The sequence below is a fragment of the Nymphaea colorata genome, chromosome 13 (assembly GCF_008831285.2).
Source record: "Nymphaea colorata isolate Beijing-Zhang1983 chromosome 13, ASM883128v2, whole genome shotgun sequence".
Classification (NCBI taxonomy): Eukaryota; Viridiplantae; Streptophyta; class Magnoliopsida; order Nymphaeales; family Nymphaeaceae; genus Nymphaea; species Nymphaea colorata.
In genome coordinates this window covers 7,777,819-7,920,680 of record NC_045150.1, presented here as the reverse complement: position 1 = coordinate 7,920,680, position 142,862 = coordinate 7,777,819, and the positions used below count along the sequence as shown (strand labels likewise).

Genomic DNA, 142,862 nt, shown 5'->3' with positions numbered 1-142,862 from the left:
TGAATATCAATATATTTTTCCAATAATAGTGGTTTCTTCTTTTTCTCAAAAATATCTGATATTTTCAAGACATAATCGTCATATTTATGACAATTGTATGTGTGTATATGCGTGTCTAAATTATGTGAAAGAAGTTTCCTGGGTTATCCTAACAATCAATTGCTAGGATCTAAGATCTTGGCAACAAATTAATGGGACAACCTTAATTTCCAGGTACATCTCTCCTATTGAGCATTCAATGAGGTGATAAACCTCGAAGTCATGTTAGAATTCTTAAAATTTAGGATTTAGTTTCCATATAGGTCCTGACAAGTGAGAGATTTGCTTTTACAAGTTTGACCAGGCCATGAACAAATGATCTTGAGTTCCATTGGTTTCATGTGAAGTTGGGCAGAGGAAAATGGGAAAGACAAACAAGGATGGTAGCTCCTCCCATTTCTTAAAACATATATCAATCTACATGAGAGTTATGGAAAACAATACAGAATTAATACTAAGGCAGATATGGGAAAGCTAAAATTAACATCTGCAATGTATATCACTGTGTGTACATCAAAATTTAATTTGACAATCAAATCAACAGTCCATGCAGCTTAGACTGGATGCATTTGAGGTGTTGGAGATCCAGAAGACTTCTTGAACCGTCTGATCCATAGGATGACCTCAAGAAAAATAACTGCTAGAAACAAAAAAGCGAGATTGAATCCATAGCCAATTTTCCAACTCTTTCCTGGTTTTCCAACATGAATTCCGATGAAGATATTGGCAGCAGCAAGCAAAAGTGCAGTTCGTCCAACCCAATGGTGATACCAGTTCCAGTACTTCCGGATCTTGGCATCTTTGTGTGGTCGTAGGAAGATGGCTGTTACCTGAAGATGCAGTTAAATCTGTAATCTTTCAAGTAAATTAATTTGGCTTCTTGCACACGGAACTACTGAAATTTGGAAACAGGCTATGACATGCCTATGGGGGAAAGGTGCATATGTATGACACTAAAAGGAATATGAAAAGCATCGTTTGAAGGCTGAACAGGGACAGTTTGCTTCTGCTGTCCCATCCTTTCTAGCTAGTACCATACAAAACATAAATAAAATTCCCAACCTAAGATATTGATATTTGAACTTTAATCTGCTCCATCGACAACTTTGTGCCGACAGATCACGTAAATAATGTAAAGTTCTATTCATAGCCATTGTCCCATTGTCCACCATGAAAACACACTAATGTGTACACAGGAATTTGTGATAAAATATTGCAAGCAAATGAAAACAGAAGCTATAGCATGCATGCAAACTAGTAGAAAAAAACAAACACAGATTTCTTGCTCTTGCCATTCACTGTCTTCTAAGTTCTAAGTTTACAACTGAGCCCTGTTGCTTCCACCAAGAGATAGTACCGCAGGAGTCTCAACATGATTTATTCATGAAAATACTTGTCCTATTTAAGGAGTCATCATCTTGAGGTCCTTGTTCAGGTATCAAACAGGACACACTTTAGCTGGCACTATTATAAGACTTCATTAGTATTTTGATGAATCAGTGGCCCTCACAACATTATTTTCCTAAAATATGTCACCTAGTTAGACAAGTGTACTCAAAGAGAGTTCTTCAGTATTTTCCCTCCTATAAAAACACAGTGCATTGGGTGAGCTCCACAGTTCTTGGTGAGTCCCACATGCACATTCCTGTGATGCTATTGGAGGGGAAGGTGTACTCAAAACAGCTTAAATGGAGTAGTTTAACTTCTTCCAATACAGGGGCCACATGACAGAATTTTTAGAATTTCAAGTACGGATGTAATCAAGTAAGAAATTCAGATTGAGGTATGTTTCACCATTTACCAGGTTCGACTTATTTGGATCTTCTGCAATTGGATTTGGATTCAGACTTGAATTTCTGAAATTGAATCCAGACCAACCAGAGGCAAGATAGGAACATTGCATTAATTGGGTTGGATCCTTATAGACCTTGTATTCATGTTCGGAATTGGTCAACCTAGACTTTATAGTTTATACCAAGCCTAAGTCCAGTGGAATTTGGACCCATTTTACCCTACTGGATCTGGCTAACTAAATCTGGTCTTGGCAATAGGCGATCAGCCTGAACAGGGCTCTATCAGCCATAAGAAATTAATTAAAAAGTAAAAGGTACTCCTTAAATATTAATCAATTGATACACTGGCCTATAAAGGCTGCATTAGACAATGTAGGCCAATTTGGCTGAATAGGAGCCCCAAAGTGGCTGATATCTGGAAAGGGCCATTGTGAACCCTTTCTCACACCAGTTTGCTGTGTTGTGGCTGATATGTGCAGATATTGATAAAGCAGCAGTCCAGAGCTCGCAAAAGCAAGTGGAATGGTACAAAAGTCTTTACACAGCAAAGTCATGAACCTGCTCTTTTCTTTCAGTGCTTTGTATGCCAAGTGCAATGCGGATAAGTACTAGAAGGGAAAGAGCTAATTCCCATGAGTTTCGATTTTTTTTCCAATTTGACATGTGGACTAACACTATATGTACCACACTGAACTTACAGTGGCTAGAATCCCAAAAAAAGATCACACACTAGGATCTCATTTGGTACTACCTCCAAATGCGTCTAATTTCCATGATTTTATCTAAATTAGCTGATTACTATCTGAAATTTCTCTATCCAACACAAGAAGACTATTTCCAAGAAAATCTTTTCAACTCATAGGAATTCTACATAAAGTTATGGTAATGATGTCGTATTCGATGGATAAACATGACAAATCAGTAATACATGACAACAAAAATTCTGACATGAAATAAGAATAGCCAAGTATCATCCGAGCACAAATATCAAATCAAGAAACTAGAAACTTCACAAGAAATGACAAATGCATGTTAAACAAGATTAAAGGAATGATGAACTGGAAAACTGGCAAAAGAACTTGTATCCCAAAAGCCAGAATGTCAAGCTCTCATCAGAGACCAAGGGTGAAATAAGCAAGTCGGCACATTCTAAAACAGAAGAAACATTTGAGGGAGACCGAACCACCAAAGGAAATACACCAAATTCAGATTTTTTCAAATGAATGAAACATGCCAAATGAGGTCCAAGAGAAAGAGAACATTACAAACCTGAAGAACAGAAAGCACAAAGACAAATATCCCTATGCCTCTGTGTGTGGGAATATTGACCTTCAACTTTTGATACAGCACACCACCCGCTATCACAGTTGCCAGCCCAATAGTAAATCCTAGACATTGAATTGCAGCATGAAGGTAATACCAGAGAGGGTCCCACTTTTTACAGTATCTTGCAATTATAACTCCTATAGGGAGAAGCACCCCCCACCCGAGTATAGCCAAAATTCCGTGGCTCCTCTTCAGTTGGCTGGGATAAGACGAGGCAGATAAGGTACCTGTAGGACAATAATTTAATGAATAATGCGTCTAGAATATGGCTTCATCTGGGAGCAGGAGAAGAGATAGGGATGGAATATAGTTGAAGCAGATACGTAAGATGGAGATGAGTGTGGATTTGTTAACATCCTCTTTAAGAAGCAGTGCAAAATGACCTATCTCCACTCCTATCTTCACACTTGTCAATATCTATGCCTCACAAATCCATGCTTTAAAATGGCTGGAAGAATAAAAATGGTTGGGCACAACATCAGATACTTATTAAAACCCCTTTTCTCATTTACGAGTCAAAAGATAGATAAATGGGGCTAAATACATATACACGATTGGTGTTTAATTATCAAGCTACATGTTAACTAATTCCTATGTACCACAGAGGACATGTGACATATATAATGAACCTTTTGCATGCATGTGATGAGTTGCAGGCCATGCTGATCTAACTTGATCTGCAAATAGTTGTTAATGATCCAACAAGTACCTTATAGTCGCTTTATATTGTTTAACCTTTAAAAACCATTTGAGACATAATTTAAAGAAAAATCCTATGTACCACAGAGGACATGTGACATATATAATGAAGCTTTTGCATGCATGTGATGAGTTGCAGGCCATGCTGATCTAACTTGATCTGCAAATAGTTGTTAATGATCCAACAAGTACCGTATAGTCGCTTTATATGGTTTAACCTTTAAAAACCATTTGAAAGATAATTTAATTAAGAAAAAATAGCAAGAAGAGAACATGATCAATCTAGTTGAGAAATGGTCATAAAGAATATTTTAAAATCACACCAATTGGTTATTTTTTATTAGCTTGTTGGTCATTAAATGCCAGTCCAAGAGTAATTTGGTGAAGAAAAATGAAAACCAGTTGGGATTAAGGCTAAGCAATGGAAACTGGAAAGTAATAACCGACCTTGTTGTGACATCTCTCTCTCGCTCTCTCGCTCCCTCGCTCTATGCTCACAATCGGCCCTTCCCGACGAGTTTCAAAATGGATTTGTTCAAATCACATTTCCAAAGACTGTAACTCATTTTCTCTTTGTCTTAACCCAATAAGCTGTTGTTGTGATCTGTTGTAGTCTTGGAGACATGTTTTTGTTGAAAACATTATAGTGAAAAAAGACAAAATTGCAGTGAGAAGGTCCTGTCTGATACAGGTTATCAACTTAAAATTGATGGCAGAGGAAAACTCTAACCTAACACATATTTTCTATTAAACAAATTACAAGAGTGATAGTGGTGTTCTTGATGTATAGAAAATATACAGACAAGTCAAAAAACAAGGATTAGTGGGGAATGTTCATTCACATACACAGGTGTGTCAATCTCCTCATATCCACATAACTTGTTCAATAACACTTCCTTGAACTCCATAAACATAAAAAAAGGTAAAATTAACTTACCATGTAGATAAAGTTCCCATTGGTTGAACAAAAACCTTTGCCAAGAGATCCTTGGATAGGCTAAAAGATATGCATATCCTCTCTAAAGATAGGTAATTGTAGTCTTTTATACATACTCATTATTTTGAATCCTTTACTGTTGTCACATAAAATGCGTATTATTAAAAAAAAATGCATATAATACCCGAGAAATAAGTCAGTCGTATAAAACTGCAATTAGACGCGTCTTTTTTAAAAACACCAGAAAATAAAAAAAATGTGAAAAAAACGTATTATAAACGTTTTTTTTTGTATTTTTTATTAATTTTTATTTTTTATAATTTTCAAGATTTATCAAATGTTTTAAATTTTTTTAAAAATTGCCGAGATTTTCTCGAGATATACAACTTTGCCGTATTATACCCGAGAAATTTCTCGTTGTATAATACCCACGCACAATATATGTGACAATAATTTTGATGAGGAAAACTGGTTCTTTTAATGATATAACACCACGGAATTGATGACACTGAATCATTTTATGGATGCATCTTTTTAGTTTTTAAGGAAATATAAGTTATGAGATTTAAGTGTATTTCTCTATGGCATATGAATGCTTCATTAACTTTTGGAACAATTATGACACAATATGTGAAGTCGAAGGACATCTAGGCATATGAGTCACTAAAAACTCAAGCCATCTTCGCTTATAGAGTTTTTGTGCTGTTGCATGATATAAAGCAGTTACAAACGTTGTGTACTCCATAGGCAGGGACAACAATAACCAGAGTTACCAACAGTGGAAGTGGGAGCAAGAAGCAATTTGAAAATTGGAAGCTGGAAGTGAATCAAAAGTAGGAATAGGGACAAACAAGAAGCAAACCAGCAATAAAACCATAAGAGGATCATGAAGTGGACTGGAAGCAAATTAGAAAAGAAGGAAGCAAATTAAGAAGTGACTATGAAGCAAGTAGGAAGGGAAAAATATAATTTTCCTTTCTACTAAAGAAAAAACACTCAAGTTTTCAACTCTAAACTTTTTGTAAGACATCCTTCCACTTAAAAGGGAAGCCCATTCCCTTTCAAAGAAAGCACGTCCTTTCAATGGGAAACATGCTTCTGTTGCAATGGAAGCTCAACTCCTTTTTCCAAAATAGTGCATCTCATAACTCCTAAGAAGGGCCTTGCTTTCCAAGCCTCATGGTGCGTGTGGTACCTGCGATCATCACTAGACCAGACTTAACTCTCATCTACGTGTATTCCAGATAGTATTTTAAGCACATAATCTTCTTTATATTTCAACTCATTGTTCACAAATTCATAGTTCCTATCTTTCTCCATTATCATTAGAAAGATCTTTGAATAGTGTGTAAAAGGTCTCTTTCTCATCTTGAATACCCTCATTTTCTGAAGTCAATAATTTTGGTTTGCATACATTGTAGGACAGGAAAAGCAATTTGAAGTACATAAATAAGCAAAATGTTTAAAATAAATAATATTGACAAAACACATATGCGCACCTGATCAGCACAAAAAAAGCTTGAATTTAAAGAATGAAGTGAACCTTTTCAAAGAATGTCTGACAAAGCATTGCAAGAAATCATATATCAAGGGATATGCAAAATAAGAGGACGAAGATTGGTTCTTGGAAATTTACATCACATGGACACACCTGGAAGGACACGTCACTCTTGTTCACATGGCTGGACATGGGTGCAGGTGCGTGATACAACAAAATTATATTTTATGTTTTTTGGTCTATTTTGGTACTTCCTGTTTAGTAATTTATATTTTATGAATATAAATAACCAATATAGGTGTTCGTCTCATTGAAATCTTATTATTGTTATACATATATCATATCATGTGTGTGTGTGTATATATATATATATATATATATATATATATATATATATGTGTGTGTGTGTGTGTGTGTGTGTGTATGTATGTATACACATGTGTGTGTGTGTGCGTGTGTGTATATATATGTATACAGCTATGTTTCACTGCACAGGTACCCACGTCTAACCTGTACCCATGTGACATAGTTGGAAATCCATTCGCCAAGTTCCATACATAACGTTGTCAATTTTAACATGCAGACATATTATAGTAAACAATTGAGAAAAGGAAAAAGAAAACCAAACCTGCAGAGAAGTCCAACGAGATCGAGATCTTATCAGAATGTTGAGTCAATGTGTTCTGAATAGGAGTATCACTCCCAACAGCAAATAAAAGGTTCTTTCTTGTGACAGGAGCAGAAAAATTCAATTGAAATATGAGGTATATATTGGTCCCTTGAGGAACAACTGATGGTGTGAAGTCAGTGAATTGCAGGTTACCCTGATCAGCAACAACTTGTGTACTGCTTTGTGCACCAAGGTAAAACTGCTTGATGTTTGCTTTATTTTGTGAATCTATCCATCCAACCATTGCGCTAGAGCCAACCATCATTCCATCTTTAGAGAATCCCATGCCGACCCACCCACTCGTATACTGAGCTGACAGTATAATGCTCAAAATGTTGCCTTGAACAAGAGTATACTACATCCACAAAAAAAGTTGGATGAGGTTTAAAAACTAAAGTCACAGTAGCAAAGATTTTCAGGGATAACATCGCAAGTATTTAAATCTTGTATTCCAAAAATGTAAGAGATGTACAAAAAAGTATATGAACTATTGATTAACCTAGAAAATAAAATGATTATCAAGGATTCAGACAAACACTTCATAAGTTAGACTGGACCAACTGCTACATGCAAAGAGAAAAAAGTGAACAGGCCTAGTTGTTGAAATAGGAACAATGCAATGAAGTGTTAAAGAGGTACCTATGTATTTTAATGGACAACAAGTAACTGAAAGGTTCTATATGGTGACTCAGAAAAATTCAATTGACAAAACATCATTGTTTTATAATTCCAATTGCACAACAATCATAGTATATTTACCATACCAGAAAAGATTCAGGTATTTGGGAAAGAGACCCCAAAGGCTTGGTTCTCCTAAACCATCATCACCCAAAATCCTACGCCATTAAGCTCATAAAGACTCCACATAATTGATTAAGTAAACTGCTTAAAGCCTCCAAGCTGAAGGAGGCTAGAGTTCTAAAACAGGCGGTGTGTACTCTACCACATAGCAGTAGTCGGAGGACTATTAGGTGAGTAAAGGAGTAAGTGGGGACTGGGGATTTTACATTGAGGAACAATAAGGATAATACATGGTAAAAGTGCATTTCAGGATTGTTTGACATGTCCAGGGGACTGGTTCCTCTCATAAATAGAAACAAATAATAAGGCAAACAATGCAAACCTATTTAAAAGTGTGAATTATTTGAAATCAATAATGTCAATCTTAAGAGACAAGATTTAATCTAGCAGGCCAAGAACTGGGTGTCTTCATCAATTTCACATGCGAATTTTTGTAGAGCAAGGGGCTGCGACAGTTGATATAAGACTTTTGATTATGGAGCATGCCAATGATCCTCATGATTATTTTGCTGACTTGAAAATGTATATGCATAGCCTGTAGGGTATGTTTTGTCCTCATTTTTTGGTGAAGGGTTGGGTCAATCCTTTGTGCTTATTGTTGAGGTCTGTTTTGGCCTTCCCTTGCCATTTTGTTGGAATAAAGGTAGGGGGCCTAACCCCCAAGCAAGCTCTTTACTTCAATCTAGCAGGCCAAGAGATGTAGGAATCAAGCATTTGAGACAACATGAAAAAGTCGTGCTGTTTCATTAACATGAACAATATATCATATAATGTAATAATAATGCCTCAGGGAAAGTCCAAAGCATTAGGAAAGCTGAATCTTAACTTTGACTTCGTGCATTTTTAGGCTTCGCACCAATATTTAGTTTGGATTATTCACTTCAAAGAGGAACATGAGAGAAGGCAATGTAAGACTACTTCATCGCCGAAAAAGGTTCTAATGGTTTATTCTGAATGTATGGCTATACAACTCCACAAGTGAAGGAAGTGAATCCGGTGGCTTATGCTCGACTGCCTTTCACCAAGTTGATTCATCCTCATAGCAACAACACACAAATATTCAGGTTTCTGCGCACAAAATCCACAATTCCTCTGTTAAAGATGACAAAAGATCAATTAAATCCTTACTATCTCTGCTATGTGAGCTCCGACCTTCCATCGCTGCAATAATGTCAGCAACAACATGAGGACTACAGGCATTCCTATTTCTCAAAAACTAAGCTAGTGTCTCTACGGCAGTTCAATAGTTATTACTTCGTTGCCCATCAGGAATCCATCCCCCTGACGAAGCCTCAAAGTTGGCTTAAAACCTTCAAGTTAAATGAGCACTAGAGTTCAATATCTTTATGCGTTTGTGCGCCAAAATAGCTCTTTCCATCTAACGAAGTGGTCGGATTTTAAGGCCTTCAAGTTGAAGAATGTCATGGGCCCAATACCCAACGTGCATCTCTGCTGACATAGCTACCTGATAGGTGTCTGCCTAAGCCCAGCTCGCCTTTCAAAGAGAAAACTGATGGGTACCTTTTGCACCAAAACAGAATAAAAGGGAAGACTTTTCCGGTTGGTAAAGGTGGAGTTTACACTGCATATTTCAATCGGCAAATATATATATATATATATATGGAACAGATTGTTACAAAGAGTGTCAAACTCATAAAAAAAGTAGCAACTGTCTAACTTTTCTGAAAGACTGCTTCACACGTTAATCTACGAACCATATAAACCATGTCGATGAAATGCAAGTGCTCATGATTTGTCGATTTCTTCATGTGGGTTTGCATGAAGAAATCCTATGACCTCTTACAGTACAATGTCTGATGTCAAGTTGATAAGAGGATTTCAGCTCCTTTTTTTCATCTTTTATATATATAATGTTGTCATGTGTCATAAAGTTGTCATATGGTTAAAAGTTGAAAATTTATAGTTAAAATCATCGTAAACCGTGGCTGATGCTAATTTAATGACTTCTTTTAGCAACAAATCATAAATCTTTGCTAATGCTTCTATTGCATGGTGTTTTTGGCAGCACTTTTTAAATATTGTCATTCAGCAACATTTGGCAGCTAGCTGATTTCAAATAAATAAATAAATAAATAAATATATATATATATATATATATATATAAAATCTCAGCTGGCTACGTTTATGACCAGTTGGTTTTTTTTTTTTGCACTAAAACCATTTCAAAAGGTGTATTCTATCGCATAAAGCCATGGCCAAGCAATTGGTTGTCTCCAATACACTTTTTTGCAACAGTTTTTAGCAAGCCAAAAACAAAAAAACCATCCAGCCCACCGAGACAGCTAATTAGCTTCAATTCCTCTCTCTCTCTCTCTCTCTCTCTCTATATATATATATATATATATATATATATATATATATATATATATACCAAGAATCCTGAAATGCAGGCATTGTTCCTGTCACTACACAATTCGACTTTGTTATGCGGATTCAGTACATAAATGAAGCAACACCATAAATGAAGCAACACTTACTCCAAGATTGAAGGAATTCCAAACTGATCTGCAAGTCCACCCAGAGGAATTTAACGAAGGAGCGATGGTGTTGATATCCCAAGCGCAATTACCAGTCTGTGCTTCGACCATAATCGCGGAACACAGAAGAAAGCCAATCAGGCCAGCATAATGAGAAAAAGAAGCGGCTCCGCATCTCCCCATCTCCCTCCCGTCGGAACGAACCGGAACCCGAGTACTCTGCCAACCAAGAGGGACTCCAACTGTCTACCTCCTCTGGAAAACCACCAGTTGGACTGCTGAAAGCCCAGAAAAAATCCGGGAAAATCCAACAGAACTAGGCACCACAAACCGCAGGATTTTCCACAAATGGTAGTAATATCTGCCGCTTGGGAGGAGAAAAAGATAAAGGAGGGAAGATGGTCGACTTGGGGTTTCCAGAAAAGTAGGGCCTGCCCCTTGTCTCCGGTTGGTAGCGGCTCCTCCCCCTTATCTTTATCTTCATATGAAGCATCGGAGCAACGAAGAGACGACGACCATGATGATTGAAATCGTCAACTACCAGCACCGCTATCATCATCCCCGTCATCATTTAGCATCCTCACTACCAACCACCAATCTCTCTCATGGAGTCCCCAAAAATAAAGAAAACGGCGAGTCGACATCTCTGAATCTTTTTTTTTTTCTTTCATATTCTTCAGATTTGGTGGGGAAACAAGCGCTCTCTCTCTCTCTCTCCCGTATTATTTTGAATTTTCGTCCGTTAGTTGAGGATGTCAAGGCGTGCAGCCTTCGCGGGGAGGGAGCGGTTAGACGTGGATATGGACCCGGATCGGATCCTGATCCGGTCTTTACCAGGAAGGCCCAACACCAGGATAGGGAAGGTTTGGCCTGGTTCAGGTCAAGGGGCTCGAGGCCGGGCCGCACCCAGAAGAAGGTTGATTTGAAATGTGCAGATTCTCTCTAGGCTTTAAGTATGGTCGGGTCAAGTCAGATTACTACTTGAGCCTACCTAACTGGGTTAGGTTAGTGGGCAATCAGCTCAATTATGGATGTGAATGGATCAAATATAGCTATTAACCCAGCCTACGCATTGCTTAATTTAACATGATGTCCCACTCCAATTTGAATGTATAACAAAACAATACAAATTAAATTACATTTTAATATACTTTACATAATTGCATGTATTCATGATGTCAAAGTTAGCCATCATTTACGTGAGCAGAAAGAAATCTTACCATTTGAGTAAAAAGCTAAAAACTTCTCCTATTCTTCATGATCCAAGGCTGCTTTTGGTGCTTCGGGTGATACCTCCACTATGCTTCAACTTGCATATCAATTCTCTTCTTTCATAACTAGCAGTTGACACTATGAGAATTCAAAATGAAGATGGCCGTCGGTTGTGCCAACTCCCTCGAAAATAGATATCTTTCATATTTGGTAAGAGAAATCTTATACCAAAAGGAAACTTAGTTAATAACTGGACATGGATTTCCCTGGCAGATTGATTAATTACTTGTATTCCAATCAAATCGAACATCTGGTTTATGTTCATATCCTTAACATCAGCTATAACGTGTGAAGGGCTCGGACCGGGAGCTTTAATATGTATTTGATCGATCTTTATGGTCCGATAATGTAGAATAGGCTTGTTGGTAATTAATTTGACCTTGAAGGCATAAAAAAAAGGCTTTGAAACTCATCATTTTCAAACTGTTGAGCGTTGAACAATATAAAAACTTCTTCACATTCAAATGAATCAAACCAAAAGCCACTGTCAATTTTTTTTAAATCAAAGAATCACAACTTTGTGACTTAACTTTATTAAAAGAACTTTGAAAGATTGATTCTAGAGCGTAGTTCTAAAAAGGGTTACATTGCAGGTAATATTAAAAGACTACGAATGTAAGTTGAGGTCCACAGCTTTTAGGGGGGTTAGTTGGGATGTCATTCACTATTTTAATATTGGCATTGGAAGCTTCTTGAAACCTCCAAATACCTACTGAAAAGCATAAAACTTCATGTTTGTTTTACACTTGCAATAGAAACAAATGTTCATTTTCTAATACCAAATCCCCGCCCTTTCAAGGTATATGAGAAAAAGGCTTATTTCTTTTTAGAAGATCATTAGTACAAGATTATCCCAACTTTACACTATTAAACAAACGGTTAGGTAAATAATGGTGCCCCACTCATTTTGGTCGTATCCCCAGGGTCGAAGAAAAATAAAGATTTCACTTGGTACACATAATGAAGAAACAATATTTTAATATAGTTTTGTTGTTCCAAACTATATTTGATGCCATAGTTTTGGAAATAATATCATAACTTTTGAAATAAAACTAAATCTTCACTCATTACATTTTGATGCGCTGTGAGCCGTTGAGTTTTGTGCTTTTCATCTTTCTTTAATAATGGTGTAAAATTGTAAATGATTATAGGACAAGAAAAAAATGAAGACATAAAAGCTTGTTTTCCCTGTATGTACCTTTCTCTGTCACTGCTTACTTTGTTCAAGTTTCACCTACAACAGGAGTATTTCTTTTTTTTGAGCACTTGTTGCTTACTTCAAAGCTTCATTTATATATCAGTCATATTTGGATCAGCTTTTTATTTTGTCAGCTATGATTTGCACCCAAAACGATTTCTTTGCCACTTGTTTAAATAGAATAAGCATTTACGGGTGGGCGGAGGCTTGACAACCCACCACCCGAAAAAAAAAGGCGAAAAAAAAAGGCCTGAAGGCATCTCCTCCTCCTCCCTCCCCCTCCAATTCTTCCTGCCTCTAAGCGTCGGGGCCTTGGTAGGGATGTTAACAGATCAGATTCAGATCAGATATATCCTTAATCATATATGCTTTTTTTCGGATATTTACATATTCGGATTTGAATTCAGATTTGAATTTAAACAAATAAAAGTCACATCCGAATCCAAAATCCGAATTTACAATCCGAATCTGATCCAGATTTTGCCAATTTTCAAAATTTAATAGCATTAGATACAGAATATTTGTCTAACAATGAATCCTATTCGAATTCGTATCTGAATCCGATCAGCTATTTTTGTATATCCAAATCCGAATCTAAATCCGGTCGGATGTCATTTATTAAATCCAAATCCAATCCGATTTCTTAATTGGATATTAAACTTTTTTTCATATCTGATTTTTTTGAATCGAATACGTCGGATATCGAATTCAAATCAGATATATTGACATGCCGAGGCCTAGGTGGATAGCAGGTCACCTTCGACTTGATAGAGGACTCCCATCTTTTGCAGCTTCAAGAAGTAGCGCCTATGGCAATTGAAGAGAGAAGGTGTCATTTACACGTCCTCTACCCCAACCAGCTATGCTACTTCCCTTGATAACCACTTCAGAACAACATGTTATGAAATGGTGATTAATAATAGATAATTTGGACCAGACAACGATTCATGCCCAATTGGATTAAATGCTGCATCAGGAGTTTTGTCAATGCATATCTCACAGCAAGCATTTGATCTTATCCGGGTGGCAGTATCTTCAAGCTTGCAGCCGGACATCTGTATTTTTAATCACATGAAATTACCAGTTTGTCAAGGAAGTTAATGGAATATCGTAAAGCAAATTCAGAACTTCATAAAAGCTACATCCTATCCTGAAATTGAGGATGACTACATGCAAAGCATATAAGTTAATAAAGTAAGACGATCATGCTAAGAAAGATGATATGGGAAAAAGGAAAATGATGATCTTGGTTAAGACAATTAACAAAACTAATAATTGTTTCCTGAGATTTCTTGTTTCTCTCTTTTTTTTCAAAAAAAAAGATATTAATGAGAAGAAACTTGCTAGCCTTTAATCCAAATGAATTTAGTGTGTGCCATTTTTTTGAAGTTTTAGGTCGTCAAAGTTCCTGCAAACCAACTCAGACCTTTACACGTTTAGATTAAAAAGGGAAGCAAAATTATGCATCAACAAACAACCATTTAATCTAGATTATGTTAGAACATGGCGCTAAGTGCATGATGGGGTCAAAGGTGGTTGATATAGGCAAAGAAAGCTGATGGAAATGAAGCATAAAGTTGGGTAGATGGCCTGTCAATTGTGGAACTTGTTTCTTTCTTCTGTTCATGGTGCCATTGACAGTTGAATATAATGTACAAAGGGGTTTAGGTATACCAGATACCTGATCACCACTATTAATTAATGATATTGGCTCCAATTTGGTAAAATTCTGGGCCCAGCTAATACTTTCTTTTTACCACTCCTGCAAATTAACACATCAGATCTTGTCTAGGTGAATTGACAGAAAACCTGATTCTGTAAAGCCATTTACAAAAATAAGGAAAACAACAAAACGATTTGTGCTGTCTTCTTCTTTCTTGCTACACAACTCTTCCTTACAGTGACTGAGCCATATGTGGGGTGGTGTGGGCAACTGCCCACACCAACGTAACCCTTGAATGATTTTTTGGTCCGTTGGGTGACGGACCATGAATCTCACAGCCAAATATTTTTTGGTCCATGTAAAACATGAGGATTTCCTTTCCCTCGTTGTGTGCCTTTCTTTCCTCATCTTCTAGGAAAAGCAATCTTCCGATGCTTTCATGCAAAAAGGGGGGCATTTGGTTAGCTCAGATTTAGTTGGATCTTAGATCTTCTGGATTTGACATCTATAGATTTAAGGTCACCTCTCCAATACTTACATCATTTGTCAGTGGAAAGGATTAAAATAAGGGTTTCATCTATTGTTCTTAATTAGGTCCGACTTGATATCCTTAGTTTGATGAACCATGGATTTTGGTTTCCATCTTTTACATCAACAAACGCGCACTCAATCATACCTATGAATCTAAAGTCAGAGGTAATCAGCGGATCTTCTAGCATGAGCACCTTGAGACATTATTATCTTCCTATGTTGAGACGCTACATAACAGATTTTTTAGAGTATCAAAAGTTTTTCTCTCTCAAGTTGGGAAAGCTGTCTCATGCCAAATGAATCAAGAAAAATCATTAGAAGGAAGTTGATGCATTACGCATCTTCCCTTAAGGGGTGTTTGATTGCCCAGATTTGAGATCCAAGCGCAGGTAGGGTGTGAGGCCCACCTCAGATTCACAGATCTACCAAAGTGCAAATTTTATATCATGGGTCAAGGATTTTTTGTAATTCACGTGTCTTTCAAACAAGGCATTTAAGATCCTTATTCAGATCTTCAGTCTGAAAGTCTTAAGATTTTAGATCTCATAATCTCATGTCACATTCAGTCCAAGGTCCATGCAAATACAGCCTTGATGTAATGTATGAAAGCATATGCAATAAGAAAAACTTGATTTCCCATGCAGGTTATGGACATCCAGCAATTGGTAGTGAAGGTGTGAGGTGAATGTGATTTTGTGTGAACATCCAGTAATTGGAAAAGCATACACTGAGACAAAGCAAGAACACACAGAGATTAACGGGGAGAAATTTCTTTTACCCACCGAGGGAATCCTTGGACTTTGAAGTCGATAGTGCTAGGACCTTGACATTTTAAAGATACTTTAAAAAGAATAGCTCCTTCTTTTAAAGAGCAGCTTCAAGAGATTAATTAGTTACAAGCATTAACGGTAATTCTTCTTTGATATCTTAACACTTTATTTAGATATATCATACATGATCTTTTGGGTGAGAGGGGTTAGCCACTGCCCAATTGCCTCCTGGTTCTTGGGTTGTGTCGGGGTTTGGGTAGGCATGGGGCGCGTTCAACTCGATTAAGCATACCACACCTTTTAATGTTTGAGGAGATTGTAGCATCCATATGAATCAAAACAAGGATGTGCTAGCTCTATGCTCCTGCTCGACCAGCTATGCTACATCCTTGAAAGAATGATGATTTTCATTGTCATTCTTGCCTTGCATCACAATTTTCAATCTTGCGAGCATCATCATCAATGCCCTAATTCACCATCAATGCCTTTATTAAAGCAGATATATTTTGACCAGTGACTTCTCAAATTTTGAAGAGCGGTGCTTCATCCGGAAATCTTACTTCACAGGAATGGCGGGCATTTGCAAGTAACAATTTGTTTCAGTCATAATTGGTGCTTAGCTCACCTCATGGAAGCATCTTAATATAAATATGAAAAAAATGTGGTGTTTATATATATATATATATATATATATTTATATATTGAAAGGAATATGCTGCCTCAACAAGAGATGCTGAATCGGCTGCCACAATTATGGTTATAAACCAAGAGGAGAAAAGGAGACTAGGAAGAGTTTCATATATGACCATTCTTATATGAAAGAGTAGGCAGTGGGTTGGTTGTCCAGAAGACGCGGGCTGCCTTCTCCCCTACTAAATGATGTCATCATATTCTAACGACCTCCTTTCCAACTTGCATTATTAATACTTTTTCCCACTTTAATATAATTTTTTTTAGCATCCATAGAAAGATTATTTTCGTGCGTTGATTTTATTTTAAGTCATGCACAACAGCCTTTACATTTAATTAAGGACCCCGCGTTGGCTTACTGAAAGGGCGGCCTCCCTTGCTTTTTTTTTTTTGTGTAGTTGAATGAAGGCTCTGCCGCGTCATGCCCATATATATATATATATATATATATATATATATAGCCTATGTGGCGTCAACGGTTTCCACAAGCGTTCGGCTAGTCTTTGCTCAATCTTAATGTAGCGAAAGCATTCATCAATCTTTTGGAACCATAGATTAGACGAGAAGTGTCAGATACTCGGCAAACCATAACACATGATTATCCGATAATAGACTATTTGCAAGCCTTGGCCATGCAGCCCTGTCGGAACCCTGTTATTCTTCAAGTGTCTATTTACTTCTATACAAAATCTGGGTGGGAAATAATTTTCTTTTGAAGGAAGTCCCCAACTGAAGTCAGTTGCCGACTATATGTCATTAAGCAAAGTGGCCGACCATTGTCCTCCTTGACAATGAGCTTTTACTCGCTCGCCCCCCATGTGACTCTACGTGATTGTGGACGCAGATATGCGTCCATCGAAAGAATTATCCCTAACCCACACGCATCCCTGTACACAACAATGTTAAGCATGAGAAGCTTACCGACGGACTTGCACCTTTCAAAGGGACTGACGACCATAATGCACTTATACGCTTCATCTTTGCACCACCACGATGCACATTCAAAGTGCATTGCTTTTTGCTTGACTCAACGTCCGATTAGATGTTACTTGCTTTCCGAGTAATGCCCAAACTGACCAAGCATTATCCCATATTGCTGGCTTGGCCGGGCCAGACACAGTCGGTCGGTAACAATGTATGCATAATGAAAAATTGTTAATTTGACGACAAAAAAATCTGAATAGGCTAGGTCGGGTAGTTATATAGGAGATTTTAATGTAATGAAGAGGGTTAAAGATGAATATGCTAGAAGGCCTAATTGATTATCGTGCGGAAATTTCAATGACTTTTTGAGGGCATTGTAATCTAAACATAGTGGGAAACTGGAACTATAAATTTACATCGTCGAACAACAGAGAAGATGAAACTGTCTTACACCACATTAATTGTGGCCGTGGTTAATTAGACATGCGATTAGGGAAGACTATATTGATTTGGTCTAAAAGGAATGTTGAGAAGGGCGTGTGATGACAATTGTAGAGAGATGGGGAAAGGCGATTTAGATTCTTATTCAAGTATTGGACTTTGAGAAGTGAATGCCAAGGGATTAGTTTATCTGAAAAAATGGCAGATGGAAGTGAGAGGGTGTCCCGAGAAAACCTGAGACCAAGTAAGGAAACGCTAAACAAAAGCAATTCTTTCTTGATGTGTTGTAAGCAAACGCTAGTAATGGCTCAGCTTGAAGATCTTCATATGGTGGAAAGCGTCATCTCCATCCATGACGTGGATGCACGTAGTGTCACTGATGGTTCATCTCTAGTGATGCTGCTCATAGTTGTTCTCTAATGGCCAAATTTAGCTACGTCATTAGCGACGGGAAACACATCTGCTTTCAGTAGTGTGATAAGACGGTACGTCCAGTTAAGACAATTTCTTGCATGAGCCGGCGTATGTTTCTTGGCAACTAGTAAAATAACATGATTCCATGTCATGTGAAATAAATGTTATTTCTACATCCATGTCTGGCAGATGTTCCTAACGCGGTATCAGTTTCGTGCATGGAAGTTCTATATGAAACGCGGCACCCAAACTTGATTAAAATGCTCGTTCATTTAATAGATCTCAGACGATATTGAAGCAATTGGTTATTGGTCCAAAGACCCAAGAACAGAAACAAACAAAATAAGCTAAAAAGAAATTAAACATTTTAAAAGACTTAAATCCGACCCATCTAATTAAGTTCTTGTGGTGAGACCTTTGTCTTTTTTTTTTTTTTGCTCCTTTGGAACTTAGGTAATCTTGCAACTTTACTCTTTAAGTAGGGTTTTTAGTGCACCTCGAGTACTCTTCAAGTAGGTTTTTTAGCTATGAGCTGCACACTCGAGTTGAAGAGTACTCGAGTTGCAAGATATGCTGCCACCTCTCCGCCCCCCCATTTGCATTGCATTCGTTGGGGCTGATGAACCCTTATTATTTGCATCTGGTGAAAAGAATATATATATATATATATATATATATATATATATATATATATATAGTACAAAAAAATTAAATATTTCATAGCTTCGTTGTCCCAACTGCGAGCTAGATAGGCTTGATTTATAATATTTAAAAATTATAAACAAATTTTACGCATAAATTCGGCTAAAAAAAAAAAGCACCAGGAAGCCTATGGTGGTGTGGGTAGGGCTGCACAACGAGTCGAACCAACTCGAGCTCGACTCAAACTCACTCGAAAAATCTCGGCTCGAGCTCGACTCATTTATAAACCAGTCGAGTTCGAGTTTATAGTTAAACTTGAAATCATAAACGAGTTGAGTTCAAGTTTCAAGAACTTGACTCGTTTAAACTTGACTCGACTTGTTATATAACAACTTGAATTCTATAAACCGGTTAAAAGAGTTGGACGGGCTAAACGAGCTAACGTACGAGCTAACACTAAATGAGTAAACGTTAAACAAGTTAATGAGTTAAATGAGCCCAGTTCGAGCTCGACTTTCTGTACTCGAATCGAGCTCGAGCTTGTCATAAGAAGCTTCAAGCCGAGCTCGAGTATTTTTAGTGGAGTCGAGCTCGAGCTGGCTAAGCTCGGGCTCGTCTCGGCACGTGTGCTGCCCTAGGTGTGGGCTCCACACGCTTCCTGCTGGCGGGCGGAAGACCGGGGCGGGTAGAAGAGGACTTCGTCCGCTACGCAGTTGCAGACAACTAGCGGGTCCCCAGCTACCGCTAGAAACCAAACGCGGCGGATGGAATACCGACGCTTCGTCCAACTCGTCCAGCGGAACGTTCTCCCAACATACCTTTCTTATTACAGGAACATGCCTACGATTTTTTATAATTACAGAAAGGATGACGTACCAGTTTTTTTCCTTTTTTTGGCGTTTTCAGGTGCACGTTAGGACGGGCTTGACCCATTCCGTGGACCGGCGGTGCTTGACCTACACGTCGGCTGCGAACGAGGGAAGGCAGCCCAGTGGACGGCCGCCCTCCGCCGCAGCTAGAGATGGGCCTAACCGGCAGGTCCAATGGATGTTTAATATATGAAAAGCACGGAAAACATGCGTTCTATCAATTTTACGACCAAAAATTTGGGAGATTTTCTTTGGACTATACATCAAAATACATAAAGTCAAACATATATAAAAATTATTTTAAACCAATATCGGATCCAATCAATAAACTTATATTAAATACGAGTTGGTGTTTATAAAGTTGTAATCTAAACAGTTGTCCCGCAACTAACAAAGCTAAAACTACTCCCCTAGCAGCTTGGACCATAAAAGGTTATTTAACTTGAGATTGCTTCATGAGATAAGAGTTGGACATAATCCAAAGCACCAAAAGTTTTGGATCTAGATCAGTATATGACATTTTTGACACAAAAAAATGTTGACCAAAACAAAAGGGCAACATTGTCAATTGTAATTTAAAAAATAAATATAAATAAATAGAGTTTATTGTTTAATTTTAATATCTGCCCACAAGTTAATGGGGACAAGGTTGGAGATAACTACGACCACAACATGTGGGCCAGCTGTCTGTTGGGTAGTCGGTTGTCTAGCTTGTAATGAGCTGACCCTAGCCAAAATTTACCTTTTAGATCCACTAAAACCCGAGCCTGGCCCGGCCCGGCCTGTCTACTTAAAGGGTCTAGGCAGTTAATGGACTGGGTCAATGGCCCCTGATGAGGACCCAGAATATGAGTTACTTAACTGGAAATTGTTAAGATTGTCAGATACAGTGTGGTTTGGAATTTATATTGAATGTTTTCCGTTTCACCAACATTGTTATATTTAAATGAACATTTATTGAATGAAATATGATAGCAGTTTTTTTTTTTTTTTAAGAAAATAGTGTGACAAAGTTTTTTGTCCAGTGGATCATATCCCAAGCAATTCTAATTGAATTGGGTGAATATAGATACATTTACCAACCTCTTCTATGCTTAATCCCACCTACAACTAGGCTTGGAGGCAGGCCAGAAATTTTTTCTGGTGAGGGATATCATTCAATACCTTTAATTTCTTTCAAGCATTTATATTGTATAACAGTCAAATATATCAAAACATTAACATATATATTAAACTAATTTTGTGAGGCTAGTGTAGGCAGCTGCCCACACCAGCCACCATGTGGCTCCGCTACTGCTATAAAAGGAATATTTGGCAACTGTAATAAATTGTTATTGAAATGGGGGCATATTATTGAAACAAACTGAAACAGTGTTCCATGAAGCTGCCCCTTTTATAGAGCGTCAACTTGTTACCGTTGTCAAACATATCCGAAAGGCCAGGTGGATTAACAAATTGGTGCAGCCTAGCCCACTGCCCAACCCTAGGGTTAAGCAAGTTCACAAGAAATTGGGCCAAGAAAATTACATTTTGTTGGAAACTCTAGGGAAAGGGAGCAGTGGCAAACAATTTCAGCAAAGAGCATATGCGCAGGAAGAAATTGCTATTATTGCAGCATCTCCAATAGGGAATCTCAGCTTTATCCTCTTTTTCAAGGTTCCATTTTATGCTTATGAAGTATCTCAAATGCTTAGAAATTTTGGATTTTTCCTCAAAGGCAATGAGCATTTTTTGTCCTAATTAAGTCATTTTGGCTTAAATCCAAACATTAGTGATGTTCCAAAATCCCGTGCAGCCAACTTTGGAGAAGCACAAGCTAGTGTTTCTCCGTACTCGAGCTAAGGATTCTAAATCCCCATCAAACACACTTTATGCTTCCAAAGAAATTCAATCTCTTTGTCCTAATCAAGCCATTTTGGCTTAAATCCAACCATTAGTGATGTTCCAAAATCCCGTGCAGCCAACTTTGGAGAAGCACAAGCTAGTGTTTCTCCGTACTCGAGCTAAGGATTCTAAATCCCCATCAAACACACTTTATGCTTCCAAAGAAATTCAATTTCTTTGTCCTAATTAAGCCATTTTGGCTTAAATCCAACCATTAGTGATCCAAAATCTCGTGCAGCCAACTTTGGAGAAGCACAAGCTAGCGTTTCTCCGTACTCGAGCTAAGGATTCTAAATCCCCATCAAACACACTTTATGCTTCCAAAGAAATTCAATTTCTTTGTCCTAATTAAGCCATTTTGGCTTAAATCCAACCATTAGTGATCCAAAATCTCGTGCAGCCAACTTTGGAGAAGCACAAGCTAGCGTTTCTCCGTACTCGAGCTAAGGATTCTAAATCCCCATCAAACACACTTTATGCTTCCAAAGAAATTCAATCTCTTTGTCCTAATTAAGCCATTTTGGCTTAAATCCAACCATTAGTGATCCAAAATCTCGTGCAGCCAACTTTGGAGAAGCACAGGCTAGTGTTTCTCCGTACTCGAGCCAAGGGTTCTAAATCCCCATCAAACACATTTAATGCTTCCAAAGCAATTCAATGCCTTGTCCTAATTAAGCCATTTTGGCTTGGATCCAAAGAATATTAGCCATGTTCCAAAATCACACCCAAATTTGGAGAAGCAAACGCTAGTGTTCCTCCACATCCGAATGAAGCCTCTTCATCCCGTAGTACGTTTTATTCGTATAAAGAAATCCAGATTCTACTTGTTTCCTCACTTAGGGCATTTTTTTTGACAAAAAATCCAATTTATCATAATTGGAATGATGTAATAGCCAACCGTTAATTGATTGTTAACTTTTAGGCGCCACATGACTAAGGCCCTGTGTGGATTGCAAGGGCCAAAAAATTGGTTTTCAAAAACCTTGTTTTGATGTGTTTGGATGCAATAGAGTTTTAATATGAAAATAAAACATAACAAAATTTTCTCTCCTAGCAATTTTCTCATCATTTAGGAGGCATTTGTCTACTTAGGACATGAGATCCGAGCTGATTTGAGATAACTGTGGATTTCAGGTCCGAGGATTTGCAGTCAGACGCCCTCTCATCGACCTCAAATCTGAGGCTTTTACTATATCATGAGGATCTCAAATCTTTTTTTAACAGTAAAAATAGTTGTGAAACCAGGTGTTTGTTTGAACTTTGGGTCTTATGTAAATAAGATTTCAAATCATCCTTTGATTTGAGATTCAAGTCTATCAAATACGCCTCTAAGAGGCATTTAATTGCCCCTGATCTAAAATCCTCAAGATCAGACCCTCCCCTTTCAATTTTAAATCATGCAAAAACGTAAAAATAGAGATTTTAAGTGTGGATCTTAGGTCTAGTCTAAGATCCAAAGTAATTTTGATGAACTACGGGTTTTACCGTATATCTTTTGTCACATCACAAAAACATGCCATGCCAACTAAGATTTACATCAAATCCATGGATTTCAAATCTCAAATAATTAGAAGCTTCCTCAATGACAAGAACATGGGCCATCTAGAATTGCCTAGCATGGATGACTATGATCAGGTTCTGCAGCTAGTGGCTGGGAGTTGGTTTCAGTAACATCAAGAGAGAGAGAGAGAGAGAGTTTTTGGAGCCTAAGTGAATTTGTAATGAGATCTAGCAGTGGATAGAGCAAAAATTTCTTAAAAAACAACCAAGATCTGGTCTTAATCTTGGTTTTGGTGTCAATGAATGTGAGAATAAAAGTCATAGTTGGTAAACCCATTACTCGGACTCGGATTGACGGATAACTGGGTCAGCGAGTTTACTCGTTGATTCGGTTGAGTATTTAAATAACCATAATGCATTTTTACTGCAGTTGAATCAGGCAATTTTGGGTAAATCAGGACGAGTCAGGGGTAAGTCAGGCCGAGTTGGGGGTGAGTCAGACCAAACCTTCAATCATGGCTGGATTTGTTGGCGATTCAAGCATGTACGCATTACTTAAGTTGTATTTTGCAATAATCAGCAAGACACTTTGCTCTTTGATATTGTTAAACGCACACATGTACCTATTAGGGTTTACCAAAATGATGGATAAGATTTTACTTCATTTTGTGAATGAAGTTGGGTTTTTTTTCTTTCACAACTTTCCACTGTTACTAAAGAAACAAGTCATCATCTCACTAATTAATTTTGATGCCTATAAAGGAAAAGCTCTTTAATTTGACTATGGTTAATCACCTACTAGCATTTTTTGGCTGTGGTTAAAGTGCTCAGTTAAACTTATAAGCACTAAATGTGTGAATTTGTTGATAATATATTTTAGTTGCTTAATTGCATAACTAAAACTTAAATTAACGATAACCTCTAATTTTGGTAGGCTCATTGCTCGGCTGAAAGAGTCCCTATCCGATTTTCATAAAGTACAGGATCTGCTTTCGATAATAATAACCTGTGATGAACAGGTAGAATGTTATTTTTTATAACAGTTTGGTTTACCAATCAAATGACAAATGGACTCTTTTACAAAATTTCTCCTCTTCAATTACTATAGATGACATGGGCATACGTCATTTTTGAGTTAGGCAAAACCTCATCATAGAACGTATAATAAACAAACAGGTTTCCCATAAGAAGGTTCGCCTGTCAAGTCACATCTTGGAAAATGGAAAGAATCTTACATCCTCATCTCTTGTTGCTTTCGTCCATTAGTGCTCCTAATTGGAGACGGTCTATCACCAAAGTGGAGGGCACGATGTCATTATATATCTCATTCACAAATTGACTTGCCAATGATCTGTTGTCATGATTTGCCACTATAACGAATGCCATCAGTACCAAGTGTCATCGACACTATGAGGTTGTTGGAAAACAGTAACATTATATTACTGTAACTTTGATTAAATTTATTGAACACTTTAAAAAGTGTTTCATGAATCTACCCCACTTTCTAAAGTAGATGCATGAAACAGTAACAGTGTTCTTAAACATACCCCAAGTTTTATTTCTATTATGACCAAATTACTAATGAATTTGAATCTAGATGCGAAGCATGAGATCAACGTCTATACAACAAATAAAATAATTTGTAACTGTTTCGTACATCTACCCCAAAAGGTTGAGGCAGATTTGTAAAACACTTTTTAAGGTGTTGTATGAATTGCTTCAATCTTTATCTTCAGGTCATATTTACAAAATTTTACATACTACGAGAGTTGCACATTTTACTATGCTGCTGAATCCAACGTCTGCTAGATATCATATTGTTGCATGGGTTTGGGTGCAGCCTCTCACCACAAGGCCTTGGAAAAAAGTGAATCTTGTTCAGGAAAACTAGGGACATGGGCCCCTTGGAAGTAAGAGTGACCACTGCTTTTGCTGTCATGGTTTTCCTTGCTGGGTGCTAGCTGTTGACGCTCAATTGGTTTTTTACCAACTTCTAATAAATCTGTATAAATTAGTTTAATCAATTGTTTGTTTAGGCATGTGGAATAATACAATAAGTATTTATTTATGCTCGTTAGCCACAATCCAGTTATTTTCATAAATCCCTCCATATAATAGCTTAAATTGCAGATAGATATGGCTTTCTTAGTTCCTTTTGGTTTCGCTATAAAGTACGGCAAGTCTCTTTTCACTTTTGGCCGAAGGTGACATTTTCCCAAATGCATCATAACAAAGAGCATATATTAGGAATCTGGTTGTAACTTTTTAAAGAATATCTAGTCACAATCTGCTAGTAACTTTTTTTCCCACTGATACAACAATTCATGAAATTATATAAAATTAACGCATTTGAGAACTAATGTTGTTGGGTTTCTTTTTTCCAAAATTTGTCGCCTAAATTGTTTTCAAAATTTGCTAGATCTTTATTATTATTATTTTTTTTTCTGAATAGAAGCTGCCCTCACCTTTTTCCAATATGTAACAAAAGAATGGGGAAGGATAATACACCTTCATGAAAGATCAACCCAAAACCAACAACTTGTCACAACAGTTTACATTTGATTCGTTTTATCTTAGAAAAGGTGTTATGAATCTGTCAAATTGGAACAAATTCATGAAACACTGCGTTATTGCTAAGCAACACTTAAATGACCCTTTTTTTTTACTTCATTGGATCTTTTTGAAAAAAGAAAGAGAAATCAACAATACTATCAATAGCAGGATGCATATGCATATTGCAAATTACACTTTGTAAAGGCTACCCAATTAAACTACTTATGCTCCTCACTAACAAAGTCAGAAATTTTGACTGGTGTGGGCACTAATTCAACAAGCTTTATGCTTTTAAGGGCACCTATATATATGTATATAAACACTAAAATATATCAAATTGTTAATATAAAAAGAACTAAACTTCGCAAAGCTGGTGCGGGCAATTGCCCACACCACTCACCGTATGGCTTCCCGGCTGCTTATGGTTGTCATGCTGATCATCTTGCTGCCTTTAATAACTTATTTCATCCAGTAGTTTATACTCTCAACTTTTTGAAGACGAAAAATCACAGCAGCATGAATTAGCTAGCTAGCGGGTTCATAGATTTTCAATTCAATACGTTGATTGTTTGCTAGCCCATCAAAGTTTAAGCACCAATCTTTTTTTAATACACGGGTAATTGAACAATCTGCTTAACTGCACAAGTAAAGTTGAGCGAGTATGAACAAAATTTTGAATCAAAGAAATGGATTCCAAACTTGTTACTTTAATTTCTTGTGGTGGGCGGTCCAGGAGTTGCGTCGCAGCTGGCTTGGCTGCCTTTCTCTTGTCGTCATCGTAGCTAGCTCAGGGCAGCTAGCTCTTATTTTTCTTTCCTTTGTTTTTTCTTTTACCACTAATTGGATATGTCATATTCAGGGTGTGCAGCCGTCTGTTCCATCTGTTGGCCATGGAGTCGTCAGATTTGTCCGTCCCCCTTGCTTCCATTCTGGTTTGTGAAGATCTATTAAAGTTTAAGCCATCTATTTTTAAGAAGCATCAATATATAAATGAGAGAAATTTCTCTAAAATGTCAATACAAAAATAAATATTTTTTCTGGTTCTGTTCTGGCTGTTACCACTCCTTACTGTAAGATTGAATGCAATATGAACAAAACTATGCCTCTTGGAAAAAGTTAGGATTGGTACTGCTTTTATCCTTTTAAGCCCATGTAATCTAACTTAAAGTATGAGTTGATGAACTTTTTTTTTAGGCTCACAAATTATCAAACAATTATGTTCATAGTTACCGTGTGTTTCGGGCTATGGCTGATAGAGGCAGGTAGCCATGACTGGTGCCAATTAGCGGGCGAGGAAAAGACAGGCCGTGCTTGGAGCCACATGGAGCGTACGATGCAGTAAACGTCGATGTGTTCCCCATGTGCTTTGTCAAATCTCATGTCATCTCACATGAAGAATGTTTTCCATATATATTGTGCTGAAAGCAAGACATTTGAGTTTCCATATATATTGTGCTGAAAGCAAGACATTTGAGTTAGGATAAAAGTAGACGTTTTAAGTTTTGGTGACAAAATTATTTTATATTTTTAATAACATATAAACATCTTAATATATGTATAAAAACTATTTTATTTAAAACCTTTTTTACGAAAACTGTTGATTTTTTGTTATTAAAATGTTGATGCTACGAAAGCCATTCATTTTTGTTTATTATATAAACACTATTAAAAACTAAAAAAATGATCAATTTAATACATACTTTGCATCTTAAGGTTGTTAAGATTAGATTTAACAAAAAATACTTTAAATATCATATTTAAAAGGTGTGGTTTTTGTTTCTGTATTGTGGGACCCACACGGAGGAAGCGAGTTTGGACTTGGCGTCCCTGTCCGCCATGGCTTATACGTCCTTCCCTTGTATCTATCGTAATTAAGGCTTTGCTTTTTCTCCTGAACTTTCAGCAATAAAATCCCCTTTTCTCGTTAGACGCACGTACCCGCTGAAAAAAATATTAAAATTACTTTTCTTATGGAAAAAGGTGAAAAAGATGACACCTTTTTGAAAGAAACGAAAGATCCCTAAACTAAATTGGGCATATACCTGTCAGATACTTAATTTTTGTTAATGATAATCATATTGTTTAGCAGTCACTTGTACATCTGCTTATGTGTTAATCAAAAGAATCATATGAGGTGAAGTGGGCAGTGAGTCACAAAAAGAGAGATAACGTGGAGAAAGTAGTTGAGATGATCCAATTTTTGTATACGAAGAACCTTCTTTTTTATTATAATGGCAATCGTAACATGCCTATTTTTCAAGCTGATGCGTGGAAGATTCCATGAATAACATACTAAAGCTCCAACTACTACTACTACTTGTAGAAAGAACCGTCTGGTAAGTAGTACAGGCCCATAGTATATATATAATGGATTCATCGGCATGACGGCACCACTACAAAAGAATGGGTATTTATTGACGCATGAAAAAACAAGTGTCAGTAAAAAATTACATCTTTATTGACGCTTCTGTCTCAGTGTCAGTAAAATGAGAAGCATTGTGTAGATGATGATGGGTAGTGCATGCATGCTGAGATCCCTCGCATCCGTAAGAGCTAAGTAAGCCGCTGCAATCTTTTTCACATATATGTCGACAAATAGGTTTAATAATAGCAAAAGACCTGAGTACAAGAGTTTTACGTGTATGGAGTTACATAATTGAACCTTCTAAAAAGCTGTAACCTATAGTTTCTCCTCTCTGTACACTTTTATTCACCACCCACAAACCCACCAATGATTTCACCCCGTTATTTTAGATCTTTCACAAAAAATGAGAGAGCTATGAGGGCAAGCAAGTGCTTCAAGAGGATTTCTAAGCCTAGTAAAGACCTCAAGTTCGCTTTCTCATTGAGTCAGACCAGCCAAAAAAGCAACTCCGGTAGATGGAAGCCAAGAGGATCCATAGATGAACTGAGCTACAGTGAACTTGCTGGCTTCTTCTGGACTCGTGATGACCCTGTACCCCGGCCACTGCACCCTCTTCCCCACGGCAGCTCCAGGGCCGTAGTTCATGTACTCCCCATAATACAGCGTATCCAATGCAAAGGTGCCGCTCCATGGCAGCCAGCCCTCGGGGTTTATATGATCATCCATGTAACTCAACATGTAAACCACACGAGAATATAACTTCCATGGCCGGCCGAGATAGGTCGGCACTTTGCCTTTGAATGGAACCAGGTCCTCTGCTGGTCGAATCTGAGACATGTGTATAGAGATTCCTGTGTTTTGATTTGGGTCTTTGCGATTTTGAGCGGTGATCGTGTTCTTCTGGTTTTCCATGGGCTTTCTGGCGTAGATGCTGCAGTTCTGTATCACCACGGCGGCGTTGCCGAAGATGAAGTCGACGCTGCCGTAGATGTCGCATTCCCGGTAGAACTGCCGCTGCGAGTGGACGTACAGCGTGTCTTGGTAGCCGATAATGGCGCAACGATACACGACGGCGTGATCGGCGCCGATGCGGAGAGCGACGGCTTGGTGGTTTTGGGGGCCGGCGGTGTTCTCGAACGTGATGTCCCGGGCAATGAATCCGGTGCCGGTTGCGGCTGCAGAGACAAAATTGAGCTTGTAAGTAACGGCGGAGCCAAAACAAAAAACACCACCAAGCCAAGAGATATCAACCAAGATCATAAGATCATGATGAAATCCAACTTCTTGATCATTATTTTTCTTGGATTTTAGTTGATTTGACTCCACGGCTGCTTTAAAATCATCGAGTTGGCCTTTATAAGAGTTTGATATTGGCTTGACGTCGAGATCTCAATTGGTTTATATGACGGCAAACTAATCAATGGTATGCGATAAACATGCTTAGCGACCCCATTGACCAATTAATGACAATAGAGAAGTTATTAAAATAAGATCGTAAAAGAAACAATACAACAATGAATCAATTATTGCGTGCGATACTGATTATACATTCATAACCTATAATAAGTTCTTAATTTAACAGTTTAAAGTGAAAGATTCGATACGCATCAATAACTACGATCAGTAATAAATCAGTATATGTTTTATCACCTTCATCATCATTGTTATTAATATTGATGTTATCAATAACAGTTATAATAACAATAATGTCATTATTATTATCATTAGTTTAGATTATTATCATGCAATTTTAGGTAACGATAATAAAGGCAAGAGAAAAAAAATCGACTGACAAACTTAATATAAGGCCAGAGGCTCATAGCTGTCTATTAGATGTAAAGAACTGACTTGCTCTCTTGACTTTTCACTTAATTCAGGACCCCTACGTGTTGGTTCTATCAATTAATCAGATAATATATATATATAGACGAATTTTTTCTTGATCAATTTAGTAAAAATTGGTGTCTATAACATTAATTAGACCCGATGTGTATGTATAATTTCCCTCTAAATACAGATAATAGATGTAATTGTATTTTTCGATTATAAGAAAGTCGATTAATAGAAACCGAGCATCATAAATCTAGTGGTACATTTTTATTTACATGAATTGATGTAAAAAGAAAATGAAGCCCATTAATTTTCAAACAACAAGAGTTCCGAATTCTTTCCGAAAAGAAAACATCAAATATTTAGTAAAACAAATGCAAATTTTGAATTTTGATTCGTAACCTTTTAGCACTTACTTTTTCCAAGATTTTATCAATAAAATAAGAACAAGTTTTCAAAGTTCTCAGGGAGAAGCGACGGAGAGAATGACAGCTAAGCTTCTGCCCGCTGTGGGTTTTCACCGGAAAAGGGGACAGCTTACGCGGTAGGAAACAATCAAATCCCTGCTCGACTTGTCGGTGCGGCCCAGAAAAATCATGTGAAAAAATGAGAGCATGCTCAGACTCCTATATCATACAGCCAATGAAATAAAACTACAAACTGGCATTTTCTTGCACTAGAATCAAGATAGAACCACATTGTTCTTTAAAACATATGGAGAACATTATTCTTTAGTATACTGTTTCCCTTACTATATTATATAACAAACTAAGTAAATGGACAAAAAAAAATCGAAAATGTCAGTCAAATTCAAGACATACTTGCATGTAGCCGTGTAAGAGAGTAAGGGATGGAGGAAAAAAATAAAAATAAAAACTCGGCTATAGACAACCTTCAATACCATCAGGATAGCACCTTTCGAAGATGAGGTTAATACGCACCACACGGTGCAACCAATTGCGCTACCCAGAAGAGATTCTCTAGTTTTGTTTCTTTGACAAGTGGGGTTGCATGAAGGACGTCCACCAAATTTTAGGATCTTGTGGCAGAAAATGGTTCTTTTGACTCAAACTCACCAAGTTCTTCTCAAATGCTTGGAGGCCAAGAGGTGAAGTTATAGAAGAAGATCGAGAAGCTGCTTAATCCCTGGACTCAAGCTATTCAACTTCTCTCAAAGGCGCCAGAGGCCGAGTTTTTAATATTTTGGAGAAACAAAAACTCACGCCAACCCTAAAAATGTGGGCTTATACTAACCACTCATTTCTGCCCCTCTAGAGGCAGCCGGTGCTTATCATCACATACTGGGATAATGATACCGGATAAGATCCAATTCGCTAGGTATCTTTTGGTCCTGTATCAAACTTAAGTAAATTATTGGATCCTTCCACTATTCTTTTGAGAAATGGGGATACAGGACCACCTCAGCTGTGTAAGTTGCTTTGACGTAGATCTCAAGAGGTTGGGTTGGGCTGTCCGGACCAGACGTAATTCAGGTCTGGACCCGACGTCCGGCCCCATAGTTCACAAGAGCTACAGATCCGATGGGCCCAGGTATAGAAACAGTCGCGATCGAATCCGGTAGTGGGCAGAAGGTGGGTATGGCCGGACTTAGACGTGTTCGGGTCCACATATATAGCTCAGGCCCCTTGTGCCTTAGTGGGGCGTCGGCAAAAGAAAGAAAAAGTGATACCATAGACTCTTAATGGAGAAGAAATGGCTAAAATTGTTCTCCCCCAACCCCTCCACGTCTTGGATTCATAGACACTCAGTTCATCCACATGATATCGGAGTAACACACATTGTGTAGCTGGTCGAGCTGCCAAACTCTGTGAAAGTTCAGTTGTCAGTTTGATTCTTATAGGTACTATGCTCGATTGAGAGCCGAGAACACACAAAATCATTAAGTTGATGACTCTCCTACCCTAAAGTTTTAGGGCCACCCATGTAGTTCGAATAGAATAGAAGGCCACACATGAGGCATATGGGGGTTCCTTTCTTTACTCGATAATGCCAGGGTCGAGCATATTGGATGGTCCGCTTCAGACAAACGACTAATTTGTCATGCTCCTTGGGAATTCAAGTCCCACCAAACATGACAAACGGGTTTTTTTGTCTAAACCCTCCGGAAAATCCGTCCATGGAGCCCTAGAGTTAAAAGAGGGGCTAGGATCTGGAGGGACATACCGAACGTAGCTGAGTGGAACGTGGTGTATCCACCAAGAACGCTTCTTGATCCCGTGATTACCGTTTTGCCCTTGCCGTCACCGATGATCATCACGTTCCACTTCTTTCTTGCCACCTTCAAGTTTTCTTGGTATCTGGCCCAGAAATCAATTGTTAGTATATATAGAAATCAATTGTTAGAATATATATATATATATATATTATGAAAGGCCGAAGGATTTATCGAACTAAGAAATCCACACATCTACTACCAAAATCTTGTGCCTTAGATTTTACCAAGGTTGCAGAGAGTTAATAAAGAGACAAGTGGGTGGAGGTCGTCGTCTAGAATGTTACTTTGCCGGCCCTCCTCTCCCTGTTATGATCTGTGAATAATTGAGGAACTGGAGAAATGATGACAGGTCTTGGATGTCAGCAAACTTGAGGACTAAGAAAAGCAAAAAGGTACAATGGACAAAGGGGCTCCGATCAGCCTCCAACTGGACTCAACCAACCAGGGAGGAACCCACCGAGTGAACGCACTTGTGTGTGTCCCTTTGTAATTTTTTAATGGTGAAGTTCGCAAGAAGGATCTGTGAGAACATCTGTAGTGGCTCGATCTCCGCAAGATCGAGGTCATGGCGCCTTCAATACGGGCGGGCACGCCTCCTGTTTTAACGTCATGGATCAAAACGGGAGGACGGCCGACTGGTTTGTGAGATAATAATGTGAGTGAGTCCACTGGTTGGGAATTTTTACTCTTTATAAAAAGTCAAAAAGTGCAACAGTCTTTCCATGGCGATGAAAAGGAGGTCGCCTTTTTATTCAGGAGGAACAGTACCGAGGGATTTGGGTGGATTATAAAATTCACAGACGCCGACAAAAGAAGAAGACAGAAATTCATTTACAAGTTTACAGCCACAGGAGCAATTCACAGAGGAGAAGCAGAAGAAGATTTTAAAAGAAGACGAGGAAGAAATCTACTTTTTTCATATTCGACTCTTCTCGATCTGTAAAACCCACCTTGGAGAGCACCATCATGGAAAGTTGCACTCTGTTTGGATTAATGGTGTTGGGGATTTCATAAGATGAGTAGATATGATGACTTTATTCTGCAACTCTGCACTCAAGGGAAGGTTTCCTGGAAAGTGGTCGCTCTGGGAATCGACCGATTGCAAATTTGAGAAAGGAATTGCCAGCGACCTCATAAATGATTGAAGAAAGCTGCCATCTTCAGCACTTACCCAATCAAGATGACCTCAACCAGAAAGCAGCCCTTCACAGTATGTTCTAATCAACTAAATGCAACGAAATGAACTAATTAATGCATCAAACTAATTGTGCTCAACTTTTCTCTTGATGTTGAGAGCAGAACGCGGTTACATTCGTTGACGGAGAATTGAATCACCGCCACTTGGTTCAGTTGGTGCCGCTGTACCAATCAATCGCATTCTGATTCATTGAATTGGGGACTTTGGGGATGGTAGAAAGATCATGTAAAAATTTTTATCAGGCCCCATCAGTTTGTGTCATTCAAGAAGCAATTGTGTGTTTGTGAATGTGAATATCAGAGAGAGAGGGAAAGAGTTAAAAAGTAAAAGAATTTCTACCTTCCGGCTTTCACGTAGATGACGGTGCGCTTGGTGCTTTTCTCCGGCACGGCCTTGATCGCTTCTTCTATGGTCTTGTACGTGCCGCTACCATCCGAGGCCACCACCATGTCTGCCTGCACGTCCTTGTTCTCCATGGCCAACAGCTCCCTGTCCCTGCTTGTTAGCCATGACGGAAAGCCGTCTTTTTCCAGAAAAGAAATCTCGCTTTCTGCGTCGGCCGCCAGTAGCCTCCGGTTCTGGATCGGGACCCCGGCGAAGTCGCGGTCGCCGCTTGCGATGGCATAGATGGCCAGGCAATTGCTGACGATCTCCTCCAGGTTGTGGAGCTCCGCCGCCACCCGGTCCCGCACCGAGTCCTCCGCCCCCTCCCCCATCCCCTCCGTGCACGTGTCCTGGTTCGTGAGCGCGGCGCTCAGCCACGTCATGACGTCCGAAGCGCCGCCTCGGCCGTCGGCCACCGCGGCGATCGACCTCGACAACTGGTCGACGGAATTCGCCAGGAGCTCGAGACAGTCGTCGACGGCTTGCCGGGCAATTCCGGTCATAGACACCCCGGCGAGCTCCGTCAGCCCAGTGAACGCCCTGCCCACGTGCTGGAGCGTCATGTTAACTGAGATTCGGACGAGATCGGACTTCCCGGCCGATTGCGCGCCGGGGTAAGCAACCAGCGAGTCGATGCAGAGGTTCGGGTACAGAGTCTGACGGCAAGCCAGTACGATCTCCTGGCTCGGCTGGATGGCACCTTGCCGGGACCCCGAGCCGGAGCGCCTGGACCGGACGTAGAGGCCGACGGCGACACCGGAGGCCAAGAGGAACGCCATGGCCACAATGCAGAGCAGGGCCAGCCTCTTCTTCCTCTTGGAATTATCCGCCATATCGACCTGTCCCGTTTCCAAGCTGGCTTCCGAGCCCTGCTCCAGCTTACCCATCTTCCTATAGGGACTCGCCATGGCAATGCAGCACCGAAAGAGAAGAGAAGACAAACGAGAAGGGGGAAAATCTGGGGCTCTGGTTGTGCTGGTCGATTTCCCTTGTATTTATACACACATTCAGAGACACAAAGAGAGAGTAGTGAGTGTGAAATTCAAAGGGGTGGATTTGCTCTCTGCTTCTTTAGCCATGGATGAGAGTGACAAAAAGAGCAGAGAGGAGAGGCTCTAAATTGATGGGCGTGGTAGGTAAACTCGATCAGTAAAATGGTTTTGGACTAATCGAATTAGCAGGTGGTGATAATGGGATTTCGGGAAATCCTGATCTCTGGTCCGGATTTTGTATTTTTTAGGATTTTTGGAGGCCACCAATGGAAGAGAAAGGTATGTACATGGTAAGGAAAGGAGGTTGGATTGGATTTCTAAGCACTGTTAAATCTTACTTTATGCAAATTAATAGATTGTAACAAGTGGGGGTCCGGTCCTTGTTTGCTTCTTTTCTCCTTACAGTAGTTCTGAGATTTTTCTTACTGCAATCGGGGGAAGGGAGCTGTCAGAAAAGGGGATGGATGCAAAAGGGGGAAAAAAGTCTTATCTCTATAATTGAAGAGACAGATGGATGAAAGAAACGTTTTGGGCACTCGGCTTTCCTAGACTGCCCTTCAGCAAAGGCAGAGTAGTTAGAGCCCTTGCTGGGAGAAGTTGTTTGGTCAAAATTTTGACTGGCGAATAACATGGTTGGTTTGTTTGTTAAGAACGATCTCTACATCCTGCTTTTGTAAATGTTAGCACGTCTCCTTTTCTAGTGCCAACAAATTTTGGCACCTTGATGATTTATACAATGCTATAAAGAACTGTACTCGTGTAAATTATTGCAGCATGAGAACTTGATTTGCAATGGTAGCTCTGGTCGAGACTAAGTAAAGTAGTCGCGGTTTTATATGTGCAATCAGACTTGGAGGAGAAAAATGAGATGACTAGATGAGTGAGTGAGTGTTTGTGTGTATAGAAAACTTTGATTCCTCTAACCTATTTGATGGATTGCATAGGGGGTGTGTTCAGATACTCTTACGAATTCATGATATATATAAGTCAGAGTTGGATGGGTTTGAAAAGTTCATTAAAACAAAAAAACATAAATCATCATAAAAACAACTGTCACCAATACAGTTAATGGTTTCAATAGGAGTGAACATTCAGTCAGCTCGAGCTCGGCTCAACTAATGAAACCTCGAGTTCAAGAATTACTTGACGGAAGCAGCTTGAGCAAGCCCCGCAGTTACGTATTGAGGTCAAGCTCGACTTGATTAAGGTTCGATAAACTTGTTTGAATAGAATTGATATTCATTGTTACATGTTGAGCCCGAGCTCGACTCGATTAAGGCTCGACAAACTCGCTTGAATAGAATTGATATTCATCGTTACGTTACGTGTTGAGCTAGAGCCCGACTCGATTAAGGCTCGACAAACTCATAAACTCGTTTGAATATGTTGACTTGATTAAGGCTCGACAAACTCAAGTAAGGCTCGAGCTTTACTCAATAGTTACGTGTTGAGCTCGAACTCAACTCGATTATTTGAACGAGTTGACTCATGAACTCGAGCTCGACTCGTTAAGAAAGTGACTCGGCTCGAACTAGTTCATGAGCCGAGCTTTAACGAGTTGAGCTACTCGACTGGTTGTTCACCCCTAGTTTTAATGACAAATTTCTAAATTTTAAGTATCCAACATCCGGCAAGTTTGGATCATTTGTATGGATTATCCATCGACAAGATGAGAGAGAGAGAGAGAGAGAGAGAGAGAACCAAGGCTGAGCTCGTTAGGCCGCACAAAGCCCCCCTTCAGCACCACAAGTACATTGGGGTTGGTATAACTTGGACAACTTGGTCCCTGCTAGGGCCAGCACTTGGATTAAACAACCCATGAACCAAAATTCTCTTGGAAACAGGAAAGAAGATGGTTCGGATTCAGATGATTTAATTATATTGAAAATGGATAAGATTGTAGATTCAAACCTACTTTTTTTTAATAAAAAAAGATACATAACTGCATAAAATAAAAATAAAAAAATATCATATTGAAGTTTCCCTATGTTGCTATGAGATAACAACAATAATGGCAATATTATTATGTCAATATGAACTTTAGTGTTTTCCAATTTAAATGACAATCCGACAACAGATCTAATGTGTAAAAGGTGTAGGAAAGAGATAAAGAAAAAGGGCTGTTGCATGCTTGAATGGGAAGGGACAGGGCACATGTCTGGCCTTGAGTAGTTTGGAGCAAGCGAGCCAGGTCAAAATCTGTTTTCTATTTCCAAGAAATGGTGCATGGGGTCAAACTTCGTATGATAAATCCTTCTTTGTTTTTATTCTATTAGAAGCGCACATCCTGATTAGTCCATATGATACTAATAACAACAAGTTTGGACTAAAAGATTCGAAGCAGAGGTTTTGATAGTCTGCACATGAGCAGAGTTTAGCTTGAGTTCGACTCGGCTCAAAAAACTCATGAACCGAGATCCATAGAACATGGCTCGAGCACAACTCGACAATACAGTATCGAGCTCGAGCTCAACTTGTTTAACTGGTTTCTCTTAAGTCTGTCTAATTCTTCTCAACTCCTTAACTTTTGTTTAACAATTCTCTCATGATATTTCACCTATTTATTATGTAGTTGAGCTGAGTCGAGTTTAAACGAGTTGAGTTCTTATAAGTCAAACTCAACTCGTTTAACATTTCAAACATACATTTGAACCCGAGCGAACAGAGTCAGATACGGGTCGAGTTTTGACTGGCTCGACTCATTGTACAGCCCTAAGTTTTGGAATGTAATTTTGCATAACAAAATCCAAATCCGACTAAAATGTGAGTCTGAGATCAGATTTGAATCTGTCATAAGGAAAAAAGAAAAAATCCAGCAGACCCAAAATTGGAGCGCTCTTATAGTTTCTGTCAAGTTCAAGCTGATGGATGGGTACTTGGATCTGGATCTTTCCACCAGGCAGACCCATCAGAAATCATGTGTAAGCTCGACGTACCAGTACCGGATATATATCAACATATCCGAGAATTAAGTGGCGTAAATTGGCAAGGCTAGCAGATCCAATGGGCCACATTTCGGTGCAATAATTTTGGATCTTCTCATATTTTTTGGTTCTCCAGGGAAGCCAAGTCACGAGTCTAGCTATCAGGATTGGATTTCTCTGCAAAAAGGAGAATTCTCATGTGATGCATTATTACATTCTGTGGTTGTCTTGAAAACTTGAACAATAATATAAAATGTACAATATTTCAAAGGATGAAGAAACAATGCATAGAAGAAGGGGAGAAACATTTTAAATGGGTATGATATGAGTTGTCAGTATGGGCCTGGATCTTCATATCGGATCGAATTCAATCAGCATCCTGTATATTTAAATGCCAACCCATTTTCCCCCAAATGCCCTTCTCATAGGTATTATGTCAAAAGAGGCATACCCTATAATATACTCAAAGCGAATTATTTTTCATATAAATAGATGAAAATCAGGTGAGCAAAAGGATTAATACTACCACCAACCAAGCGAGAGTCGAAGCCCACTCACCCTTCCTCATTGCTTTTAAGCTATATTGGTACCGGACAGTAAGATCTTCAAGTAGATATTCGACTGAACCGATCTGAAAAAAAAACGGATATGAAAAAAAAAAATTATTATCCGATTAAGAAATGGGATCGGATTTGAATTTAATAAATGGCATCCGATCGGATTCGGATATACATTAATATCCGATTGAATTTGGATCAGATTCATTTTTAGACAAACATCATGTATCTAAAGCTATTGAATTTTGAAAAATGGCAAACTCTGGTTCAAAATTTGGATTCAGATTCGGATATAAATATAAAATTTGAATTTGGATCGATTTAAAATTGCAAAATCAAATTTGGGATTTGGATTCAGATATGACTTTTTTTTTTATTCGAATCTAAGTTTAAGTATGTGAATATCTGAAAAACTACTGTTATGATTAAGGATATATCCTATCCAAATCCGATCCGTTGGCATCCACCTTGTGGCTTGAAATAGAAATGCACCACATAACGCATCTCAGCACACCCATTTGAGCTATGCCCCTTGAAGCATGCAAATAAATGTCATTACTTTGGAAGTTTCATAAATTTATGTAGAAACTAATAATTTATTCACTCTATCAATTTTTTTTAAGAAAGTTTTGGACAACTTTTTTGGAATTTTCACTAATTGTTAAAATTTGTATTGCCTTGAGAAAAGGTGAGATTTCTAACAAAAGTTGAGCTTCCTAAAAATCTTGGATATTTTAAAAATATTGCCTAGAATAAAGAAACTGCATGGTGTCTGGGAAAACTTGGCTTCCTCAAAATCCAGATATATTAGGATTTAGGAAGATGAATGGGGCAAGACACCGATATGTAGAGGGCAAGCGGCCATGGCCGGTGCCTTGGGCTTGCGGAGTAGAAAAATATTAGGTCGTGAGAGAATATTTTTCTGCGTTTTTGGTCTCCCAAAACTTGGCATTGTTAGCTACTACTTTGCTTACCCTGGGAGGTGCTCAGATGAAGGGTGAAGGGTTGTGGCCCTGGTCCTCCTTTTCCCTTTGCAAAAAGTGTTGTTGCCTTTTTCTTTACTTTCATCTGATCTATGTGCCAAGATGCCAATCAGGAAGGAGGCTTTTCCTTTATGCTTTCTCAAGTGTTTGAGAGATAAGAGGAATAAGTCTCAAGGGGCCCTACTGTAGCTGGTTGAACTGGTAACATGGACATAAAAGCGCCACCGGTTTTTTTCTTGTGGCACTATAATATTATGCCGAGTTGAAGGTAAAGCATAGGAAAGAGATGCATATATTCCGTCTTTTCACCAAGCCCTAAACTTTAGAGATAAGGATGAGACTTTGGCTCTTTTTCGAGCAATAGCTCTCAATCTTGTAGCTCGCCTCAAAAAACAGGAACAACAAACTTAGGCTTTTGATGGCCCATTAAAAGGTGCATTTTGATGCAAGAGATAGGTTATCCAAGACAAGCTTCTCTTCATGGCTTCCCTCAAACAAATTGTCTCACCAAATATATAGTTGGGATTTTTTTTTCAAAGTAAATTGAGATAAGGAAAAAAAATTATTGTCCTTGATTCATTCATGAGGTACCAACTTAAGACAAATGATTGAAAACTGTGGCTCCTTAAATATTGCTGCGTCCACCAAGTTAAACACACCCGAAAGATTATTTTGCCCACAAGACAAGATACCCGTTTTCTTTTTATTGAAGGGAAAGTACAAATCCCTTTAGTAATTACGCGTACACTCACACATGCATTCGTTTGTGCAACTTAGTGTTGGGTTCATTTAGACTTCAAATGCATTTATCCCAAACATTTATCCCCTTTATTTCATTTTCTTAGGGTCTATGGTTACTTTGAAGATGACATTCCACTATATACTTCAGTTTATATATGAGCATCCTCTTTTTTTTTTTTTTTTAGAAGATTGATGTTACAAGAGTTCGAAACCAATATTTGTCTGCCTATCATCTCGGGACCATTGCAGCAACCCTTCAGAGATATATTCATCATTATTTAGTGAAATAAAAAAATACAACAATCTCAAGAATGGAAGGAGACTGGTCTCTCTTTCTTTCTCTCTCCAGACTCACCCTGCATTTTTTTTTTTTTTTTGTCTTTCTCTCGCTTGTCTGTTTCCTGGAGTCTGTTTGGAGGTTGTGGCTCATTTCAGCTTGGTGACACATTTGGGAGGAGCGCAGCAAGAGGGTCTTCAAAGGCACATTCTCTTCGCCAGAGTCTGTGGCTCGTTTTATGCAAGGGGATGTCTATTTTGTCATTCGGCTGCGGCGTCGTCCTCCTTCTGTGGCTGGGTGATAATACCGTTCCGTCCATCCACTTTCTCCCCACTGCTTTTATTTCGTTTACTGCATAATATATTTTGTCTTTTTGCTTCTGTCTTGTGGTTTGTTTTTGTAACTAGAAAACTTTTTGTCCCCAAATCTTGATATATATTCTAATTTTATGGGCTCCCTTTCTCTTTTTCTCTTTTCTCTCTCTCCCGTCCAACTGATTCAGGCAACAAATGAATTGAAATTAGAAGCAAGCCGGATGCTAAGATCCAAAATCAAAGAAGGCGCGTCGGTCAATGTCCAGCATTGCTCTCGGAGATAGCGTTTTCTGAGATTTGTGATGGGGACTGGCCCTAAAAAATGAAGGGTTCTACTTCTCGGGCGGCTGAACGTGAAGGAGATTTTGTAGGGTTGGTTGAAAAGCGAGAGGGCTCTTCATGATCTGAGATGGACGGCTTCAAGGTGTCTCAGACAATCGGACCTCATCCCTTCAGCCTGATCTACATGGGATAAGGTCTGATATAACATTTTTGTCTTTTCTAGGCACCCATTTGGAGCCATAAATGTCTGGCGTTACATTAAATTTCAAATTTTAAGGGGTAGTTATACGTAAAAAATGAAATTTATATGTAAAAATAAAACAAATTTCATGAGCTGGTGTGGGGAGGAGTCGGCCATTGCATTTAAGTTTAAACTCTTAGGGGTGAGTCTCTGGTTAGTATCTTCGTCAAACTAAGTTTTGTGAAAACTTGATTTTACCAAAAACAAGATTTTTCATGAATTTTAAAAACTTTGTTTTCTAAATGGCGCACATTTTCAAGGACGCCAAGTTTTTGGCTCCTTTTTTAAAAAACCAGGTTCTTTCAAAACTGAGTTTCATCAAAATCAACCAAACACTTAAAAAACCAAGATTGTCATCGGAACATCCCTTTAGTATTTACCACTCTCAGGACTTTGAACGGTTCTCCTATTCTAATATTGGAATGCTAATTAATGTTCGGAAAACTATTCAACTCATTAATAGAAACCAAAAGACAAAAATGCCCCAATGCAATTAAAGTTCAAACAAAAGAAAACGTGCCCCTCGCATTTTACCAGGCAGTAAATTCCAACCAAAACAAAGACACCCCCTTGGCATTTCAACAAGCAGCGGTGGAGTTGGATTTTTTTTTTATTAGAAAGGATGAACTTCAAAAACTTGTACAACTAAATAAAAATTTTGAAATTTTTTATAGGGGCCAATTACATTTTTCAAAATTTTGATTGGAGCCAAACAACAACGTTTGAAACTTTTAAAAGGTAACATTTAATTGGGGAGGCCAAATGGTAGACAATGGGCCGGGTACTCGATGGATAGTTCGGTACTCGACCTATGATATGTTGGGCTTGGACTGGTTATTTGACACCTGAGCTTGATAAAAGAAAAATTGTCAAGTCGGACTGACCTAAGTCGGGTATATATATATATATATATATATATATAGAGTAAATTGCTGATGACTATTAAAAAACTCTAAATGTGTCATAGATGACATTCTTATAAACTGTTCATATGTCACTGATAGCACCATTGGATACTCACTAAAGGTTTTTGAGATATTAAAATATAAAATATTAGGAGTTTCAAATATAAGTTGATATAGAACCTGGCACCGATGGTATAAAATTGACGATCAAACCTAACCCAATAACTAAGCGGGTTGGGCTTGGGTCGCTAGAAAAAACTTTGGGCCGGCCTGAGCTCGACTTTGTAGAGCCTTGGGCAGACCCAGCCCGACCCTATGCCCAGCCTTACCTGACGGCCACCTTGGCTTTTCCGTACAGACCCACATAAAACGCAAATGACTCCATTTTTACTGAAACCGAGTAAACTACCCACTAGGGCAGCTCATCTGCTCAAGGCTTTAAAAGTTGTTAATATCATTGTGTTCCGTTCACAATCAAACAGGAAGAATCCTATACGCTAATACCGGCCAATCAGCCAACATAATATAAATAAAATAATAATAAAGTGTAATTTCTTTTTTAGAGAAAAGGTGTGAATATGATAAAGAATTTGAAGACACCAATAGAGGTGTGCTTGTTTCGGCCGATACGATATGCCATTTCATTTTGGAAGCCATTAACGAGATCAACCAAAATTGCCAACACATTGCTTCGAAAAGGAAAGAGGTAACTGACCTTTGGAGGAGCCCAAATCTCGCTGCCAGCCCAGCAAAATAGGCATTCGTGATATAAGTAATTGGATACTTAAAAGAGTAGGAATGAGCCAGCAAATTCGGGTAGTAGGTAGAAAATTTTAATTTTTTAAAGAACACCAATATGTAAATGAGAAAAGTTGCTAACAAATATCAATATAAAAATAAGAAGCTTTGAAGGTGAATATGGACAATTGCCCACACATAGCCCACACTATTGGATTCTTGGCAGCAAACGGCACCTTTGATCAGCTCTTCTTCTGAGCAGCATCACCAGCGGCGTCTAATTAGTGGCAGAGGCAACAGCAACAGGAAAAGAAGAAGAAAGACAGAGTTAGGTCAGATTCCCGGGTTTGCTTTTGGGAGGCGACGGCTAGGGTAATCACATGATTAACTTAAGATAGAGATGTAAGCTGGGGCTTTATAGTCCGCCTTCCAGGATTTCCCGAATCCCACTAGGCAAGTTCGTAAATTGGTAACAAATTAAATTGATTTTTTTGATGAAAGCCTTTTATTTAGAAATTAATTTTCTAATCTCATAACTGCAAGTGAGCTCCCTCGCAATTACGAGATGTAGGGATAGGGTCTAGGGCCTCTATCTAACATTACCAGCCTCTGCCCCTAGTAGAAATATAAGTGCTTAGCGGCTGGTTGATCCAGTCCGATTTATAGTCTGATCTTCTCTCTTAAAGACATGAAATCAATGGATTCATAGTGGCCCCCTGCTGATCTTTGGTTCTTATAGCCTTTTTGTCGTTATAAGACATTAAAATAAAGATCTAAAGTGTGTATCTTAAGTAGGAACACAGTAAGTTTCATTTTGGCAAAATAGTGAAACCTCATTCAGTCTGATTTTTTTTTTTTCCATCTTATCAAAAGTATAAAACTTCGATCAGATCGGCAAGGGGTCACCACGTACGAAAAAAGTATTCCTTGGTTTGAAAATCTTTTCAAGAATTTATCTATTTTTATGGTTAAATTCATGGAACAGTATGTGATCGTTCCAGCTGCCAAACAGTGACAAAGAATCGCAAGAATTATGGGAAAAGCAAGTAACAACAAAGCATGGCCTGCACCCACAAAAAAAAATTGAGGTACTAATTAAAGATCAATCGCTTCAACAGAAATTCTCAACTCAATCGATCAGGAAACGACAGGTGGTGATCTAGTTTGTAGCCATTAAGAACAGAAGGCTCTGCCTCATTTATGATATGAACTCTGATTAAGCTCTTATGTGAATGTATGAACACGAACTGATCATCCACTGTAATCAAAACTCAAGCTTAAGCTAATTGCTAATTGGTTTCTAACTTTACAAAGCAAATAAATTCAGAATCAGTCGGCTATTGGTTCAAGGTTGAAATTGCTGGAGATCGCTAATTAATTGATCAGTGATTGAACCGGACATCCCACTCTTTGTTCCAACAAAAAAGACGGGAGGTATTAAAAGTATACAAGGACATGATGATCGATGAAGATTTGATGCTGACTCCACAGACGAGGGAAAAAATTTCCATCATTTTTTTCTAGCCAGCTACTTATGAGAGAATCGTCCCATCACTAGCCCTATGCATGTTGACACCATTAAAATTGTAGACATATTAAAATAGCTTAAAATACAAAAAGTACGATTTGAGAAAGTTTAGAAATTAAGCTAAAGCACGTTTTCAAATAAATTAGTCCTAAGTATACAGTTGCATGCAGAATTAGTTAAGGTTCTTTTAGAGAAAACTAATTATGAAATGTCATTTGATGTTTAAAAACACATATAAAATGACAACTTTTGATGTGTAAGATGATAATTTTGTAAGCCAAAAGAACTCAGATATATACTTGATTCCTAAACTCTTATGAAATCTTATATATCAGGAAGGCGGAGCCCGAAATTTGTGACTGAAGGGTACTAATACATTGAATTTTGACTTGTAAGGGGCAACTGATATGTAAATAATTAAACAACCACGAGATATTTTACTGAGATATTAATAAAGGAACAAGCACATCTATGTGGGCTAGTGTGGGCTCATGACATTGAATAAAAATCTTTATATGCATTTACATTATACATGCATCCGTTCATGAAATTAAAGCACATCGACAGCGATAGCTGACTGGTAGGACTAGTACGTCGGAGAGGCATTTTATATGTCAGTAAAATATTTGCAAAAGTTTTCCTTCAAGAAGACGGCTTAATTTAATATCCAATTGACATTATTTGCTCGTATTAAAGGCTAGTGGGGCAAATGGGATGAAGATTCCGTGGTCCCTTTCTGCACCGTATCAAATTATTGAAAATTGATTAAGCCAATCGAATTAATTCAAGTTTTCATTTTCTTAGAAGGAAAAAGCAGATCGAAACTCTTGGCTTGGATTGCACATGCAGTATTGGTCGTAGCCGACAAGTAGTTTTCACGTTCATCAGTGGATTGCCTGCCACCAATTTCATTGGCATGTTACTTCGTTATCTCGGTGCTGAAATGGAACATCTTAGTTTAATTTCTTTTCCAAAATTTTGGACATGGCAAATTCAGTGTTCTGCGGCATTCCGGACGACACCAAATATGCGAGTCTCTTGAATTAAAGACGCTGGAACGAGTCCTCCACCGAATCAAGAGGAGAACATCTTCTTCTACTTAGGGGCAGAGCTAGGAATTTTTCATGAAGAAGACCGAATTAAAGTTTTTGAATTTTGAATAGGACCAAAATATCTTTTTTCAAAATTTTTATATAGAACAAGCGAAATTTTTTAAAATTTACACGTAAATTTTATTATTTTAAAAAAATTTGAGTAAGGCCAGTGCCCATGCGGACCCTACCTTGGCTCTGCCCTACTTCTCTCTCTTTCCTCCTGTATAGGAAAACAAAATCTTCTGGACTACTTGTTCTTAGACTAACAAATCAAGCATACTCTTTGAAGTTAATTTGAGGTAGAAGCTATGTAAATTAGGATGAAAGGGATATAAATATCAATTACAAGCACTATTTCTATCTTTCTTCTAAAGCTCAACAACTAATTTAAAAAACAAAGCTTTGCATGCATCCCTTTTTTTTCATAAGCAATAGTTGAAATTACACAGATCCTCATCAATTATTGTTCAGAGACACATCCTGGGTGTTGATCAGCTTTAATCCCTTTTATGCTTTCAACTTAGAGATCCTAATTACAAGGCATTTGGTAACAAGAATGTTACATTCTTCGGAGCGCAGCACAGTACTCCTAAATGCATCCCAATCAACAAACATTGGAATTATGGAATGCTGCATTCACGAAAAAATGTATTCCAAACAACTTAGCACTACCATACACCCTTCCTCTTAGTTTGAACCCCTAGCCGGGCGAATGGAGCTTGTCAGTTGTCCTAAAATCATGAAACTAAAATAAATAATAAATAGAAGCGTCCTCAAGGGAATTGGCGTAATGATTAGAGCGGGGTAGATAGGCAGCCAGTTCTCATTTTGAATTTAAGTACGTCAACTCTCTGTGCTGCAAAAGGGAGACCATAGACATACAAGTTCAATTACAACAGATGCAGTACCTTGAGACACTAAAAGCAGACCCTGTACTAGATCAAAAATAATTGGGTGAGAGCTTCACTGGCAGTATGATGAAAATTTTGCTATACAATTACTATTGGCCGAAGCATAGTTACTATGCCTACAGCATAGTAATTAAGAAATGATGGACGTGAAAAGTTCTGCACAAGGCAGGTGGGTCAGCTAGCTTAATTAAGAAACTTATGGGTTTGATACACCGTTTGCTGCGAAAAATACGACATGTCATGGTAAAATGAGACGCCATTAAGTTGTTTTTAGAGTTTATTAGGGTCATTTAGTGGAACAACGTTTGTCATTATCAAATGACATTGGGTCGATTTGAGTTTAATTGGGAATTGAAATTTAATTTTGATTTTAAAATAGTTTGAAATATTTTTGTAACTAGACAACAAAAAGAAAACATGCTGATGCATACATATTGGCCAAGAAACAGCACGCCTCCAACTAAATTTGTCGTGGAAGAATACAAAGATTTAGGATTAACTAGTGTATTCGGTCTTTGCAGAAGTGGTTCTAAGTCCAGTAAAGACAGACTTTCAAATCCACTGAAACCTACATTTCATGCATACTGACAGATATTAGATGACATGACAAAGGAATAGATAGTCTGAGAATACTTTCACATGAAGGAGCCGAAGACCAGATACACTTTCTCCCCTACATCTTTCATTCTCTTTGAGTTTGCTTTTGATTACTGCAGAACTCAGATCCGTGGTGATTTCAGATCACTGCAGAAATCCTCGTCCTCTACAGCCGCCAACGCCTTGGAACTAGGCCTTGGGTGGATGCCATGAGAGCAAAATTCTCAACTTCATAGACTAATTAATTCTTTCCATCTCTTTCCTCTCTCGTTTTCGAAGTGAAACAGAATAAATCAAAGCTGATCAAGTAACAGATAGATCTCCGTCGTTGAATCTGTCCATTCCAAATCTCTCTCAAATCCAATCGGCAGAAGCCAGCATCCCACATGGCGACAGGAAAACACTGAAGCTTTTAGTTTGGACTACCACAATTTCATCGGTTAACTCACACTTAATCTCTCTGCAAGTGACAGTTATATCTCTAAGCGGATATTAGTATAAAAGAAGAGCTCTTTTCTTTTGTTCATAACCTTGGACTTGAAGAAGGTTCACACGTTATAATATTGAAGGAACTGCAGCCAGAATATATGCACTCCCTCTTTAATTTTCTGAAAGAGAATTCGTTTTAAAATGGAACGTGACCCTTATTATATTAGTTCATACACCAACTTGAAGCGTTGACATTCGATCACATATGGCCACTGCCCATAATGTGGCAATTTGGATTTAAGGACCGGTAGTATATATATATTATAACTAGACTTAACCACAAAGTTGGATCTAAAATGACAATTTGACGTCTAAATTTTGGCCTTAAGTGTTGAGGGATCACAACGTCCACCATGTGCTGGTTAAGTTTGTGGTCCTATACTTGGATCAGATTAATCAGACTCGGACATGTGCAAATCGGTTTCAATTGGATCAGTCATCCCTGTCCTTTTCTTTCTTCCTTTTATCAACCACACTAGCTAGTAACTGAACTTTATATGGATTTTTGGATTGTCTTTGGAATATTACTTTTCATAGTTATTACAATATTTTTAAATATACATTTAAGTCCACTTGCAACCTACAACATGGGAAGTTATGTTTAATTTGAGGTACAAGAATCCAGGTTTGGTTTTGATTCAAAGCCTCAATTTTGCTTTTCATAGCTTCTTGGTAATTGTCTTTCATATTCACATTTCTCTTTACTTTTGTTTCTTGTAGTTGGCAAGATTAAGAGATGCAATCAGAAGTCCCTAGAAAAATATAGTTGATTCTTTTTCTTGAGAATAGTACCTCTTATGGGTTTTTTCTTCTTTATTCAAGTCAATGGGCAGGTGGTTGTAGATAGAGGGAAGTGTTGAAGGTATGGTTCCAATATTCACGTAGAACCCCGTGTCTGCTATTGGGGGGAGACCCATCTCAAATACGCGCTTACTGTTGTTTTTTTTTTTTTTTTTCAAGGTTCACAAAGCTCACTTAATGACCTTTTTACAGTCTAGAGGATGAACCCACTAGACATGACAGTGACCACTGGATTTGATCCTCAGACCCCTTTGAGGTAAACAGTCTTGCCTCCCAATGCGCTACACCCCTTGGGGTGCTTGTGTTTGTAATTAGTGTTCCATTATATTGAGGAGTGGAAACATGAAACACAACACCCAATTACCTGGTCTTGCAAACGGAAAGAGATTCAAGCTTGGAAATTCACTCTCTCAATTGAATGAAAAAGGTTCATGTCATAGCCTAAAATGCCATCCACATATTGCTTGAATAATTCAAGTGCAGGAAGCAAATCCAACTTATTCTTGAGAAAATATAACCAGAAATCAGTTCTGTGAAAAAGTAAAGAATGCACTTCCCTTTTGTCAGGCTTCACTACACATTATTAGAGGAACTTGAAAATCATAAACCAAAATCATTCCCAAATCCTGTGAGCAGTCCTCATTACCACATGTCCAAGACAGTTAAGGCAATGTTCTAATGACACATTCTCCATTATATGAGCCACCTTCAGTGGTTTCCAGCACTGTTTGTACATACCTAATTAAGAATGTGCATAGTTGTCCTCATAGTTTCATCCCACATAAATAATGGGAAGAGCTAAGTAATGCAATATATCTTTCACCATTTCCTTGCCTCTCCTTTTATCTACATCATTCTTATATGCACTACATGACATGGTGCGTTGGGGCACAATGTTTCCAGCACTCTCTCTCTCAAAATATGAAGACCCATACTGGAAAAGCTCTGAAAACATAACGGCAGAGGGTTATCTATGGTCAGGTCCTTCATCTTCTCCCATCGCCAGGTCACCATCTATGGTCATGTGTTCAATGATCACTAGACCGAGTCTCTGATTGACAAAATTGCTATTCTTGAATTTGAAAATATAATTCACAGTTTTGCATTTATTTAACCAAATGCTGGACTTGAGAGGCTCTAAATTAATTTCTACTATTTGGTGCGGTACTAGTAATCAATTCTGAAGCATAGCAAGGCAAAGTTATTTATGCAGTTTAAATCAAATAATTCTCCAGATTTTTCTTATGGGTGATTGACAAAAACCAATGTACACCTTGCGAAGAGCTCTAGTGAAAGGACAAGTTGGAAAAGGAAAGTCAATATGGGCAGTTTTTCTTAATGTAAGAACATGAAATACTTCACTTTTCCTTATTTCTTTATTGGTTAGCTAAATTTGGCTACCAGATCCTTCTCTGGTTTTATATGGAAAGACTTAGCCAGGCAGGGAAAGATGCTGCTAGCAAAACAGAGCACAGCAACAGTAACCAGCCAATCGTTTTCCAAGCCTGATTTCACCTGCTAACCTGTGGTTCATTTGACATAAGCAAAAAAATGCTGAAAATAAGTAAACAGATACAAAAGATAACACTAAATCAAGTTTCAACTGATTTAAGCTTCCTTACCAACTTGGCCAACCAGATATGCATTTTCTTGAAAGGAATATTTTCTTTGCTCAATTAGTGTTAGAATGCACCTTATAACACAAAATCCAACTATCTGAAGTATGCATTTCATCTTGGGAGATAATAGATAATCATGAAGTTGCTCTGGTTCTATAAGATTCTCCAAACTCCAGCTATAGTTGCTCACCTTTAAGTGAATGTGGAAATGAATGAGAATGGCCATCTCTTATAAACGCAAAGCCACATGCACTACATGGTCTTTTACCAACTTTTGTTAGGAAAACTCCTCTCCAATTACCCAACGTATCTATACAGCTTGGACTGCAGATGCAAATCCAGACTCCACCACTGATGAATACCATGAGCCTGTTTAAAATTAGCTGCTGGATGTAAGTTCACGGTCATGTTTGCTGATGGAATGAGATGAAAAGGTTGGCTTTCCTGTCCAACTGCATCCATTAACAAGCCTCCAATACAGTGTTGCGTTGCTAGCCGTTCGAGTTTGCTTGCCCCAATGGCATCCATAAGATTCCGGTGCTCAAAATACCCAATGTACTCTGCACATATGTGATCAGCTGGATTCACAAATAAGCAAGGAGTCCATGCTGAAAGAGCAGTGAACAACTCATTTGCTTCAGATACAAAACTCCTTCCTTTGACAGCCATTGCAAGGCCAGCAGTGAGAAGACTGCTGGCTATCCGCAGGCTGGTTTTTACCTTCTGGTCTTTAATCCTCTCAATTGGTGCAGAAACGTATGGAGGATTGAACAAAAATGTATTTAGAAGAATACCTTTCTCAGCCATGCATTTTCCAGCAAGCATGGCAACGGCTGAACCAAGGGAATGGCCACACAACCATATATTATTTGCATATACAGGAGCAAGATTTCTAATTGACTCAATTGCAGTGTGAAAACGAGAAGTTTGATGAAGGCCATGATGAACTATGCTCAGGTCTAATTTCAAGTCTCGAGACAAAGAATCTCCTTTTAGTATCGTACCCCGGAAAGCAATGACTGCACTTGGAGAAGCCTGAGATTGGAAGCTCAGACATGAAAGTGGTTCATTAAACTGAAAAATTGCGCCAAAAACTGACAAATCAGCATCATCAATAAGAGGATGTGCTAACTTAAAACCAAAGAATTCCCACCAAGGGGGTGCAAGAGCATCAGCTCCTTTGCGCTTCAATTGGCGGTCGCGTTCGAGAACATAGACAGCTTGAACTAAACTAGCAGCAACAGACCGTTGATGGTCAGGATTATCCCTGATTCAAGAAACATAGTTTATTTTATTCCACATCAACTCTGACAATGATTGCTGCAAATGAGCAGACAAAACAAAAAAAGTGTTTGACCAGGATAATCTGAAGATAACAAGATGGCATTATTATATAAAGATTGAGCTTCTTTGCATCCACTTTGAGATGTTTTTCATCTCAAAGATTACTGTAACCATACCTATCATCATATTCAATTCAAGATGAGGCCTCATCTTCTGTCTATGACCTCAGTACTGGTTATAGAAATTTACAATCTTATTTGCAATAATTTTACCATCATAATTGATCAAGCAAAATGTTTTGAAAGAGCATTTTACATACGCGAGGGAGCACATTTGGCAAGGGAAGAGAACCTGTAACAGTGATGGCATAACTTACAGTACATTTTGGAGGTCTTTGAAATTGAGCAGAATGTGTGTGCACCAAAAGCAAAATTTGCTGATGTTAACTACTGAACCAACCATCTGGACTGCCTTTAGCAGTTCTGCATTCAGATGTAGACATGGGGTCCGTGATTATATAATTGCAAATCCTTAGAAGTTGTTTGGGGTTTTGGAAGCACCTTTTTAAGCTGTTCTTGGTTCCAAACTTTTGCATTGATCCTAAAATATGCATGAGTGCTGAGGCCACGCCAAGGAATTGCACTGACAATGACTGCTTATTACGGATGTTGCAAAATTTGATTTTGGGAATGCAACTTCATCGCAGAAGCCACAAGCCACTGCGCCTCTCAATTCCCATTTCCAGTGGTACTGTTTTTACTACTAAGTCCTAAAGGATTCATTTTAATTTCATTCGGTGGCACATAGAAAATCAACATACATAAAAAATAAACATAACTTGAGAAGATGAATCAACAAAAAAGAAAGAAAAATTACCAATCAACAGGAGTTAGATGTACAGGCCCTGAAGCGCTGAATGTTTCCCGCTCAGATGTCATTACTATGTCCTTTCTAGTTTCCTCCGGAAAGATGCCTAATAGACAAAAAAACATGGTAGAAGCACAAGTCATCAGCAGTAATTAAGAATTTAAGACTCTTTTTTCTTTTTATTAACTTAATAAATTTATACCGCTTCAACAAGTTCACTTCTATTCAAGCACATTGGGTTATCAAATCACTGAAACTCAAGGCATCCTGTGGCTACACTGGAAATCCAATTGACAAAATGAGTTAAGAAGACCCATTTCCTACATAACGCCCCAGGCACAGAATAATCCCTGAACATCAACCAAGCTCCAGCCGTTTGACCTCAAATTGTATATGATGTCACAGAGATTTTTTCCGCTGCATCTGCAGGAGCAAAATAATCAACCACAACTACTTCTGATAACTTCCCAAGGTCAATGCGACTTACTCCTATGACAATTTGGTGAATGACGATAGAAGGTAGAGGATATGCATTTTTGGAGGACAAGGGAATCTCATTTCAGTGAAAATACACGGAAGCAAGTCATTTTTTATTTCTCTGTCCCAGATAAAAATACAAAAGTAGGATCCATAGGGAGTGTGCGGTAAGGGGAAGGCTGCGTTCTTTGGGAACCGAGTGTTCCAAAAGTATGTGACATTTACCAAATACCAGACAAAAGAACGCAGACAACAAAAACACGGAGAACTAATTGTTCTCGCATTCTGAAAGAACAGAATTGTAGCACTACCTATCACATCCGCAGACTGAATTTCTGTTTCCTGTTATTAAGAGGGATCCACATGACAAGAGGCTATACTCTAAGTAAATATTTGTGATGGTAATATGATTAATCAGAAACACAAATAAGAATTAATAACTTCTCTACGAGAATTTCTGTCGCTGTAATATCCTGTTTCTTATATGTTTTATGCTATGATTTCCTACCCCATCCTAGGCTCATTTTTTGGGAAACAAAAACTAATGACAGAAAGGAAGAAAAACATCTGAACGGAGCAATATTTATGATAATTCTTTTAGGTAAACAACGCCGATCTCAAAACTTTTACTCGCTTTCAACCCTAAAATTTGCAGCATTTCCTCCAACTTAAGATCTAATAAAGGAAAAGCGACAAAGCAAAAGTATTGTGCATCAAAAAGAAAAAAGAAACAATAATTCACTCAAACTGGCCATGAATTCAATTCATTCCATTTTGTTGAAAAAGCAGAACTATCAGAAGCAATGTTACTGTGTTCCATTTTACGATCAATTGAGAAATAAGAACAGCACATGCAAACCGTCAACCTTTTCTTTTCTTTCTTCCTTAAGGATTACAGCATCGTCGTCATCACGCAAGAATGATCTAAAGGAGGCAGAACACCACCATCATTTTTCTTTTGGTTCAGAACATCTTAATCGTCAATATTATTCATTGCATAGAGAAGAAGAACGAAGAATGATCTTACCAGCATTAAGAATTGCAGCCGTCGTTTCCGGCTGCAGTTCCTGCTACAGATTTGTCATCTTCCGTTCTTTCTTTCAGAAATCTAGTTTAATCGAGTTTGGTGCAGCCAAGAGAACTAAAAATCTCAAAACTAAATCCTGACCGTTTGAATCATTTCCTTTCTCAGACATGACAACTATGGTATATATCAACTGCCTATTGCCACACAAAGACGGGATGACAGCTAGGGACGTCGGCAGTTGTATATCATTTTTTAGCGACCGAAACTGTTTTCTAAATAAAAAACAGCCCAAAATTTAACGTATTACAAATCAATGTTCAATGTTTTAATTGTATAACAAGAACATAGTTGTGCGTCGACCAAAAACATGATTTTCTGCTTATCAGGCGCTCTCCAACTGTAAATATATCTATTTAGATGATCCCGATGAGATTATTATTGTGTCCCAAAGTCACCTCTTTCCTTGTGATTTTGAGAATTTCATCATGATTTGGGCGACCTTTGTTCTTAAATCGGTTTCACTTCACTTATGAAATATTGGTGAAATTTGATCGAAAGCTAGGCTTCCACTTTCATCATCACCTTCTTCAGCATCTTGGGCGACCTTTATATTGGGTTCCATGATGATGTTCAATTTTGGATGTCTCATTTAGCTAAACTGATGAGATCAAAGCAAGATAAACTGGGACGAACTCACAATAACTGATCAGCAAGTTGTGCACCCGTATATCAATTAAGTTGCAGTTGGTTCACAGGATAGCTAGACACCGTGCACTGATTTGATCAAATGTAATTGTGCTTTGATAATTACAGAATTTTAACAAGAAGAAAACAAATGTAGTTGTGATTTGATAATTACAGAATTTTGATAAGAAGAAACCAATTGTAGTTGTACTTTGATAATTACAGAATTTTAATAAGAAGAAACCAATTGTAGTTGTGCTTTGATCACTGTTGGTGACACTAGACATAGCTTGGCTACCGTGTATTTCAACCAAAGTTTGAAGCCTCCATTAACCATTCAAAGTGCTTCTGATCAGTCAATTCTACCATACACTTCTAGTTTATATTTGAAAGATCCATTATGCTTGTAGTGCAAGTAATTGGAAATGTCAAACTTTAACTAGACGTTCTTTACAAATAAGTAAAATCCCCACTTCAACTTCCATTAGTATTTTCCTATTACTTTAACTAGATGGACATGAAGAATTTGCTTTCACCAACTCATGCACCTTAACAATAATGCAGCTACCTGTATGTGTTGAATCTGATTTAGCTAGGGATGTCAATGGATTGGATATACCCCTAACCATATCCATTTTTCTGGATATTCACACATTTGGATTCAAATTCAGATTCGATACAGGAAAATTATATCTGAATTCAATATCTAATTTTATAATCCAAGTCCTATCTGAATCCAATTTTTACATTAATGTTTGAACCAAATCCGAATTTTGAACTAAACTTGACATATTTTCAAAATGTAAGAACGTTGGATAAATGATATTCATTTAAAACTAAATCCAATGTGAATCTGAATCCGATTGGATATTTATGTTTATCCAAATCTGAATTTGATCAGATATGACTTCTTAAATCTGATCCAATCCAATTTCTCAATTGGATACTGGATTTGTTTCATATCCTATTTTTTCAGAAGGATTCAATTGGACATCCAATCCAAATAAAATATATTGACATCCATAATTATACTGTCAATGCTATCAATTGTGTATCCAATGAAGATGCCTTGCTGCTTTTAGTTAACTGTGTCCAGCCCAATTGCAGTCTGAACGTCCGAAGACAGACTTCAATTTAACATTTTAATGATGTTTATCCCGACGCATTTTAGACGTTCACAGAAGGGTTTTCATTTAGTAGGTTTTGATTCCTTGACATTTAAAAGTAAGTTTTGAATGGTTCGAAGGGGCATGTTCAACTTGAGGGAGGCTTCTAAGATGTGTTTATGTGTTATGTCGATTTTACAGGTTTAGATCCATAAAGGAGTGCATTCATTGAAGGGTTTTTCTTGCCTTTTGGTACATAATTAATCAGTACTATAATGAACACTAAAAAATTAATAGAAGAGAAACTGTTCTTTCTTCCTATGCAGATGAGGTTTCAGCAGCCTTGCGGGCTTGTCTTCTCCTTATTTCAGCACACACAAGTAGACAAATCGATATAGGTGTTGATTTGTATCTGTGTGTGTTGCACATGTATACAACCTGCTATCTACAAGAAGCTGCTATAAAGTTTTGTTTAATTCATTTTTCTGACGTGGTGATGCTGAACATTAAAAAATGAATAGAACAGGAGCTGTTCTTTCTTCCTTCCTGTGTAGATCAGTTTTCAGCAACCTTGCAGGCTTGTCTTATCCCTATTTCAGCAAACACACACACACACACACATGCACATGCCCACACAAATAGATGAATAGATATAAAGGTGTGGATGTGTATGTGTGTGTGTTGCAGATGCATACAACCTGCTATCTACAAGAAGCTGCTATAAGGTTTTGCTTAAGGTTTAGCTGACATGTGTTGATACTGAGCATTAAAAAACGAATAGAACAGGAGCTGTTCTTTCTTCCTGTGCAGATCAGGTTTCAGCAACCTTGCAGGCTTGTCTTTTTCCTATTTCAGCACACACACACACATGCACATGCACATGCATGCACAAATAGATGAATAGATATATAGGTGTGGATGTGTATGTGTGTATTGCACAAGTATACAACCTGCTATCTACAAGAAGCTGCTAAGGTTTTGTTTAATTCATTTAACTGCTTACTTGAACAACATTCCATGACAGGTGATTTGAGATAAGGTTTACTGAATGACTTATCTTGAATAAATTGTTCCGTCAAAAAGTTGTGGCATGTTTAGGACAGAAAATGGGATCGAGAGAAAAAATCTGCGTCTGAATAATGAGATTAAACTGCCCATCTATCGGTAATGAGACAAATCGTTGGAAGAACTTGGGGTCAGTTCCTGCTTAGTTTAAAGAGGAAAGAAACGACTAAAAATCCTTCATTTTCATATGTTCGCTAAGGCACTAACTGAATAAGATGAACATGATAAAAATGAAAAAGGCCGTTTTATACCTCCACTCGGCTCTAGCACTGTGTTAATCCAAATTATAGTTTGTGGTGGCATCACAAGATTAGGCATGGGTGGATATATAAATCATTTGGTACTGTGATCTGAGTTATTTCTCTGGTTCTTTCTTGTCTGCACATGCTTAGTCTTATTTATATACCGCACATGCTTCGTCTTATTTATATAACTCTGGCTGTAACACAATGGTCTTGGTATGCATAGTGCAAAAAAAACCTTCAATGTGGAGCAGGTCTTCTCTTCAGTTGCTAAGGATATAAAGCAAATACTTGCAGTGATATCAAAGCTGAGGTTAGATGGTTTTGTGCGTTGAAATTTGAAAGGCTTTGTATAAAATTGTAGGAAGATTGTTTCCTGTTCATAACTTTTTCATATTAATGCAGCCCCAAGCTGTCAAGGTTAGGAAACAAGACGTAGCTGCAGCTCCCGATTATGCTAAATCGGATTTTTTTGCAGAGCCTGAGCTTTGTACATCAGATAAGTAGTTCTTTATGCGAAGGCTAAATTAGTAAGGAGTAGCATAGAAGCAAAAGCTAAGGGAAATTTTATTGCTAATACAAGAAGCACAAGTGAGTATAATACTTGATGACAGTGGCAGAACCAAAAAAATTCTGATTAAGTTGCATTAGGTATAAAATTTTAAAGGACACCAACATGTAAAATGAAAAAAATTGATCAGAAATATCAATATAAAAATAAAAAAGTTTTTTGTGGTCCGTGTGGGCACCTGCCCACATGTAGCCCACACTGGCCGTGGTAAAGCTATAAATGGCCTCGCCACGGCGCACCACTATTTTGAATTTCAAACTTTTAAGCGACAGCCACATGTAAAATATATATATATATATATATATATAATATATATATATATATATATACCAATATAAAAATAAAGCAAAATTTGTGAATTGATGGTCTGGGCAGCCGGCCACTGGTGAAACTGGCGGTCGCTGGCAGTGGCCGATGGCGACGCAAGGTGCACTTTTCATTTTTCATTTATGCGGTAGCTTGGGAACCCATTAAAAAAATGGTTTTTATTGAAACCTGGTTTTGAGAAACGATTTTTTTGTTAGCATTCAAAACCTGTATTTACTGTTTGGGCAACATGACAAAAACCAAATTTTCACTATTGGATGACAAAAAAATGGGGGAATGGTAGTTGACACACAGTTAGATAAACTAAACTACAAAGTTAATAAAAAAATTGCACAAATATTGGAATATATATATATATATATATATATGTATATATATATATAAAGAAAAAGATATAGAGCTGGAAGATATGTGTTCTGCAAACATTAAAATATGGAACTTTAATGAAAATGCCATAAATCCAATACTTAAATTTATACTTCAAAAGAGCAAAATGCAATCAATTCAGCTGCAAAAATTTAACAAGAAATAGCAAAAGAGCAAAATTTACAACCACAAATTTGTTAAATCCACCTGCCACAAACACACAAGGTAGTGTGAGTGAAGGATCGCACCATTGGTATGCATAAATTTTCTGAAGACGCTTCTTGATAGAAGGGTAACAAGGAATATCATTCTCATTCTATACAGAAAAAACTGCAGGATTTCAAATGAAGTTTAGTAATTCTACAAGTTAAAAGCAACGATAATGTACAAGTGTCATACAGATTTTGTAAAGGAACATCAATCAGAAATATATTTCATTGCATTTGGGCAATATACTATACAATAACCATACATTAACAAATTATAAAGTGTCAGCTAAAATAATTTTAATTTAATAGGGCGCAAGCAAAATAAGGCTGATAATTTTGCAGTTCATTGTTCTAAATAGTTGTTTGTCTCATAAAATGGACAGAAATAGAGGAGTTAAGAACGGCATCAAGCCCTTCGCCTTATTGTTATTGAAAATGCAACATTAGTATCACCGATACATTTTAACCTTTTTTTCACTTTTTTTATTTTTCAGTTTTTTTAATGCGAAACATTTTTTTTTATTTTTTATTTTTTATTTGTTGCAAATCTACTTATCTTTTGATGTTTGTGTTATTAGTTTCTCACTTTATTTTTTCTTCATTTTTAATTTTTAAAAACTTACCATATTTTTCCTTTTTTTTTTTCAAGCTCACCGTATAATGCACTAACTACCCTGCAGTTTTAAGCCCAAGGATTCAGTTCCATAATAGTCAAACCGGCTCTAAATTGACATATCGAACAAATTTTTCTTACCTATATGTATTTAAACTTAATATGCATGCTAGTGAAACATTTATCGACTGTTTAGCGATATCCACAAACAGTTAATGAGCAGCACAACCATGCCAAGCTAGAAAATAACTTGAGCACAAGCTCATGAGCTTCTCAATCTCAACAACGATTCAACACAAAGACCAGTAAAGATAAAAAACTCCAAATGATCGACCAGTTGGTGAGATGTTCATTTACAACAGAAGCATAAAACAAAGTAAGTGTTACACAAGAAAAGAAGAAGGCCAAGGTAAATAGTTTACCTTTTGTCCAGATTTGGCGCAAACAATGGCCTCTTCGTGAAACAAAAGGTTGCCTTTACATAATACACATGAGGAGGAAATGAGAGACATAGAATGATGGTGTTGTGAAAAGAGACAAAGAATGGTGGTGTTGTAGATGGGGTATTTTAATTTGTTGTAATGTGCCCATTATTAAGGAGCAAAGCCAGAAATATTTTATGAGTGGGCTAAATTAAAGTTTTTAAATTTTGACTAAAGGTGAAATATCATTTTTAAAAAATTTTATATAGAATAAGTAAAATTTTCTAAAAATTACATATAAACTTTTTTTTTTAATTAAGGTGTGGCTAGAACCAAAAATTTTTCATGATGTGCCCATCATTAAGAGGCGAGCTAGAAATTTTTTATGAGTTGGCCAAACTAAAATTTTCTAAATTTTGACTAAAGTTAAAATATCATTTTTTAAAATTTTTATATAGAATAAGTGAAATTTTCTAAAAATTACATATAATTTTTTTTTAAAATTAAGGTGAGGTCAGAACCCATGCGGCCTCCCTTGGCTCCGCCTTTGGCCATCATGCCAATTGCTGTGGCAGGGTTTTCACTAACAAAAGAGACCCCCCATGCCAAAACAAGACTTCCTATTGAGCGTGCATCCAAATAGGGTGTACAAATTTTCCTTTGCTAGAGTTCAAAAAATGTGTTCTTAGCTAGATTTTAAAGAGAGTGAAGTTGAAGTTGGGGATGAAGGCCAATTGTTGTGTGCTTGCTTTTATAAGAGGGAGTTCGATGGTTTGAAATTTTAATTCGAAAACAAAAATTTTAGAATCATAATTCCTCGTCAATTTGAGACCAAACGCCCTAACTCAATAAATTTTGGTCTACCAAAACCAGAGGTTGTTCAAGATGGAGGTATATCTCTGCCTTCCCTATCATCTTAGCAAATACTTACTGCGCATTCATGTGCTTTCGTTATTATAAACAAGACAAGGGCTAGCTTGCGTTCCATGGTTCAGTGCATGGATGGAATAAATTTCTATGGGATTTCTTTAAACTTTTTTTCCCCCTTATTTCATTTCTTTCAGCAGCAACGTTAGATTTGGGAATAAGGACAAGGTGGAGAAGTTTCTACCATTTATTCATCCGTGCATTGTGCATCAGATCCTCTTAAATCTGATCCGATATTCTCAAGGCTACCTGCAATTTTTAGACCGTTTGGTGAAGATTCCAAGGATTGAACTCTGGTTGAGTATCAAAAAAGGAAAAAGTTACCCATTATATATATATATATATATATATAAATATATATATTGGTGGCAAATATTTCGATTTTATGGCAGATTGAAGAGTGTCGAATATCAATTCTAATTATTTAATATTTATTGTTAATTTTTGAAAAACTTTTTCGCCGTTGCTTTCAAGAAACGACTATTGTTATTTATTTACTGATTCCCAACGTTTTGTCTTCCGTGCCGAAGAAGCGCATGGGGGTAGTTATTATTGGGACGTTCAGCGACGGACAGGAAAAGCTGACAATCATGATGGGGGGGTGGTGTCTCGGTTCGACTCGGCCTGCCCTACTGGGTCGATCCAGCAAGAAACAAAGTGGTGGGTAGGGACTTGGCTTCAGTTGGTGCATCGGCTCCAACCGGTTTGGTATTAAAAATCATGTAAGTGTTGGATGAATTTGATCTAAAATCCCAGCATTTATCGAATACCAAACTAAGAATATAATTCGCTAGTTGACATGTAGGTAGTCTTAGGGAGAGCGATGAATTTGATCTAAAATCCCAGCATTTATCGAATACCAAACTAAGAATATAATTCGCTAGTTGACATGTAGGTAGTCTTAGGGAGAGCTTGGACTCCAAGGGCAGGAAGAAACAAAGGTAGAGTTCGCATGGGTTCTGGCTTCACTTCACTTTTTTTTTTTAAATTTGCATGTAAATGTTAGAAAATTTCACTTGTTTTATAAAAAATTTTTGAAAAATGATATTTCAACTCTAGTCAAAATACAAAAAAACTTTAATTCAATTCTCACGTAAAAAAAAAATAATTTATGGCTCTATCCCTCGCTTTGGGTCTTGCTTGGGCAGTGAGATTTCCTGCTGGTTATTCAAAATATAGGGGATGCTTAAAACAGTTGATTACGTACAAGGGTTGAAAGTTCTTCTTCCCTTGATGGAGCTGCTCTTTCTTTCGTAGTTCATGCAACTCTCTTGGGCTAGGTTTCTTTTTCATAGGAGTGGAGCCACATAAGGGCATGCGTCGGCAATTGTCCATATAATAATATCTATTATGTATGCATTGATGAACACCAATTTTTTGTATATTTACTTATAAAATGTCCCTAAAAGGGACCTCAACCAGTCTTTTTTGTCTGTGTTCTTCAATTGGTTCAGATATCTCTGAATGCCAGCTACAAAGATGGAGACTTTAGAAAACCTAGTGGTCGCACCCAAGTGGCTATGTTCATGTTTTTTGAGGTCCTTTACATTATTTTCTCATTAATGCTATGTTTGGATGGATGAAAAAGCAATGACCTGGAATGTCGAAAGAAAAAGAAACGGGAAAAAATGATATGGAAGGAAAAAAAAAAAAGGAAATGGGAGGAAAAAATATTGTAAAAATTAATTTTGAATATAAAGGAAAGGAAAAATATGAAATGTCAATTTTTTTTAGCTTTGTAAAGAAAATGAACGAAAAAAATTTAATTTAGTTTATAATAATGTCCCCAACACCTCTAATTTTATTTATAATAGCTCTCTCTCTCTCTCTCTCTCTCTCTCTAAGGTTGATCAAATGCATATTATACTCTTTCTTTCCCTTAAATGATATTTGTTATTAATTGTAATAATTTGAATATTGTTCATCGTTTTCACTATACTAAGCAACGGCTACATTGGAATTAACAAAAAGTAGACATAAATAAAAACACCAAAACACCTAAAAATAGGCACTTAATATAGTCAGATGAACTCTTCAAAGTGGCGGCACCAGCTTTGGTTGATGAAGATGTGGGTGTGGCTTCAACTCGCAATACCATCATATTTATATATATATATATATATTAAACTTTTCATCATTTGTCTCCTTTTCTTTTTTCTTATAAAACAATTATATATATAATATAATATAACATAAAAAGTACTATGAATTTAGATTGTTATATTAAAAGTTCAAAGAAAGTAAAAAAAAATGAAAATGATAAGAACCGGTTAAGAATAAATGCTTTGAATCGCCCAAACATAATAAACAATAACAAATATATGTTGGCCACAACATTACACTTTCAGTAGAAATAAATAAAATCCACCACTTAAATTACTTTCAATATTTAAAATGAATGAAAATAAACAAGTTATCGTTGTATACGAGTTACTTAGTCAATGCCTCAATCAATGGCGGCCAAGCTCTCGAAAGTTTTAGGTAAAAGGTACCGATCCATTTTATTATTGCAATGAATTGGGTGTATGTGGGTATCCCATATAACTACGCTTAAGTTCAGTGCATGATAATAAAACATTAAAAAACGTTCACAGAGGTTGAGGTGGACAGTTGCCCACACGGTGGGCATGGTATCTAATACTAAAGGAACATGATCGAGGCATGCATGAAGCGGCAGGGGAGGTTGTTGGAATTTATTCAAGTCCATCCACTCTCCAAGCACAAGAAACGCTATAAATGAGAGGGAGTTAAGTGCAGCTTTTTAAGGTAGGACAACTGTATTTCTAACTTACTTTCGTTGGCTTTGGTGTTTTGAAAGAAGATTTTTTTTTTTCCCTTCAAGGTACATATTTCATAAAGCAGCAACAAGGAAAGGTTTGAAGACATCATCCCTTAACCGGCGAATGAGGAAAAGGTCAAAAACTTTATCTGAAGCGTGAAGATATAATTTAATTCGTAAGGTAATGTTGAAAGAGTTGATATTTTGGTTTATCAAGTTAAGGGAATTTTATACAACTTTCTTTATTCCATTTATAAACATTACAAAAAAGAGGACGGATCAAACACTGGTGCACTGCAATCTGCATTAGATCTTCCCTGGGAGCTTATTAAATCTCTCATGAATGATCTTATTCGAACCTCCACCCGAGAGAGAGAGTGGCAGAGTCCGTCGTGAAGGCAGGAGAAATGGCGGAATCTCGCTTGGTAGAACACAGAAGCGGCTTCTGCCCCTCGGATTGCATCTTTTACAGCAAACGGAAGCCCGTCGCCCTCCCCATGGAGGAGCATCTGGACGTCGCAACCTTCGTCTCCTCATTCCCCCACTCCGGCGACGTCGCCCTCATCGACGCCACCACCGGTGAAAAGGTCACCTACCCTCGACTCTGGTCCATGGTCCGGTCCCTCGCCGCCGGCCTCTCCTCGCTCGGCGTCCGACGGGGTGACGTCGTCCTCCTCATCTCCCCGAACTCCGTCCTCTTCCCCGTCGTCTGCCTCGCCGTGCTATCCCTCGGTGCTGTCCTCACTGCCGCCAACCCCCTGAACACCACGCAAGAGATCCGGCAACAAGCTTCCGACTCCCGCCCGGTCCTCGCCTTCACCACCCCCGACTTCCTTCCGAAACTCGCCGGCCTCGGCCTGCCGATCGTCCTGATGGGTCGTTACTCGCATGGTGGAGGCCGCCTGGACGTGAAGGTTGCGGCTACAATGCAGCAGCTCGTCGAAGCGGGGCCGACGCCGACGGAGGGTCTGAGGGATGCTGTCCGGCAGGGCGACACCGCGACATTGCTGTACTCTTCCGGGACCACTGGGCGGAGCAAAGGGGTCGCCTCGTCTCACCGGAGCCTCATGGCGACGGTCATCATGGTGATGCAAAGATTCCGATTGAACGAGGGCGCGCAGACGTTCCTCGGTCGGGTGCCCATGTTTCACGTCTACGGCCTGACGGTACTAGGGCTGGGGGCGCTGGCGTCCGGCTCGACCGTCGTCGTCGTCTCGGAGCCCGGCCTGGAGTCCATCGCCACCGCAATAGAGCGCTACGGGGTGACGTACTTTCCGCTGGCGCCGCCGCTCGTGGCGGCGCTAGCCAAGAGCCCAACCCTCGACCTCTACGATATGAGCTCGCTGCAGACGGTTCTGTGCGGCGGAGCGCCGCTCAGCGAAGACGTGGTGCAGGAATTCGAGGCCAGGTTCCCGCAGGTGGCGCTGCTGCAGGGCTACGCCATGACCGAGACGACGGGGACGGGGTCATCAACCGACACGGTGGAAGAGAGCAAGCGGATCGGGAGCTCCGGGTTGCTGTCGCCCAACATGGAGGCGAAGATTGTGGACCCCGAGACTGGCAGAGCGCTGGCGGAGAACGGCAGAGGCGAACTCTGGCTGCGGGGGCCATGCATCATGAAAGGTTGGTAGAAAAGGAAAACGAACTCATGGTTCTTCATATTCTTAGTTTATTTTAATACGCTCTTCAATGTTGTTTTCGAGCATTATAAATATGTAAAACATGCAATATACGATCTTAATATCAAAGGCTAAAATACTTCCTTTTCTAAAACTCGCATTGCGTGTTTGAATATATAACTTTTATATTAATCTACATGTACTTTAGTATCTAAATCACCAAAAAAAAAAAAAAACTCTTAAAAAACCGTGGATGTAGCAGAGCTTAGCCTCAAAACTTAAGTGGCATAACATGAGCGAGTCGAATCTTATCAATTAACGCAGATAAGACATGAAGTCGAGAAAAAGGCTTCACGTGAAGTGTAATCAGAGTGGCTTGCGCAAGACGCTAAATTGGAGCAGCCTTTCCTTGAAAGCTACTCTTGTTTTTTCTCCATTTGAAGTGCCAAATGTCTACCTCTCGTTTTCACGTCAATCACCTGCTCGTGGAGCACGTGTCAATTCCCAATCTCTCTCTCTCTCTCTCTCTCTCTCTCTCTCTCTCTCTCTCTCTATATATATATATATATATATATATATATATATAATATATATATATATATATATATATATATATATATATATATATATATATATATATATATATCACCGGCACCGGAGAAGGAAGAGGGCTGCCGTCGGGCGGTTAGGTTGGAGTCCAATTGCTTCGTCTCTGGCAGAGTTAAGAGGATTCTATTGATGGGTGGAATCAAGACATTTGTCTCTTCCACTCCTCACTCGCTGTCTCACATCACAATAAAACTCGGCCTGGCCTGGCCTGTTCGATTACTAATGGATCGGGTCTTGGACGATTAGATAATTAGGCTTCAACATGGGCATCTTAATTGGGCTGGCCTAGCCTTACCTTCTCATATTTTTGACTTTTAGTCCATCTTAGTCTTACATAAGGCTGCACATGAGCCAAGTCGACATTTCGAGCTCCACTCAAATCAAAAAACTTTAAAATAGGTTCAAGCTCAACTCGACAACGCAACATCGAGCTCGAGTTTGAGTCATTTAACTCCTTTATTCGCTTAACTTATTTAGTTGTCACCCGTTTAAGTATTCTTTCATTATATCTCAACATTCATTATGTAGTCAAATCGAGTTTTTACAACTCAAACTTAGTTTGACTGGTTTCACATTTCAATTGTGCATTGCAACTTGAACTCAACTCTTTTATAAACAAATCAAGTTGGAGTGAAGTTTTTCACGAGCAAGTTCAAGTTAAACTCGAGCTAATTTGACTAATCGCTGTGCAGCCCTACCTGTAGATTAGGGTTAATTCCCTCCTAGAAGGAAAGACCACTCAATTACTGCAATACAAACCCCAATTTGCCTATTTATACCATTATTACACCGATCTATCTTAAGAGAGGACCCGAAAGACCCAATTCTTGTGAGCCAGTGACTATCACATTGTCTGCCGTCCTGAATCCACGGTTTGGCAGGCTGAATGGCTCTGTCTGATGCTAGGTTCACTCTCATTAGGCATTGCAGCCTTCCACATTGGGGACATTGTTGCTTAACCCTGCCTTTTGGCTTTCTTAGCTCATGAACTCTTGGTAGTGGATAGTGCAAGAAACGGGTTTTCAGGGATGCCCCCTAGTTTTTCACCTCTATCTGTTGTCATGTGCTGAAGAATGGCGTCTACCTGCTCTCCACACAGTCTCTCCATCTTTGATTCTCTCCTTTCACTACCACTCTTCCATCCATTTGCAGAGCCAGGGTTTTAGATTTGAAGACACCAGCTACTTCTTCCCTCCTCCCTGGCCCCGCACCTCCTCCTTTCTCTCTCTTGCATGTATTTTTACTTCTTTCTGACCTTCTTGGGATCTTCAAATGGCACTTTTTAATTCATGAATATCCATTTAATCGCCTTTACAAGATTGCAGGAAGTATAAATCTATCTTGGCATTCATTTTTGCCCTGTATGTATAAGATTTTATACTCTTTAGATGATTCAATTGAGATCAAGAACCAATTCCCTTCGAGTTTCTTCAAACATGTCAAATTTCCTTCAGCTTCCCTTTATTTCATGCAAGGGGCGTTTCGGCATAGGAACAGTTTGTGAGTGTCTGATAAATCTGTCCTAAGAATTGAACACATCCTCCAATTCTAAAGATAGAGTCGTCAGACACTCACAATTCCTTTGTTCAAGCACCCCTTTAGAGTACTAAGCCCTTCAGCCTAAGGTTGATAGTTTAGCGGTTTCTAGACATTTCAATTTCTTTTGAGTTTCACATGAGATTATATATATATATATATGATCTGACCTCAAGATGCTCTAGTTCTTTAGATCCACAGTGTTATTTGGCATGTAAGCCCTGTGTCTGTTATCTCTCTGAAAGAGAAGAGGAGAGCCTTACTGACGAACTATTTCTGAATTGAATAATGCAGGTTACCATTCGAACCCGGAGGCCACGAAGCTGACACTAGATGAGGAAGGCTGGCTTAAAACCGGGGATCTCTGTTTTATCGACAACGATGGCTACTTGTTCGTTCTCGACAGGCTCAAAGAGTTGATCAAATATAAAGGTTTTCAAGTTCCTCCCGCGGAGCTGGAGGCGCTGCTCCTTTCCCATCCCCAAATAATTGATGCAGCTGTCGTACCGTAAGCGTTCTTCTTCTTCTTCTTCTTCTTCTTCTTCTTCAACAAGCTAACGTGGATATATTCGATTCACGCGCGCGAGTTTGGGACCTTGATTAAGAAATGGATTTCTTCATAGAATTACTTCACATATGAAATTATCATATCAAGCTTCATCTGTATAATTTGGTGCTGAATTAATTCAGGGCCGCAAAAAATGCGTGGGTAGGAGTGACAATCGAATATAACATTTGGAATTATTAGCTGCAGATGTTGTGGTGAAAAGTGCCATAACATATTTAAGACGAAAGAATTCTTGTCAAAATTAGTTTTCATAATATCCTTTCATAAATATATTGTCGAGTAGTAAGATGCAAAATCTGCACAATGGTCTACTTTTTGTTTATGCTTCAATTTTCAAATCTGCATCATGCTTCTTTTTATTTTACCACATTTTGATTCATTTTAGTGGATAATTATATTTTATCGGCTTAAAAATTGAACGTCCAAATTCTACAGGCCAGAGTTCGAGTTGAATTTAATTGCATGGAAAAAATCTGTTCTGCTTGGATATACAAAAAAATTGGTCCAAGTCTGTTCTGCTTACACCCTTGTAAGAAGGATTCTGACTTTGAATAGTGAACAAGATAACTACATACTACAAGTTTTATTGGCAGTAAACGCTCTGAAATTTGCTTACTTTACCACCCAATGATGGTGCGTTGCCTTTTTCAAGTGCTTCTCTTTCCCATGCTTTTATTTTTTTTCTTTTCAGGTTTTTTTTTATTTATTTATTTACCTTAAAAGGCCATCTTATGGCTGTCTTCTCCTCGTAGAACTGTAAATCCATTTCTAGATGGTGTTTCTTGGTGCACCATCCTACTTTGAGAACTTTTTGTGAATTCAAAATATAGTTGTTGCTTTCTAGCTTCAACTTAGAGTCTTTTTCATAGTCCTAAACATAATGTCATAGCAAGCACGTTTTTCTACATTTTTTTGTGCTTTTCTACATTTTTTTGGCTATTAAATTTTTATTTTCACATTTGTCACATGTTATTTTTAGGATCTTCCCTTTTTCAACTTTTTTTTCGAAACTTCCTACGATTTTTCCGAGAAAAACAACTCTGTCATATTAAACCTAATTAAAAATGACAATGCTTAAAACACTGAAAGTACCTTCTCAAAAAGAGTACCGCTGGGATTCAGCTAGCGGATTGCTTGCTGGGAGTTGTATCAAATAGATACTGAATGAGAGTCTGATGGGATCGAGCTTTTACGTTTTATATTTGGTCCAGGTTCCCAGATGAAATAGCAGGGCAGATTCCTTTGGCTTATGTTGTAAGAAGAGAAGAAACTGATGTATTATTAGAAGATGAAGTCATTACATTCATCGCAAAGAAGGTATGATCCTCCTCCCATTGCTTCCCTTGAGTGCTGCCTGATATTCAAACTGTTGGAGGCCATTTGGCAATAGTAACGCATTGTTAATGCTCCATGAATCAGACCCAAAAAAATTTACAGATTCATGAAACCACTTGTAACGGTGTTCCATAAATTTGCCCTATCGTTTTGAGGCTGGTTCGCAGAACAGTAGCAGCATGTCACTGTTGCCAAGCAAACAGCCTCTTAGTTTCATAGTTTTTATCTTTGAACTTAAATTTTATTGAGCTCGACACATTTCATGGATTTGCAGTCTAAAATGCAAAGGAAATTACGCCCTCTTAAGTCCTAACTTCTGTTTTGTTCCAAACTTATTTGGCATTTTTCATTCGCAGGTTGCACCATACAAGAAAGTTCGAAAAGTGTCGTTTGTTGGCAGCATACCGAGGACTCCATCCGGAAAAATATTGAGGAAAAATCTCATCAAGATTGCAACTTCTTGTCTCTGACTGAAAATCGACGTAATTTTCAGTGGGGTGATTTATTTATCTTTGCACGATAATTTTTCATAAATATATGTCACAAATATGTGTGATGAAATATTCTGTATCCAAGGGCCTGCCCCTTCCTGGGGCCAAGTGGATTCCGTAGTGTTGATACAGAGTGACGTTGAAGTTCAATTGGATTTTCTAGTCCCTTCCAGTTTCTTGTGACAAACCATAACCTAATTACAAGCTCACTTCTATCTTAAATCCCCAAGCGTGTGCCTACGTGTGTTCTTTTGTTTGAGAATGACGGCTCTCCAGTTGCTGCTACTACTCAACTTGTTTTGATCGAGTTTGGCTACATACTTATAGTGTTCATTGAGAATTAACCCTTGAATTAGTACGCATAAATCAATAAATTACTGTTGGGTTCTTGGATCTTGGATCCACCCACGATAATTTGGATCCAGACCCACTTAAGGAGAGGACTTATTACAGTTAATAACCGCCTGTTATACAAATAGATTTTCTTTAGCAACACAAGTGGCCAAAATATCTAATGGTTTTGCAGATATTAGAACCAGAACAGAACCAATATAGTTAGACTTTCTTTAGGAACACAAGTGGCCAAATCTAATGGTTTTGCAGAAATTAAGACCAGAACTGGACCAATATACTTGCTCTTCAAGTACGAGTACCTATTTAACAATAGGTTTAAAACGTTTTATTGTTTCTTCCTTTTTTTTCTGTATTTCTGAACTGACAACAGCAAGACCAATATGATCAGTTGAAGGCATGAGTTTGGTTTAGATGTGATTTTCTTCTCGTGAATGAATTGGAAAATATAATTTTCTGATTGATGGTAAGGTATCCAACAAAAGTATTTACCCTCTTATAGAATTGTATGAGTATTTAAGATCCAACAGAAAGTGAACTAAACGATCTTTCTACTGAATTTGTATGTCACGGAAGTTCTTATGCATCTGCATTATCTTCAATATCATTTGTACTTGCGGATCCACTTACTGCCGCGTTGAGTTCCCTGATCGATGTTGACTTCTTCTTTTCCATCTTCTTTCATTGACTACCAACTTGGAAGGTTAGTCATCCCCTTCATGAAGTATCATTTGTTTACTTTTCTTTTCTATTTGGCTTTTCTGGACTTTGTGATGGATACTTGGAGATGCTTGTCTTCGGTGAAAGTGATAACAGTTTTGGTCAAAAAAGGGAAGCCACTCATTTCACACTTGAAGGTGGTGAGTGCATTGTGTGAAGGTGACAACAACAACCTTAGTTAATAAAAAGGGTCCCCCATTGCGCCTCTTACATGGAGATCCATGCATTATTGTTCGTCTTAGCTGTACTTCGATAAGTGAAGCGGTCAGTTTCCATTTTAAACTCCTGGGGCGTCAATTTCTCCTCTAGCTGGATCTCTAAACTAGCTACATTTCGACCCTATATTCTTTGCAGTCACCATCCATTAAAGTGAAATTGCGGAAATAAAGGTGGCTTGATTTTATTAGGATGAGAATAAGTCAACACTTAAGTCGCTCTTTCGCCAGTTTTCTCCTACAAGACCTGATTTGGATTTGAATTCCAATACATTCAGCTGCCCTGATTCCTACACTTTTGTACTCCTAGCTTGGTTGAGGCCGTTCAGTCAACAAACTGAATGCACCTATTAATGCCAATGCTTCACTAGTAACATACTTCAATCTGACTTTAACAACATTACCAACGTGAAAGATTTGAAGCGAAGAAAAATGTATTCCATCAACGAATGTATTGATAATATATATATAACAAACACTCAATTTGAATATTCAATCTTCAAGAACACAACAATCGGTGAAGATTTATACGAGCGAACAAGCTATAGGTGAAAAGAAAGCACCCATATAACACTTGTGTCACGTACAGGTGAATGCATGCACTAATCAATTAGTAATCTCAATACTTTGAAACCAAGAAGTGAAGACAATGGATTTCAGGTCATTGAGAGATGGCCAGAAATGAGTTTTATAATATTTTTCTAATCCAATAAAAAGCTGTGCAACCCTTATCTAACTGTTTGAATGAGAAATTGTTAAAAAAAATCCCATAAAGACCAAACGAAAAACTAAAAAAGTTGCCTTTTTTGAGAGGGGCACGTTTATTCTTGGAGGATGCCTTCCTGCAGCACATCCAAGGATAAAACGTCCGCGTTGCCAAACACGCATCCGAAAAGGTATCTACTAAAATTATAATCGCCTAATCATAAGCAATCCACTCTTAAAAATAAATTTGTCCGTATGATTGAAATTCCCAAATGTTACGGTTCATGTAAGTTTAATTAATAACTGAAGCATAAGCATAGGACTAAAAGTACATATCATCAAAGAGTGATGTCTTAGCATGCTTAAATTATAAATAATCTATTCTTAACCCATAGTCTTGATTTGAAGCATAGTATATAGGACTTACATCTTTGAATTCTTTAGAAAATGAGGAATAACAATAATTATTAGTGGTGCTTTCTATGTGTCAATTAGCAATGGCACAAGAAGGATCAATGAACACCAATCAGTGGCAATTGTGATGCAATATCTTGGTCACTAATAACATTTAGTAACATAACTCTATGTCACTACATGTTTCTATTCATGAAGTGAAACATGAATATACACTATGAATATACATAATTGTCATTCTTATAGCATGACAGTGTGCCATGCATGAAGTGGCACCATTGTAAAGATGAATAGTGAGGGTCCTCATCTTCATGCACAACATATATGCATGAGAAGGAAAGGTTTTTATGCACCCATGAATCTCAATGTGTTGACATTTGTTTTCGTCCACACTATCATTCTCTGTAATAAAAAAAAAAAATTGGTTCCATTTTTTTCTTTTTCTTTTTAATTTTGTATGTTTTCACTTTCGTTTGCAAATATTCTTATTCAATAAAAGGGATGGCCTTCTTCCCGGTTGTTGCGGAACAAGAAAGACACAAAATGCACCATCAGAGATATCGTATTATTGTCGTCCAATCAAAATCAGATTACATCCATATGAAGAGAATGCCGATTATGAGGAAATAATTATTGAGCGTTTGTCTGTTGGGTTCCATTGCAAAGGGAACCATAGAAAGAAGTTGAGTTACTTCCTTCCACAACGACACACAAAGCAACGACATTCCAACTGAAGCAAAATCTCTCAAAAAAGAAGAAAAGAAACCAATTGAGAAGCTTTTATACCAATGCTCTCCATACAAAAAAGCATTAACTAATTAATATTCTCTCAGCTGGTTGCATCTAATCAGGGTAGCAGATCATTATCAAACGGTTTCTTTATATCTGGTTCACTTTCCTACACTTGTCGCCTGCCGGTCGAAGTAGTAGCAGCTAAGTAAATTTTGTAAAAATTTACCTGCATCGGGATGCACCCTGCGTAGACCCACTCTTAAAGGAAGGTATGTGTCATCTAAAAGTATTAGGTATGTGCATATAACCAACTTGGGCCTACAATCCAAGAAACACCTTACTATATATTTTTTCCTTTTTGCTTCTAATACAGCTGTGTTGAGCTTTCGTATCAACACTGACTTATTTGTAGCATCCGTCCAACAATTGGGGTACCAAGTTGGAAGATCGGTCATTCCTTTATGAATTATATATCATTAATTCAGTCATGTTCTTTTTTTATTTTTTGGACTTTGTGTTGAAGGACATTGGAGGAGATTGACACTTGTGAAAGAGAGCATGTAAGGGTCAAAGAAGGCGTTCTATTCATTTTCCACTACTTGTGTGAAGGCGGTGATTGTATTATTAGGAAGGAGACAACCATCCCAACTAACACCCACATGCACCTTTCCCAGTTGGCTCGGTCGTGTGCATTACGAGTAGTGCAGACTTGCTCCGTTCTAATATACTTGTATAATCGTACCATTTATGTCTTAGCAGTTCAATAATCGAAGCCACTGACTACTTGTTACACACACATATATATATATATATATAACAAGTAGTCAGTGGCTTCGATTATTGAACTGCTAAGAGTGTTTGCACTGGACTTGTATCTTTTTACTAAAGTGAACAGCTCTCACTGAGCCTTATGAGGACAACACCAACGAAAAGTTGGCGCAAATTAAGTGAATGACAAGGATTGAAACTGAATTCTTGTCCTCCAGCTAGCTAGCTTGACACCTTTCACATTCTCCTTATCTTTACCCACCGCATGTATGTGGTGGTTGTATAAAGCTTGTATTATAACAAAAGGTATGAGTTGACTTAGCCACAAAATATAGACCAATCGTCAATCCACAGACATTTATGTGTGGATGCCAAGAGGTCGGTTTTACTATACCCCAGATACGATTCCCAGTATATCCATTTGGGGACAAGAAAAATATGTACGAGCCTGTTGTTAATTGGACGGTACAATTTTACGTTCTTAGTACAAATCTAAGTTCAAGACTGGCGAATTAAAATCAGATTATTAACTTCCACACTTTATATGCAAGATGGAATTTAGAGGTTGTTTGATAAACAGAACATTTTGTGAGTCTTTTATAAATCTGTTACAAAGATTAAAATATGTTGTATTTCAAAAATCTGCTTCAATTTTTAAGCTAAATTTATACCGGCAACAATAATACAATGTTACTCTTCCATGAACCTGCCTCAAAAATTAAAACAACATTTGTTTCAACATTTCATGAATTTGTTCTGTTTTTTAGTATAAATTCATGAGACAATAACGATGTGCCACTGCTGCCAAACATACCCTTAAGGTATTCTGACCCAAGTCTCGAATTAACATATTAGATTCTGGTTTTTCTTTCTTTCTTTCTTTCTTTTTTGCAAAAGAGGAAATGGATTCGAATCACAGAGTCTTAAAATAAGTGAAGAGATAAATGTAGTCATTGGCAAAATGAGTTTTACTTTTTTTTTTTTTTCGTGCTTCGAATCCGTGAAAAAGCTGCACAATTCTTATGGAATTGCTGGGGAGATGACGAAGTGCCACACTTTCATAGAAACATGTTATTGAATGGAAAATAATGATAAAAAATTTTGACATGAATGATGTGAAACTACTCCCTAGCCTTGCCAAAATTTTGTTTTTAGTTCCTTTAACGTAAATTGGTTATGGGTGATCAATTATGGTAGCTGTTCACATTTTAACAGTGACAGCAGTGCACCCATTAATTGACCATGGAAATTGGCAACAACTTGATTCAAAAGAACAAAATTTGGATGAAAGTGAACCCAAGGAGGTAACATGGTGCTCATGCCCTACTACTTGTAGAGTTCATGTTTGGGTCCTGGGCACAGAACTTGCATCTCTTCAAATCATAGTTGGGAAACCCATGACTTGAACTCAGAACTCAGATTGGCAGATGGTAGGGTCAATGAATCAGTGAGTTGACTGGTCGACTCGATCGAATTTTAAAATAACTCAAATCCGGTGAGTCGAACCAAGTCAGGGACGAGCTAGGCTAACCTTGACGCGTGGCCACATTTTCTACCAATCGGAGTAGGTGATTCTCAAGCCAACCCCATGAGTCAGCCAACTAGCTTCAAATATCCTTCATTGAAATCATCAATTTTCATTCGTCTTACAACTGTCTCTAGTATCATGTCTATATAAGTATTGGACCGTATGGGTGCTGGGACGGTACTGGACTGATGTGGGTGTTTATATATATATATATATATATATATATAATCAGATTGAATTTTTTTAAATATTTATTAAATTGAAAAAAGTAACAATGTTATACGCCGAAGCAGTTGAGGTTAACAAAGGGGTTCAGAGCTGGGCTCTCTTTTGTTGCACGCCAGGGCTTTCCCACATGATACGGCCGCTGCATCCTTTCCTGACTCTTGGTCCCACGCTTCCAAGTTTTATCATGTTGTCGGTGCGGCGCTTGGAAGCCAATATAGAGTTACCAGGGTGCAAAATAGGCACATAATTCCGAAGGGAAGAAGCCTGGAATTCAAGATTATATTTATATAAAAACAATTATAAGAGTAGGTACAATACAAGTGATACCAATAAAGAAAAAATAAATAAATTAAAAAACATGAAAGTGAGTAACTTAAGTATATGATAAAAATTAGTTTATGAAAAATAGGTTCATTGATGTGATTCTTTCAAGTTGAAGTTTCCGATAACTAGATTTCAAAGAGGAGTCCATGTTACCAAACGTTTCATATCGGCTTAATTGCCTTTTCCTTGACTTGTGCGGGATATATCCGATTATTCCATATTCCTTATCACCAGTCTTTTTCATACTCCTCCTCTAAAATGTTTTTTTTTTTTTTCATTTACTTACTTGAGAAAAAGATTAAAAGGTCTGATTTTTGTGTGAAGCGAACTTGAAGGTGGCGGTGAGAACCTCAATATATGGGTCAGGTGCATCCGTTGTCCAACATGAATCCAATAAACTCAATACTCTCTCTATGATCGAATCTGATTAGAGAATAAATCAGAAGCAGGTTACATGCACCTCCCGGTGCATAAAAAATTATGTGATGGAGAGTGTAATGACCAAGGTACTCTTCATCAGTGAAAAGGAATGCCTTCTGTAAAGATAAAATAAAAAATTAGTCAAAAAAATCAAAAGTCTGCAAAACATTTCTTTTGAAAAATATATGCAGAACACTTTATTACCCTTTCCTTTATTTTCAGGTGCATTTCTTTTTTTTTTTTCCGGTGCATTTCACTTTTTTTCCGTGCATGTCTTGCATGCACCACCCGCTGTATGCAATTAAATCCCCAGAGCCCATTACAGTAAGACACATTAATAACAATCAATGGTAATTAAGGGCGGAACCATGGAGCCCCATGGGCCGACCTTAAATTTTTTTTAAAAAAAGCAGATATAAATTTTAAAAAAATTTACTTGTTTTATATAAAAATTTTAAAAAACGATATTTTGATGCATATCAAAATTTAAAAACTTTAATTCAACCCTCTTGATCAAAAATTTCTAACTTTGTGGTGATCGACGTGAACTTAACTATAGGGTCGACGTCGATCGACATGGCGTCGGCGTGGTTCCCTCGCGCACTTCACGAATTTGTGTGCAGAACGCAATCGCTGACCCCATGAAATGAGAGAGACAGATTGACGTTAAAGGGGTATGAATCTTGACTTTTGAAGGTTGACGAATTAATGATCATTATTCTAAAGAAAGCCGGATATATGTATACATCAAAGCTGTCTCAGTCGAATAATAAATAAACTAACACTCATTCTGATCATAAAAAATATATAATATTAAGAAGAGCCACCGAGATTAATGTTGCAATTGGTCTAAAAGGGCGCAGCTAAAAGACACTAGAAAAAAAAATATTATGTGGTCGTTGTTCAAATATACTTAAAATTTTGCAGGCAGAAGCATCATACAAGGCCGGAAGATTTGTGGAGGAGAAACAATAAAATTTTCAAGTCTTAGACGTAGGGGCAGGGGCAGGGGCCGGGCTGGCTGCCGACCCCCGAATTTATATAAAGGAAAGGATGAGCATCTTGGTAGCACCGCATCATCTCACCACTCAAGAAAGCTAGCTAGCAAGCAGCAACAGCTTCTTTGAGTCGAGTCGCTTTCAGTTGCTCCGATCGAGATGGCGTCGTCCCTTCCGCGTTGCATGGCCTTGGTGGTGCTCGTTCTCGTTGCAGCGGCGGCAACCTCCGCTTCTGCTCAGCTGAGCACCACCTTCTACGACACCATCTGCCCTTCCGCACTCTCCACCATCAAAGCTGCCGTGGCGAGCGCCGTGCAGACGGAGGCCCGCATGGGTGCCTCCCTCCTCCGCCTCCACTTCCATGATTGCTTCGTTCAGGTGATTAATCAGGCCATATCACAACAGAGCTAGCAGATTTGTGGAACTTATCATCTGTTTAAGACTTGAACAGAGAGTAAGTGAGCTTGTACTTTGTCGAAAATTCTAAATTAACATGCATGAGCGTATCAATACAGGGCTGTGATGCTTCGGTTCTGTTGGACGACACTGCGACCTTCACCGGCGAGAAGACGGCGGGACCTAACATGGGTTCCCTCCGTGGCTTCGAGGTGATCGACACCATCAAATCTGCCGTCGACAAGGCGTGTGGTGCGAGTGTGGTGTCCTGTGCTGACATTCTCGCCGTTGCTGCACGTGACTCCGTTGTCGCGGTATATATGATCTCTCCTTCTCCTTTCTTTTCCCTCGATCCTTGTTCTTTCCCACTTTTTCTATTAATTCGGTTGACTTGTGTTGGAAGCCAAACCTAAAAAAGATTGGCGCTGGGCCCTTCTAACATATAATTGACTTTATTTGCTTAACTTTCTAATTCATCCTACTGAAAAATTATTTATCTATGTTTTGCATTCTGCAGCTGGGCGGGCCTTCTTGGAATGTACCACTGGGAAGGAGAGATTCCACAACAGCCAGCTTTGGTGGTGCTAATACCGACCTGCCTTCACCAGATTCTAGCCTCGCCACCCTGACTTCCGCATTTCAAGCTAAGGGGCTCAACCTGCAGGAACTAGTGGCGCTCTCTGGTGCCCACACCATCGGCCAATCAAGGTGTTCTCTGTTCAGGGATCGAATCTACAATGACACCAACATCGCTCCCCTCTTTGCGTTCAGGCGGCGGTTGCAGTGCCCTCGATCCGGTGGTGACGACAACCTTGCCCCCTTGGACAACCTCACCCCAAATCGGTTCGACAACGCCTACTATCTCAACTTGGTATTCAAGAGGGGTCTGCTTCACTCGGACCAGGAGCTCTTCAATGGTGGCTCTGCTGATGCACAAGTCAGGACCTACAGCCTCAACCCTTTCGCTTTCTCAAGAGATTTCGCTGCCGCCATGGTGAAGATGGGAAACATCAATCCTCTTACTGGCAACAACGGCCAAGTGCGTACCAACTGCAGGAAAGTTAACTAAGAAATCACGAGCACTCGTATTTGGCACCTCCCATGTAAACACGTGAGGGGTACTTTTGTCTTTTCCAGAAAATTTCTTTTCCTATCCCTTCTCTATAACGAAGAGTCATTATGTGTATCATCGATGTGGGGGAATCTGAGTCAATGTGCTCTAGCCATAATCTCATGTGAATCCTGAGTTTAATGATACTACAGGAGGTAAGCATAAATGATCTATATAGAAATATAAAAGATTTTGAAGTACTGTTCAACGTGGCATCTTTCTTGTTGCATGAAGCTAATTTAATTAATCTATGAATAGGGAGCATGCATGAGCCACTAAGCCCTTCTGAACGACAGAGATCGTACCTTGATAGCCCAGTTTAAAGTTGAACAGTTTATCCTTAATTATCTCATTTCCTTTGTGCTTCAAGATCACAATCTCCACATTTTTTGTAGAATTATTAGATTTCGTTTGTACTCCCGTAAATGGTGACTTGATGAAAATCGTCTACAGTTGTGTTCTGTCCTTCGTGGATGTAGGACATCTTTTTTCTTTCTCCATGGTATCCAATGTTAAGCTCGCTCTCACACTCTTAATCACTAAAAGAATAGAAGTCCGAAAAAGAGAAAAAACACAAAGATTTAAGTGGTTCGGAAACAATGTTTTTCTACGTCCATAGCTGTCACACAGAACGGTGTTTAATATTGTAAAAAATTACAAAGTACAAGCCAAAACTATGCCCTCATAGACATGGGATTAGGGCAAAACCCGCAAAGCGGAAAAATAACATAAATGCTCCACACTCAAACAAAAGCCACAGTACTCTTTTTCCTTCTTATCTCTTATGTCTTGATGAGTTCCTTCCATGGTGGAGAACAACTCAAACAGGGTGGGGCATGGAAAAGATTGCTCTGCACTTGCAGGAACAAACTATTCTTGCAAACAAGATTGCGTCCGTTCTGTTAAATGGCACCAGTTATTTAGCATGGTCAAAATCTGTCCGGCTCTACCTCAGCGGTAAATCTAAGCTTTTAATATGTGATTGGAGATCTCTCCAAGCCTAGTGAAGAGCGAGGCAAATTAGTCTATCAAGTGATCGACAAAGGAAGAGACTCAAATCGGAGGGAAATCGCCCCAAAAGGTACTGCACATGATGCAAAAAACATGTCTAAATCTGTGAGATATAGCTGATGGTTCTTCAAAGCAGGTTAAGGGTATTGGAGAGATATCATTTTAATCATGATCACAAATCTAAAGTGTTACACTTGTCTGGCCTTGCCTCTAATTTGTCTTTAGTTTCTATAATAAGAAGGGATCTCAATTGCCAAGTTATTTTGACTCCCACTAATCATTGTGCAGGACGTTCTGATGAGGATGAGGATTGGTGGAAGCTCATTGAAGAACAACCTTTACAATAGAATGAGAAGTCTCCCCATGAAATCTTCTTGCAAGCGAAAATTAAACTTGACCACATGAGAATTTTTGGATAAATAGTTTATACTAAAAAACAAGGAAATGACAACTTAAGTTACAAGGCCAAAAAAATGTCCTTTTCTTGAGATATTTGTCTTCAAAAATGGTTATCGCTGCTATAATTTGAATCAAAACTTTTTTTTTTGTATCCCATGATGTCGCATTTGATGAGAAAACCCTTTTTAAACCCAATGATGCTGTTAGGCAGGGGGGAAAGGATTCTGGTTGTATTGTGCTGGCCAATATTGACGATTATAAAGAGTTTGATATGTCTATAACTACGATGATATTTCATGAGACGGTTCTCATGTAGCTTTAGAAGTGGCAGGCTTATGCCTTACTGGAACTCTGCTGCATAAACAATCTAAACGGGGTCTCAAATCCATAGTGAGGACACAATCTTGCTAGAGAATCAGATGTTGAACTCTGTTTTTTTGACAACCTTGTTAAAAGTTCCTGCTTATTTCAAACCAAGGGGCTGGGCTCGAGTGCTTCGAGTTAATTTCAAAAGAAAATGTAGATTTTTGGTTCATTCCGAGCAATCATAGATGTGCTTTAGAGAATACGTGTTTTGGGTCCTAGTCGACCTTATGACAGCACAAACTCTGCTTCATTCTGAGTACAAAATATCTTGGTTCCTTTTTTATGTTTTGCAGTTTTGTTTGCAAATATTCTCATTCAATAAAAGGGATGGCTTCCTTCCGGTTGTTACGGAACAAAAAAGACAAAGAATGGACCATGACAATCGTATTACTGTCATCCAATCAAATCAGATTACATCCATATGAAGAAAATGTTGATCATGAGGAAATAATTATTAAGCACTTATCTATTGTGTTCCATTGCAAAAGGAACAGTTAAAAGATGTAAAGTCACTTCTTTCCACGTAAATCTTGTTATGGGGGCATGCAATCCCTGCAGGCGAGAGAGAAAGGGTTGTGCATGAGGGTGCACCATGCACCATGACTGGTGTTTGACATGTGTTTTCTTGACCCATCCCTAAGCAGTAGCGGACTTACGTGTGAGCTCGTGAGGGCTGTTGCCCATGTCAACTAACACAACTCCTTGAAAATTTTTATTAAGAAGGAGTGGGACCTGGGTTCAGTCAACATCAATGTCTTATAGGCATCCAACCCACTAAGTCAAGTGCGCTTTTGATAAAAAATTTCTAGCTCCACCACTGCCCCTAAGATGGGCTTGGCTCACTGTTAAAGGGGTAGGTGTCGTAGAGAGATGGGCCAGTGACCAGCTTCCGGTTGAGGCGCCTATTTACCATGCGTTTACCTTCCGAGCCACTTTGCAGGTAGCTGTGTTGAGCTTTCTTGACTTATTTTTAGCCTCCGTCCAATGATTGGGGTACCAACTTGGAAGATCGGTCATCCCCTTTATGAATTATATATCATTAGTTCAGTCATATTCCTTTTTCCCTTCGGACTTTGTGTTGATGGACATTGGAGGTGATTGACTGTTGTGAAACCGATCGTATAAAGGGTCAAAGAAGGCGTTCCATTTTGCACTACTTGTGTGAAGGCGGTGATTGTCTTATTGGGAAGGGGACAACCATCTCAACTAAACAGGTTCCACCTGCGCCTTTCCCTGCAGACTCGATCATTTTCTTTTCTGTGCATTACGAGTAGTGCAGACTTGCTCCGTTTATGCTTTAACTGTACTGTTCATGTCTTAGTAGTTCAATAATTGAAGCTACCTGTTACATGCAGTGGACAGCTTGTTTTAAAAACTAGGCTGCTTGACAACTCAACCCCTGTGGAGCTTGTTAATTCGAATCCTAATCCAATTCATGGTTCAAATCCCACATCCATTAATGCTTGAGAAACTCATTCCCTTTTTTGTATACTTGCACTGGACCTGTATTCGTTTTTGCACTAAAGTGAGCGCCTACCACCAAGCCATATGCGGACAACAGCAACACCACCACCAACACCAAAGAAAAGTTGGCGCAAATTAAGAGAATGACAAGGTTTGAAACTGAAATCTTGTCCTGCAGCTAGCTAGGTTGACAACTTTCACATTCTCCTTATCTCTACTCTCTACCCACCAAACGCGTGTGGTGGTTGTATAAAGCTTGTATTATAAGAAAAGGTATGCATGGACTTGCATCTTAATTAGAGGCCCAGAAATGAAGACCAATATTCAACTGACAGACATTTGTATGGATGTTCGCAGGTCGGTCTTACTATACACCAGACACGGTTCCCAATATATCCATTTAGAGACATAGAAAATATATAAAAGCCTGTTGTTAATTGGTACAGAGTACAATTTTACGATCTAGTACAAAAACAATTTCAAGATGGCGAATTAAAATCCGATTTTTAATGTCTCTAGTTCACATGTCTGATGGAAATCTCAGGCCTATATATATATATATATATATATATATTGGCAAAAGAGGCATTTGATTTTAATCCCGCAATCTTAGAATGCTGAGTTTGGCGTTTCTGCCAAGTAATTGAAACTGGCTAATTTTGGTCTTTCCAAGGTCACCAATCGTTAAAATGGAAAGGGGAAATAACGGTGGTTTGATTTTGGCAAGTGTATGATTCAACACTCAATACTTTGTTTCAGAAATTGCAATATTCCGGATGTAAATCCCAACAATTCGACAGTCCAAATAAATTCCTACACATTTGTACGCTTAACTTGGTCGATGTTGTTCATCAATACCATAAAATGTACGTCCGGTGACCACATAATGCTAGTAACACTTATAAAGTTAACTTGTATAGTTACCAACACAAAAGATTGTTGCAAAGAGAAATGGGTCCAACCGATGTATTGATCATACGAACAATGCTCACTTTGAATATTCGATCTTCATAGCCGCAACAAACCCACCGCTCGCAACTTTACACAACAGAACAACTTATGGGTCAAAAAGATGCATCAGATGATATAACATTAAGTATGTTCGCAGACATCAGTACGCGTTAACCATCAGGTAGTACTAGAGAAGATGGAAATATTTAAGATCAGCGGGAGATTGGCAAAAGGAGTTGGTTTTTTCTCGTGGAATTGTTGGGCAGATGACGAAGTAACACACTTTAACAGAAAGAGAAACAGGTTATCTGAATGGCCTACGATGAAAAAAAAATGACATGAATGATGTGAAACGCATTAGGCGTCCATTACTCAAACGTCGATCGACAAGGCGTCGGGCGTGGCCCCCAGCCCACACCGCAAACTGTGTGCAGAGCGCAATCGTTGACTCCGCCCATACAGACGGACAAATTAACGTCAAAAGGTTTGAATCTTGACTTTTCAAGGTTGACGAATTAATGATTTAACAGGTATATATATATAATATATATATATATAAACTGGCACAGTCCAATGATTGGTATAGAAAAATTCCTTTTTATCAGCTAAAAGACAGGCAAATGAAGTGGCACCGAGATTGGGGTTGCAATTGGTCTAAAAAGGGGAAGCTAAAAGACAGACAAAAATTGAATCAGAGAGCTCTCCATGAGCAATGAGCATTATACTAGGTCGGAAGCCAAAAAATTTATAGAGGATGATTGACTATCTTCTTAACAATGAAGAGTGGAATACTGTCTCTAAGGAAAGTTAAACAACAAATCTTTCCAGGTCTGGAGGTGGGGAAGGGCCAGAGCTGGCTGCCGACCATGGAATTTATATAAAGAAGAGGATGAGCAACTTAGTAGCACCGCATCATCTCACTACTCAAGAAAGCTAGAAAGCAGTCATTTCTTGAGTAGTTTAACGAAAGCCAGGGCAGTTGCTAAGCCCGATCGAGATGGCATCGTCCCTTCCGCGTTGCATGGCCTTGGTGGTGCTGGTTGCTGTCGCAGCAGCAGCAACTTCCGCTTCTGCTCAGCTGAGCACCACCTTCTACGACACCGTCTGCCCCACCGCACTCTCCACCATCAAAGCTGCCGTGGCGAGCGCTGTGCAGACCGAGGCCCGCATGGGTGCCTCCCTACTTCGTCTCCACTTCCATGATTGCTTCGTTCAGGTAATTAATCAGGCCATATCACAACAGAGCGAGCAGATTCCTGGCAGTTAGTTATCATCTGTTTAAGACTTTGAGCAGAGAGCAAGTGGGCTTATTAACTTTGTTGAAAATTGTAAACTAAGATGCATACATGTATATCTATAGGGCTGTGATGCTTCAGTTCTGTTGGACGACACTGCGACCTTCACCGGCGAGAAGACGGCGGGACCTAACATGGGCTCCCTCCGTGGCTTTGAGGTGATCGACACCATCAAATCTGCCGTTGACAAGGCGTGTGGTGCGAGTGTGGTGTCCTGTGCTGACATTCTCGCCGTTGCTGCACGTGACTCTGTTGTCGCGGTATGTATGCCCTCTCCTTCTCCTTTCTTTTCCCTCAGTCCTTTTTCTTTCCCACTTTCTCTATTCATACGGTTGACGTGTGTTGAAAGCCAAACTAACAAAGGATTGGAGTTGGAAACTTTTAATATTTAATTGATTTCGTTTAACTTGCTAATTCGTTCTACGGATAAATTATTTATCTATTTTTGGCATGCTGCAGCTGGGTGGGCCTTCTTGGAATGTACCACTGGGAAGGAGAGATTCCACAACAGCCAGCTTTGGTGGTGCTAATACCGACCTGCCTTCACCAGATTCAAGCCTCGCCACCCTGACTACAGCGTTCCAAGCTAAGGGGTTCAACCTGCAGGAACTAGTGGCGCTCTCTGGTGCCCACACCATCGGCCAATCAAGGTGTTCTCTGTTCAGGGATCGAATCTACAATGACACCAACATCGCGCCCCTCTTTGCGTTCAGGCGGCGATTGCAGTGCCCTCGATCTGGTGGTGACGACAACCTTGCCCCCTTGGACAACCTCACTCCAAATCGGTTCGATAACGCCTACTATCTCAACTTGGTATTCAAGAGGGGCCTGCTTCACTCGGACCAGGAGCTTTTCAATGGTGGCTCTGCCGATGCACAAGTCAGAACCTACAGCCTCAACCCTTTCGCTTTCTCAAGAGATTTCGCTGCTGCCATGGTGAAGATGGGAAACATCAGTCCTCTTACTGGCAACAACGGCCAAGTGCGTACCAACTGCAGGAAAATTAACTAAGGAATCGCGAGCGCTCGTATTAGGCAACTGCAGAAATACGCCTTTTTTCCTTCCCTTCTCTGTAACCAAGAGTCTCATGTACGTGTATCGTCGATGTGGGGGGAATATGAGTCAATGTGTTTTTCTCTTTTTTTTGTTGCCGTAATGCGAATCCTGAGTTTAATGATACAATAGGAGGAAAGCATAGATGCTTTATGTATAAATATACAAGCTTTTGAAGTACTGTTCAACGTGGGATCTTTCTTGTTGTATGAAGATAATTTAATTAATCTTTGAGTAAGGAGCATGCATGAGTCACTAAGCCCTTCTGTTGAAGGAAGGAAATCGTACGTTGGTAGCCCAGTCGATAGTCCAACAGTTCATCGTTATCTCGTTTCCTTGTGCTTAAAGATCTCAATCTCAACATTGTTGGTAGAATCACTAGATTTCCTTTTCTATTCCCACTGATTTTCTTGCGGAGAAGTTGCAGCTATTGCCTATTTATCCTTGTACTCCTGTAAATGGTGACTTAATGAAAATCGCCGACCAATGTGTTCTGCCTTTATTCATTGATGTTGGCCATCTAGCCGAACCACATAACTTTAGTTTCCTTGTGTTCATTCTTCTTTGTGAGCCGTAGTGGTCTTTTTCCTTCCTACCTCTTCTGCCTTGGTGTGTTCCTCCATGGCAAACAACTCAAACCGGTTGATGCATGGAAAAGATTGTTTTGTAAGAACAAGCTAGTCCTGCAAACGATATCACGTCCATTCTATTAAATGGCACCAATTACCTAGCATGTGCAAAAGTTGTCAAGCTCTACCTCAGTAGTAAATCCAAATTGGAGTGCGTGATTAGAGATCTTCCCAAGCCTAGTAAAAATGATCCATCGTTTACAGAGTGGCAATCAAACAACCATCTTGTCATGGCATGGTTGATTAATTCCATGGAACCAACAAATTTTTCATGGTTTTCTCTTTGCTCAAACCATCGTTTACAGAGTGGCAATCAAACAACCATCTTGTCATGGCATGGTTGATTAATTCCATGGAACCAATAAATTTTTCATGGTTTTCTCTTTGCTCAAACGGTGGCAACAAATCTAGAAGACTGCTAAGGAATTTTGCACTGAAAAAATGACATTGCTCGTACATTCAGTGAGTAAAAAGGAGCGTCATACCTTCAGTGACCATTTGGGAGAGTTTCAAGGTATGTGGGATGAACTTGATTGTCATGTTAACATTTCTGCTACTCTTAACATCGAAACAAAAATTTCGCAAGCAACAAAAAAGTTTTGAATTACTTGCTATCCTTGGACATGAGTCTGAGATTGCAAGAAGTCAAATTCTTATAATGACTCCCAAACTACCATCATTCTCTATTGTTGGCTCTATGTTAATGTGGGATGAGCCCAAAAAGAAAAAATATGAACCCAATACTAGTAAGCGAAGAAAGTGAAGAGAGAGATAAAGTAGCCTTTCAAGTGATCGACGGATGACGATACTCAAATCGGTGGAAAAATCGACCCAAAAGATACTATATACAATTCAAAAAGGAGGGTGATCATACACATGAAAGATGACGGGATCTTCTAGGCAAGCCATCGAACCAAAGAAAACCAACTGACAAACTTAAGGAGACAACATCGATTTTCCTGCTAGCGATAAAACTGAATATAATGAGTTTTTGGCCATAGTAGAAAAGATTAGAGAATTGTTGAGAGTGTTAACATGAAACAGAATAGGGTGTTGCTTCCCCTTGTTCCAATCATACCAGCAATTACCAAGGATTGTTATAGATTCAGGCACTAGTGATCATATGACCATGGAACAAAAATTGTTCAGAAATTATGTGTCATCCAACATATCTAAATCGGTCACTATAGCTTATGGTCCGTCAAAGGAGGTTATCGGTATTGGCAAGATATCATTTGTCATGATCACAAAATGCCTTGCTTCTAATTTGATTTCAGTATCTAGAATAACAAGGGACCTGAATTGCCAAGTTATTTTTACGCCCACTAACATCATTATGCAGGACCTTGTGATGTGGAGGAGGATTGGTGAAGGCGGGTTGAAGAACAACCTTTTACACACTGGAAAATAAATCTTTGGTCTTGGTGATGAGGTCAAATTTGAATGGAGAACATTGGCACAAATGACTTGGGCATGCGTCAAATTGTGACCTTGCTACTTTGATGCCCAACTCAAGTTTTGGACCTTTTGGTAAGCAATGCTATGAAATTTGCAAGTTAGCTAAGATGTCTAGACTTTCTTTCCAGAATCTGAAAATAATGTTGTTGTTCCTTTTAAATTGGTGCATTTTGATATTTGAGGCCATTCGCCTATAGATTCATATACCAACTTTTGGTAATATGTGACATTTATTGATTATTATTCTAAAGCCACTTGTTTTTATTTGTTGACATAAATTAAATGTTTTCTAAATTGCTCAATTTTTACAAGACGGCCAAGACTAAATTTGAAGTTAGAATTGAAAATTTCAGAACAAACAATGACATTGAACTTAAACCTCGGGATTTTGAACAATTTGAGAGAGATGCTGGAACGAGCCACCAATGCACTTGTGTGTGCATGCCTAAGTAGACCGCCGAGCACAAGAATAGACATTTACTTGAAACTACTAGGTCTCTTCTATGTTAGATGGACATGTCTAAGGAGCTTTGCAGTACTGCAATGATGAAGACATGCTATATCATCAATCACGTGCCATCTAAGTGTTTGAATGAGAAATCTCTTCTTGAAATCTTCTTTCAAGGGAAAATTCAACTCGGCCACATCATAATTTTTAGAGTAAAATTTATATTAAAAATCAAGGAAGTGACAAATTATATCACAAGACCATAAAATGTATTTTCTTGGGGTATTCTTCTTTAGAAAAAAGGCTACCACTGCTATGATTTAAAAAAAAAAAGCGTCTTTATGTATCTCATAATGTCATATTGGATGAGAAAAATCCTTTTTTCAAACCCAAGGATGATATTAGTAAGGGGAAGACATATTCCGATTCTATTGTGTTGCCCATTAGTGATGATTACAAAGAGTTTGATGTGTTTCTGACCACTTCATGTCATGGCAGTGAAGAATATGCAGTGACAACTGATTCTGAGCAGCAATCCGGGCACCTGACAATCTCTCAAATGCAAACTGAGTCGTCATCACTAGGAGGTCACAATGCACAAGTTACCCACCAAGGTACCTCGAAGACTACAACATCCAGATGGCTAACACAGATCAATACTTGAGACATGATCACCTCCCTACTAAGCACACTGCATTTTAAGGGAAGATTACAGATCAGTGAGTTCCTAGCAGCTATGAGGAAGCCGGCATATATGTGCTCAAGCCATAGAGGAAGAAGTAACGGTTCTAAACGAAAACCATAATTGGGACATATTATGGGACATTGCGCATCTTCCTAAGGAGAACAATGCCGTGGGTTGCAGACGAATGTTCAAAACAAAATACGTCACACAATGGAATATGAAGAAACGTTTGCCCTTGTAGCTAGGGATGTCAATATGTCTGATTTGAATCGGATATCTGACCGATCCGATCCGAAAAAATCGGATATGGATAAAAATTTAATATCTGATTAAGAAATCGGATCGGATTCGGATTTAATAAATGACATCCGATCGGATTTGGATTCGAATTCGGATATACATGAATATCGGATCGGATTTGGATACGGATTCGGATCGGATTCATTTTTAGACAAATATCCTCTATCTAATACTTAAAAAATGGCAAAATCCGGTTCAAAATTCGGATTCTGATTCGGATATAAATGTAAAAATCGGATTCGGATCGGATTCGGATTGTAAAATTGGATTTCGGATTCGGATTCGGATTCGGATATGACTTTGCTTTATTCGAATTCGAATCTGAATCCGAATATATGAATATCCGAAAAAGCAGATATGGTTAAAGATGTATGCGATCCGAATCCGATCCGTTGACATCCCTACTTGTACCCAAAATTAATATTAATGGAGTGCATTTGTCGCAATCTTAATTGGCCTTTATTTCCGTTAGATATGAATAGTGTTTTTTTTTTTTTTGCAAGGGAGACTTAAGTGAAAATATTTACATGCAGTGGTTGTCAGGTTAGCCCACAAAAAGGAACTTCAAATTTGGTTTGCAGGTCGCATAAGTCCCTTTATCGACTAAAGCAGTCCCAAAGAGTGCGGCATCAAAAACTGAGCACCGCTCTTGAAGGGACAAATATTATTAGAATTCATGCCAACCACTCATTTGTTCATCGAAAATATAATTATAATTCATGCCAACAACTCATTGTTGATCATTAATAGAGGTCAGGGAACTCATTGTTCATAAAAAAAGCCGGTGATAAGATGGTTTTGGTTCTTATTTATGTACATGACATAATCGCAACAGGAAATAATTTGGAAACTATCAGCAAGCCAAAGTGCTTCCTCAGCACAACCTTTGAAATCAAAGATTTGGGAAGGTTGTGTTATTTCCTTGGGATCCAGATATCCAAATGAATGAAAGAAATATATACCTCTTTCAACGGAAATATGTATTCGATTTGCTTAAAGAGACTAGTAAGACAAATATCAAGCCCTCATATTCTTTTTTGCCTTTTTGGACTTTTTGTCGACGGCCATTGGAGGTGATTGACTCTTGTGAATCCGATCACATAAGGGTCAAAAAAGGCGTTCAATTCATTTTGCAGTACTTGTGTGAAGGCGGTGATTGTATTTTTGGAAGGGGACAACCAGTCACCACCCGTTACATGCAGTCGACTACTTGTTTTAAAAACTAGACTGCTTGAGAACTCAACCCCTGTGGACCTTATTAATATTAATCCAAATCCAATTCGTGGTTCAAACTCCACATTCAATTAATGCATGAGAAACTCTTTTCTTTTATTAAATACTTGCACTGGTCTTGTATTTTTTATTAAATACAACGCCAACGAAAAATTGGCGCAAATCAAGAGAATGAGAAGGATTTGAAACTGAATTCTTGTCCAGCAGCTGGCTAGCTTGACACCCTTCACATTCTCCTCATCTCTACCCACCACACGTACGTGGTGATTGTATAAAAGCTTGTATTATAACGAAAGGTATGCGTTGACTTGGGAGGTCGATTTTACGTTCTAATGCAAATCTAAGTTCCAGAATCTGGCTAATTAAAATCAGACTTTTCATGTAAGATGGAATCTTAAGGCGTTCTGACCAAGTCCTCGATTTAGCAATTTTTTCTTTATTTTTAGCAAAAGAGGCATTGGATTTGAATCCCACAATCTTAAAATGCTGATTTAATTGGCGTTTATGCCAAGTAGTTGAAACTGGCCAAGCTGAGCTAATTAAGCTCACTTTCATTGATCTTAACTCAATTGCTCGCCTTGTTCTTGCATGTCTACCTAAAAGAAATAACTTAATTGTGTGTCTCTAAACTAGTTAGCAGCAACTAGGACCTCATCTCGGCCATTCCTTGAAAATGAAAAATGGAAATCAATAACGTTGTTCCACCAAACAATCCGGATCCAAGTTCCAATACCTTCCGAATCAAACCTGATCTGAGTTCCAATACAGTCACTGCCGAGATTCCTTCACATTGGTGCGCTTAGCCTGGCCAATTGAGGTCGTTGTTCGATACCAATGAAGTGTACCTGATTCGGTGACCAAATAAATGCCAATACTTCACTGGCTAGTAACACTCAGCAAGTCAAGTTATTAAACATCACCAACACCGAAGATTGTAGCGTAGAGAAATGCGTCCAATCGACCAATGTATTCATAAGAACAATAGCTCACTTTGAATATTCAATCTTCTTGGCCGACAACAACGTCTCACCGCCGGCAACATTATACAGGTGCACAAGTGATTGGTCTAAAAGAAGCACTACATGCTATAACAATAAGTGCGTTCCATCAACAGTTTGGGTTAACCATCTACTAGTGAACAAGTTGAAATTAAGTTCAGCGAGAGATTGGCAAAATGGGTTTGTTGCTTTCGTAGTTTTTCCATTAATCCGTAAAAAAACTGCACTTATCGAATTGTAGGAATATTAAGAGAGTGATGAGTTGTGTGCACAAACATATACGCCAAAAAAAGGGGTAACAGTTGGAGTATTATATATATATATAAAGCATTTATGTTTCCTCCCATAGTATCATTGATTAAACTCAGGATTGGGATTAGAAAATGACTTCTTCCTTTGAGGAGCAAAAGAAAAAACGCACATCGACGATACACAAACTTGAAACTCTTCAGAAGAGGGAAGGGGAAAAGTCATTTTTCTGAAAAGGACAAAAACACCCCTCACATGTTTTCATGTGAGGTGTGGGATACGGATGCATGCTCGTGATTTCTTAGTTAACTTTCCTGCAGTTGGTTCGCACTTGGCCGTTGCTGCCGGTAAGAGGGCTGAGGTTTCCCATCTTAACCATGGCAGCAGCAAAATCTCTTGAGAAAGCGAAAGGGTTGACGCTGTAGGTCCTGACTTGTGCGTCGGCAGAGCCACCATTGAAGAGCTCCTGGTCCGAGTGAAGCAGACCCCTCCTGAGTAACAAGTTGAGGTAGTAGGCGTTGTCGAACCGATTTTGAGTGAGGGCGTCCAAGGGGGCAAGGTTGTCGTCACCACCAGATCGAGGGCACTGCAGTCGGCGACTGGCCGCAAACAGGGGTCCGATGTTGGTGTCGTTGTAGATGCGATCCCTGAACAGAGAACACCTTGATTGGCCGATGGTGTGGGCACCAGAGAGCGCCACTAGTTCCTGCAGGTTGAACCCCTTTGCTTGGAATGCTGTAGTCAGGGTGGCGAGGCTTGAATCTGGTGAAGGCAGGTCGGTATTAGCACCACCAAAGCTGGCTGTTGTGGAATCTCTCCTTCCTAGTGGTACATTCCAAGAAGGCCCACCCAGCTGCAGCATGCCAAAAAATAGATAAATAATTTATCCGTAGAACGAATTAGCAAGTTAAACGAAATCAAATAAATATTAAAAGTTTCCAACTCCAATCCTTTGTTAGTTTGGCTTTCAACACACGTCAACCGTATGAATAGAGAAAGTGGGAAAGAAAAAGGATTGAGGGAAAAGAAAGGAGAAGGAGAGGGCATACATACCGCGACAACAGAGTCACGTGCAGCAACGGCGAGAATGTCAGCACAGGACACCACACTCGCACCACACGCCTTGTCAACGGCAGACTTGATGGTGTCGATCACCTCAAAGCCACGGAGGGAGCCCATGTTAGGTCCCGCCGTCTTCTCGCCGGTAAAGGTCGCAGTGTCGTCCAACAGAACCGAAGCATCACAGCCCTATAGATATACATGCATGCATTTTAGTTTACAATTTTCAACAAAGTTAATATGCCCACTTGCTCTCTGCTCAAAGTCTTAGACAGATGATAACTAACTGCCAGGAATCTGCTCGCTCTGTTGTGATATGGCCTGATTAATTACCTGAACGAAGCAATCATGGAAGTGGAGACGAAGGAGGGAGGCACCCATGCGGGCTTCCGTCTGCACGGCGCTCACCACGGCAGCTTTGATGGTGGAGAGTGCGGTGGGGCAGACGGTGTCGTAGAAGGTGGTGCTCAGCTGAGCAGAAGCGGAAGTTGCTGCTGCTGCAACAGCAACCAGCACCACCAAGGCCATGCAACGCCGAAGGGACGGTGCCATCTCGGTCGGGCTTAACAACTGCACTGGCTCTCGTTAAACTACTCAAGAAATGGCTGCTTGCTAGCTTTCTTGAGTAGTGAGATGATGCTAAGGTTCTCATCCTCTCCTTTATATAAATTTCCTGGTCGGCAGCCAGCTCTGGCCCTGCCCCCACCTCCAGAGGACCAGAACTAAAAAAATCCGTTGTTTAACTTTCCTCAGAAACAGAATTCCACTCCCCATTGTTAAAAAGATAGTATTAGTCTATCATCCTTCATAACTTTTTCGGCTTCCGACCTTGTAGACGAGCTCTCTGATTTAATTTTTGTCTGTCGTTTAGCTGCTCCTTTTTAGACCAATTGCAACACCAATCTCGGTGCCTCTTCTTGGTAAGATAAAAAAGAATTTTTCTTTTATCATTCATTGGACTGTGCCAGCTTTGATATATTGGATTAGAATAATGAATAATTAATTATTTCGTCAACCTTTAGAAGTCAAGATTCAAACCTTGTGACGCTAATTTGACTCTAAATGTTGAGGGGTCAACGATTGCGTGCTACCCACACTTTAGGATGTCGATTCGATCCAACCTTCAAAATCTCAAAAGTTTATGCATTGTTAAGTACTACAACCTAACTGGACTTCATTGAATGGAGAACCAAATTGGGTTTTGGAATAAGATCAAAATTAATTCCAAGCTTCAGACAGAACCGGAATACGGGTTATCTTACTATTATGGGTTCTTGATTTAATCACGAAGTCGGGGTGCTTCATTAGGGGGCATTTGATAGTCTGGGATTTAAGATTTTTGGGATTTGAAAACCTTAAATTTAAAATCAAGCCGTCCCTCCTCTGACCTTAAATATCAGACATTGCGTGATATTTACTTTCAAAATATAGTTACGAAAAACTTTACTTAAAAGGAGGTCAATCTCACTTCCTGCAATGCCTGCCGAAAACAGGAAGCTTGAGGCTTTCCTCAAAGACACCAAAACTTGGAGAAAGCCCTACTTATTTATTGGAACTGCATTTTATTTAGAATTTTTTTCGAATGAAAACATTTGCAAATAATTATTTCATTTGGCTAATTAGGTGATTGATTTAATTTTCCTATTAATGGTTCATCTTTACTTTTTTTCCGTTAATGCATTTATTTTTCCTTCGAAATGGTGCTTATGAAGGAATTTTGCTAAAACCCATTTTTTCGTTAAACTTTATCATGCTTGTTACTCACTTTCATGTTTCTAATTTAAGTAATTTAAGTCTTCTTTATCATCACTTATTTTCCTTACTCTTATAAATTGTTTTGTAAATATATCTTGTATCCCAACTGGGTAGCTCTATTGCTCTGGCAATACGAGAATCCAATCCATGAAAAGACAACAAGATAAAACTTCCAACCCTCGGAAGTGTGGGACAAAAATCCATGAAAGGCTGCAGCGACCCTGACATGTGGTAAAGGCCCGGCATGCAACAGGTGTACCAGCACAGTGTTCTATCCATCTCAAAAATCAGAACAGTGTGTAGGCAAATGCCCCCATAATTTATGAGTAGGATCCTACTTGGTGCTCCAATACGTGCTTTTGGTTTCTACATTTGATGGTTCTCTGTCTAAGAAGATGGCAAACGCCTTATTATGTACTTGACTTAACAAGTGGTGCTTGTCTCAGGAGCATTAATTTGAGATTGGTCAAGAAAAGCAGCTGGCCTTCTAAGCAATTGGATGGAAGAAAAAACAAAACGCATGATTGTTTGTGAGATGTCCTCCAAACACTAACAAAGAAGTCGTATGAGATCTTGTTCTCTGGCTTATTTAGCCAAAGGCATTTTGAAAACGCCTCTTCTTTCCACATTGCGACTTGCATTAAAAAAAAGGTAAATAAATCATGCACGGAGCTAGTTTTATGTGCACATGAGGACATTTTCGAGGTTGTAATCAACTTTTGAAGTTTGAATATTGATATGCAAGAGCATGCCCTTGTCGGCCAATTAGAGGGACCCAAATACCCATGTTCTTTAATGCATGGATCTGAATTGTGCGATAAAGAATGCGTGCGCACAAGTACTACAACTGTATTTCATTGCAAAACTGTTTATGTGGATTCAAACAAAAACCTAGAGAACCAATTTACTTAATTGTCTTTTTTCTAATACGCAAGTTTATGAGGGTACAAAGATCAATATGATTAAGCTAGCTTGCAGGATTGAGTTTCTTTTAGCTGGTCCTTGGTTGCTTAATGGTGTTTTGGAGCAAATTGGGACTTGTGGGACCTTATGTTTGAAAGACATTTCGACCTTCCTCCTTCTTTTTATCCCTAAGGTTCAAAGTTGCTTTAGAACCTGGATATGAAGCAACACTCTCATCAACTAAAGTGTCATGAATCTACTAGCTGCATCTAGATCACTACCACTCATGGGAATCGAACTAACAACTGAACTTTCATCGGCCCGCCAATCTGACCAACTATACTATGTCTCTTGTATTTGGAAAGCTTGCGGCTTTCAAAACCCTGTACAACTGAAGGAGATCTACCCAAAATCGTCTCCCAAATATATCCAAGCTAATAGCCGGAAACCGCCATCAAAACCTGAAGTCAGCTCATCTGGATCTAGAAAATACCCGTTTGTCTAAATGCCAACCTACAACCGTCGAATTGTTGATTTAGGGATTAGGAGGAGACCTCTCAACAACCAAGCATTTAATTTGCTTTGCATATGATGCGTGTTTGCAACAATTAATCAACATTCTGTTTTGTCCTCTCGGATCTAACGTCCAATTCTTGAGTATAGGTGATTTTAGTTAGATGCTCTTGGTGGAGTGGAACTTATTAAACTCATGTCCTAACTCCCAAAAATCAAACTTCAAGTCCCAAAAAAACCTTTTGTTTAGACCTAAAGTCTTTGGATCTTGTTTTACTCGCCCTTTCAATTTGCCCCATATTAAAGTTTTAGCATAATGCATATGCCTTTTTTAATGTACATTTGGGCTAGATCCATTTGACCAATCTAACTTCGGACTAGTTACGAACCAGCGTTTTGAATTTTTGGTTTTTGAATTTATTAAAATATTTTACAGTGACTCTACAACCAAAAATATAACCATATATATGCCCACAGCAGCCCTTATTAATATATATTGGCACCGATACGATCCAAAACAGACTGATGATATTAATGATACCGGTAAGACGAATGACTTGAAGGTTTAAAATTTTTGTTTGATGAAATTGGAGGAGATGCAAGCACTGCAAGACCCAAAGGTAACTTTTTATTCATGTTCTCTCTCTCTCCATTCTCTCTCTCTCTCTCTCTCTCTCTCTCTCTCTAATTTCTCGACTCAAAAGAACGAAAAAAACTGAATTCCGGCGAGCCCTGAGCTGTCGCCGCCGTAGGGATGTCGGTTCTAATTTGTATCATATATCATTACATTTTGGTGAGAGAGGTTTGACCCACCATCTGAAAGAATGCTTAAGTCTTCACCCAACCTCTCATCCCACAGGGTAGGGTACAGAGCCTGCTTCAGTGCTTTGAGGTGTCACCCCTACAGTATTTCAACTTGCTTATCGGTAGCCCCTCATTTGCAGCACAGTGAGTTGGCCCTCAAAAAATCGAAACGGGAACTAGTGGCCTACCAGTCCCTCCTCAATCCCATTGGGCCAACCCCCTTGGGATTTATATTGTCCATTCAAATGAAGTGTTTTCATTCAATAATAGATATTAGCGTGATAAGAAATGTGCAGCTTTTTCATGGATTGGGAAGTTCTTAAAAAAAAATCTTCTTTTGTGCACCATCTCTCATTGACATTGACTCCATTTTCTTCACTACTGGTTGGTTAACGCTTACTCTTGTATGTGAACGTACTTAATGTTATATCATGTGGCGCTTCTTTTTTGACTTATAAGTTGTTCGCTTGTATAAAGTTGCAGGCGGTGAGTTGTAGCGGCCATGAAGATCGAATATTCAAAGAGAGCTATTGTTCTTATTATCAATACATCGGTTGGACCCATTTCTCTTCGCTACAATCTTTGGTGTTGGTAACGAAACAAGCTCACTTGAGCACATTTCATGGTATTAATGTTTCAATAATGGTCTTCATTTTATGGCTCTAAATAAGATGTGACTCAATGCATACCTTATGTTATAATACAAGCATTATACAACCACCACATATGCTTGGTGGGTAGAGATAAGGAGAAGGTGAAAGGTGTGGACCTAGCTAGCTGCAGGACAAGAATTAAGTATCAAACCTTGTCATTCTCACTTTAGTCCAAAAAGCACAATTAGTTCAGTGCATGTTATATAAAAACAAAATGAATGAGTTTCTCATGCATTAATTGAATGTGGGGTTTGAACCAAGAAATGGATTTAGATTCAAATTAACAAAGGCCATAGGGGTTAAGTTCTCAAGCAGCTTAGTTTTTAAAACACTTGCGGAGACAGAAATTTTGGCTGGTGGGGATACTAGTTCAATAACCTTAATGTTTTAAGGGGTATATATATATATATATATATATATATATAACTGCCCACACTAACCACTGGCTCCACCCACTGAACAAGTAGGGACTGCATGCAAGTGCAGGTAGCTTCGATTATTGAAATGCTAAGACATAAACAGTACAAGTATATTGGAACGGAGCAAGTCTGCACTACTGGTAATGCACATTCAAGAAATGATCGGGTCTATAGGGAAAGGTGCAGGTGGAGCCTGTTTAGTTAAGATGATTGTCTCCTTCCTAATACTACAATCACCGCCTTCACACAAGTAGTGGAAAATAAATAGAACGCCTTCTTTGACCGTTACATGATCGCTTTCACAAGAGTCAATCACCTCCAATGTCCATCAACACAAAGTCCAAAAAAGCAAAAATGAACATGACTGAATTAATGATATATAATTCATGAAGGGGATGACCAATCTTCCAAGTTGGAACCTGCTTTTTTCATTAGATGCAATTAGGAAAGAGGATATTAATTAATTAATGCTTTTTTGGATGGAGGGGGAGTTATAAAATGCTTCTCAACTGGTGCTCTTCCTTCTTCAGGAGAGATGCTTGGAGACAAGAGTTGTGTGTACAGCTCGAATGCACGCAATATACATATGCCAAAAGAAAAAAAAAAGACATTTTTTGAAATTAGTGTCAAAGAAATGTATTTTTGAGTCTTTTCACTTTCTTCAATTTCCTTTTTTGTCTATACAAAAAAAGTTTTTTTATTAAACAGAGGCATTTTCATTATTAACCAGCGCACTTTCTTTGATGAAGGGGTATTTCCATGGGTTAGCCTTGGTATTGTTTTCATACAGTCGTTGATCCTGCTTTCTGTCCATATAATACATATAGCTCTAGTTTCTGGTTGGACCGGTTCTATGGCGCTATGCGAATCAGCTGTTTTTGGCCCCTCTGAATGCGGCGACAAGGTATGTTCGTTATACCCTTCATGACTCGTTGAGGAATAACCAATTCATGGGGCGGTTGGAGTATTACAGGAGGAACTGTAACCAATCCGAGTATTTAGAGCTATGAAGGCCTTGCTGGGGCACATTGTGTTTTCTGGCTTGTGCTTCTTGGCAGCTATCTGGCATTGGGTGTGTTTGGATCTAGAGATATTCGAAAACCCTTTTTGGATCTGCCCAAGATCTTTGAAATTCATTTATTTTGATCTGGGGTGGTTTGCAGGGGCAGAGGGAGGGGGCCCGCCTAGGCCATGGCCCCACTCTAGCCAATAAAAAAAAACATACATTGAAAAAAATATAATTTTTTAATTACGACATGTATTTTTTGGACTAGAATTCAATTTGGCCCTACCCAGATCCAGAAATTGAACTGTCGGCCCGCCCCTGAAGAAAATCCTGGCTTCGACCCTGGTGGTTTGCCCAAGATAAGAATCATTCCGTTTGAGCCTATTAAGAGGAGGAAGTCTCTCCTAGCAAGCCAAACGCAAAAATGAGAATTCCACTTCAAGAAAACCTCCCACCATCTCCTTCTACGAGCTAAACACACAAACTGCATTGGATGTTGCACTTTGTCTTTATAGTTTGGTGTGATTATATGGACATGCACAAATCTTCACATGTGGTAGATGCGCGGCTGCATAAAAACCTTTCTTTCTTCATTCATCAATGTATGATATCCATAGGAGAGCCAGACTTTTTAGCCGAGGGGCACTTGCATTGGCGATACAAGTTTGATGTGGGCACTGCATACAATTTTAGAATCATAGCAATGTGATGTTGAGACGTTTTAACAAGAATTTTGATGGGCTGCCGAAAGCAGTGGCCTGCCCCAGCCGACAGGTAGCTTTGCTACTGCCATAAAGATGGTGATCTACGGTATTCATTTTTATCATGGCCCTTATTCATGCATGCCATGCATTCCTACTGTAAGAATGATAGTTAGAGCGGCGGAGGCAGGGGGCAGAAGGGGCCTTGACTCCCCCTCAAGTTTTAAAAAATTAAAAAACTTAAATATAAATTTTATAAATATTTTATTTTAATGTATATAAAAAATTAAAATATTTTTTCCCCTGTAAAAGTTTTGAAATCATAGTTTAACCCCTACAACAGAAAAATTTTGGCTCCACTCCACCCCTTAATAGTTATGTCGGTTCATATTTGGGTATTGCAATGGTCGACTCATATAAGTGCTGCCCCACCTCATAAAAAAAAAGTTGGCACTGTGACTGCTTCTTTTCGTCCTTTCCAAAAAATAACTTAGGGCTTTCTGGTTATTTTTGAAAATGTGATTTTTTTCACCTTTCCATCTTCGTTCATGTAGAGGTTAACTTTTTTTCTTAACCTTTTCTATATTTTTGACATTTCAATACTTGGCTGGAGAGTGAGTTGAGTGCACCAGTTTGGTGAACGCAATAGTTACACACTGAAAAAAATAAAATAAAATAAGAGGAAGTTGGGATTTTTTAATAAAAAAATGTCTTTTTTGCACTTTTAATTTTTTCACTGCTTTTTTTTTTGGTATTTATAAGAGAGCTCCCCTTTCTACTGACTACTGACCACGGGTATTCTGATCATTTCCCAGTTCATGAAAAGAAACACTTACTGATATGGAGTTGTGTGACCAAATGTTATTAGTAACGAAAATGGATGCCACTAAAAGTGCAAGGCTATGCTTGCAACCACGAATATGGGCTCAGAGTAGACTGTTTATAGATCAAACTAACATGCTAAGACATCACTTCCTGCTGATATATACGTCCCTTCTAGAAAAGAATTCTTGGAAAGGGGAAGATGACTTCGACGACCCTTAGTATGGTATTGACAGTTCATCATTGACAAGAAGTTACCAATCATGTCGCTAATTGTTACTGCCAACACCTTGTTAGCCGCCTTTGTGACCTCCATCGTGTTGAAGGAGGAGATCTGTCACAAGGATTCCCCATGTCAAGGACCTTTTAGAGGAAGCCTTGCAGATGAGAGCCCATGCCTTCATACCAAAAAACAGGAACACCAATGAGCCTGTTTGATAATGGAAACAGTAACGCATTGTTCCATGTCTCTACACCCAAAATTAGGCAGATTCATGATACACTATAGTATAATGTTTCATAGATCTGCCCTAATTTGTATGGCAAATACTTGAAAAACAGTGTCTTACTATTCCAATTACCAAACAGCATCTCATTGGTAATTACTATCAAACGCAACCTTCAAGATCCCTTCAATGGTTACTAAATATAAGTTTCAATTCGAAACTCCAATGGCAGAAAGGTGACAAACCTTCTTCGTCAGAGAGAGAGAGAGAGAGAGGGAGAACGGGCTGGATGGCTGTGTAACTTGACAAGAAAAAGATAGAACAAAGCGAGAGAAGGAAAAAAAAAAAAAAGGAGCGAAAACTCCTGGGTAAAGGATATGGAAGAAACGCTGCAATCAGCTACTGGCCATGAAGAGAGCCTCCGTTTCAGCAGAAAACGCAAACTTTGCCCTGCTGAATGGTGTTCATCATTTAACTGCAGTAGTCATAAACAACGACATGAAGCTTGGCTTCTGATTCGTATCGAAATCTTTAAGAAATAATCTTTGTCAGTGATACATGACGCATTTTGCTTCATATTCCTACATGTCGGCGTCTAAAATATGATTTAAAAGCTTCAGTTTATTGTCTAACTAATTTGACATAGATCTATTAGCATATATCGGCCGACATGGGTCTAATCGGCCTCGTATATAACAGCCGATTTCCCAACGATTCCATATCAGCCCCTCCAATGGACTGTCTAGCAGCTAATACAGAGGCTGATACGATCCAATACTGACATAAGTGTTCAAACACCAGCGTGCTTTTTAAATATGTTTGGCTATCAGATTTATGAATATTAGTTTACGAATTAAATAGCATCAAAACCATATATATATATATATCAGAGAGAGAGAGAGAGAGAGAGAGAGAGAGAGAGAGAGAAAGATAAGAATGCAGAATTCATTTGGAAAACTAAATCAGTGATTCAAGACTAGTTGAACAATTCAGGTTCTTTTCTACTGACTAATGAAACAATCGATTTAAAAGTGTCCCAATGAATCATCTCTTGCAGTAATCATTTTGCAACAGATTTGGCTTGAATCTGCTCTTAGAAATTACTCGGACACAAGTAAAATAAGGAATCCGCACATTGAAAACCCATTCAAGGAGAACAGCCTTGAACAGTTCCACTTCATACGTGGAAACACAGAAACCAAGCGGAAAGAGTTAATAAGCACCACAGCTATGAGACATTTGTAATATAAACAACAGAAAATATAATATAAGACATACATTATTTTAGCAATCTTACTGTCTGAGAAGGCTACAATGAATCGAAAAAGCAAGTCACAAGCTACAGTGACAGTGGACTTTAACCTGTCAAAACAGTTTGAGAGCATACAAACAAACGCAAAAACAAAGCTGCAGTCTGAAATATCAAGCAACCTCTCACCTCCTTGCGGTTGCAAAGACGAATATAAACAAAACAGAGGGGGGGTCAGTTCTAGCTGCTATATAGTATATATGCATACGTGCATACGAATATGCACACGCATGCACACTCATATGCATATATACGTACATAGATACATGTATATACATATGTACGCATATACAAGATATGCATTCTGGTACGTGACATCTTCGGTGTTAGGAAAGAGAAAATCAAATCCCCTTTTTTGCAACGAGGTCATCCAGGCGACGATCCAGGATCTGGGAAACATCATCCAGGAACGCAGTCTCGCTCATGCCTGGGAGAATGCCCTCTTGTGCTTCATGCATGATCTCCTCGATGACCGACTCCTTGTTCAGAGTTTCCCGGCACATGATGCTCCCGATTTCATATGGGGACATCCCGCGCTGTGCACCCTTCTTCAGAAGCATGGTGGAGATTCTAAGTGTGCGGGAGCACTCAAGTGACAACTCCCAACCGTGAAATTTCAGAAGTGCTATGTCTTTCTCGGCATCCATGGACATAATGTAGTCAACGGTTTCAGCGTTATATGGTTCGCGAGCTTGGGGCCAGTAAAGCCAGTCAAAGGTGCAATCTTCAAACTGAGGCAGAAAAAGATGCACTCAATAAGCAAAACCACTTTTACACAACCAGAAAAGGATTGCAGAAGCATGCCTGCGTGGAAGTGATGGGATCCGGAGACATGCATCAAAGTTCAGGAGCCCTAATTCATGGAACTATGCCAAGCTAAATATAGAATATATTCACTAGTTCCAAGTTTCAAAGATCAAAATCTCTAGCATACGGTTTTAGTTAATTGTTTTCCATAAAGCACAAGTTTCACCAGAAACGGAATAAGTAAAAAAATCTACGTTTTTGAATATGGAATTCTGGAGGTATGAATCCAATGCACATTCTTGGTTTTCATGAAGCAATGGTATGCAAGAAAGGAACCATGGTCAAAAAGAATGGCAGCAAGGAGTCATGAATAGAGTGCGTAATCTAGGAGGAAAAAATACAGTAAATTAAGCTCGTCATGCAGTAACATTCAGAAAGAATGGCAGCAGAGCAAGGTGTTCACTTACGTTTTCAGGGATGCAGTATCCATGGTCTATAGGAATCAGAACGGTTCTTCCTTCATCCCCTGCCTTGCAGACCAAGATATTTCCAGCATGCCGATCTGCATTTGCCAGCCTTATATCCAATACAGAGATCTTATGAACCTCTTGAACTGGAAAAGCACCAGGTCCCATGTCCTCGCAGCTTCCATAATTCTTCTGGAACATCTGCAGCGACCCAAACTTGACGTTTTTCGCAGACCGGTCATAACCTTCAGGATGATTAAACCCACTATGCAAGCACCTGGCCATAACCGTCGGAGGCACACCAGCAAAACCTACTGCATTGTCAAAAAAGAGCCGCCTGCCGCCCTTCGGATGATCCAGAATGTAGGCTGCAACTTCCCTGTGAGCTCCCTCACCAACTCTGGTGCCCCTCTTCAGTCCCTCTCCGTCCAGAGATACGGGCAGCCCTCTCGGATTGTTCACAGCCTTAGGTTCTTCGTCAATGGGCTTGAACACTGCCGCGTACTTGTTACCAGAGAAATCACGTAAGAAATAAGCACCGCCTGAGCCCTCCGAAGACCTGATAGGCGAGTAACCACTCGCCATTCCGTCAACCACAGAATCTATTAGATCCCTAAGCACGCTCCCCAATCCTGCCACAGGGTTCACAATCACAGGTTCCAACCAGTAATCGCTATCAGGTGTTTTCCTGGTTATGGCTTCAAACTCCGATTTATAGCTCCATTCCTCCGTGGTCCTCTGTTCATCGACCGGTTTCTCGCTGACAGTCGATGCAACGATTGATAATTCATAGTCTTTCTCTACCGGGCTCCCACTAAGCTTGACGTTCTTCCGCACTATCAAATGAATCATAGCCTCCCCATCTGTACAGATATCATCGACAAGGCTGAGATCATCTAGCTCCTCCCCATTACAGACGAGACCCTGATCTTTGAGATCGACGAGGCCCTTTCCTTTGCGGGCAATCTGCTGCTTGACATAGCCAATATTTCTATGCCGTTCGACCTGGAATTCAAGCTCCTTACCGCATACGGTCTTCACCGTGATGGATTGAAGATCGGACAGACGAATGATCAGATGAAGCACATTGCCATCCGACACCCCATAATCCTTGATCAAAGAATCGTTTCTTGCGAGCTCTCTTCCGCGATGAACCAACATCTGCTTGTTCTTCAGAAATCCCTTGAACGTTTGGATCTTCAGCTTCACGGAGGCGATTGAATCCGACTCCAACACGCGCATCGGGATTACAGAACCAGCAAGGGTGAGGTAGATGAGGATCGATTCGTCCCATGACTTGCCCCTTCGAGCGTAGCCCATAGAGACAAAGTGGTCCTCGCGAACGGGGCTCAGAACACCAGCAGCAGTCGACATCCTCGGGATGCAGAAACCAACCGAAGAACCTGAAGCTTCTACCTAAACCGCCCCAAAGACGCAGCTAGCCCCAAAAACAACTCCTACGACTCCATTGGATCACAAGAAGAACTCCTTCTTTTGAAGAAGGACGGGAAAGATCGAATCTTCCCTCTGGAACCTCAAGTAAAAGCCTTGGGATTTGAAGGCTTACACGCCTAACAACAACAGGGATTAAGAAAGAGAACCCATTTTCTTACCAATTAAAAGGAAAAGAAGCGATCTTTTCCCCTCGATTGGATTCTTGAGAAACTCACGAATCAAACTACAAACCCATAACTCAAATTCCTATAACAAAAACCGAGAATTCAAAGCTCGTACCAGAACGACGATGGGGACATAACCCTAATCCAAAGACTAAGGAAATGCCCCAAAGCGCAAGACGTCCCTTATCTCAAACCGTAAAAATGTCACCACCCACAAGAAAAATATTCAATTTTTTTGGTTTCTGACTCTGATAAAATGAACGAAAACCAAAAAAGGAACACCAGAACACCAATTGAGGAGATACAGGAAAAGGCACAGGAAAGGGGAAAAAGGAGAGAGATGAAGGAGAAGAACTAATTTCTCACCAGACAAGAACCAGAAATGGGAGAAAGGAAACAGCGAACTCTTAAAGAGAGGGAGGGGGGGAGCGGAGAGAGAGAAACAGGGAGAGGGAGGGGCTGATTATGGCAAGGAAATTCCAGGAACTTCCAAGATGATCCACGACGATAATTTTCGGAGCTTCTCTCTCCCGAACGAACCTCGCAGTCTTCGGAGGGTTGGTTTTAACGCACTTCTTCTTTCGTAACGGCTGTTAGTTTTCGATTACACAAATTTCTTCCTGCCTCAATTGCCCCTGGTAGTCTCTTCAGATTACTGACATAACTTCTTCGTTTTAGCGACACTGCATATGTCAAACACGCTATATCTGTTGATAGTATGGTTTCACATCCAAGGTATCACCCTACTTTTAATTTTTTTTAATTTAAAAGTTTTAGATTAATTTAAATGAAAAATATATTAAAGACACATAAACTCGTGGAGATGTATGCTGTTGTAAGCGGGATCGATGGATAGTTAAAAATTAAGAATCTGCCACTAAAATTTTAAATTCAATTAGTATGAATAAGTTAATGCAAACTCAATATTTTTCAATTAGTATGAATAAACACTTGGCATTTACTAATTTCTTTGTAATATACGTATCTTATTATGATGGTATGGACATTCAAAGTAAATTCAATAATGAACCTTAATTTCGTGTCAAATCCAAACCCAACCAATATCCAAACTTAAATCGATCGATTCCCTATTATTAAGACAACATCGCAAACGCTGCTCACAACGGCACTCTGTGACCCGAGAAATTAAGCGAGACCGTAAGGGCATTATTGGTATTTCAATTTAGTCTCCTACACGTCCGTCATGTCAAACGGCGGATGAGCGGTTTCTTGACCGTTCGATTTTTTCAAAATCCCCAAATCCGGACTTGGCACGCACGATAGCTTTTTTTTCCCTTTTTTCTTTTCTTCGTTTTTTTTAATTAGTAAAAATGGAGCGGGTCCACGCGCTTCCGCCTCGAACCTCGCTGACCATCTTACCCCTAGAATTAAGGAGGCTCGACTCTCGCCCCTTTTTCTTCCGCCCGTTTTTCCCCTCTTATTTTCCGCCCTATCCAGTACGGCTGTTATTTTCTTTAGATCCTGTTTGTTTCATTTTGGGATCACGGGAAAAAATCGAACGCGTAGGCAGTATCACAAAATAAATAAATAAAAGTTAATAAGATATTATTATATAAATAAGATAATTAGCATGGACAATGGCCACATATTGAATCCCATGATCACTGTTGTGTTATCGAATTCGAGATGAGACCATCAGATATTTTTTTCCATAAAATTATTTTATTTTGAAAATATAAGCAACTTGTGTCAATGATTATAGTATAGTTAGTCGACCTAGTGGGAGCGCATAGTCAATTTGATTCCTGTGGGTGTTGCTCTTTTGGGTCCAGCTCTTGTCTAAGTGGCGTTTTGTCGCTCTCTAACAAAATATAGGCATGTCAATCCTGAGATTTGGAAAGGTATCACTTAGAAAATGGCAAAACCTTAACCTTGTATAGTATATGTTTGCGGCTCCTGTTGACCTGAACTATCTGATTCAGTGGCTCCTCATGTCATTTACGGCGCATTTGATAGCCTCGGATCTGAGCTCGGAAGCAAAATTCAAATTCAAACAAACAATGCTTTTTTCTTAATTGGGGATCTCAAATCCATGTTATCTTGTGAAAACCACAGATTTGTGGCCGAAGGGAGGAAAGGTCGAACCATAAAATATAAATCCATGATTTTAAAGTATGTTGTAGCATTGGAATCTAAGATATGAGACCATCAAACATAACCTTAGAAGGATATATATGCAATTCTGAAAGAGACGATACTTTTCATAACTTTGATCTCTTTAATTTATTAGAGGTTCCATGCGCTTCGTTCCCTCGAATCCAATATGCAAAGCGATACGATATTTTACAATCTCTAATTACAAGGCCTTCTCGCTAGGCGCTTTATTTGGATTAGAAATCCGTGTCCTTTTTTAGTTCGCTTTTTTTCAAAAAGGACAAGAATCGGGTGCGTGCACCATGTCAGGTCTCCCACTGATTCTTGGACCTGAGGTCACCAAACGCCTCCCAACTGAGTGGGGCCAAAAGTCGCGTGGAAAAGAATCCGGAAAAGGGAAAAGCTAAAGGATGTCATTTTGATTATAAAACCAAACAATGAAGTATTTTCTTTTCGGATTTTTTTCATAACTGGAATGCTCCGTTAACAGCGGCGTTTTGGAGGTTCTAATTTTGTAGTCCTTATCATGCATGTTTCGGGTTTTTTGACTGTTGAAGGATGTACTGTAGGTTCTTTTAATTCTTAGAGCAAGTTTTTGTAGTTACGATCAACTACGGAAAAGCTTTACTTTAGTCAGAAGATGCCTCTCAGTTTGAGATCATTTATATGCTTAAGTAAGTTTCGATAAAACGAGATGAACTGAGATATTGCATTTTTGTTGTAAAGATTCTAGTTGCTTAACTAGATTGGCCTACATTTGAATCAGTATTCTGTGTTGCGGAAACTAGTAGAGAGAGAGAGCGTCGATAACAAATACGACTATGGTGTTAGATGCACCAAACAAACTTGCATGAAGTAATTTTAGCTTTGGAACAAACACATGCAAAGATAGATAACTTTAAAAAAGTGACCCTGCAGGTACATTCTTGAGTTTACATATTTTTTTTAGTCAAAGGAGAACAGGAACTACTGAGCTTTATGAAATTAAACCACACCATGGAAATTCTCGGCAACAAAAACGGAAGAAATCGATTCAAATTCAAAGTCTTCTGGATTATTTAGATTGATTAGAAGCTACTCGATCGATTTAATTTAATGGTTTACAGAATTTTACAAATAAATATTTTCTTTTTCAAAAAGACCCACATATTTTAACTTTGAAAAAACTAAACTTTACGTATATATGAAGCCAGATCTTTTATAGAAAACGCAAATTGACAACCCCTAGGCAGATGGATCTCAGGATCTGTGTTCAATCATACTGGACAAAGCCGATCATCCAGAAATTCGATACGGCATTTTCCTTAATCACTGATTAATGCATATAAATTTCTGGCTTTAATGAATCGATGGCTTTTGGCAGCAATAACATGGCACCGTGACCGAGGACTCTTCACATTTTTCAAACCTGATTCATTATTTAGAACCGACCCATCTCACGTCCCCAGTTATTTGCTGTCCGCCCCCCATTCCGATCCCCTTTATAGCTTATGTACGGATTGAACATCCTCTCCCTTCACTCGAATCATTCCTTCTCCAAGAATTCTTATGTGTTCTGAGAAAAACATGACCAAACCCTCTTTTATACTTTTTTAGAAAATAAACTTTTTTTTTTAAATTTTAAAAAATTTAGTTTGACCTATATAAAAACTTTGAAAAGTTATATTGAAGTATTATTCCTCTAAGTAGTGCATCTCTCGTTTGGAGACGGCTTTTGACAATAGAATGCATTTCTTGTGATCGTTTTGATAACACCGATGCAGCTCAGGACTCCGAAATCATGAAGAATTGGAGAGAATGACTTTCGGGCTTAACTTCGCGGCGGTGAGATTTATCCTCTGGCTCACCGAAAAAGAAGAAAAAAAAATGGATAGCGGTTCTCCAGCACACAGATGACACCCACAGGTTGCCCATGGCATAAAGAAAAGAAGGACTGTCCGAAGAAAGTTGGATGATGAATCCCTCGTCACATGGAGGGCCCAGTGATTGGTAATGATTTACCTTCACCAAAATAACATATAATCTCTTAAAATATTCCTTTAACTTTAAACCCCAAAAGTAGATAGAAATAAAAGTGGATGGTTCTTTTAGTAATGTTACTTAGTAATAAAAGAGAAAAAAGAATTCGGACGGAATGATCCAATTTAGATATTTTGGGTGAGCAAAAGGGTTAACAACAACTTATCATTTAAATAAAATCCGAAAACATTTCGTTCTTTTTTTTGTAAATGCTTAAACTACATTAAAACTTAAATGAAATAAGATATACCCGTCAATTAAAATGTTGCACTCTCATTAAAAAACAAAATATGACGCTATGAAAATATTTCATAAATTGTTCCTAATTTTGTCTAGTTTTAATCAGAGAGTCATCGGCCACTGAATGGCAAAGCGGTAGTTTCATCAGATGGTGGTGGCAATCAAGGAAAGTTCATTCTTCAACGTAGGACCACCGGGTCAGGGCCAGCCAATGCGGAAAACGAAAACGCCTCATTGACACGTCAGCCGTCCCTGGGAGCCGTTGGCGCTCCCCCCGATTCGCCGACCATCCACGTGGCGAGTTATGATTAGCTGATACACGTGCCTTTCAAAACGTTAGGGAAAATATCTGCACCACGTTTTGTCGCTTTGCTTTTGGTTCGGTCGCTTGCCCTATTCTGCCCTTCACATTTCAATTAATGGCATTTCTGCCCCTGGGAGTCCTCATCCGTCCTTCCAACGGTCGGTCAGGTCAGCATCAGCAAGGCTGTAAGCGCGTGCACTTAAGTCAGGGCTGACGCTATTACTTCCGCCGTCCCCATCTCTCCTTCTCACTCTTCACGGCTGGCACGATTCAATCCAACAAATTTCTGTTCATCAATATTAATTTTATTTTTAAAAAATGAATACCTTCACAAAAATAAGTTGACTTTTTTATTAAAAAAAAAAATTAAGCAGGACCTAAACTCCAAATAAATACTCGACTCGGTACTCGACTAGACTCAAGTCTGAACCTAAGCTTTTGATAGGTACCCAACTTGACTGGGGCGCAAACTTAAACATTAGGCAACCAATCAGCTCGATAAGTTGTCGGGATAGTTCAGATGGCTTGACTTGACTAAACTTGGTAGCTTATATTATTTTATTATTTGTATATATAATTATATGTATATATTCTTATGATTAATCATATTTAAATATTATTTTTATATTTAAAAATATTTTTTAATGGTAATCGGGTCAAGCTTGGGCTTGAGTTTCCAGTAGTCAGTTGAGCCCAAGCCACAGTTAGAGGCTACAGCCCGACATTAAGAAAATTTGAGAAATTTTCAATTAGGCATCTTTTAGTAAAGGTAACTGAATGAAGAGGTCAAATTTTGAAGTACTAACAAGAGATGAATATGGAGGGTGTAAGTTGAAAACTCAGTTGGTGAAAGTCCAAACATCAGTTCAAGGCTGGCAGGCTCGTGAAAGTCCAATCGTCGGCTCAAATCTTGTTTGAAAACTTAACTGGTAGGCTCATGAAACTGTAGTTGTGAGTGTTATTTTTTTAAACGGCAAACAATGGATGCATGACGCTCTAGCTGACAGTTGTTCCTTTCTCTACAAATAGGTTTCCAAACAACCCTAAACTTAAGGACAAGAAAAAAAAAAAAAAAAAGAGTGAAGCTTCCGCTACCCTTAATAATATTAATATATGTCTGTAAAAGATACCTAAAGACAGCTAGACAACTACCTAATTCCCAACTTCTTATCTTATTATCAAATTTACCAATACCATTTCCATTATCTGTTGGTTTTCCTATTGTTTTTTGTTATAAATTAATGTATTTAGTGAAGAGATGGACAAGAAACAACAAGGCGATTGCAATTCATTGGGTTTTCTTTATATGCTGCATTATATTTTATAATCTTTTGCCCTAATTTTAAATTGATCTTTTTATCACTATAGGTAAATGTCTTTTAGCATGATATGTATTTAACAAAGTTTGGCATATTCCTTATGTCCTTTTAAAGGTACGTTTAATATTCTTCCACTAGTCTACCAGTTCACTTATCAAAAATAAATTTATGCATATCTTCTATTAACTACCAAAAATTTAAGTATCTTTTTTTATAATATAAAAAAATTATGTGTTTTTTTTTATGATTGCTTCATCTTTCCTCATATTTTTACCTTATATTCATGATTTTTTCTCTTTCCACATCCACATCAAATGCAGCTTTTCTTTCTCTCCAGTCAAGTAATTAACTTAGCATGTGCATATTCATTAAAGAAATCAATTAAAAGGACAGCTAAGAAGCCCTTAATTAATTTCCTTTATATGACTTCAATTTTAAATCGGGGCTGTCTTTTTCTGTGATCGTTGCTGAACTTGATCATTCCAAACAATCAATTTTAATAGTTTTAAATAGCAAGGCCTTCATGCTTTCCACCAAACGACCGACCAAAGGATGCTTAAGTTAATCACTTATCTTTTAATGCATTAATCTGTCCCTCTTTCTTTCTTTTCTAGCAAGCTGAATCCTTTGCTTGATTTTGCATTAAAGAATTGCAAGTACCTTAGCTGAATCCTTTGCTTGATTTTGTTTAGTTTTGTTTTTAAATATTAATAAAGTTAAAAGTATTCGTGCATCTTCATCTTTTTTATTATAATAATCGCTTATGTGTGCCAACAAGGTTCCATTCACTTGGCTTCTTTTTGGAGGCATCTTCGCTTGCATAAAGATATTTTTCTGATAAGCTTCTTTCTTTTGTTTATAGTGTATTTAAATTTTGATGTGACGCCAAGGTAGAGGGGCCTAATTAATTGAAAAAAAAAATACATTGAAAAAATTGAAAATTTTTAATTGTATTATATTTCTGAATTCGAGTTTAGTTTGACCTCACCTAGATTCAAAGATTGAACTGTTTAGCTCGCTCATCTGCCCCTGTCTTTGATTGTTACTTTAAAAAATAAAGAATGGGTCGTTTCCTCAATATGACTTATAAGATTTAAGGTAGATTTACAATGTGTCATGAATTTGTTAGAAAGCCATATTTATTTATGAAACGATTATATATTATTTTAAATACCCAACAAACTCTATAAAACGAACATCAGTAGAAGCAGAGCTACATTGTAGCTGCTGTCAGCCCACAAAAAGTTATTTTATTTACAGATATAAACTTCGTTATTTTTTAGCTTTTTTTATATAAAAGCACTCCATAAAGTTTGAAATTTGAATTTACAGTGCCCAAGCGAAAAACTTCTAAGTCTGCCACCGAACCAAGTTTCTAGGAAGGAGGCATGCCAATGTCATTTAACGAAAACATGGACGCACTTCAAAAGATCTTAGATCGTGCCTTGTGTAATAGTCCATTTCAGCAGCCGAGTCAGTCCATTCACTGATTCGGAAGAAGTTAGAGGAAAACATTTTCTGAAAAAAAAAAGGAAGAAAAGTCGTGAATATTTAAAAGATGATTAAAAAATGAGGCATTGGCCACTGCGTTGGATAGATCTTTACTTTATCCACTTTCCTGGATGTTTATATATATTGGAATTCGAATTCAGATTTGAATGTGGATGAAAAAAAACTGTACCATATTTGAATTGGCCACTGCATTGGATAGATCCTTACTCTATCCACTTTTTTGGATGTTTATATATATTCGATTTCGAATTCAAATTTGAATATGAAAAAAGAAAGCTTATACCATATTTGAATCTGAATCTGAACAAACCAAATCCGGTTTTTTTTTTTTTTTTTTTTGCACTGACATCTGAATTTGAATGTAACTTTTAAACCAAATCCAAACTGCATTATGATATGGATGGACATTGGATACTGGGTATTTGCTTCAAACTATATCCTTAAATCTGAATCAATATGAACATATGTCATTTCTTAAACTCAAATCTAATCCAAATTCTTAATCGGATATCATCCATGTCCCATTTTTTTGAAGCAATTTGGTTGGATGTCACATCTAAATCAGATTAAGTGACATCCATGGTATGCAGCCCACATGGACTGAGTTGCATAAGTTAAAAGGGTGGAAATTAGGAAGCATGCCAAGTTGCTCATCTTAATTAACTCAAGCACGTAAAATGGCTTGAGGTGTGCTTAATTTCTTTACGAGCTCGATATATTTTTCAAATGAGTTCGAAGCCCTAGCTCAAATGTTACCTTTCTTAAGAAAGCATGTCAAGACTGCAATATGAATATAATAATGAGCATGAACCTAGATAAATTTCGCCTAATTTCTTTTAATTGATAAGAATCTACGGAACTCAAAGATACCGACTGATCCAAAATCACTGATCTAAAGTAACTTATAAATGTCATGCTCAGCATCGGGTTGTGTCCGACCATCAACTTTATACTTGTCTTGATTCAATATTTATTTATATTTAAAATCTTTAATATTTAATATTTTATTATTTAATAAAACCTTGGTTATGTGTCAAGAGTTTCTAAATATTTAAAATCTTTAATATTTTATATTTTAATATCTCATAAAATCCTTAATATTTCATATTTTAACATCTCATAAAACCTTAGAGAGTTTCTAAAGATGCTATCGGTGATACATAAAAGTTTAGTGACATGTTAAGAGTTTCTAAATACATAAAGAGTTTATAAAAGTGTACTTAAAGAATTTCAAATATATTTTTATATATACAGTTCATCACGGGTCGGGTATCCAACTACTTATCTGATACCCAACCCGTTGCCCACCCCGCGCTTCTCCAAGAATTCTGAGTAAGGCGGGAAGAGACGATGTTTAAAGGCGTTCCCTCCGATCTCCTCACCGCTCAAGATCCTCCGATTGAAGCGACAATGGTGCTCTCCCTGCCTCATCTCCTCCTCAACATCTCCCTTCTCTCAGCCATCGGGCCCCAAGAAACGCCAGTGGATCGCAGATGTGTCTCTCTGAGAGAAGATAGAGGTCCGAGACATAGGAATTCCTCTCTAGCTCCTGCCTTCTTCATCTTTGGCGACTCCTCCGTCGACGTCGGCACCAACAATTTCCTCGGCACGCTCGCTCGTTCCGATCTCCCGCCCTATGGACGAGATTTTGATACTCACAAGCCGACGGGGAGATTCTGCAACGGCAGGCTTATCGTCGATTATCTCGGTAACTCTTTCCGCATAAGCGTGGCCTACGAACTAAGAACTATCTTTGCTTTTTCACGAGTGTTTGTGAATCGGATCAAGGATTTAGGGTCCACGTGCTTGTCAGTGAAGAAATAATGGACGTATAACGTTTAGGACAATGTTCTTTGTGGTCATCTATTTGCAGAAATCTCTCGCTTACTATCTAATGACAAACGCATTAAATTCGGCGGAAGCAGATGGCGTCCGTTCGCTACGTGCTATAAGACGCAAAATCTGCAACAACTTCAAGTTTCAAGAAATCTATGCAGTTTAGAATCAAGAAGCTCGTTTTATGCGATGGAATATGCATAATTTATATTGTTAATTAGGCTAATGTCGGTAGACCCGATTGTTACTTCAATGCCTAGACTTTCAGGTAAGGAAATGAGGGTCGAATTTTTTTTAATTCTTTTCCCTATTCACTTTAATATCCCTGAAGATTCTAAAATATCTGGAGAAACATGAAATTATGACGAAAAAACGGCTTTGATTTTTCCTGGACTGCAAACGACGTTTCTTTAGCAGAATTGCTTCTTGTACTATTAGGTCGAAAGTTTACATGTTTTTCCACGACTCGTCTGCTAATCAGAATCCGACCAATCGATTGACGCAACTCAAATTACTAATTTATATTTCTTTGTCCTAAGAGCTCTAAGGAATAGCATTAAGATCAATCGCTTCCATGTTTACTCCATAATGCTTCCATATTCATTGATAACCTCTTTTATAATCAGAACTGAATTCAAAAAGTTCATCAAGCAATGCATGTTCCTTCCTTTTAACAGGAGTCGTACTATTGTAACTTAGGAATGAAAAATAAAATAGTTAGTCTGAAAATTTTTCTAACTTTATTTGAGTGGATGAACTATTGATCTTGTAGTGTCTACCGGTGGAAGACTATTCGATAAACTCCAGGGAACATGTTCTGTTAGCTCTTTCATATATAGAATATTTTGCGTTTTGTTATTTTCTGATTAATTTACGGAGGCCACAAAATGGTTTCATCTCCAACAAAAATCTGAAACAACTACTGGGCATGATAAGTTGTTCGAGAATCTCTTCCAAGCCATGTACGAGAAGATGCGTACGAATTGGTTCCAATTGTTTGAAGCATTCTCGACCAGTATTGGTTAATTAACACGTTTAAAGCCAAGAGCATAAAAGTTCGTTACCACCCTTGTTCATAGGATGTGATCTTGGAACCTTTCCTCATGGGTGTCAGATTGATGCACTTATCTTTTGTGAGCTCATACTTTGCCTTCAGAAAGATGTTTCCTGCTTGGCGCAAGTTAGTATGCTCTTGCATATTAGTAGATTATTCTTCCAAAAAATTTTTGAAATTGTTCTAGCTTTGTCAAAAATGCTATTTGAAGGATATATTTCTCTGTCCCTGAGTTAGTTTTTGCGATCTATTTTGGCCAACCATGTGCTGCTAAAGTAGCAAAGACTGAAAATGTACTCCAATAGTTTAATGAATGAAGGAGATAAAACTGCTGGCAGAATTGCTTCAAGAAAATCTAACTTGAACCGGATTAAAATTCCTGTTCTCTTGTCCCTCAACCATGCTCATGGACATACAAAGTTTTTCCATCTCTTACAAACTACAGAAAAGCACAACCAGAAACTTTTTTTTTTTTTGACATTTTGGAACTGACGGTTCTTTGTGGTATTTCTTAGTGACATGTCAATACATTTATCTGTTGTCTGTTAATTTCATAATACACTTACTATCATATTTTGTCAGTTTTTTACATTTATCTGTTGTCCGTTAATGTTTTTGTTGCTATTCAATCTGAACGGCTTCTTTATTTTCATGGATTTTATGTTTATTCAGTCATAAGTCGTTTTGCATGTCTTACTTCCCTAATGTCAGTTTGAAGGGAATCCGTATAAGCGTCATCAGAGCTCAGCTTCTCTCTTCTTCAACAATTAGAATTTCCCCCAGAATAAGCCCATCATACTATTGAATAAAAAGTTTTCATGGGCTATGAAAAATTCAAATACTTATGTATTGATATAAATTTAAAGCTCCTGATTCCTTCTCTAATGCTTGAATTGTTTAATAGTAAATCACTTGAATGAAGATCCACAGTTTTAGATTATGGAGATATGGTTTCTATAATTTTCAATGAATGTTGAATTAGCAAATGCTGAGACTAAAGCAGTCATCAACATGTTTGTTGAGTTGTTAAAATTTAGAAAAAAATTCTTAGTTTGTTAAAATTTAGAAAAAAAATTCTTAGTTCTTACCATTTGAAGATTGACAACTGAAAGGCGTTTGAAACTTCATGGAAAGGGTCTACTTTTGCAGCATTGCACATGGGACTTCCTTTTGTGCCTGCATTCCTTGGACAAAGTGGTGAGGTCCACAGCATGATTCATGGAGTCAATTATGCTTCCTCTGGTGCTGGGATCCTCTTCACAAGTGGCTCTGATCTGGTTCTCTCTCTGTCTCTCTATAGTCTATATATACCACACACACACACATGTATATGCACATGTGTGCATGTTGGCACACACACATCATAGAAATTAGAGAATGGAGTAATTCTTGGTCCCAATGAAAATGTTGGCTGTTGGTTATCTATTATATCTGACATTTGTGAACTGATAATTGACCAAATCAGCATTTGTACTCTGATGTATACTAATCTATTTTATACGTTGCTTTTGGAATAAATATTCTTTGTGAAGTCGGACCTTCATTTGTTGCTCATGACTCAGATATTCATGTACAATTTTCCAGGGGCAGCATATTTCCTTGACACAGCAGATTGAGCAAGCTGTGGATACTTTTCAGCTGATCACATTGAGTCTCGGTGAAAGGAGAGCAAACCGGCTATTTGCTGAATCAATTTTCTTTCTTTCAGTTGGTAGTAATGACTATATTCATCATTACCTTCGAAATGCTTCTGGGGTTAAATCTCTGTATCTGCCTTGGGGATTCAATCAGCTTCTGATCAGTACTGTGAAGCAGAGATTGAAGGTATGGATGCTACTTCAGAAAATAGTAAACCTAGAAACCTAGTATCGATAAAGATAATTATTAACAATGACATCAAAATCATTATTAGCATTGGTATTGAAATTGCTGTTCCTCATCATGATGTTTTTCACAAGGCATAATTTGGCAAGATCTGGTCACCATGTTTTTATCCCATGACAATCTAATTGTTTCAGAACTTGACGGTTATTATTGTCGCCAAGTGGAACTAAATCATCCTAGCTTACCTTTCTAATTGAGTCTTCATTGGCTCTGGATTTGGGCTTATAAAGTTGGTAGTTGTGAGGTGTCAATCAGTCTAGCAATATGGTGCTCAGTCCGCCATTGTTGGCTACTTTAGAATGTTCCAATGTAGTTTCTTCTCCTAAAAAATTGCAGACCCTCTACACAATGAATGCTCGGCGCTTTGTAGTATTGGGGCTGGCTCCTCTGGGTTGCACTCCTCATTTTTTGTGGGAATATCAGAGCAAAGAAGGCGAATGCATCAAGGAAATAAATGACATGATCATGGAGTTTAATTTTGGAATGAGGTACATGATAGATGAACTGAATAAGGAGCTTAAGGATGCAATGTTCATCTTCTGTGATGCTTTCTTGGGTTCAGAGGATATCATGATGAACCACGAGCACTACGGTGAGATATGTACCACTATGAAATTTTTCAGTAAAAGTTGAATTAATTAATTTGTGTTTCATAAACTGGTTGGACCCCTCCCTCAGCCTTTTTCATGAGTGATGGGCAGGAGCAGTCTTTATGATTTCTGTTTTGCTGAGCTTATCTCAACTTTTATGTGGTGTTCTGTAGTTCAGTGTCCAAATCAAGTTTTTCTATGCTGGATACTTGGGTTAAATTCAGATGTATCTGAAATTGAGAGCTTAATTTTAATTTCTGATGAAGGTTTTGAAACGGTTACTGAAGCATGCTGTGGGTTTGGCCAGTACGGAGGCTGGATCATGTGCATCTCTCCTCAAATGGCATGCAAAAATGCTACCACTCATGTCTGGTGGGATCAGTTTCATCCTACAGATGCAGTCAATTCCATCCTTGCTGATAACATATGGTCTGGATTGCATGCCAATATGTGCCATCCCATAAATCTCCAAGCTGCGATGCCAAAGGTGCGTTCTGTGGCGTCCCTAGAATGAGCTGATCTGAAAAGTTTGAGACAACATACCTGTTTCAATTACTGTATGTTTGTCACGCTTGAAAATAGTTGATGCAAGGGGGTTGGTACACTGGGTTGGGCTTTGGATGTCATAAAAGCAGTTAGCACTCAACTTTCGTGGGAACCACACTCGGTGCAAGCCTAAGCAGGTATACTATAGGGCCTTGGGGCGGAGGAGAGGTTTATGCTTCCAGGAGCATGACTACGTCTCATGTCCAAGGTGTGTTTTCTTGTGAGAAATGAGAAAGAAAGAGAATCGTCAACTTCCCTTTTATGCTTGTGTTCTTTATGGAGTCAAGGCGTGCACCTCTGAATGATGAAAGGTTTTGGTCCAGTTAAAGATCTAGTAATGAATGAACAAAGTAACTAATTAACAAATTTTTGATAAAAATTCGTTATTATAGGTATCATCAACTTGCATGTGCATGTACTTTGATCAGAATAATGATACAAATACCATGGCAGCAAATGTAACAACTTGTGATATTTTACCTGAATCAGCTAGAATATCTAGAGAAGGAAAACTACTATGTTCAGCAATTTATATGCACTATCTTATTCTGAATTATGTCGTACACATTAGTGTTAAGTAAATGACTCTAGATAGCCTGGTGGTTTGATTCAAGGTGTGCCATCCATTGATAAAATGATTGTAAGCTAGAATGGAGGTATGCCCATTGATTGATTTGACTCCACCATCAAGATTGGTGAGTTTGGCATCTATATTTCTATTTCCCTGCTTTATACTCGTCTATGGAAAAGTAATTTTCCGTCACTTGATAAAAATAAAAGAAACATCGGAAAAATGTTCCAAGGAACGCTTCTGAATCTTTATGAGCAAAAGTTATGATGGGAGATACTGGTCAAAACTTTCTTTTTATCTCAGACTTCTCAGTTCTCTCAGATAAAGAATGACGATCAAGTATGTGCAAGCTGAATTCGTGGGTTATTGGGATTATTATGTGATAGGGGCAAACCAATGGAAAGAAAATGAACGAACCTCCACGGGTTTGAGGTTGAAATCAATTGAAAACACTGTTACTTTAGATACAATGCGGACAATGTCTTGATTGAGCTTGAAAAGAAGTGAAACTTGTTGCTGAGGGAACAAATTACAGGTTGATATGATGGCACATCAATTTCATGAGTTGCAAAAGAGCGCCAAAAACGGGAATCGGAAAGAAAGGCTGCTCAAACTATATTGAAAAATTCTTGGAAAATCTGAATAAGTAGACAAAGAAGGAAATAATATTGCGGCATTAGTTTAACTTTTTCTTCTTATTTCTTTTTTATTACTTGCAACTTGTTAACTGTGGACCTCTGCAAGTTAAAAACCAAATATGGTAAAACAGGTAAGAATCTCATACATACAACTATTTCTTGCTGCTAACTAAGCTGGTGTCTTGTTAATTACTACAGTCAAATTGAGGTTGAATTTTTTTATTCCTCGGCAACTTCCATCTTCTTTAGAGTCATCATGCTAGATTGTTTAAAATGTCAACAGAAGTTCCTTTTCACAAATGTATGGATTGTGCCAACTGGAGCCATTATCTTGTCAAGAAACTCAGGACCAGTCTCGATCTTTTGAGTTCCGTGCATCTTTTGCAACCAAAAAGGGTTTTAAACTACTCATCAACTAAGCTACAAGGTAAAATTCACAGCATCAATTCTGCATCGCCCCATATTTTTCTAGTCAAGCAACTTATGGCCTTTGTCTTGATCTTTTGAGTTTTTCTGTATCTTTTGCAACCAAAAAGGGGGCATTTAAACTACTCATCAACTAGGCTACAAGATAACACTCGCAGCATCAATTCTGCGTTCTCCATCTCTTTCATTTGTTATGAACAGGGGACGGTGGCATAATAGCCATATGATTAAAGAAGCTTGTGCAACTATTCTTCATATAAGAAAAACCGAAGTACTAAATCTTTGTGCTCAAAATGGTCTCTAAGAGGGTGAATTGCATGCTAATCCAGTAGATCAGTAACTAAATCTCGTGTCATTGAGATAACCAATGATTTTGTTGATAGAAAGCAGTTTACGGTGAAATATCTTCCCTAGAAATCTTGTTGAATAATCCATGCCTACATAATACCTCCTGCATATACCAGGCCTAGTTGGACTCGAATCAACTGATATTATTTGCTTTTCCATTTTATTTTTTTTAAGTATTTTATTTAACATGACGATTGAGCATCTCAATGCTAGTATAATCCATGAACGCACGCATACATGTCGATACATGCTTATTGTATAACACATTGTGTGATGTTTATGTTGGCAGATGCCACTGCCAGAAAGATCAGATAGATAATCTTGACAATCACATCCTTGTTTCTGTTTCTACGGATTGAAGAAATAAACAAATTTGACGATTGCCTCCCTCACGCTCAATTGAGCGAGTGTGCCATTTGTCAAAAAATTGGAGCAACTGAAATATGAGATAGAATATTAGTTTAAGCTAGAAGCCTCTAAAAATAGAAACAAGAAAATCATGTGGCAGCGGTTCGTATAGTGTAGTCGTCACATGACAGTTTTCCTGCCGCTGACGAATGTGGATAAGAGATTCCCGAAGCACAAGCACCGGATCGAATTACATGTTATTGTCGGAGCGATGCAATCTGAATAGCTAAAAGGAGACTAGAAAGTGCCATCGTGTTCTTGGAGAAACATGCAGAAGTCCATGGACGCTAATCGACTTTTCTTGACTTCCCTCAGAAGTTCATATTGTGAAATAAGCATGGGCATTAAGAAAGGGGTCGCTGGGATCTCACCTTATCTGAAGTCAGATTATGGTTTTATACAATCAGAGCCAGCAGAAATTCTTCCTGACAAAATTGAACGAGCAACATTTTGAGGTATGAATACCATAAAAGATGATAAGCACTAGAGCTTCACAGGTATGTCTATCATCTGCATAAACTAGAAAATAATGAATAAGAATCAACTGACTATAGAGAAAATAGTATGTCAACGGCTAGAGAAACTGGAATTCATCAGTACCATGAAACTTGTAAGAATTACCCTGGTCATGCACCCATTATCTGTCTCTGCACTGCTTAAATTTTGAATAGCTGTTCAACTGCTTCATGTTGGCTTAGTGTGGCTACAAGTGTAATATGAAGCATTTGAGATTGAATGATATCACAGAAAAGAGAAGAGGCACAAATGAAGGAATAGATGGAAACTTTATTCACTGTATGGGCAAGGGGGGCTTTTTGGTGCAAATCGTTCGTGTGACTCATCAACCAAAGCTAAGTAATCGAATATTCCTGTGTATGGTCGCAGAGATACTACCAAAAACTCTAGGTTCCATTAATCAAGTTTCAAGACTGTCATTACAATGAGTAAGAAGAGTCTAAGGGAAGATTAAGAAGTACAAAACTCTAATCCATTGTAAATCGTAGACTCAAATTTGAAAATGAAAAACATTCCAAACAAAGGACAAATAACGACAGCAAGGTAGGAATGAATATTTGAATCAAAGCAAGGTTCGAGCGGCTCGATTTTGACGAATTTGTATGATCTTTCCATCTCCAATCAATTCTAAGAAAGGGAGAAACTTGCGACCTCTCTCTCTCTCTCTCTCTCTCTCTCTCTCTCGACACATGAGAAAGGGAACAACTACTGCCTCCACTGTTCTGAAATTATCGGACAAGATTGGGTCATGTCCATCATGGTCAGACCTGATTCACAGATTCAACGTTTTCTCACTTTGCACATCATTATCGGAGACTTGGTTCCATCTTTCTGACGAAAATTTTAGAAGATGCTGCATTTGATTATTGACCTTATGTCCGTGTTGCACTTGAAGATGAACAAATACTCTGTTTTTAAGGAGTAAAAGTATTGATTTGTTTGGGGTCACTCTCTAGTGTTTCTGAGTTCTAGTTTAACGTATCTTGCTTCGCCGCAGGATTTTTTTTGCGTATTTGAAGGGTGTTGATTTTTTTAAAGGCTTAAATTTGGGTTACCATGCATTAGTGCCCCAGTCAAACGTTCCTACTTCTGCACTGACTTGGAGTAACCAGACAATTAGAATTAGGCTTTGTCTAGGGCACTAGGATTTTATTGATTTATTTTTCGTTTCAGGTGGATTATTTGTAGTAGACTTGAATGCCACAATTTGTTTGCTTTATACATTGGCTGATTTTGAGGCAGTAAAGAGTGAATTGTTTAGAACTCTTAGATCCATTTCATTCCCATTCCCTATGATTCAATTACGTATCCATAGAGTAGAATAGCAAGAGCGGCGGAGAAACAACTAATCAGAACCAGAACATCTTTTGATTTCATTAACTTCATTTTGTTTGATCGACCCAAAAGCCTTTTTTGAAATATATGCGACTTCCTCCCGACAACCAAGGAGTGCTCTAAGTTGGCATTCACAGCAAGTTTCCATTCATAACAAAAGCAAAAGGGTAAGGAGTCAGTTTTTTCACGAAGCGAGCATATTGCCTGTATAGCTTAATGCACTATTACTGGAACTTGTTTATCCTGTCTTTCTCAGGATCTTCTAAGGCGGTATGAAAGAATATGAACAATATATAAGATGTAACACTTTGAATTAGCGCATCAAGTAACGTTGATTTGTTTGTTATGAAATTCTAGCATATTGTTGATCAAATTAAGGATCTACGGACGTCAAACCTAAAATCCACACTCGGAATCCTTATTTTATATTTTTGCATAGAAAGGAATTCTAATTTAAGATTAGGAGGGGAGGTCTAATATTAAATCGGTAGATCTCAAATTTTGAGGATCTTACGTCAGGGGGCAATCATACTCAGGAACACATCAGTGACCTTGTTTAAGCATCAAAACCTATAATCCCTGCCACTAAATTTGCACAGCCACAACACTCCACTACGGGTCAGAGCATATAATTCCGACGACACTTAACACCTACAATGCCGGGAAACAGAAACACCATCCACTTGAACCATCACGATATATTAACGAAACGGTATTCTCCTACATTTCAAACCGCACGACAGGCGCCGTATATCATTTTCCAACTATTGAGTCACCAAGGTTACATAAAGAAATTTGGGTTTGCAAAATGAGAATCTAAAAGGACAGATCTCATCAGTAATACAAGCCCAATGTTTGGCAAGATGGTTTGACCTCAAAATCCACACATCAGAACATGGGAAGATTTGTGCTCTATTAGAATTAACAACAAAGTGTTTACTCGGGCAAGTTTTGATTCAACGGCAATGATAAAAGCAAGCTTTGCTTCGTCTGTTGACACTAAGCTAAGGTGACAGCAAAATGTCGTGAGAAACCCGTTCCTAAAAATTACAGCCATAAAAGTATCCTTCGCTCCAAAGGGTAGACTTGCAGACATATCTACATCTAAGCGAAGTACAACGAAAGAAAGCGGAAAAATGAACACAGAAAAGACACTCGAGCGGTCCAACACTCGAGATCAATACCCGCAAAACAGAAGATTGCTTTGCGAGATGCCATGGTCCGCCTCACGTTCTGCAGCCGAACTCTCGCCTTGCAATCCACGTTGAAAGCGTTTTGGTCACTCCAGAGACGCGGCTGCTCACTAGGAAAGTTGTCAAAGGCACAAGGCTACAAATGCACAGAGTGCACCCTCCTTCAGAAAACATGTCCACCGCCAGCAGAATTCGTCGCCACCGTGCAAAGATCACCGACTGAACTGCCGTGCAGCATGTGCATACGGTCCTTTGAGGTCGCCACTTTACCACCAAGTTGGTGGCGGTTGAAGAATGTGGGAAGAAAAAGGCATAATCCCTCAAGCAACAAGAGAGAGTGCCATCACCCGCTTAAGCAAGCCAGTGAGATCCACAAGGTCCAAATTTTTTCCACAGTGCTGAATTAGTAGAGCTCCGCCAAATCCGTACCTTCAGATTCTGACCTCATCACAAAGCTAGGAAACGTATATGTTATATCCCTACAGAGACGTTGACAGCAAATGGTCAGATAATTCCTGCAACAAGTCATCCCCTGCGACAAGTCATCCATGTTATCTGGTGGACTTTACAGCTACTTTGAGCATTCGATGTAGCTTTTTGACTAGGGAGCATTTATGACTTCAAGTTACTAAGACTCGAGATCCTGCTCATGAATCAAGTCTCCTATGCATGCTGATGATAGTTGAACAACACAAGTCCAGGAGTCCAAGATCCTCTCTCTCGCTCTCTCTCTCTCTCTCTCTCTCTCTCTCTCTCTCCCTCTGTGCGTGTGTGTATATGTGTGTGTGTGTGTGTGCGTGAGAGAGAGAGAGAGAGAGAGAGAGAGAGAGAATCAAGAACAAGGTGGGTCATTTTGCAGCAGCCAGCATAAAGTTCCCGTGCGGGTGTATCCTATAGATGACAACAAGCTGATGTGACAACAGAACTAAAAGACAAGAATCCAACATCCATCACACTGGTCGCAACCTTGGCCCAGGGTGACAAAAAAAGTGCTGACGAGTCACATGGATGAAGACTTATTTGAACATTGAACCATTCACTTGGGGTTCCATCGTCCACTTGACACGATCCAAATATGTTGTTATTCAAATCACCCAACTCTGGAAGTTAGGAATGCCTTACTAAAATACTAACTACATCCTACGGAATCCTCCTTATACGTCTTAGGATTTATGAAAGGTGCTCTGACTTGATGTGCTAAACTCACCTTAAGTATGGTAAGGTCATATTCTTCAATAAAGCAGGGTTATGTAGCACAAAGACCGTCCATTCCTCCTCATCAATCTTTCCATCACCTTTAGCATCTGCCTCACCAAATGTCTGTAGCACATGTAAAACAGAGTCAGGAAACGATGGGTGAAATCTATGGAAAAAACCCAAACCTCTTTTAAAGAAAAAAAAAAAAAACCTTGTCAACAATTGTTTCTACGAGATCCTCTGAAAGATGCAAATCAGATTCATGAAGAAGAGCCAATACCATCTCCTTCAACTGCAAAAAAGTGGAAGCACCGACAAGTCAAAAGGTGATCTAAGAAACCATGTAGATGAACCCAATCTCCAGGGACGTGAAACAATCTCCCTTCAAAATAGTGTTGGGTACACCAGAACCAGTTACCGTATATACAAATCGATAGAATTTTCCTCAAAATTAAAGGTGAAGGTTGAAGTTTCATAAACCAAGTGTTTACCTCCTCACGTTCGATGTAACCAGTATGCCTGAGATCGTACAGTCTGAATGCAACTGCCACAAAATTCCATCAAATCATGAGAACAAATTTATCTGTCTCAAAGTAGAGATGAATGAATAGTTATTTCAAGTTTCAACAAAAATAGTTGACTCGAGAAAAGAAAATGTACAAGTAAATTTGATGTAGGCACGTTCCATCAAGGATAAAAAAAAAATATCACTTTGGTTTAAGTAACTTGATTACACGTTAAAGAAACTACCAGGTCTCGTAGGTTTACATTTACATATAAAACAGAACAAATGAAAAGATGAAATAATCACAACTAGAATAGACATAATAAAGTCAATCTTGAAGTGATATTTAGAATAGGTAACCGTCATGCAACACATAAAGAAAAATACTGCTCACAAGCAGATTGCCAAAAAAGAAAAAAAAATCCTTGTTAACAAAGAAAATCACCTACATGCAATTTTATCAATTTCAGGTGTATCTGGATGAAAGATGTTTAGGGCTCTGACAAATTCTCCAAAATCAATAACTCCATTGTGCTTGACATCAAACAGATCAAATATCTGCAAATATTAGCAACATCAGAGATGCAAAAGCAAAAGAAGACAATGTTCAGATATTCATCTAAGAATGGTGTAGAACCATTTGCCATAAAATTCTGCACATCAGAACTTTTTGAAAATTTCTAGGACTAGACCTCAGTTTTGCTTACTAGGTTGCTTCACTATGACATCCATGAGCATGAAGTTTAGCCAAGGTGCCTATAAAAAGTAAGGAAGGAATACAACATAGTGTCATACCTGCAAGCAAGCATGAACAGGGAGATCACTAGTCTAAGGAATTATCCTCATGTAGACTATGTAGTCACAGTTGATCGACTTAGGGATCAATCCAAGCCTTTCAACCTTGTAGTGGTACGACATTTTCTTCTCCCCACCTTGCTGATTCTTTTTCTTTCTATAAGCCCTCTTCCCTTCAAATACTCTCTTATGTTTCAGAATTCTTAAGTGGGCAATGATGCATGTGTTCTTATATTGTTATGCAAAATACAACTTCGCCTTAATTTTTCAGTTGACCACTTAATATAGGGAAGATCAATAAAAATAATGCATTAATATGTTAGTTTTTACTTCATAGTTCATACTAAAACGTGTTATTATCAAAGTTAATTATACTTTGGATAGCCAAATTTAAAGTATGTTGTATCAATTTTTCTTTTGACTCCTGGGCCTTTTTATAAAACCGTGTTCACTACTGTATTCCCCTCATACTTGAACCATTCGCCATGTTCAACTATGATGCATGATCTTCTTGTAGCCTAACCTTTTTGCTAATTATTCTTGTTCAGTGAAAGTCAGACCGCTACTATTGATGAAAACAACCTTAAATTTTTTGTCAGATGTGGAACTACCAGTATCGCCAATAAAGAACCACCTACATAACCATTTCACAACAAATTTTCAAATATAGGGATCCAGTTACTTACACGATCAGAAAAGAGATTCTTTTTGTTACAATTCCTGAAGAGTGCAAGCTGAAACTCTTCCTGCTTAAGAATATCAACAGTCAGAAACATATAGATGATCTCTCCTAGGAAACAAACAGGATGGTATTAGAAAAGATTATCGAAGGAAGAAGATTACCTTGTGAATGCACCCGTCCTTGAAAATAGAACCACTGACCTTCTTAAAAAGCTCATATAACGCTTCCACTTCACTCACATCAACTACACAGAACATATTTCCATATTAGTTTCCTGAACCTATAGAATAGATTTGCGACAAAGGTAGGAAAGCTTTTTCACATGGAGAGTCCGAGATGTATTAGCACTTTAAACTCAGGAATATAATTAGCTTAGCGAAACTTCATAACATACGAATTTACTACAGGATGAGTATGCATACATCAAAAAAATGACTCAATACAGTGGCCAAAAACTGAAGAGAAAACCTTTCTGGTCTTCTTGGCACTGACTAATTTATACACCTAAATGTTATGTATTTGCTCTGGCATGGCACATGACCCACTGAAAGGAACAAGAAGTATCCAGGTCGTACGTAGAAAGGAATGCAGAACGACTAAACCAGATTGAATATGTACCTGTGTCTGTGCGTCTCTGTGTGTGTGTGTGTGTGTGTGTGTGTGTGTGTGTGTGTGTGAGAGAGAGAGAGAGAGAGAGAGAGAGATTAACTCACAAGAAGTTTCAGAAGCAAGAACAATGGAATCCTCATATCTAAGTGCGCAAACTGCACGTCTTGAGAAGATGCAACCCATGAGAACCTATGTACTAAAGGAAGATGAATTTATGGCTTGTTTCCTGCGAGAGAATAAAGTTGGTAACACATTATTGGCGGATAAGTAAATATTACACAGTTCAATTTCAAGCAAATCAAATCACATTTGATACTCAATAAAGTATAAGCATCATCCTGATATTGTAGAGACGGTTATCTTTACGAACACTTATTAAGGCAAACGGCACTAGTCCAAAAAAAGTTTGTTCTCTGCATAAACTATGAGAAAGCTTTAGAACAAGAAGCTACACTCAACTAAAAATTAAAAAGTTTAAGAATTATGCTTGTCTATACAGCTAAAACAAAGGGAAACAAGAGGAAGACAAGAACGCTGTTCCAAAGATTTCCGATTTCAAGATGGTTGCCACAAGTGAAATAGTAATAAGGCATACAAATTTAATATTTTGGAGTCTCCGCAGAATTTCAACGGAAGAGACAAAATTACCATAAATTTTAGTCATGGTCAAATATCTCATACAGACTAGAAAAGAACAGACGAGAATGAAAGAAGAACAGGTAAAAAAAGACAACTGATCTTAATGTACATTAAAATGAAATTTCTCACGTGATTGACAGTGGTTGTGGACGATTTAAATACCCGCATCATTCTCAAACTAACAGTACTTGATATTACACTTCTAATTTCACTCTTATCAGAATGACTTACTGTATATGTGATACGTCACCTAAAATAATTGTGCTGCATAAAGCCCAAACTTAAAACCGTCCTGCATATGACATATCACAGAAGATAGAAATAAAAACAGGCAACCAGAAATCGAAATTGTGGGGAAGAGCTTATAGTAATTGAAAAGAATCTAAAGAATATCGTTTTTTTTTTTCTTGTTAAGTGCTACTAATAAGAAGACCAACCCAACCCAAAAAAAAAAAAAGAAGGAAAACTAAACTAAAATGTAATAAATAATCAATTATCAAAAACGAAAAGGAAAATTTCCCAGAATGCAAAAAAAATACTCTTGACAATACTAGAAAAAACGTGCATGTCATCAAGAAATTTCCAATTAGATAAACGATGGCCATTCTTGGAGCAGTAAAAACTTATCGATATAGAATCATCGTTTATGATGTAAAGCTAACTAGTAAGCAAAAACAAAAGTCCCAGAAATATCTAACGACCAGCAAACCATAATTTCAAACTAGACTGAAGAAAAAGAGACGCATTCAGAGAACACGAATCGCGTACGGCACCAAGAAGAAGCGTTTCATGAAAATCTCAACTTCTGAGAGAACAAGTAGTCGGTCGAACAGGACAGCAAACAAGACAACGAGAACACTCGATATGTCCGAAAGCAAAACGTCACAAGAGAGAGAGAGAGAAGGGGGTGGGAGAGAGAGAGAGACGAACCAGAAGGTATATCGAGAAACTCTTCTTTTTTGCCTGAGCCAATAAACCGCTTCACTAGACTGATATCTTCCTCCACAACGGCGATTGCGGTTTGTTGAATCCGGAGCGGCAGCCTCACTTCTTTTTAGTAAACAAAGAATTCCCTTCCGCAACTACTAGCAAACTTCTCTTTTTCCCATCCGAAACCTCCGGCCTGTCGTCCCTCTGTCTCACACTTTTCTTCCCCCAGTAGCTTAAGGCCGACTTGACCATTCCACCGCCATTTCTTATCACGGGTTTGAATTTATAGCCGTACTCTCTCTCTCACCCATCCTCCCGTCCTCCCCTTCTGCTCCAGAGTTACGCTGATGAGGTTTGTGGAAACGAGGGCGGGCGCTCTTTGTGCCACGTCGCGCAGGTGTTGAAAATTGCTTCCGAAAGGACGATGAACATCAGAACATGTGGATCCCATTTTCATTCGGTGGACTTTTTTGTTGCATATACCACGTCGTTTAGCTGCTCCCTTTATGCGCTTCAAAGATATCCCGTTCTTACGATCAAACGCCTTTTTGAACTTAGAAATGATTTAATAGCATCCGATTTTTCTGTTCACTATATCCTACGGTCCATTTATTTAAACGTCATTTTAGTTTAGTCAAATGATCGCTAAGGTATTTCTAATGTGAACAACAATATATTATTTTTTCCATGTACTTATGAAACAGATTTATGGAATCACTTCCTTTTCACCAAAAGTATGAACAACTCGGTAGTCAACAACACTCATTCACTGTGATGGAACTAGAAAAATTTTTGCATAAACACTTATTTCACATACTTTTATATCCAAAAGGGTATTATGTATGTAATAGAACAAATATTTGAATATATTAATATAAAAATAAAGAAACATTGAAGGGTTTGGTATTGGCAGTTATGCCTCTACTAATTCACTCCATGTTTTCATACTTTTTTTTTCTTAAACACCTATTTACGTGCAAGATTAAGAAAAATAATATGCATTTCTGAATAGCGTGTTTGGGTGATACCCTTCGATGACATGTTTGTTTTGCCTTTAAAATGGCATTTAAGAATTTTCAAGCTCTTAATACAAAATATCGTATTGATCTTGTTACGCAAACTAATAAACCAAATTTTTTACAGAATCTGGTTTCCAAAAAACTAACATGTTTGAGGGTTCATCCAAACAAAACCGACAGAAGTCTCTCTACATTACATCTAAGGGATTCATTATTCTAAAACTAGAGACGTTGCATCTCTGCAATTCATTCTTTTTAAAGATCATATTATTTTTGAAGGGAAAGACTAAGAGTTTGTTGGAACTTTGAACTTTGTCTCGTCCTCTTCCTCGAAGGATGACTTCGAGACAAAGGAAAAGCAAAAAAAGGAACGGTTTCCGCAACCAGCAATGGCTTCCAGTTAGTCGTGAGCTACTATCCATAAGCCTGACGTGAGCTGCTTTTAAAAGATGCAAAGTCAGCAGCAACTTGGCGTTGTTTTTAGTTGCCGGACACACGTACATCTCCGTTGTCGATATTTGGATTACTCATAATAAAAGACGGTGAAGAATAAAAGTCTATGAATTGAAAGCAACAAAGCTTTCGTGGTGAACTTAAAGAGATTAAAATAGTTGATCTTAGACTTTCTCTTCCACAAGTTTCAATGGAAAAGGTGGATGTGACAAGTAAGATGTGAATATCAAAATGGAAACAAGGAATTTCCTAAATTACTTGGAATTTGTTTATTGTGGCTAGCTATCATTTGAAAAAAGGATTTTGATATTTGCTTCAATCCCCGTTGATAGGGCTGCAGTCTGCAGAATTCTCTAAGCAACGCTGCAAGGACTAATCTACATATAATTAAGCTTCTAAAACACGATATAAAGTAGATATTTGTTTAATTTAATTTAGAAAGAGTAGCAAAAGATGAGATTCTTTTTTTTTCCTTCAAATAAAATCAGTGATCCGAACAAGGATTTTGGTTTGTGCTAAAAACTAATCATTTATAATATATTATTGACCAAGAGTTCATTACGGAAGTCAAGCCGTCAAACTTGTGATAACATAATAATAGCTCGTTAGTTCCTTTATAGGCTTTCAACAGGTTTTCCAAACTAAAATATCCGTTTTCCAGACTTAGTGCCTCGGATCGTACTAGTAGCGGAGCTATATGTCACCCGTCCTATAAAACACTTTATTTTAAGATTGTTAAGCCTTCAAATATTTATTTCATTATATATATATATATATATACATACTGGTGCCTCTTTAAGCATGTAAGTTTTGGATTAGTGTCCTTCTAACCAAAATTTTTGGTTGTGCCACTTTTATGAATCTTAGATTAAAGGTGAGAGGCGAATCAATGGGGCCAGTAGGGGCCATGGTGAGTACTTATATTTTAAAAAGTAAAGGTCCAAAATTTTAATTTGCAACCCTATAAAGCTTTTTGAATATTAAATAATAGTTCCTTTTAAAAAAATCTTGGCTCCGCCACTGCTAAAGGGGTAAGACCGATATACAAGAACTTAGGTTGTGTTTGCTTTACCGTATCCGCAATAATTTAAGAACTAGATACATGAATTTATGGTCGAACACCCCTTTCCTCCAATCCAACCTTAAATTCATGGTTTTTAACATGTAGCATAAATTTAAAATCCATGGGACTAAGATCATCAATTTAAAATTAAGGATCTCTCAAAAAACACTTTTTTATGCAACATCTTATTAGACCATCAAGTATTATAAATTGTTGCCCATGGATCAGCTAAAGTTTACATTTACAGACGATCTATATTGATTCTAAATCCATAGGCCATGGCCAGCCGTTTTAAATCCGTGGCTCCAGCTAAGCCTGGGCACCGGGCCGGGCCACCGCCGGGTACCGGTACCCGGCCCGCCACGGGCCTAGGCCTTCAAAAATTGAGTTTCGGGCTTTTTTTATCGGGCTTGGCCCGACCCGGTAAATAACGGGCCGGGCTCGGGTTTGCCGCTATGATCGTCGGCGGCCTGAGAAGCCCGACATTACTATTATAGTATTTTTTTTTTTTTACAAAAATGAACGTAGGTAACTTAGGGTTTTGGACTTTTTGTTGTTAAAAGTTTCATCTCCGTCGTCGAGACTGCCTCCTCCCATCCTCCTCGTCGGCCCTCGGCTGCCTCTTCCGGTCCTCCCCATCGCCGTTGCACAGCCATCGGTCCTCCCCGTCAGCCTTCGGTCCTACCCGTCGCCGTCGCCATCACCGTAAAGGTCCGTCTAACTTTTTTTCGACGATTTTTTTTTTCTGCCCGTTAGGGCTTCTTCCATCGCAGTCCTCTCCCTCGCTACCGCTTCTTCATCACGCTCTCCCTCGCTTCTCGTTATAATCGTAACCAGTCGATCATTTTTTCATTTCATCGCCAGATTTTGCATTCCAATAGACTGTCCACCACAACCACTCAATCGATTTCTCTTGCGAGAAGGAGGAGAAGAAAGAAGAAATGAGAAACAGGCCCGGCCCGCCTGGCCCATTATCAATCGAGCCGGGCCGGGCTTCGGGCATTAACCGAAGCCCGAGGCCCGAAATTACATTGGCCCGGCCCGGCCCGTTTATAAACGGGCCGGGCCTCGGGCTGGCCCGATACGGTTTCCGAGCTTTGATTTTGACGTTCTTATCGGCCGGGCCCAATGCCCAGCCCTGCTCCACCAGCTTCAAACCTTTTTTTTTAATTTGGTTAATAAGCTCTTTTGCACAACGATCATGTCAATAAAGCTGTAACTCAGGCATCAAGCATGCCACCCTTCATTATAAATTAAGATGGAATATGAGATTCTCCAAATGGTGATTAGTATTGCGATACTAATGAAAGTAAGAGTAGGTGTCGGGCTGGGCTGCTGTTGGGCCGGCCCGGCCCGTTTAAGTTTAAAAATATATATATTTTAAATTTTTTTGTTTTAATAATATATATTTATTATTAATAAATATATTTTATATTTAAAAAATATTATATTATTAAAATTTTATTTTTATTTTTAAACGGGCCGGGCCAAGCTCGGCCGAGACCCGGGCTATCGGGCCAGCCTTTACTGGGCCGGCCAGGCCCGATGCCCACCCTTAAATGAAAGCAATCAGAGGTGAGGTAGAGGCAGGTGCAGGCAAAGCGTGGACAATTTGACCCACAAAAATACTTACTTTCATGTTGATACTTTAAGGTAATTTTTCTCATTTACATGTTGATGCCTCTTAAAAATTTAAATAAAAGAGAGGAATGAGATTGACTTAATAAGCTTTTAGTACTTTATTCTACCGTCTACCGCTCAGTTGAGAGTCAAAGCTACCACACTTCTCCCCATCCTTCAAGGTACCCAATTGCTAAGTAGTATCATTAGCTTTAGTCGGTAAAACCATGTGTGTGTTGTATGCCTTTCTTTTTTATATATAATACTTAAAAATTAAGTCAAGCTTTCCTGCATTTTCTCCTTTTTAAGCACTTCAGCAGCCAATAACCAGAGCCCGTTTACAACTAAGTAATTGGCATACATCAAACCCACAACATTTAATTTGCAAAAAAAAAAAAACAAAAACAAAACAATCAGAATGAACAAGGAAAAATGTTTTTTCAAACTCATATTTCCCCTGAAACTATTGGTATTAGTTTCTATCCACAAAGAAAAAATATACTAATTTTGAGAAACGAATGATAAACATCAATATAGTCAAGGTATCTGAATTGAATCTGTTAGCAGAAAAAGATTCACAGAATCGGTTTTATTGAATTGGGAAAGGAATAATTTGTGAATAGTCTTAAACTGAAACCTATGCGTTAAACATACAAATAAGATAGTAATAAAATTTGATAATAAAACAAACAACAGAAACACCAAAATACGTCGCGTGTTCTCATTGAATCAGGCACCGTATCGGATCTAGAAGGATCCGATCCTATTAGAATCGGCTCATCAAAGCCTGTTCTAGTTATTGGTACATGCGAATGTGAAAGAAATATGCATTATACATATGTCCTTTGCAATATGAGATCCAACAACTGAAATATATATATATATATATATATATATATATATATATATATATATGTGTCAGTATCATGACCATGACTTTTAGAAATAAGTCTTTCTCAAGATTTTGTCACTTGAAGGAATCCTTTTCAACAAGAACATGATATTTCCAAGCGTCACTATTTTAAGTGACTTTGACCTTTACCCCAAACGAGGAGATTTAATACAAGCCTTGTCTTTTAATACAAGCCTTATCTTATCTCCATGAATTCGAATGAATATTTCCATTCAGGTCAGCTACGTAAGCCCGAGGGCGAGATTTAATACAAGCCTTATCTGCATTAAATATAAGCGCTCTTAAATCTCAATGCTTCAAATTATTTTAAACAAATGTCCCCATATATAATACATACGGTTGATAAGTTGATCTGATCCCTTAAAAATATGACGTGTGTAGAATTTTATAATATGTACAAGAGTTGGTTACATAACTAGTCGGGAGTAGCAAAGCTAGTCGAGTTGACAGACCAATAAAAGGTTGGTCATCAGTTTGATTCTTGTGGGTACTATTCTTCTGTTATTGCAAATAGTGTATATGTTACAGTACCCCAGTTAACGTGTGTTCTGCTTTTCATGCGAGTCCCGATACAGCTTGCACCCCAAGAGATGGAGGAATAGGAGTGGTTTTGAATTTCATCAAATTGCCCACGAGTCAAAAGTACAGATCATGGCGCATGGCCAAATTTTGCTTCCACTCAGAGTGGTATGTACATAGTTTTGTAAGTTATCTTTTACTGGACTCAAATGGAGATGCAATTTATTTAAATTGAAGAATGGAGATGCAATTTATTTAAATTGAAGATCGAAGATGCTGTAATCAAACTCAACTAGCCATGAATGTTGGAGCTGTTCAAGGTCATAAGCATCATTTAGTTATATATGCTGTTGTTATTGGAGCTGCCTTCGATAAGTCGCCCTCACTGGACTTGTTTTGTAAACAACATTTGCAACTTCCTTTGAAATTTTGCTCGGATTACACAGACCTCAAGTTTTTCTATTATTTCGCTTCTTTCTTTGAAGATATGTGGGTTCCAAAGGAGAAGATTACACAGATTTGAATATGCGCCATTCTAGAACTTCTTGCTTGTAATATGGGCTCAGTGTTAATGTAAACTAGAGTAACATAAGCTATATATGTCTAATGTCTTTATCGAACATTTTTCTTCGTCCTCATTGACATGGTTTTGGGATTGATCTCACACACACACATATATAATATATATGAACTGAAATTTATGAAGCTTCTAAATGTTTTTTCCTTTTTTGCTAATGTTAACATCATAGACACGTTTGGTATAGTGCATAGGCTAAGAATGGAAACTGAAACTTGCGATTTTTGAAGGCCTAAGACGTTGATGAGAAAAATAGATTGTTGATTTTAGAATTTGTAAAAAAATTACTTATCACGCAGTTAAGAAAGTCAATTTTTTTTAGTAATTAGAAAATCAATTGCGTATGTAATATCCATATGGTTATCGTTATAGAGAAAGAACTATATCTCTAAGTGGTAAACTTATTTAAATTTCTCCCTTGGTAAAACTGATATCGTGTATCAACAGGTTGTACTTTCAAATGATAGGAAGTCGGAGGTTTTCTCTTCATTCAGTATAGAGTAATCTACTCATAAAAAAAGTGAGATGGCATGCGTCCGGAGGAAAGGGAAAGGTTAATGGAAAGCAAAATGCACTGTTTCCTACAGTCATTTCTTGCGAGGGCGGCTGGAGGACGCGCCCCGTCCTCATTTAACGGGTGCCAACACAGCCAAACCTTCCCAAGAGGAACCTCCACGCATTGCCAACCAACCTCACTGTTCGTTCTACCAGAGATCCATTCCCTTGTATTTTAATTTTTTATGTTGCTTTGGTTTCTGTGGTAATTTGTTGTAAACTTCTATACAGAACCTATTGAATATCTTGTACTATGTCGCAAGGGGCAGAGCTAGGAATATTTTGTATGAGAGAGCCGAATTATAATTATAATTTCAAAATTCTAACATGGATTGAAATATCATTTTCAAAATTTTTATATAAGATAAATAATTTTTTTAATTTACACATAAATTTAAAAAATTGAGGCGGGTGAGGGCCCCGGCTGGTTCCGCCCCTGATATCATGCGTATACAAAAATGTCGAACATTTTTTGTGTGTTTGTTTCTGTTGCAATTAGTTGTAATCCTATCACTGAAGGGGTTGTCGCAACAGATAGATGAACGGCCAACGTTTGTTTTGAAACCTCATGGTGTCAAACCTATAAAAGAAAAGACACTCATATGTAGGTTAAAGCATAACGGGAGTATCATCTTGAAGGGCTGAAAACAGGCTTGAATTCTTAGGGAGGGGGGGAGCAAGGGTAAAGTGAAGGGCTTTGCCTTTAACTCCGAGAATTCATCTTAATCTTATGTAACGAGCCTATTAAATATCTTGTACGATAATGTGCACATTCACAAAATCATTGGGCTCGTTTCTTTGAGTTCTTGCTTCACATGGTAATAGAGAAGTCTGATCCTGTGAATTCTCTGAAAATTTCAATCATCGTTGTAACAGCAATTTGTTTGTGTTAATCTTTCTAATTGCATCTGATATAGCTGACAAGCGATAACATCGGTCCAGCAAGACTGCAATCCAAAATGAAGCATCGCCTCCTCATCATATCTATTGCTCTGATGAAACCATTTCAATCTTAGTGATGATAGCTTCTCAGCATAGCGAAGGGCCGTCAAGGTGGCCTTGACTGTGAAAAGCAAATATCTTTTACTCATTGGCTCTTTAAACAACCTACACCACAGAAAAGCTCTATTTGACAGTTTTAAGCAAATGCAAGATTCAATGTCATTATTTGAACATATATGGTCGTTTTGTAATTGCGATAAAAAAGATGGACCCTCCATGTGCACCGCACAGTAGCTTGACAGGAGGTCAGTCTCAGCTTACCTCTTTCTTGCCACGCCAAAGAAACGCATTAAACCAAGCTATTCACCAGGACAGAAAGTACAAAATAAAAATGGAACGCTTACAGTTGGATAGAATATCCAGGGACCAACGGTTCCATTTCAATTAAATAAGAACAGTACAATTGTGAGTATCACAAAAGAATGGATACATGCAACTACAAGATGGTCATAAATGCGTTAAGAACAACTTTTTCAGCAATTTACACACTACCTTCCCCTGCACCAGCAACCATGACCATGATGGCCTTTCACAATCCTTAATCACTTCAATCCAGTGCACTTGCGTACTTGAAGTGATCAAAACAGTACTCTAGAATATTATAGCTATCGACATGAGAAAACAGCCCCCTTGAGATTCTAAAGCGAAAATGAGAAGTTTTTAGGCACATTTTACAAATATTGTAAGTAGAAGTTAAGATATTTCCCCTAGAATGACGCTTCCCAGAATTAAGGATATTCTTGAGAATGCACAGTACTGTTTCAGCTGGTAGCAGATGGAAGGGTTGACAAGACCACGAGTGCGTCCATTGAAGTAGATAAAGCATGACCTTTTTAGAAATGCATCTACAATTTTTGTAAGGGAAAGCTTTACTTCCAGAGTACAAGATCAACAGCCAAGGACAATCTCTGTGCTAAAAATGTTGAAGACAAACATTCCCGTCTTATGATGGAGTGCAAATGTACAAATTCTAAATACAATAGGAAAGATGAAGTGTATACCTCGTGGTAACAGATGTATGAACAGATAGTTGAGCAGCCATAATCTGTTTAGGAATAATATAGCAATAAAGACTAGCATAAGAACTTTGTTTCTAATTGAAAAAAAAAAAGGAACCTGTTTACAACATTGACGCAGATACAAAAGTAAAAACGTGTGTAAATTGCAAATAAGACACACATGCACTCCTTATCCAAATAATAATAATAATAGACGAAAATAAAACATGTGCAAGAGTTCACAATGACAAAGTATCCTTTTTGTGATTATAGGATGTCTCCGAAGAGACTCCCTTTTGTGATTAGACAGAAGGATTTATCAACAAGAATTTCTATAGAAGATTGTTTTGTATTTATGAACTCGCCATGATATCACACGTCATAGCACCAAAAAAACATCTCAACCACCACTAGAGGAATACCCACCAAGAGAATAGTCGCCCTCATCAAAATGTAAGCACCAGATGCTAATGTGAACATGAATACATGCATGTGAGCTCTACACATAAATACCCCTCTACATGTACTGTACACATGGTGTCTTCTAGTAAACCTCATCAGTCTTGCCCGCCTACAGCATCCATGGTTGGTGGTCCATTTTTGCAGCTGACATAGGTCTACAGTTTATTTTATTTTTATGATCAGTACTGAATGTTGCATTTGGTAATCTGATTCTAAATTTTGCACCTCACTGAAGGAGAGTTCAGTTCACCTAACCTTTCAGGAGAAACCACAACTGGATTTGGACATACAGCACAAGCCCAGAGGTGCCACAAAGACGGCAGTGCTTCACTGTTCCAGAGTTCAAACTTCAAACCCGTCCTGATACCCCTTCACCACCACTAGTGGTTCAAACTTCAAGCCCGTCCTGAAACCCCTTCCCCACCACTAGCGGGGTCCCCCTTTCTTCATTGTTATGGCAAAAACAACACCCCAGGTATCAAACTCACAATGTCCTCCAGCTTGAACTTCTTCCACCTAACCATGCATTAAGATTTGTTGTTGGCCTGAAAAATATATCCTTTGGACTGTCATCTGAAGTATTAAATGTTTCATGAGTTACCTATGTTAGCTTCAATGAGGCAACAGTAAATGAAATGGCAGGACCAACACCGTTTACTAGAGTAACCAGTATCGGGCCATATTACTTCAAGTCAACCATCTCTCTCATATCCATATGGTTGAATAACAAGTTTTTGTTATCTTATTTATATCAAAGACTTTTGTTTTGCAAATATGACAAGTGCACCTTGCAGTCCTGCTCAAATAAAGGATGACCACAAGAACATAAAAACTTCACCTTCTTGCTTCTTGAACAAATATAGTGTTCAAGTTCAATCTTTTACTGGTTATATGTGCCAGCCGGGTTAATTTGAAGAACCAGTAGAAATATGTAGATCAAAAATGATAAACAGGATTGATCTTTCCTCATCCGCTCGCCTACGGCTCTCGCTAACTGCCTTCTGTCTTCCCAAGCAGAAAGTCCAAATTAATTGGGAATTGCATAATGAACCAATTGAAAATGTGTTCCCTAATACAAAACATCGATACAAATAACTTATTTCAATCTCAAAAGTCAATACGTTCAATGACCAAAAGATATAGGCTAGCATGATCTGATAAAAATCCACGAAGCCACTATTTTATGTTGAACAAACATTCAGTCAGTCACATGTATGCAGTCAATATTGAGCATGAACATATTGCGGTTGCTCTAAACATATTGTGGTTGCTCTGATCAGTGATCAGTCATCATTGCAACACTGGATTGGTCAATTTCACTAGTTTAAAAATCACACTATTCAATACTTTCCCATTATGATTAGAAAGTACACCATTTGATATGATTTTCCTTTGCTGAGAACCATCTGGTAAAATTGATAAATAAGATCGCAGCTTTATCCATCCTGATCAACAAAATGTCCCAGTTATATATTGTTAAAGGAAATGCTCTCAACTGATATGCAATTTCCAGCATACAGCCCGATGAATACAAATACAGCATGTGTATCCACATACAGAGAGAGACAGAGACAGAGAGAAGGAAATTACTTATATTCCAACTAGGCAATTGTTGCAGCAGAGGTAGGAAATGAGCATGCCAAGAAAAGCCCCAGCAATAACTTGAGATGGAGTATGACCAAGGAGTTCTTTGAGTTTCTTTTCGCTGCAAGGATGCCCTTTAAATAGATCTTCAACAATCATATTGAGAACCTACAACCATCCCAATCAATCTTCAAAAGCATGTTAATACAACCGGCAGAACTCGTAAAGAGAAAAGATAGATGAAAGTCAAAGGGATGACAAATCATGTAAACTTGAAGTCTGGATCAATTTTCCAGAAACTAATCGCTGTTTAGAGTTGGCCTGTTAGCATTGTTGTTTTCTAACGAGTAAAGAAGAAAACGAGGTCACCCACGAACTATTTAGATAAAAAATTCAGATGCACTGATAAACTTAATGTAAGCACATCAAGTTTGAAAATTGCAGATTACGTAGGACAATCAGGAGTCAAGTTCTAAACCTGCATAGTAACAGTCCAAGAAACTCAGTGGCCTGCACAGTGTCATTCATTGCAGGCTTTTTGGATTATATCCAGATTTGCACACATTGACAACAAAATATCAACCAAACCTCATTCTTTGATATTCCTTTCCCTCTGATCATAAATTCATTTGGTTCACTAAATTAGCTTGTGCAAAGTATCAGACTTTGTCTTTGAAACATAAAAAACATTTAGGCAGACTAAAAAGGTTATTTGAATTTTAAAAGACCTGGATATTATCAATGATTTCAACTTCAAGACAAACCTATTCCTATTTCTCTCTTTTTCTCAGTGCATGCCTTAGCTTTGGCATATTGTTAAGGTTACAAGCCCATAAGCCATCAGATTTACTTCTGTGAAGTATATTCATTCTTAGCGAGTCTGTGTACTGGATGAGATGCAAGTGGATGGTTAAGTAGCTTAAGGAAAACAGAACAAAGTCTCACAAGTATGCGTGTTTGGGACTGTATGATTGTTTGTGTGTACAAAGTCTCACAAGTATGTGTGTTTGGGACTGTATGATTGTTTGTCTGTACAACATCTCACAAGTACGCGTGTTTGGGACTGTATGATCGTTCCCTAGAAGCTGCCATGCCAGCTTCTTCGAGATAAGACCCTCGTGCATATTTACAGAGGCCTGCATATACGACATTTGTGCAACCATGCACTCTTGACTGTATCTACTTCTTGGACTAAGATTGACAAAATTCAGTCTCGTATTGTAGAAAACCTAAAAAGTTCTTTTCTGCATGATGAGGAGCCCTTCAATGAAGAAAACCTCGGGAAGCCCAGACAACCAAGCGTTGGAAGGACAACGCCATGGCCCATGGGGAAAGATAAGGCAGCAGACGAACACCCCAATACTGAAATTAAAAACCATGAGGAGAAGGGAAGCATCCGAATAGCAAGAACTTGAACACAATCTAAGTACCAACAAAACTCATAGGTCACCAAGATGAAAAATGACGGATATAGAGCGACGTCTAGCAGTACAATGCACTCAGAAAACTAGAGGAAAACAGTAAAACACCAAAGAAATAAACACAACCATATGCAGTAAAATGGACGTTTGAATCACCTCTGCTTGCATACCGGCATGCCGCCGAACGCCGGTAGCATCGTACATGACGATAAGAGAAAAACCAAGGCAGACTGGAAAAAGCGAATCGCTGATTCCGTGACAGAGAGCTACCGAAGTCGTCAAGGCGGTACAGAGCGCGGTGTGGGAAGAAGGCATTCCCCCGGAACTCACCAAAACCTGGAAATTCCACTTCCTTTCTACGCAGAAATGTAGCAGGAACTTCATAGACTGAGCTATTGCCCACGCAAATAGCCCCGAAACGAACGTCGGGTTCGCTGCCAACGTCGCGAGCACAGGGCTAATGTGGGCCTTCGCCACCAAGGAGGTGCTGAGGAGGGCCATCCCGATTCCGCCGCATTCGAGGACCCCGAATTTGTCTTCCCCTATCAAAATGTCCGTCTGATCACAGAACTTCATGCCGAGAGCCCATTTTTCAAAGACGGGCTTCAATCCTATAGACAAGAAATCCCTGAAACTGTGCACCAAGGGGACCAAAACGCAAAATGGGGTGATGGGTAGTCTGAAACTGAAGTTGGCGAAGTTGGGTTTTCTCGTTGGTCTTGAATTTTGGTAGCAACAAGAGATTGAGACTACTGGCTTCCCGGTGGACTGAGAACTCACACGGGTACCCTTGTGCCTGTACTTACAAGGAAAGAAAGAAACGCTCCTGGTGGTTGAGTATCGGAAGTTTGGAACACCAAAGTTAGGCCTGAGAAACATAACTTGCTCCATGGTCCAAAGTCACCTCATGCTGCAGCCCGGGGAAGTAGATGGCTGGATGGTTGGACATCCATCAATGGCGGGAGAGTGTAGATGGAACGCCATCCCAGATTTCCTGGGATAAACGGAGGTTGCGGCTTGGTTAAATGCCCTCTCTTGTCGTCGAATCATCGATACCACCACTCGCCGAGATTTCCGTGGGGCATGGTGCAAAAACCTTTTTGGCTCCCTGCATCCACTTGTCTGAAAAAATAAAAGAAAAGGCTTAAATCTTTCGAGAATCGGAAGCATCTATCTGGTAGATTCCAGGCAGGAAGATATCATGCGCTCTCTTGTTAGAACTGACGTGGAAGCCCTGTGAATGCATGGGCTGTATTTATTGATGCGAATAAGGTTAAGTATGCCTTTTTCGATTCTAAAATTTTATTGATTAATATTTTCTAACTTAATTTACTTAGAAACCAAAAAGATGAAGAAGAACAAAGCTATGTTGTCCCGGTGAATATCATAGCATTGTTTTTGGACGTTAAACCTTCAGGTGTTCTGGTGCCTCTTTTTAGTTGACACCCTACCCTACCCTACCCTTCCCTTCAGATAAGATCATGCTAGTTTAATAACATTTCCTTTCCAGCAACTTGTAGTTGCGAAGGTTTGAATTCTGAACAATTTTTACTTAGACAAGTGTCGCAAAAGCTTTAGCAAGTAAAGCTGCAAAGGAGAGCAATGGTGTGGAACTAATGACAAGTCGTCTTCCAAGCCCACTTTCAAACCCGGTTCGGGTTCCTAATTTATGAAATCCTATTTCAGCACCAGGCCAATACAATGGACTCTTGTTATGTTTATCATTCTAACTAAGCTGCTTTCGAGAAGGATTGCTTCCCTATTTGAATGACATTTTGAAAGGGAAAAAACTGCTTTGCCTCTAAAATGTATAACATTTTAGACTGTCAATCAAACAACCCATTAGTTTTAAGGAAATCACGTAGGTTTGAGACTTAGTTCTTATATATGACGTATTGAAGGTGTTGATCCTAAACTCAGATGAAGTTAGAACCTTTTCCTTTGATTCGGTATCGTAAGCTCACTTGCACCCATAGTTTGATTAGTTCGTGTTCGGAGATCATGTTCAAGCGTTTGCGTTGTGAAGACATTTCGGGAAGATTTTTACCAGGATTTCATTTTGCCCTACTTTTCGGAACAATTTATTCCCTCAAAGAAGCATGGGAGTGAATTTTCCCTATGAAACTTGATATAATTTTAAGAACCAGATATAAAGTTTACCTATGTTATGACGTAGATGATCTAGATATTTTACTTATATCAGGCCATGCTTGATTCCCTATGAAAATGTGTCATGAACAGTCCATTCATGAGAGAGGTTGTCTTGTTATTCCCGTACACTCACACTCTCGGCTAGCATGTGTCGGTAAAAGTTTTATCGATGCCCATAACGTGCCATAAAAGCTTTATTGATGCCCATAACGTGCCGGTAAAAGTTTTATCAATGCATGCCACGTGTCAGTAAAATTTTATTACTCACGTCTATGAACGTAGATAATAATTTTATTTACCCACACACATGGCGCATCCATCGACACATAAACTTGAATGCCAATTTTCATCAATATTATCTTCAATGTCGACTGTCTCGAACGTCGTCAAAATGTTTAGCAATGTGCAGCCATGTTTTACCAACTTTTTAGCCGTTGGTAAATCCTCAATTTATGAAAGTGCACTTTCATGTTGCTTTTCAAACAAGTGCCACGGTTAAAGTCCTTTACGTTGGAAGGTGCATCCCCTATACAGTAGGGTAAGCCTCTACACCGGGCCGGCCGCCTGGCTTCATTAAATTAAAAAATATATTTTAATATAAAATAATATACTAATTATCATAATAAAATATTATATTTATATATATAAACAATGACATAAATATAAGAAAATTATTAGACCCACACGAGCTTATTGTGCCTAACCGAACTGGCTCGATAAATTATCGGGCCAACCCGGTACCCTTCTTGGGTCTGAATCGAGCCGAATATTAAGTACCTATCAATAACCTGAGCCCCTATGTACCGAGTACTCATCGGCGACTCAGCCAGGTGCCCAGCCGTCATAACCTCGTGTCCAGTGTTGACCAGCCCAAACGCCATTCATGGCATTATTTGGCGA

At 38.5% G+C, this 142,862-nt stretch overlaps 11 protein-coding genes across 29 annotated transcripts; 4 read left to right on the top strand and 7 right to left on the bottom strand.

Annotated features, from left to right (window-relative positions):
* Window positions 1-405: 405 nt before the first annotated feature.
* LOC116267337 (cytochrome b561 and DOMON domain-containing protein At3g61750) lies at window positions 406-10,939 on the bottom strand. Its single transcript, XM_031649022.2, has 4 exons — window positions 10,262-10,939; window positions 6,921-7,317; window positions 3,102-3,385; window positions 406-869 (listed from the first exon to the last, which is right to left on the bottom strand). The coding sequence occupies exons 1-4, from the start codon at window positions 10,442-10,444 to the stop codon at window positions 594-596; spliced, it is 1,140 nt and encodes a 379-aa protein (XP_031504882.1). The 5' UTR covers window positions 10,445-10,939; the 3' UTR covers window positions 406-593.
* A 17,259-nt stretch (window positions 10,940-28,198) lies between these two features.
* On the bottom strand, window positions 28,199-34,761 carry LOC116266766 (probable pectinesterase/pectinesterase inhibitor 34). Its single transcript, XM_031648099.2, has 3 exons — window positions 33,581-34,761; window positions 31,992-32,125; window positions 28,199-29,152 (listed from the first exon to the last, which is right to left on the bottom strand). Exons 1-3 carry the CDS (start codon window positions 34,531-34,533, stop codon window positions 28,455-28,457), a joined length of 1,785 nt encoding a protein of 594 aa, XP_031503959.1. The 5' UTR covers window positions 34,534-34,761; the 3' UTR covers window positions 28,199-28,454.
* A 13,864-nt stretch (window positions 34,762-48,625) lies between these two features.
* LOC116267121 (GDSL esterase/lipase At4g10955-like) lies at window positions 48,626-53,413 on the bottom strand. 7 transcript variants are annotated; one of them, XM_050081259.1, is made up of 6 exons: window positions 53,274-53,367; window positions 51,779-51,875; window positions 51,463-51,671; window positions 51,279-51,384; window positions 49,622-50,885; window positions 48,626-49,522 (listed from the first exon to the last, which is right to left on the bottom strand). In XM_050081259.1, the coding sequence occupies exons 4-5, from the start codon at window positions 51,362-51,364 to the stop codon at window positions 49,916-49,918; spliced, it is 1,056 nt and encodes a 351-aa protein (XP_049937216.1). In that variant the 5' UTR covers window positions 51,365-51,384; window positions 51,463-51,671; window positions 51,779-51,875; window positions 53,274-53,367; the 3' UTR covers window positions 48,626-49,522; window positions 49,622-49,915. The 7 variants fall into 7 exon arrangements, with proteins under 7 accessions (XP_049937216.1, XP_049937218.1, XP_049937220.1 ...); XM_050081261.1 differs by having other exon boundaries at window positions 49,809-50,885; XM_050081263.1 differs by lacking the exons at window positions 51,279-51,384; window positions 51,463-51,671 and adding an exon at window positions 51,972-52,192 and having other exon boundaries at window positions 53,274-53,385.
* A 9,356-nt stretch (window positions 53,414-62,769) lies between these two features.
* Window positions 62,770-68,964, top strand: LOC116266558 (probable CoA ligase CCL5). Its single transcript, XM_031647803.2, has 4 exons — window positions 62,770-64,207; window positions 66,643-66,856; window positions 68,128-68,233; window positions 68,608-68,964. The coding sequence occupies exons 1-4, from the start codon at window positions 62,992-62,994 to the stop codon at window positions 68,719-68,721; spliced, it is 1,650 nt and encodes a 549-aa protein (XP_031503663.1). The 5' UTR covers window positions 62,770-62,991; the 3' UTR covers window positions 68,722-68,964.
* A 7,317-nt stretch (window positions 68,965-76,281) lies between these two features.
* On the top strand, window positions 76,282-77,828 carry LOC116266927 (cationic peroxidase 1-like). Its single transcript, XM_031648434.1, has 3 exons — window positions 76,282-76,523; window positions 76,661-76,855; window positions 77,059-77,828. The coding sequence occupies exons 1-3, from the start codon at window positions 76,305-76,307 to the stop codon at window positions 77,608-77,610; spliced, it is 966 nt and encodes a 321-aa protein (XP_031504294.1). The 5' UTR covers window positions 76,282-76,304; the 3' UTR covers window positions 77,611-77,828.
* Window positions 77,829-82,778: 4,950 nt separating this feature from the next.
* Window positions 82,779-84,149, top strand: LOC116267125 (cationic peroxidase 1-like). Its single transcript, XM_031648708.2, has 3 exons — window positions 82,779-83,059; window positions 83,204-83,398; window positions 83,598-84,149. The coding sequence occupies exons 1-3, from the start codon at window positions 82,841-82,843 to the stop codon at window positions 84,147-84,149; spliced, it is 966 nt and encodes a 321-aa protein (XP_031504568.1). The 5' UTR covers window positions 82,779-82,840.
* Window positions 84,150-90,325: 6,176 nt separating this feature from the next.
* LOC116267021 (cationic peroxidase 1-like) lies at window positions 90,326-91,863 on the bottom strand. Its single transcript, XM_031648567.2, has 3 exons — window positions 91,584-91,863; window positions 91,245-91,439; window positions 90,326-91,044 (listed from the first exon to the last, which is right to left on the bottom strand). The coding sequence occupies exons 1-3, from the start codon at window positions 91,800-91,802 to the stop codon at window positions 90,493-90,495; spliced, it is 966 nt and encodes a 321-aa protein (XP_031504427.1). The 5' UTR covers window positions 91,803-91,863; the 3' UTR covers window positions 90,326-90,492.
* Window positions 91,864-100,519: 8,656 nt separating this feature from the next.
* LOC116266923 (phosphatidylinositol 4-kinase gamma 4-like) lies at window positions 100,520-103,965 on the bottom strand. The gene is made up of 2 exons (XM_031648428.2): window positions 101,796-103,965; window positions 100,520-101,312 (listed from the first exon to the last, which is right to left on the bottom strand). The coding sequence occupies exons 1-2, from the start codon at window positions 103,167-103,169 to the stop codon at window positions 100,923-100,925; spliced, it is 1,764 nt and encodes a 587-aa protein (XP_031504288.1). The 5' UTR covers window positions 103,170-103,965; the 3' UTR covers window positions 100,520-100,922.
* An 8,362-nt stretch (window positions 103,966-112,327) lies between these two features.
* LOC116267051 (GDSL esterase/lipase At5g08460) lies at window positions 112,328-117,095 on the top strand. 3 transcript variants are annotated; one of them, XM_031648600.2, is made up of 5 exons: window positions 112,328-112,631; window positions 114,963-115,090; window positions 115,398-115,637; window positions 116,034-116,289; window positions 116,554-117,095. In XM_031648600.2, the coding sequence occupies exons 1-5, from the start codon at window positions 112,334-112,336 to the stop codon at window positions 116,799-116,801; spliced, it is 1,170 nt and encodes a 389-aa protein (XP_031504460.1). In that variant the 5' UTR covers window positions 112,328-112,333; the 3' UTR covers window positions 116,802-117,095. The 3 variants fall into 3 exon arrangements, with proteins under 3 accessions (XP_031504460.1, XP_049937242.1, XP_049937241.1); XM_050081285.1 differs by having other exon boundaries at window positions 114,948-115,090; window positions 116,595-117,095; XM_050081284.1 differs by having other exon boundaries at window positions 114,948-115,090.
* A 4,868-nt stretch (window positions 117,096-121,963) lies between these two features.
* LOC116267231 (calcineurin B-like protein 7) lies at window positions 121,964-127,992 on the bottom strand. Its single transcript, XM_031648847.2, has 9 exons — window positions 127,626-127,992; window positions 126,161-126,282; window positions 125,609-125,691; window positions 125,452-125,511; window positions 124,420-124,528; window positions 123,957-124,009; window positions 123,677-123,757; window positions 123,476-123,588; window positions 121,964-122,747 (listed from the first exon to the last, which is right to left on the bottom strand). The coding sequence occupies exons 2-9, from the start codon at window positions 126,237-126,239 to the stop codon at window positions 122,672-122,674; spliced, it is 654 nt and encodes a 217-aa protein (XP_031504707.1). The 5' UTR covers window positions 126,240-126,282; window positions 127,626-127,992; the 3' UTR covers window positions 121,964-122,671.
* A 7,263-nt stretch (window positions 127,993-135,255) lies between these two features.
* Window positions 135,256-140,951, bottom strand: LOC116267216 (uncharacterized). Of its 11 annotated transcripts, none has more exons than XR_004175541.2 (5): window positions 139,968-140,951; window positions 138,397-138,558; window positions 137,645-138,251; window positions 136,348-136,391; window positions 135,707-136,259 (listed from the first exon to the last, which is right to left on the bottom strand). XR_004175541.2 is itself a non-coding variant. In XM_031648828.2 (4 exons), the coding sequence occupies exons 1-2, from the start codon at window positions 140,700-140,702 to the stop codon at window positions 138,397-138,399; spliced, it is 897 nt and encodes a 298-aa protein (XP_031504688.1). In that variant the 5' UTR covers window positions 140,703-140,950; the 3' UTR covers window positions 135,256-135,407; window positions 136,348-136,391. The 11 variants fall into 11 exon arrangements, 5 of the variants coding, with proteins under 5 accessions (XP_031504688.1, XP_031504686.1, XP_049931108.1 ...); XR_007572006.1 differs by having other exon boundaries at window positions 135,707-136,254; XR_004175543.2 differs by having other exon boundaries at window positions 135,707-136,191.
* Window positions 140,952-142,862: the final 1,911 nt, after the last annotated feature.

Coding starts and splice junctions, on each gene's coding strand:
- LOC116266927 (XM_031648434.1), top strand. CDS start 76,305: ATGGCGTCGTCCCTTCCGCGTTGCATGGCCTTGGTGGTGCTCGTTCTC. Junction 76,524..76,660: donor TCCATGATTGCTTCGTTCAG/GTGATTAATCAG, acceptor GTATCAATACAG/GGCTGTGATGCTTCGGTTCT. Junction 76,856..77,058: donor CACGTGACTCCGTTGTCGCG/GTATATATGATC, acceptor TGCATTCTGCAG/CTGGGCGGGCCTTCTTGGAA.
- LOC116267121 (XM_050081260.1), bottom strand. CDS start 51,364: ATGGTTGGTTCAGTAGTTAACATCAGCAAATTTTGCTTTTGGTGCACA. Junction 50,886..51,278: donor AAAGACCTCCAAAATGTACT/GTAAGTTATGCC, acceptor TTCTTGAATCAG/GGATAATCCTGACCATCAAC.
- LOC116266766 (XM_031648099.2), bottom strand. CDS start 34,533: ATGGCGAGTCCCTATAGGAAGATGGGTAAGCTGGAGCAGGGCTCGGAA. Junction 32,126..33,580: donor ATCTACGTGAAAGCCGGAAG/GTAGAAATTCTT, acceptor TTTCTGGGCCAG/ATACCAAGAAAACTTGAAGG. Junction 29,153..31,991: donor GTTCCACTCAGCTACGTTCG/GTATGTCCCTCC, acceptor TTGTCTCTGCAG/CCGCAACCGGCACCGGATTC.
- LOC116266558 (XM_031647803.2), top strand. CDS start 62,992: ATGGCGGAATCTCGCTTGGTAGAACACAGAAGCGGCTTCTGCCCCTCG. Junction 64,208..66,642: donor GGGGCCATGCATCATGAAAG/GTTGGTAGAAAA, acceptor TGAATAATGCAG/GTTACCATTCGAACCCGGAG. Junction 68,234..68,607: donor TTACATTCATCGCAAAGAAG/GTATGATCCTCC, acceptor TTTCATTCGCAG/GTTGCACCATACAAGAAAGT.
- LOC116267216 (XM_031648828.2), bottom strand. CDS start 140,702: ATGGAGCAAGTTATGTTTCTCAGGCCTAACTTTGGTGTTCCAAACTTC. Junction 138,559..139,967: donor ATGCCGGTATGCAAGCAGAG/GTGATTCAAACG, acceptor GGATGGTTGTAG/GTTCTCAATATGATTGTTGA.
- LOC116267021 (XM_031648567.2), bottom strand. CDS start 91,802: ATGGCACCGTCCCTTCGGCGTTGCATGGCCTTGGTGGTGCTGGTTGCT. Junction 91,440..91,583: donor TCCATGATTGCTTCGTTCAG/GTAATTAATCAG, acceptor GTATATCTATAG/GGCTGTGATGCTTCGGTTCT. Junction 91,045..91,244: donor CACGTGACTCTGTTGTCGCG/GTATGTATGCCC, acceptor GGCATGCTGCAG/CTGGGTGGGCCTTCTTGGAA.
- LOC116267337 (XM_031649022.2), bottom strand. CDS start 10,444: ATGGGGAGATGCGGAGCCGCTTCTTTTTCTCATTATGCTGGCCTGATT. Junction 7,318..10,261: donor GGAATTCCTTCAATCTTGGA/GTAAGTGTTGCT, acceptor TTGTGGATGTAG/TATACTCTTGTTCAAGGCAA. Junction 870..3,101: donor TTGTGCTTTCTGTTCTTCAG/GTTTGTAATGTT, acceptor CTGCATCTTCAG/GTAACAGCCATCTTCCTACG.
- LOC116266923 (XM_031648428.2), bottom strand. CDS start 103,169: ATGTCGACTGCTGCTGGTGTTCTGAGCCCCGTTCGCGAGGACCACTTT. Junction 101,313..101,795: donor GATACTGCATCCCTGAAAAC/GTAAGTGAACAC, acceptor TTTCTGCCTCAG/TTTGAAGATTGCACCTTTGA.
- LOC116267231 (XM_031648847.2), bottom strand. CDS start 126,239: ATGGGTTGCATCTTCTCAAGACGTGCAGTTTGCGCACTTAGATATGAG. Junction 124,529..125,451: donor AGAATCTCTTTTCTGATCGT/GTAAGTAACTGG, acceptor TAATATTTGCAG/ATATTTGATCTGTTTGATGT. Junction 122,748..123,475: donor ATGACCTTACCATACTTAAG/GTGAGTTTAGCA, acceptor ACGTCTCTGTAG/GGATATAACATATACGTTTC.
- LOC116267051 (XM_050081284.1), top strand. CDS start 112,334: ATGGTGCTCTCCCTGCCTCATCTCCTCCTCAACATCTCCCTTCTCTCA. Junction 115,091..115,397: donor TCACAAGTGGCTCTGATCTG/GTTCTCTCTCTG, acceptor ACAATTTTCCAG/GGGCAGCATATTTCCTTGAC. Junction 115,638..116,033: donor CTGTGAAGCAGAGATTGAAG/GTATGGATGCTA, acceptor AAAAAATTGCAG/ACCCTCTACACAATGAATGC.
- LOC116267125 (XM_031648708.2), top strand. CDS start 82,841: ATGGCATCGTCCCTTCCGCGTTGCATGGCCTTGGTGGTGCTGGTTGCT. Junction 83,060..83,203: donor TCCATGATTGCTTCGTTCAG/GTAATTAATCAG, acceptor GTATATCTATAG/GGCTGTGATGCTTCAGTTCT. Junction 83,399..83,597: donor CACGTGACTCTGTTGTCGCG/GTATGTATGCCC, acceptor GGCATGCTGCAG/CTGGGTGGGCCTTCTTGGAA.